Source organism: Salmo salar, chromosome ssa28 (assembly GCF_905237065.1).
Source record: "Salmo salar chromosome ssa28, Ssal_v3.1, whole genome shotgun sequence".
Taxonomy (NCBI): Eukaryota; Metazoa; Chordata; class Actinopteri; order Salmoniformes; family Salmonidae; genus Salmo; species Salmo salar.
In genome coordinates, this window is record NC_059469.1 from 3,829,340 (window position 1) to 3,973,518 (window position 144,179).

The window sequence follows — 144,179 nt, forward strand, 5'->3', positions numbered from 1 at the left end:
ATTCTTAATTTTAAATAAAATAACGCATATTTGGCCTCTGTGTTTCATAATTGTCCTTCAGTTTGCAAGTCGCTGAATGTATCTCACCGGAGAAAGCATCAAAGTGAGCGAAACAGCGCCCCTCTGTCTCCGTATTTAGAGCCCATCTAACTGATTCTGTCTGGTCAGAAAGAATATGAGATTGTTGCTAACCGTAGCATTGAATTAAATAGCAATGGAAGCAAGCATTTGGCCTATTTTTTTATATAAAGGAATAGCCAATCAGTGTTGAGCTAAACTGAGTGAGCTCAACCGTGAATGGTCCTGGCGCACCAAAAACAAAGTTTGGATTTGGCTTCACACCAATCACATCACATCAAAAGCAAAACGTAATTGACAGAAAAAAATGTAATTGTTGCATCTCGTTGTGTCGTTATCCTCCGGTGGCTAGCTAGCTAAAATCGTTCCTTTCCTAAATTAGCCATGGATGGAGAGACACACACACACAGACAGAGCGAGATAGAGTACCATGGACAGCCACATGATATTTAGCTTACGTTGATAGGACTAAATAGTTTTTGGTATCTTTAAGTTGTCACTGTATTAGACTAAGCATACTGTATGTTCAGTCAGTAGCATCCACCTGCAGCCAGGTGGTTTATTTGGCATGGGGCCTTATGACACTGACAGACCTGGTCTGTGCTAAATGGATAACACTAGCCCACTGTTTGTGACAAACAAATTGATATTTTGCGCTTTATAAATAAAATACATTAATATTGTGTGTGTCCATACAGTATGTTGACGGCATAACACACCATAATGTACACTACCGTTCAAAAGTTTGGGGTCACTTAGAAATTGGGGTCACAGCGCAAACTGGCCCTAACCAGAATAGAAAGAGGAGTGGAAGGCCCCGGTGCACAACTGAGTAAGAGGACAAGTATATTAGTGTCTAGTTTGAGAAACAGGCGCCTCACAAGTCCTCAACTGGCAACTTCATTAAATAGTACCCGCAAAACACCAGTCTCAATGTCAACAGTGAAGAGGCGACTCCGGGATGCTGCCCCCCCTCCACCCTCTGAGGATATGCATAACTTAATATTATGTCTCCAGAGAAACCTGTATTGACATTTTTGGATTTGCCCTAGAATAACTACTTTTCGGAGAATTACACACCAATACAGATCTCTATGTATGTTCAGATGGTGTCTGAATTCTGTATTGCAGTTCTATCAAGTATACCATTGGCAGACTGTCTACTATTGGCAGATTTTATATGCAAAAACATATAATTAATTTAGGTTTCGCAGACAGTAATACGATACGTGGTATTGAAGAGTACAATCTTAGGCAAATACATGGGCTATATTTCGGCAGACGATCTGTCTATCTGGTCAAAATCACTGATACAGGTCCCTCTCCACCATATGGTGGTATGGATAAATTGGAATTATGTCTCCTAGATACAAGTACAGGTCCTTTTTTATCAAATTTCTATAAGCAGACTTACTGTAGGTGTTTTTGGCTAGGGTTAAAATGACCCAAGTCGGTCATATGAGGGTTAAGGCTCCTGCAGCGTCAAAACATATTTTCCTCTCTCCCACAGCCCCTCTATACTGCTTTGGTACTATAGCTCAGTTGTTGGCTCTTGGCAATTACACTTATGTCACGACTTCCGCCGAAGTCGGTTCCTCTCCTTGTTAGGGCGGCGGTCGGTGTCACCGGTCTACTAGCCATCGCCGATCCTCTTTTCATTTTCCATTTGTTTTGTCTTTGATTCTACACACCTGTTTTTCATTCCCCAATTATTGTTCATGTATTTAACCCTCTGTTTCCCCCATGGTGTTGTGCGGGATTGTTTATTGTCATGTTTCGATATTGTTGGTGCTGTGTCTTGCCCGTGCGTAAAGTTGATATTCGTGTGTTGTGTTTGGGCAAGTGTATTGTTTTACCTTGCACCATTTATTTTATATTGAGTAAAGTTACATTGCTCCCAATTCTCAGCTCTCCTGCGCCTGTGTCACAACGTCCACAGAAGGTGGCGCCTCTCCCCGGTCAGGCGGTGCTCGGCGGTCGTCGCCGGCCTAGTAGCTGCCACCGATCTATGTTTCTGTGTCTTTTGGTTATGTCTGTTTAGGTCTGCACCTGTTCTGTGTTAGTTCATTAATGGGGTATTTAGTGTGTCTGTTTTTTTGGGGATTTGTGCGGGATTGTTTATTGTCATGCCTTTTGGGCACGAAGGGGAATATTGTGGTTCCTTATTTACGCTGCGTGTTTTAGGCATTAGGGTTGCCGGGCTGCGTCCCGTCCCTCAGTCCTTTTGGAGCTGTTCTCCATTTGTGTATATTGTGCCCTTGTTGCAGCAATTTTTCAAGGATTTATTAAATGTGTGTTTCACGGACCTCAGTCTCCTGCGCCTGACTTCACCCCTCCTGCTATTGAAGTGTATCGTGACAGCCTGACTGCATGCACCATTCTGACAACTTATTGCGATAGGCAGAACAACCCAATCATAACACTGCAAGGGTTTCAAGGAATCATCCTCTTATTTATTCCCAGAAAGAGTTTGAATAGACAGGCAGTGTCTATCCCAATTGTTTTTGTTAAGTGAGGAGATTTATAATTTAGGGCAATGACGCACTTAGAGACCTGCATTTTGAGTGCACCCCACTGTTTTTGCACTTTTCATTCAGTTGGAGTAACTCAATTTCCAGGTAAATCACTCAAGAGGGACTTCAAAATTGGACGTTTATCCATGTCCTGAGGACATCGGGAAATGCCTTCAAATCAAATTATATTGGTCACATACACATGGTTAGCAAATGTTAATGCGAGTGTAGCGAATTTCTTGTGCTTCTGGTTCCGACAGTGCAGTAATATCTAACAAGTAATCTAACAATTCCCCAACAACTACCTAGTACACACAAATCTAAAAGGGGGAATGAGAATATGTACATATAAATATATGGATGAGCGATGGCCGAGCGGCCTAGGCAAGGTGCAATAGATGGTATAAAATACAGTATATACATATGATATGAGTAATGTAAGATATGTAAACATTATTAAAGTGGTGTTATTTAAAGTGGCATTGTTTAAAGTGACTAGTGATCCATTTGTTAAAGTGGCCAGTGATTGGGTATCCATGTCGGCAGCAGCCTCTCTGAGTTAGTGATTGCTGTTTAGCAGTCTGATGGCCTTGAGATAGAAGCTGTTCTTCAGTCTCTCGGTCCCAGCTTTGATGCATCTGTACTGACCTCGCCTTCTGGATGGTAGCGGTGTGAACAGGCAGTGGCTCGGGTGGTTGTTGTCATTGATGATCTTTTTTGCCTTCCTGTGAAGGTGTCATGGAGGGCAGGTAGTTTGCCCCCAGTGATGCGTTGTGCAGACTGCACCACCATCTGGAGTGCCTTGCGGTTGAGGGCGGAGCAGTTGCCGTACCAGGCTGTGATACAGCCAGACAGGATGCTCTCGATTGTGGATCTGTAAAAGTTAGTCAGGGTTGTGGGTGACAAGCCACATTTCTTCAGCCTCTTGAGGTTGAAAAGGTGCTGTTGCGCCTTCTTCACCACACTGTCTGTGTGGGTGAACCATTTCAGTTTGTCGTTGATGTGTACGCCGAGGAATTTAAAACGTTCCACTTTCTCCACTGCTGTCACTTCAATGTGGATAGGGGGGTGCTCCCTCTGATCATGTCCTTTGTTTTGTTGACATTGAGTGTTTTCCTGACACCACACTCCGAGTGCCCTTACCTCCTCCCTGTAGGCTGTCTCGTCATTGTTGGTAATCAAGCCTAGTACTGTTGTGTCGTCTGCAAACTTGATGATTGAGTTGGAGGTGTGCATAGCCACGCAGTCATGGGTGAACAGGGAGTACAGGAGGGGGCTGAGCACGCACCCTTGTGGGGCCCCAGTGTTGAAGGTCAGCGCGTTGGAGATGTTGTTTCCTACCTTCACCACCAGGGGCGGCCCGTCAGAAAGTCCAGGACCCAATTGCACAGGGCGGGGTTGAGGCCCAGGGCCTCCAGCTTGATGATGAGCTTGGAGGGCACTATGGTGTTGAATGCTGAGCTGTAGTCAATGAACAGCACAACCATCCACTAGGGGCAACAGTGCGCGCTATTACCATCAAGTAGGCTTGGATTTTGCTAGGGTATTGTGGACGGGGTTTGTATGATGGGCATAATCCCACAACTCTGGATCAGAAAGTTGCATGTTTGATTCCAGTGGTGGACACTTCTAATTTTTTGGTTGGGTTTAACCCTATCCCAAACCTTATCCCTTAATTTAACCATTTGGAATGAGTGCCTAAACTTAATGTTTTAACCCTATCCAAAACCCTAACCCTTAACCTTCTAAGTGTTAAGTTTGGAAATTTGACATTTGGAGAAACAGAACAATACTGAGCAGGAGAAATCAACCCAGAGCGTCAAAAACACACAAATTTGATGTTTGGAGAAACGTCTAATTCTGCAATGAGACTGTGAGAGCTTGTTGCAATTTCTCTGTGTCGTGTTGGCCTTCTAAAATGTCTTCATTCTCTCTTTTCTCTGCCGGCACACTAATTTGCATGTTGCCTTTGCAGAAACTACTGTTAGTGTTGCACACGTTAAAACTGTTCAATGGACAAATAACAGTGAGTCACTTGTTTTTTGTTTTGTTATTGTCTAGTAGTGATTTAGTTGTTTTGCATATGATCACGTAGATAAGAAATCACTATGGATTGATTAAAGGATTACAGAGAGTAAACCCTCAAAATGATTGGTACAAAATCATGTGGCATGTGCGTAAGTACATGCGTGATCAGTTGCCTATTTAAGCTCCATTCTGAGTCAGCGTGTCTGTTTCCTCAAGCTGTTGAGGTGTCGGAGACGGATACACACCCCCATTGACACTGGCAGTAGCATGAATTAATCAGAGTGTGTGATGATGCCGTGTGCGTGGCATGTGTATGTGTGTGCAGCGGGAGCTGGTCATGGATGGATTGGCACTCCCTCCAGAAGCGAACAGGAACGTAGGATGATCTGGGCTGGTGACCATTTCCAGGCCTGCAGCCTTGTGCCAAGTTAATAGCTGCCTTCAATCTCTATCCATACGTTCTCTGTGCTCCAAAGGCGGAGTGTGAAAAAATTGCTTGGGCGCTGGGCCCAAGAGAAAATAAACCACCTACAATCATTATAGAGCCTAAAATAGCCCCAAATTGGGAAGAGCGACAGCATGTCAGAGCATGATGGAGTTATAACACGTGTCCGAATCATCAACACGTTCATTGTGTTTACCAGCGTGGTTAGTCTGCCTAGCAACAGACAATCACAATCAGGCTGCAGATGGACACCACCACTGTCCACTGGTCCCATTGGGAGTCAATGATCAGGCTATATTCTGCATCCTGCTTAGAGTTTTGTGGTTTCAATGAAATAGCATATGGAAACTTCCAGGATGGTGATGATTCACCTGTGTTCTGCAGAAACAAAAGCATTGAAATGTGATCTAAGTTTTTTTTCGAATAGACTGCTACTGTGACATCACAGGAGGCTGCTGAGGGGAAGACGGCTCATTATAAGGTCCGGAACGGCGAGAATGGAATGGCATCAAACACCATGCGTTTGATGTATTTGATACCGTTCCACTGATTCTGCTCCAGCCATTACCACGAACCCGTCCTCCCCAATTAAGGTGCCTCCAACCTCCTGTGTGTGACGTGACTATAATGAGAATTTCCCTGCCTAGTAATTTTCTCTGTTCTACTGAAACTGCTGCTAATCCTTTAGTAGGACAGTCTCAATAGTGGAGTTTCAGTTGTAAAATTAAGCATTTTGACATACACCCTAAGAAGGGAGTATGTTTATGTTCTAAATATTTAGACACAAGTATGAAATGCTATGACAAAACACATCTATTTTGGGCCTGTTTCCCTCCAAACAATGTCTTGTAGAAGCTTCAATCCTGTAAAACACCTTTTTAAACCTCACCCCTCCTTCCACCTCCCAATAAGGACATTTTGAAGTATTTGCTCCATGTGTGAGTCACAATTCCTCCAACTAATATAAAAAAAACTCCTGATATTTTTAGCATGCATCTTTCTTTATGCCTCGGGGCTTGGTGATTAAAATGTTGCGCTGTTTTAGTCTACCCAGACAAGTCAAAATTCGAAAGCCTAATACATTCACATTTCCACCCAAGCTGCATACCAATCACATCTATAACGAGTTTATGTGTCAGTGAGTGATGTCAATGTCTGTATGCTTTCGGCATTGTATGGATTGATTGGAATGTTGTTTTCTGTTTTTGCGCTAAGCTTGTATTATTTATGCCACCAGTCTATGCCTGCTTACGTATAGACATTAATGACTCATCTTAGGAACCCCTCGCAAATGTGCTGTGTTGACTCACCAACCTCTGGATATATGAAAGTGTTGTTATTATATGCATAATCTAGTACCTTACATTCTGACCCAATTACCTATAATTAGTTGTTGGAAAGGTAGGTCAGTGCCATGGATACACCTACGCAACATCCACGGCCATGGAAGCACCAACGCAAAAAGATCACATTCAAATACAATGTCATTGCAAACGGCCATGGAAGCACTGGTTCTTCCATGGCCGTGGATGTTGCGTAGGTGTATCCATGGCACTGACCTACCTTTCCAAAAACCTTCAATGCAACTGGCTTGTCGGTTGGTCTTTCGGATAGTGCTGTTGTGTTGTGGTCACTCAGATAATCTAGCTGTGTTGTGGTAAACCATGCATTGTGTGTTGTTTTGCTGTAACTATATGTGATTGTGTTGTGAATGCTCGGTGTCAGTGTTACAGAAATGTATTACATTAGGGACCCATGTTATTTCTGAGTGGTGACAAAGGCCAAGCACTGAGCAAACAGTCGTGTCACAGACCTCTCAGATACTGTAACCCAATTTAAGGGGATGCTGATGGAGGATGAATGGACACTGTGTGTGTGTGTGTGTGTGTGTGTGTGTGTGTGTGTGTGTGTGTACAACTGGACATTTTCCACAACAGACACACTGTAAAAAATATACCTTAACCAATTGCTTAATCAGTTTTATTCTGTGAGTTGAGTGGACTTCAAATAGACAAGAATTTGAGCTAATGTGTTAAAGTTTGTACACTCAACAAACTCTGCTCGAAGTGAGCTGAATTTTAAAAAAACTTGTTGAGTAAAATTACAACTTCATGTTTGCTTTTGGAAAGCAGCACTGTATGTTGGTTCAGCTAAATGCCCAAATGTTGAGCAAACTCACAATCCTATATGTATTCTTTGTAGTTGTTAACATACCACCACAGTCAGATTCTGGCACTAAGACAGCATTGAATGAGCTGTATTCCGCCATAAGCAAAACAAGAAAACACTCACCCAGAGGCAGCGCTCCTAGTAGCCGGGGACTTTAATGCAGGGAAACTTAAATCCGTTTTACCAAATTTCCATCAGCATGTTAAATGTGCAACCAGAGGAAAAGGAACTCTGGACCACCTATACTCCACCCACAGAGACGCATACAAAGCTCTCCCTCCATTTGGCAAATCTGACCACAATTCTATCCTCCTGATTCCTGTTGACAAGCAAAAATTAAAGCAGGAAGCAGATGCTAAGCTACAGGACTGTTTTTCTAGCACAGACTGGAATATGTTCCGGGATTCCTCTGATGGCGTTGAGGAGTACACCACATCAGTCATTGGCTTCATCCATAAGTGTATCGATGATGTCGTCCCCACAGTGACCGTACGTACATACCCCAATCAGAAGCCATGGATTACAGGCAGCATCCGCACTGAGCTAAAGGCTAGAGCTGTCGCTTTGAAGGAGCGGGACTCTAACCTGGAAGCTTATAAGAAATCCCGCTATGCCCTCCGATGAACCATCAAACAGGCAAAGCGTCAATACAGGACTAAGATCGATTCGTACTATATCGGCTCTGACGCTCGCCGGATGTGGCAGGGCTTGCAAACCATTACAGACTACAAAGGGAAGCACAGCCGAGAGCTGCCCAGTGATATGAGCCTACCAGACGAGCAAAACTACTTCTATGCTCGCTTCGAGGCAAATAACACTGAAACATGCATGAGAGCATCAGCTATTCCGGAAGACTGATCACGCTTTCCGCAGCCGATGTGAGTAAGACCTTTAAACAGGTCAACATTCACAAGGCCGCAGGGCCAGACGGATTACCAGGACGTGTACTGCGAGCATGCACTGACCAACTGGCAAGTGTCTTCACTGACATTTTCAACCTTTCCCTGTCTGAGTCTGTAATACCAACATGTTTTAAGCAGACCACCATTGTCTCTGTGCCCAAGAACACTAAGGTAACCAACCTGCCTAAATGACTACAGACCCGTAGCACTCACCTCTGTAGCCATGAAGTGCTTTGAAAGGCTGGTCATGGCTCACATCAACACCGTCATCCCAGAAACCCTAGACCCACTCCAATTTACATACCGCCCCAACAGATCCACAGATGATGCAATCTCTATTGCACTCCACACTGCCCTTTCCCACCTGGACAAAAGGAATACCTATGTGAGAATGCTATTCATTGACTACAGCTCAGCGTTCAACACCATAGTGCCCTCAAAGCTCATCAATAAGCTAAAGACCCTGGGACTAAACCCCTCCCTCTGCAACTGGATCCTGGACTTCCTGACGGGCCGCCCCAGGTGGTAAGGGTAGGTAACAACACATCCGCCACACAAGGGCCCCTCAGGGGTGCACACTCAGTCCCCTCCTGTACTCCCTGTTTACTCATGACTGCACGGCCAGGCACGACTCCAACACCGTCATTAAAATTGCCGATGACACAACAGTGGTAGGCCTGATCACCGACAACGACGAGACAGTCTATAGGGAGGAGGTCAGAGACCTGGCCGTGTGGTGCCAGGACAACAACCTCTCTCTCAACGTGATCAAGACAAAGGTGATGATTGTGGACTACAGGAAATAGAGGACCAAACACGCCCCCATTCTCATCGACGGGGCTGTAGTGGATCAAGTTGAGAGCTTCAAGTTCCTTGGGGTCCACATCACCAACAAACTAACATGGTCCAAGCACACCAAGACAGTCGTGAAGAGGGCACGATAAAACCTATTCCCCCTCAGGAGACTGAAAAGATTTGGTATGGGTCCTCAGATCCTCAAAAAGTTCTACAGCTGCACCATCGAGAGCATCATGATTGGTTGCATCACTGCCTGCTATGGCAACTGCTCGGCATCCGACCGCAAGGCACCACAGAGGGTAGTGCGAACAGCCCAGTACATCACTGGGGCCAAGCTTCCTGCCATCCAGGACCTCTATGCCAGGCGGTGTCAGAGGAAGGCCCTAGAAATTGTCAAAAACTCCAGCCACCCTAGTCATATACTGTTCTCTCTGCTACAGCCTGGCAAGCGGTTCCAGAGCGCCAAGTCTAGGTTCTAAACAACTTCTACCCCCAAGCCATAAGACTCCTGAAGATCTAGTCAAATGGCTACCTAGGCTATTAGCAGTGCCCCCCCCACCCTTCTTTACACCACTGCTACTCTCTGTTGTCATCTGTGGATAGTCACTTTGATAACTATACCTACATGTACATACTACCTCAACTAACCGGTGCCCCTGCACATTGACTCTGTATCGGTACCCCCCTGTACATAGTCTCGCTATTGTTATTTTACTGCTGCTCTTTAATTACTTGTTACTTTTATATCTTACTCTTATCCCCCAAAAATGTAAACTGCATTGTTGGTTAGGGGCTCGTAAGTAAGCATTTCACTATAAGGTGTACACCTGAGAATCCATAATAAACAGTTGTATTTGTTATATTCGCTATGTAGCCCTTATTGTTGTGTGTTCATTTTAACTCACCTTATATGTCCTACAGGAGCCACCGTACCTGCCTGCTCTAAACAGTTGTTCTCTCTCATTCACTCCTGTGCATTTTAATGCCAGCATGTATACACAAAAAAAGCGCTTTTTGTTTGAATTGGCCTTTACAATTGTATGTTGAATCAACAAACTCTGCTCAAAGTGAGCTGAATTTGAACATGCTTATTGAGTCAAATTACAAATGTATGTTGTTTTCTCAAAACCACACCCATCACGATCATATTTCCTAGCATGCTCTACTGCAGGTTGATTTTCAGAATTGTTTGTTTCAATACCTGTGTTTATGCATGTACATTGATTAATCAACCAATCTTATGCTACACAATCATAAATAACATACCGTTTTCTAAACTAATCCAATCTGTTCGTTTTTGGACTTTTTGCACCCGTTACTGAGACGGTTGTTCCAGTTTATAGTTTTGATTTAGTCTCAATAATAAATCTTCCCTATCCGACAATCATTTTCAATGCTGGTTGCGAACATTTTTTAGATATCCTCACTCTGGCTAGATTCCAATAGGAATTACGGGTGTATCATCCACCGTAAAGGAAATGTCCTCTCCTTTCAGACTGACTTCACAGTATCACCAAATGGAAAAATATGCTAGATCTTTCTACTTTGTTTTTATATGATTTTTTTCCATGTTCCGTCTTCCTAGATATCTACCCTCCTGTTAGGTCTGCTAATTTGAAGTGAAAACCGTAAGGAGCATAGATATCCAGGAAAAGAGAACAGTTTAGTAAATAAACGTAAAAAGTACAATAATGATGCTTATACTGTATGCTAGATAAAGACTGCGCACATATTGCCCACACAAACTTCCCTTATTTAAATATAATTTATATGTTTGGTTGTAGGCCCCCCTCTTTCAACAACATTTCTGTGTACTCTGTAGGTTTTCACAAGTCTGTCAATAGGGAAAGCTTTGGGACACAACACTGAGAGTCTGTGTAATGGTTGGACTCCCTGAGTTGCGCATGGATCTGGTGGGTGGCAACGGAAAATAACCTTACCCCGATATGGCAGCTTCACAAAAAAAATGTTTCCCGTCAACAAGGATATATGTATAAACTCTAGGAACTCTACTTACCAGACATAAAGTGAAATGTGTCCCTCGCTATCAAATAAACATCTGAATCCAACTTTTGTCCGAAACACCATATTTCTGCTGTGTAGACAGTGCTAGATTTATTAGTGGGAGATCTCGTGTGAAATGGCAGCCCGCTGTCTAACTCAGCAGGAATATTTAATTAATTTTAGAATAAAATAACGTAACGTAACAAAATGTGGAAAAAGTCAAGGGGTCTGAATATTTTCCCAAAGCACTGTACATCACATATCTGTGTTTTCTCAGCACATTCAAGATATGAAGCTATATTGATTCTACAAATGCTTCTCTTGGCTGAGGTGCATATGCGGATCTTTATATACTTTTCGATATGCTGAAAATAAGGAGGATTTCTGATGCATTTCTGAGTTTTCAGCACATGCTCAGTAATTTGACAGATATGAAATCCATATTTTTCTTTCATGCACCAGATATAATATATATGTGAGTGGGTGCACACGCATCAGGTTCGTGTCTTCAATTTATCTCACCTCAGATATCTCCCAGGGCTCATACAGTAGCAGTGAGATTTTTGAGGTCCGGATTGGATGCACGTAGAAACTTTCCCATTACGGAGAATATTGTTGCTGCATATATGAAATTAAGGACATGCATATCTGGAACATGTCTGCTCCTTATATATAATAAAATATCTGATCCAGAAATATATTAATATATCCAATAACCTAAAACACAAGTCCAATCTACACTGGAGTTGCTTACCAAGAAGACAGTGAACGTTGTGGCGGAGTTACAGTTTTGACTTAAATCTACTTGAAAATCTATGGCAAGACCTTATTAAGATGGTTGTCTAGCAATGATCTAGAGGCGAAAGAAACGCACACCTATTTAGGCGAGGTGCTGGCTAGCGGAGTGGAACACTTAAAAAAATAAAGGAGAGCCGCACACTCTAGGAGCTCAGATGCAAAAATATTTATGTCCAACGTTTCGACAGACAAGCTGTCTTCATCAGGGTATAATGAAAAACATTGCGGGATGACTCATTTATATAGTGTCAAAAGACACACAGGTGTCTGTAATCATGGCCAGGTGAGGCCTGATATCATTGGTTAATTCTCATATATTAAAATAGCATACAAAAAACATAAATGGATAGTGTACGATCATAGATACAATTTGGCTCCATAAGCCTACAAACATTTACAATAGCAAAATTACAATAATCACAATAATGGCTTCAGATCAAAGTCTACGTTGAGACCGAAGGGAGCAAGGGTCTTTAAATGTAAAGGTCCAGGCAGCCTCTCGTTTTAACAATAAATTGTCGAGGTCACCCCCTCTCCTAGGGCGGGTGACATGTTCGATGCCGATATAACGTAGAGACGAAATCAAGTGGTTTTCTTCCAAAAAGTGGGCCGCAACTGGGTAAGTCGAGTTTTTGCACCAAGTGCTACAATGCTCCGAGATACGTACTTTTAATTCACGCTTTGTTTTACCCACATCATTTTTACCACAAGGACAAGTTATAAGATAAGTAACTGCCTTAGTGGAGACACGTGATAACACCTTTGATTGGGATCTGTTTCCCTGTTTGGGGGTGTTTGAAGGATCTACATTTATAAGTGCCTTTGCATTCAGCACAGCCATTACATTTGTAGTTTCCATCCAGTAGGGGCGCAAATAGACGTTGTACTCATAAGGTCTTCAATACTTACCTTTGGTCTAAAGGGGAATACTATATCATTACATTTTATTATTTTGTATTTACTAATTAAGTATGTAGTACCTACTTGCTTGGTTCATAGGAAGTACGTTTGGTACTAAATTGTTACCATGTATTTATTTTTTGTTCCTAGGTATTTACCTTGTTAATATCTAGTAATTACCGGGCTGTAAAATGAAGGGTTACCGCTAAATCCAAAGACTCACGCACCTTACAACACACAACTGCTGGCATTCCACCACTGTACTATTCTATCTATGTATTACCAAGTATGTTTACATAACAGTTCAACACTTTCCATGACTACACAGTACTTCATTTGGATCCCAATGAGGACAAATATTCCATTTGGTGATACTGTTTCTTTTTATGCAAGTTTTTCCATGGTCCGTCTTCCTGGATATCTAAAAGAGAACAGTTTAGAAAATGAACGTAAAAGTACAATAACAATGCCTACATGCTAGATAAAGACGGCACAAATATTGTTTCTCAAAAGTTTGTTGCCCACACAAACGTCCCTTATTTATATATGTTTTATGGTTGGTTGTAGGCCTCCCTCGTTCAAAAACATTTCTGAGTACTCTGTAGGTTTTTACACTCAGTTTTGGGACACAACATTGTGATTCTGTGTACTGGTTGGACTCCCTGAGTTATGCACTGTTCTGGTGGGCGGCAACAGAAAATAACCCTACCCAACAACAAAAAACATACCCCCCCAAAAAAATGCTAACCTCCCTGTTATTGTAATGGTGAGAGGTTATAGCATGTCTTGGGGGTATGATATAAACTGCTAACCTCCCCTGTTATTGTAATGGTGAGAGGTTAGCATGTCTTGGGGGTATGATATTTGTGCCTATGTAACTTTCTCACTCATTATTCATGATTAATTCAGGACTATCCGTAATCATGGTAGCATCCACATTAATGTAGAAGTGTTTAGAAACATATTACATTCTCATTTACAATAAAAGTGACTCCAAAATGACACAGTATATTATTTCACATTCATTTCTATTGGGCACAAAAAAATCTGAAACACTAAAACAAACAACAAATGCATATGTTGAGCTTTACTGTGCCTGGGTCTAAGTGCATGGTAAGAGTGGCCCCTACTGCTGAATCTGGAGATGTTTTCCCCCCTAAACTCAAGACATGTTTCCTACTTGACCTTTAAAAGGATCATGTATCAGGTAAAACTTTCAATAAATCATTGAATACTCTATATTTTCAATATGTTGCATTCTTTATTCAATCGGTTGTTAATGGCAACATTTGGTGTATTTTCTGTTCTCCAAAAAAGCACATTGGCATATTATTCAACACCAAAGACACGAGGCAATCATTGACAAGATGCAGTGACGTGAAGAGGCTTTGTGAGACGCAGTGGTTGACTGGGCAGTGTACAGTGGTCACACACATTGCTTAGCCCTAACTCGCCCCATAGACAGTCATCATCAGGGCAATCATGTGTGAACAACAACACTTGTTGTCCAACAGTCTTGACAACATTCTTTTCCTAATCTCCTTACCTTCATGACAACTGTAAAGACACATGGAAGGTTAAAAATCAACACAAGAAAAGCCTACCAGTGCTTTTACAATTTGATTAACATCAGAGATAGGAGGAGAGAAAAGGAGGGGGCATTGGTACAAAGGCATTGTGTGAAACAAGATTCAAAATTAGTTCGCTTCAACATCATGCTGATATGGTTAGACTGAAAACAGATAGAACCAGAGCCACATAGAGGTCAGGCCAAAGCTTGCTATGCCCGCTCTGAATCACTGGGGGAAAGGACACTCACAATAGGTGAACTACCAATGAACAACATTTTAGCATCAATTTCAAATGATTTTGTACAACTGAATTAGAAGCTAGAGACATTCAGCTAGGTGTAAGTACTGTACAGTACATTCTCTCACTAGGAGTGATGGATGAAACATTTAAGAAGCTTGATAGGCCATTGACAATGCTGCCTGCGACCACATTTTAGGAAGTAGCAGCAATAGCTGACACCATTGCAACAAATAGCACAAAATGGTTACCCGTTTAGTTGTTTGCTCGCAATCAGTGTTGTTCTTTGTTAATAAAGGCAACTTGATCATAAGTTCTTCAGTAGACCACTTTGTGAATATACTGCAAGGCCTGCAAAGAGATATACATGCTTTTTGATGGAAGAGCTTGACCATATTTGTTCACAACAGAGGGTATAGGATATTTTGAGGTTAAGTTTTTTTTTTGTCTCACTAACAATAAGACTGTCACGTCCTGACCAGTAAAGGGCCTATTTGTTATTGTAGTTTGGTCAGGATGTGGCAGAGGGTATTTGTTGTACATGTTTTTGGTTATGTGTTTATATAGAGGGTTATTTTGTGTAGAGTGTTTCTGGGTTTAGTGGTATATCTATGTAGAAATGGTATTTATTTAAGTGGTTCAGGGTTTATTAGATATGTATTTATGTAAGATGGGGTGTTTGATTTAGGTGTTCCGGGTTGTTGGGTATGTTCTTGTATTGTATTTCTAGGGGGCTGGTCTAGTGTTGTATTTCTGTGTTGGCCTGGTGTGGCTCTCAATCAGGAACTGCTGTACATCGTTGTTGCTGATTGAGAGTCATACTTAGGTCGCCTGTTTTCACCTGTTAGTTGGTGGGAGATTGTGCTTGTTTAGCTGTGTGCCTGACAAGACTGTCCAGTTCGTTTGTGTTTTTGTATACGTTTGTGTTTCCCTTCTTCACCAAATAAAAAGAAGATGAGTATATATTTTCCCGCTGCATCTTGGTCTTTACCCTTCGACAACCGTGACAAAGACACATACGACTAATGCAAATAAGTTACGCTTAGATGAATGACAATATTGAAATAAAATATTTGTGATGTATAATGTATATTCAAAAAATTAAGTATATTCACTTTCTTCTACTTTAATAATTGTTATATATTTAACATGCATTTTAAATCATGAAACCTAGTTATATCTGTCATTCCTTATACATGCATGTGGATTGGTAAGGACACATAATTACATAAGCAATGGGTGCAGCTTGAAAACATATTCATTTATGTAACCCTCTATAAAAATCGACCTAAACTAGGTTGAAAAAATATATATAGTGTGAGCGGACCAAGTAATTTGGTGTCACTCTAAAGCAGAAAGGTGGAATAAACGAGTCACGAGTAGGTTTTCTTGATTGAACACAGTTCTCTGTTGAGAGATTTCTGACGATACAAACACTCCAACACAATCAATGAGAATCTCCCGAAGAAAAACACATCTTCTTCAGATGACACAGGAACACAAGACGATTATCTTTAAACTATAACACCAATCACAGGTTTGTCACCGTCTTAATGGATCTTCTTGGATCGCTCCCCTCTCTTGGTAGCCATTCTACAGAGACAGTTTATCTTCTCCCTCTTCGCTGGTTCCCCCCTCCCTCTTGTAGGGAAAAGAGAATAAGTCATTAGTAAGCTGTGCTTAATTGCCTCTGGTCACATTGACTCACATGCCTGGTTGGGCTACTATCCGTGAGCCCAGCCTGCCCTCTGGTGGTCCTCCCACATTTGATCTACAGTATGTTGGCACAATGGTGGAAAACAACATTTACAATATGGAGTCATTCGCATACAGTACATGTAAAACAGAGTCCTATGCTCCTCGGGCCAATGTCCTTGTCAACATACAAAATGTGTATGCGTGTGGTATGTCTTTCAGGTGATTGACAGTGGTGACTATTTAAACATTTTGCAATGATGTGTGCCTTTGGGTGGAGTGATAGTAAGTCTCTCTGTCAGTTGATAAGGAATGGTGCTTAATCGATGGATAAAGTGCACACCACACTAAACAACTCTAGACCACTTTTAAAATGGATAATTTTATCCCTTTGAAATTATACTCTATTCTCACAAATTGTCAAAACACAGGCTGCAAAACTTTCCAAAACCATACAGACAGACAACTGACAATAGATACTCAAACAACTATAATGAGTGAATAAAAACAGTCAACTCTGAAAACAGTAAAAACAGTAAAATAATTTTCATTATTTTTACTAGTGATGTGCCGAGTACTCGGACAAAACGAGTACCGTAATGGAGATCAATTTTCCAAATACGATTATGACAAGTATTATTTTTTGTAATTATTTGTGATCAGGAAACTCCCCTTCTCCAAACATCGCGTATGAATCAGAATCCATAGCTAGTTATTTCCTGTCGACTTTGCTGAGGCCATACGGTTGTTCAGTAGGCCTATGTTGTTTGTCCATATATTCCATTGCTGACGACGTCTGTCATTAAATCGTGATCCAAACCCATGCTTGCTTGCTATTATTATTTACTCTAGCCCAGACAAGTTTACCGAGCAACAGATCAGTAGAAAATAAAATGACAAATGTAGATTGTTTATTTTGATTGTACAAATGTTGTGGCATAAGTGTCGGGAGGGAAAAGTTTTGCTCCTCTCGAAAGTGAAACAATATATGGGGCAAGCGAATTAGCCTAGCGTTACCTTCATCTTAACCTGTGTCTGGAATAAATGCAGTCAATCGGTCTTCCCTGTGGCTCAGTGGTAGAGCATGGTGTGCGCAACGCCAGGGTGGTGGGTTCGATTCCCACGGGGGGCCAGTACAAAAAAAAATAAAACATTTATGAAATGTATGCATTCACTACTGTAAGTGGCTCTGGATAAGAGCGTCTGCTAAATTACTAAAATGTAAATGTAATAGTAGCCAGTCATGCATTAGGCTATTTATTAGCCTGTTTCGTTGATAATTGAATAGAAGTAAGTAAATCATGTGCATTTTCATCTGTCTGGGTCATTTAACAATGTGTGCATGAATGAGTGAAGGGGCATAACAATGCACATTTGAGTGATAGCGCAGTAATGCGCCCTGAAGGTATAGGCTTTACCAGCATTTAAAGCACACTTCTGGGTTTTTGGAGTATGATGTGTGATAAAACGGATACGATTACGAGTAGGATGAGATAGGCACACCACTCATTTCTACCTCATGCTTCAGTCTATGTGTGTCCCCTAGTGGTCAAACAGATTAATACTCACTTAACTTCAAGTTGGAGATTCACTGTGGTGTATTAGTGGAGGTATTCACTCTAGCAGTTGAACCCCAATGTAGTGTAGGTCATCAGGGTGGAGAAGGGGAGGTTGGTGTGTGCTTAAGGGTTCAGTGCCTCTTGCTCTCCAGGATGGCCCTCCAGTCATCGGCCCAGGAGAGCAGGCGGCGGTGGCTGGAGGATACGTTTTTGTTGTGGCAGACAGTGAACAGGATGGGCTCCCAGGTTGGGTTGGGCTCTACACCTGCAACAGAGGCACATCACAAAGGTCACGTAATGCTTGTCGATTCATCTAACGGTCTGGAATACTAACTACCAACAAACTAAACTGTAATATACCTAAATGTATGACAAAGTAGCATGCATATGACACCATCACATAAATGCAAAACACATACATTTAGACACACCCAGTTTTCCAGCTTTGCTACAAACACTTGACTCACCTAGGATGTCTGGCGTGTCATCTATGAGGATGTCCCCAGTCACCATGGTCTTGTCTCAGGTCAGGATGATCTGCTCCAAGAAGTCATAGCTCAGGTGTTTCTCTATCCACGCACACTGAACATGCATGCGCAAGGGAGAGCGCAAAGACCATTATTGTTAGAAAGAGGTAACACAATCACCACTCTGCCTCCAGCCTACAGGATTTCTGTCTTGACTCCGAGCTTACCTTCTCATCAGGGCAGTGTATATAATGTTTTATAGGGCTGGTGCAAATAAAAACATCTGTGCTGGAAAACAGAGAAGAAAACAACTGGGTTAGTTTGTTTTCAATGTAAATGTTCAACAACATACAGTTTCAACAACATACAGGTGAGCAAAGAAGATGTCCTAACATGAGAATGTAGGCTAATGATGGAACAGGGAGACCTGTGAATTTGTTAAATGAGGACAATTGCCCTTGAAGTTAACTGCTATATGGTTGTTCACATCAGCTAGGCCAAAGTGAAACACTAACAAAGGGTAAAGCAAAGGTTACAGCTATAAAAATAGTTTTCCCAGAAATACTGTAGGCACTAAGCATGGTGACTTTTTAGCTATGCAAACAACGCATAGCAAAGACATTCAGCAGAGCACACTATGTCATGAGTGCTTCCGAGTGGTGCAGCGGTCTAAGGCACTGCATCTCAGTGCAAGAGGTGTCACAATCCCTGGTTCGATTCCAGGCTGTATCACATCTGGCCATGATTGGGAGTCCCATAGGGCAGCGCACAATTGACCCAGCATCGTCCGGGTTTGGCCAGGGTAGGCCGTCATTGTAAATAACAATTTGTTGTTAACTGACTTGCCTGGTTAAATAAAAAAATTAAATACAAATAATATAAAAAGATTCTGTGGTCTGACGAAACAAAAATGTAATGCAAAGTGCTATGTTTGGAGAAAACCAGGCACAACTCATCACCTGTCTAACACCATCCCTACTGTGGAGCATGGTGGTGGCAGCATCATGCTATGGGGATGCTTTTCAGCGTCTGGGAGACTGGTGATGCTTTTCAGGGACTGGGAGACTGGTAAGGATAGAGGGAACAATGAATGGAGCCAAATACAGGCAACATGGACAGTTCAGAACTACTTCAACACAGATCACGCCTCAAGTTCCCATACTGAGATGACACCCAGAATCCTTGTCTGTCCTCCAGGGTGATGTACAGTTCGTTGGGGTACCTGGCCCGGTATTTTTTAAGGAATCCCCCTTCCAAGTCTGCTTCCATGTCCACCAGAGGAAGAAGACATTTTCGCGGATATACACTTGAACTGGTCATGAAGAAAATGTCTCTCTGCCAAATAGGCGTAAAGTTATCTTAGGCAGTAATGACATTATTTACTTGCTTCACTAATTTCTGTCCGTGATCAAACAATGGCTTCACGAAGCGTGAGATGTGTTCGAAAGTCCAGAACGTCAATGTGTTATTCTTAATAGGGTTCCATTTCAATAAAAACAATTTTGGAATGTTGATTCGTTGCTAATGCAACAAACTAATTGACACTGTCAAATATACTTTTTCTGGTTTTAACCTTTATTGCAATTGTTCAGACTTTGGCATTTGTGCTGCATAGCATTAGCCAGCAAGCTAGCTAAACAAAGCACTGTTGATTATGCCTTTCAGCACTGTATTTGGACTTGTGCACGACTATCAGTATGAACTGGTGTCACAACCCTCAGCTATTAGTGCCGCAACCGTCAGCCACACAGCAGCTGTAAAATTTGGTGCAAATGCTCCCAGAAGTGTTGCCTACTGTACAAAATCCCCCAAGATGTAAAGCCTGCCTACATCTTCCAGTCAAAGACAATGTCCTGAAACAAGTTGACGCACATGTCCTCAGTTTCTCAGTTGGGTTTAAAAATCCAGAGGCAAACTGGTACCATGGAGTCTGAAAGGGTAAACATCAACAACATTCAATATTAGCATATCAACATGAATTTTTACATCAAAACAGGCTGACAGCATGCATGCAGCAGGACAAGCAAAATAACAGTGAAGGGAGGAATCAGTCAGCTCTGGGGATCACTTCTTCTCCATATGTAGGGTTTTCAGACTCTTTTCTTTAATATCAACAAGAAAGAACCTTTCATATAAAAGTTGTACACTTACTGTAGCAGTTTGCACAGACAGACAAGCTGTGTGTGCCTACAGTTGAAGAACTACACTTCCTCCCCAGTTACGCTTACACACAGGTGTTCCGAGCACGCTAGATAGCTAATTAGCACAGGTGGCTTGCCACCTATGTCTTCAGTCTGTCTTCCGTAAACAAGTGATGTAACATGGAGATATGGCTGTGTGGGAACACTTACGCTAACCCTATAAAGGTGTGTAGTAATTTAACCTTTTTTTAATTATTATTTGTCGCTGATATGAAAGATATTTCCTTATGTTTCCAAAACCATACCACAAACCATAACGCTCAGAACGAGTCTCGGGGATCTTAACAAAACGCCCCCGACCAGAAGATACTATTGTTAATAGGCGCTAAAGCAGTTTGCATCTATTAATGGCCAACCATGAGTCTATTAGTGCCAACCATGAGTCTGGCAAGAAAGACTAAGCAGCTGTAGTCAATCGCAAGACCGATCCAATGAGGCACCAGAACAATGAAGACATCCTGAGAAGCAGTATCAGGCAGCTACAGGTAGAAGAGTGGAGTGTGCTGGCCTACTGTATGGTTTGATAACGGTCTGTGGTACTGGGTAGGAAGCAGGGGTGGCCTCTGGTTCATTGGTAAGCTTCAGGGAGGTGTTGTAGGGGCCCCCAATAATCTTGTTTTGCCAAATCACACCTGGAAAAAGGATAAAGGTCTGTACATTATAACCCATGTATTATTTATTATGACTTTTAACTTTCTCCTATTCTTATTATGTCGCATTGTTGAGCGGGGATCTTGCATGTACGCATTTCATTGTACTGTGTACCACGTGTATCCATATGACAAATAAACTTCATTTGAACATTTTAAAATGCAGTTGCAGAGCTATTCAATTCACCTTGTGTTACAGGTGTCCCCATCCAGATCTGAATCAGTCCAATTAGAAGGAAACACTGAAAAACAGTTCAGCACTCTGGCCCTCCATGGCTGTAGTTGAGTGGGAAATCTCCAACTTTATAATATCTTTGCCTGCACTGCACTGCACTGCACTGCACTGCCCTTCCTGTGTTTACTTGGCTGTGAGGGAAAAAAAAAAGTGAGCCGCCTTTTGTAAGGAAGCCAAATTCCCAATTATAACAATTATTGATAGCAAAGAACAACAATCACAATATGTTTTCAGGGGGATTACGTTTAGAGAAAAGTGGGGAATAAATGGTAGCAAACCGCAATAACAAGGTTTCTGAAATTAATATTTCGCAAAACTCTGTGGCTGTCCCTTTAAGAGCCTAAAGTTCCAACCCTTAGATCTCGTTGGATCCCGTCTGTTCTTACGAAGGTCTCGCGATACTTTTCTCTCAGTGGCGGCTGTGTGGCCCCCTGTCTCAGTCCAGACGGAGTTATTTCTGACATCTGAATGAAAAACAGTCTGAATTGCTACCACTTTGGACATATATAACAATGGCTTCAGCCTTGGAGCAGTTCGTGAACAATGTGCGGCAGCTCTCCGCTCAAGGTATGGACATTAAACATGTTTTAGTTGTCAGACGAGCTGAAACTATTAGCCAATGCTAAGCAATGCTTTGCTGATAGCATAGCTAGCTAGCCAAACTGGATAGCTAGATCCTCCTTTTTGCTTTATCATGTAAACACAGCCCTACATTTACTGTTTTTTGAATGAGGCCTCAAAAAAGTAGTTCAGAAAGATGTGTTTTTACCCCTGGACACTAAAAGCGTACCAATAACAACAGAGTAAACGAATACGTGTTTTAAAATCTAACTTTGTTTTTGTTCGAGAAATATATTTCAGTGGAATGCTTACCGGTAGTTCCGCCCTAAGTAGGCGCGATTGGTTGCAGAGCGCCATTGTCACATGGTATTGGTCGACAGTCCCATCTGTAAAGCAATATGCGTTACTTCCATAGCTAATGTACCCAGTGCAGGCCTTGACAGGACACTTGACCGGCCGATATATTTTACAGTAACTGCAAAGAATGTGAACTATGCAGCTGGACCGGGTTTCATTATAAAAGCATGCTCAATGTTCTTAGTGGCACCCAATATTTGAAAAATATGTTTTATTACTTAATTATTTACATATGCAGGTGTATTCAGTTGACGTTCTGGTTAGTTTGTTGGTACAGAGTTGTTATAGCCTGCATTACAATATCGTTAGAAATAAGCATTATATGGGACCAACATAATGAAATATTTATTTATGACTGACACGCTTTCATCTCTGGGTTAGATGGGTGTGAACTGGGTCTGGACAATAATGTTTGGGTTAGGGAGGTCTCATCTAAAAATGGGAGAAACACTTGTGTAAAATACACTATTTAGGTTATATACTCAACAGCATAACACTAACTGTTTCTTGATTTGGACCTGTACTTCTCTTCAACCAGCTCTAATAGGGCTACATTGTTTGTTTACCAATTGTCTTTAATGTTGCATCTCAGGTCAGATGACACAGCTGTGTGAACTGATCAACAAGAGCGGGGAGCTGTTGGCCAAGAACCTGTCCCACCTGGACACCGTACTGGGGGCCTTGGACATCCAGGAGCACTCCCTGGGCGTCCTGGCTGTGCTGTGAGTAGCCTGCTCTCCTCTGCAGTCCTTTAATCCCTGATCAATGATTATAAGTAAATCACTGATCTAGGCTATGACTTTGAGTCATTTTCTGCTTAGTGTACCTGTGCATTCGGGGCTCATGACTCAGAAGTATATCACACAGATCAAGGTTTCTACCCCTGGTGTTCAAATTAAATGATGTGCCTGTTGAAACTGTCTTATAGAGTCTACAATCCTTTTTGCTTTCATGTACTGTGTAAAAAAAATTACTTGTGTACTCACTGCCAGTTTTCACTTTCCCTTCATACAGGTTTGTGAAGTTCTCCATGCCAAACATCCCTGACTTTGAGACGCTCTTTTCCCAAGTCCAGCTCTTCATCAGTACCTGCAATGGGGAGCACATCCGATATGCAACAGACACTTGTAAGTCTAAACTTAAATAACTTTTGGTTTTTAGAAGCCTTGGATTCAACTGAGTTTCAGAGGAATGGTTTACTCTGTGAGGTGTTATTTATTATAGTTAAATCCTAAGGAATGTGGAGAATGTTCAAGGTCAAATGTTCAGGGCAAAATTAATTTAGCTTGATTGAACCTGTTAAACCTACTTACTACTTTTATTATTTCTCTTCACAGTTGCCGGCCTCTGCCATCAGTTGACAAATGCCCTTGTAGAACGAAAACAGGTAGGACTTGCCAAACGGGGGCAAAACATTTAAACCAGAAGAGCTAATGCATGAACTTACTTCTCTGTTAACCTCTATGGGCTAGGTGGGACGCTAGCGTGCCACCCGTGGTGCACTCCATCAACAGCAGGTGCATTTCAAGAGCGGCAAATTTGAATCCAAATAAATGTCAAAATTCAAATTTTTCAAACATACAACTATTTTACACCCTTTGAAAGATAAACATCTCCTTAATCTAACCACGTTTTACGATTTCAAAAAGGTTTTACGGCGAAAGCATAAATTTAGAGTATGTTAGGACAGTACATTTACAAGAGTTGTGTGTAATGTTTTGTCAATTCGAAGACAGGGTAACCAAAACCATAAAACCAGCTAAAATGATGCACTAACCTTTTACAATCTCCATCAGATGACACTCCTAGGACATTATGTTAGACAATGCATGCATTTTTAGCTCTATCAAGTTCATATTTATATCCAAAAACAGCGTTTTACTATGGCATTGATGTTGAGGAAATCGTTTCCCTCCAATAACCGGCAGTCAAGTCAGCGTCACAAATTAAATAATTAAAATTAGAAAACATTGGTAAAATATGATATTGTCATTTAAAGAATTATAGATTTACATCTCTTGAACGCAATCAACTTGCCAGATTTAAAAATAACCTTACTGGGAAATCACACTTTGCAATAATCTGAGCACTGCGCCCAGAAAAATACGCGTTGCGATACAGACTAGACGTCATGTTGGGAAGATCTAAAATCGAAAATACTATGTAAATAATCCATTACCTTTGATTCTCTTCATCAGATGTCACTTCCAGGTATCACAGGTCCATAACGAATGTAGTTTTGTTCAAAAAAGCTCATAATTTATGTCCAAAAATCTCCGTCTTGTTAGCACATGATCTAAGCCAGCCGGACTTCTCGTCATGAACGAGGGGAAAAAATATATTTACGTTCGTTCAAACATGTCAAACGTTGTATAGCATAAATCATTAGGGCCTTTTTTAACCAGAACATGAATAATATTCAAGGTGGACGAATGCATACTCTTTTATAACGTATTGGAACGAGGGTACCCAACATGAACTCGCGCCAGGTGTCTAATGGGACATCATCGTTCCATGGCTCTTGTTCGGTCAGATCTCCCTCCAGAAGACTCAAAACACTTTGTAAAGGCTGGTGACATCTAGTGGAAGCAATAGGAAGTGCCAAAATATTCCTCAGCCCCTGTGTTTTTCAATGGGATAGGTTTAAAGGTAATACAACACATCAGGTATCCACTTCCTGTCAGAAAATGTCTCAGGGTTTTGCCTGCCAAATGAGTTCTGTTATACTCACAGACACCATTCAAACAGTTTTAGAAACTTTAGGGTGTTTTCTATCCATATATAATAAGTATATGCATATTCTAGTTACTGGGTAGGATTAGTAACCAGATTAAATCGGGTACATTTTTTTTATCCAGACGTGCAAATGCTGCCCCCTAGCCCTAACAGGTTAACACATTTACATGCTCTATTTAACGAAATGACTCATGTTTTTACAAGATACAGCCCAGATTAGGGTATTACTCACGATACGATATTATCACAATACTTAGGTGACGATGCAATATGTATTCTGATTTGATGTTCCAAACATATTGCTCACTATATGTCTGCTGCAGAGAGGCATGACTGCAGAGAGGTATGACAAAGTTTGTTTTGATCAGTCATGGAAATAACAGTTCTAAAAACATGTTGGCTCACTATTTAAAAAGATGGCGAACATGCCATAGGATGAAAAATATCGGAGTTTTGGCATAGGTACAGCCGACTAGTGCACGCTACCAAACCCTTTTTTGTATTTTTTTTTTTACAAATCGATACTTGGAGCCAAAGTACCAATATACAGTGCCCTCCGCTAATTTTGTGGCACCCTTGGTAAATATGAGCAAAATGGACTGTGGAAAACATTTATTTGCTGTTTATCCTCTTGGTCTTTCATTCAAATTATTCACAAACATGGAACCTTTAATTGAAGTACACTGCTCAAAAAAATAAAGGGAACACTAAAATAACACATCCTAGATCTGAATGAATGAAATAATCTTATTATACTTTTTTCTTTACATAGTTGAATGCGCTGACAACAAAATCACACAAATAATCAATGGAAATCCAATTTATCAACCCATGGAGGTCTGGATTTGGAGTCACACTCAAAATTAAAGTGGAAAACCACACTACAGGCTGATCCAACTTTGATGTAATGTCCTTAAAACAAGTCAAAATGAGGCTCAGTAGTGTGTGTGTGTGGCCTCCACGTGCCTGTATGACCTCCCTACAACGCCTGGGCATGCTCCTGATGAGGTGGCGGATGGTCTCCTGAGGGATCTCCTCCCAGACCTGGACTAAAGCATCCGCCAACTCCTGGACAGTCTGTGGTCCAACGTGGCGTTGGTGGATGGAGCGAGACATGATGTCCCAGATGTGCTCAGTTGGATTCAGGTCTGGGGAACGGGCGGGCCAGTCCATAGCATCAATGCCTTCCTCTTTCAGGAACTGCTGACACACTTCAGCCACATGAGGTCTAGCATTGTCTTGCATTAGGAGGAACCCAGGGCCAACCGCACCAGCATATGGTCTCACAAGGGGTCTGAGGATCTCATCTCGGTACCTAATGGCAGTCAGGCTACCTCTGGCGAGCACATGGAGGGCTGTGTGGCCCCCCAAAGAAATGCCACCCCCACACCATGACTGACCCACCGCCAAACCGGTCATGCTGGAGGATGTTGCAGGCAGCAGAACGTTCTCCACGGCGTCTCCAGACTCTGTCACGTCTGTCACATGTGCTCAGTGTGAACCTGCTTTCATCTGTGAAGAGCACAGGGCGCCAGTGGCGAATTTGCCAATCTTGGTGTTCTCTGGCAAATGCCAAACGTCCTGCACGGTGTTGGGCTGTAAGCACAACCCCCACCTGTGGACGTCGGGCCCTCATACCACCCTCATGGAGTCTGTTTCTGACCGTTTGAGCAGACACATGCACATTTGTGGCCTGCTGGAGGTCATTTTGCAGGGCTCTGGCAGTGCTCCTCCTGCTCCTCCTTGCACAAAGGCGGAGGTAGCGGTCCTGCTGCTGGGTTGTTGCCCTCCTACGGCCTCCTCCACGTCTCCTGATGTACTGGCCTGTCTCCTGGTAGCGCCTCCATGCTCTGGACACTACGCTGACAGACACAGCAAACCTTCTTGCCACAGCTCGCATTGATGTGCCAACCTGGATGAGCTGCACTACCTGAGCCACTTGTGTGGGTTGTAGACTCCGTCTCATGCTACCACTAGAGTGAAAGCACCGCCAGCATTCAAAAGTGACCAAAACATCAGCCAGGAAGCATAGGAACTGAGAAGTGGTCTGTGGTCCCCACCTGCAGAACCACTCCTTTATTGGGGGTGTCTTGCTAATTGCCTATAATTTCCACCTGTTGTCTATTCCATTTTCACAACAGCATGTGAAATTTATTGTCAATCAGTGTTGCTTCCTAAGTGGACAGTTTGATTTCACAGAAGTGTGATTGACTTGGAGTTACATTGTGTTGTTTAAAGTGTTCCCTTTATTTTTTTGAGCAGTGTAAAATGATTGAAAAAAAATAATACAAATGTGCGATGAATATTTTTCTCAAACATATGTGCCACATTTATTGGCACCCCTAGAAATTCTTATGAGTAAAATCTAACTGAAGTATATTCCCATTCATATTTTACGTTTATAAGTTCACCTGAGTGATTAGGAACACTTAAGTAGTAAGCCATGACTTCCTGTTTCACTTGGGTATAAATATGAGGTGACACACAGGCCATCTTCCCATAGTCATCCATCACTATGGGAAAGACCCGAGAATACAGTAATGATGTGCGACAAAAGGTTGTTGAGCTGCACAAATCAGGAAATGGCTTTAAGAAAATAGCTCAACTGTTGAAAATGCCAATTTCCACTATCAGGGCAATAATTAACGAGTTTAAAGCAACTAAAGATGTTAACAATTGGCCTGGAAGAGGACGTGTGTCTATATTGACCCCACGCACAGTGATGGGATGGTTCGAGTGGCCAAAAAAATCTCCAAGGATCACAACTGGAGATTTGCAGACGTTAGTTGGGTCTTGGGGTTAGAAAGTCTCCAAAACTACAATCAGATGCCACCTACATAACCAAAAATTGTTTGGGAGTGTTGCCAGAAAAAAGCCTTTGGTGTCATCAAACAACAAACTCATGCGCCTACAGTTTGCCAGACATTACTGGAACTTTCAATGGGACCGGGTTCTATGGTCAGATGAGACTGAAATAGAGCTTTTTGGAAACAAACACCAGAAGTGGGTTTGATGTAGACAGAAAGACAGCCATGCAGAAAAGCACCTCATCCCCACTGAAGTATCAAATCAAACTTTATTTTCCACATGAGCCGAATACAACAAGTGTAGACTTTACCGTGACATGCTTACTTACCAGCCCTGAACCAACATTGCAGTTCAAGAGAAGGTATTTACCAAGTAGGCTAAAATAAAAAGTAACACAATAAGAATAACAATAACGAGGCTATATACAGGGGGCACCGGTACCGAGTCAGTGTGAAGGGGTACAGGCTAGTTGAGGTAATCTGTTCATGTAGGTGGGGGCGAAGTGACTATGCATAGGTAACAAGCAAACAGCGAGTAGCAGCAGTGTACATGAGGGGTGGTGTCAATGTAAATTGTCCGGTGGCGATTTTTATGAATTGTTCAGCAGTCTGTCTTCGGGGTAGAAGCTGTTGAGGAGCCTTTTGGTCCTAGACTTGGCGCTCCGGTACCGCTTGCCATGCAGTAGCAGAGAAAACGGTCTATAACTTAGGTGACTGGAGTCTCTGACAATTATGGGCTTTCCTCTGACACGCCTATTATATAGGTCCTGGATGGCAGGAAGCTTGGCCCCAGTAATGTACTGAGCCGTTCGCACTACCCTCTGTAGCGCCTTACGGTCAGATGCCGAGCAGTTGCCATACCAGGTGGTGATGCAACCGGCCAGGATGCTCTCGATGGTGCAGCTGTAGAACCTTTTGAGGATCTAGGGGCCAATGCCAAATCTTTTCAGTCTCCTGAGGGGGGAAAAGGTTTTGTTGTGCCCTCTTCACAACTGTCTTGGTATGTTTGGACCATGATAGTTCGTTGGTGATGTGGACACCAAGGAATTTGATACTCTCGACCCGCTCCACTACAGCCCTGTCGATGTTAATTGGGGGCCTGTTCAGTCCGCCTTTTCCTGTAGTCCACTATCAGCTCCTTTGTCTTGCTCACATTGAGGGAGAGGTTGTTGTCCTGGCACCACACTGACAGTTCTCTGACCTCCTCCCTATAGGCCGTCTCATTGTTGTCGGTGATCAGTGTTCACTGGTGATCACTGTTGTGTCGTCAGAAAACTTAATGATGGTGTTGGAGTCGTGTTTGGCCACGCAGTCGTGGGTGAACAGGGAATACAGGAGGGGACTAAGTACACAACCCTGAGGGGCCCCAGTGTTAAGGATCAGCGTGGAAGACGTATTGTTGCCTACTCTTACCACCTGGGGGCGGCCCGTCGGGAAGTCAAGGATCCAGTTTCAGAGGTAGGTGTTTAGTCCCAGAGTCCTTAGCTTAGTGATGAGCTTCATGGGCACTATGTTGTTGAACGGTGAGCTGAATAGCATTCTCACATAGGTGTTCCTTTTGTCCAGATGGGAAAGGGCAGTGTGGAATGCAATAGTGATTGCATCATCTGTGGATCTGTTGGGGCGGTATGTGAATTGGAGTGGGTCTAGGTTGTCCGGGAGGATGCTGTTGATGTGAGCCATGACCAGCCTTTCAAAGCACTTCATGGCTACAGACGTGAGTGCCACGAGGCGGTAATCATTTAGGCAGGTTACCTTTGCTTCCTTGGGCACAGGGACTATGGTGGTCTGCTTGAAACATGTAGGTATTACAGACTCAGTCAGGGAGAGGTTGAAAATGTCAGTGAAGACACTTGATAGTTGGTCTGCGCATGCTTTGAGTACACGTCCTGGTAATCCGTCTGGCCCAACGGCTTTGAATGTTGACCTGTTTAAAGGTTTTGTTCACATCAGCTACCGAGAGCGTTATCACACAATCATCCAGAACAGCTGGTGCTCTCGTGCATGCTTCAGTGTTGCTGCTTCGAAGCTAGCATAAAAGGCATTTAGCTCGTCTGGTAGGCTCGCGTCACTGGGCAGCTCGCATCTTGGTTTCCCTTTGTAGTCTGTAATAGTTTTCAAGCCCTGCCACATTGGTGGGTCTTTGATGTTGTGGCGCTGTTTTTCTTCCAAATGCCCTGGACAACTTGTTAGGATACATGGTATCATGGACTCTATAGATATTATATCAATACCAGACTGCCTCTGCTAGGAAGCTTAAACTGGGCCGTGGTTGGATCTTCCAGCAGGACAATGATCCAAAGCACACCTCAAAATCAACACAAAAATGTTTCACTGACTACAGAATCAAGGTTTTGCCATCCCAGTCCCCTGACCTAAACCCAATAGAAAACCTGTGGGATGATCTGAAGAGGACCTTGGAATCTGGAGAGATTCTGTATGGAGGAATGGTCTCAGGTCCCTTGCCATGTGTTCTCCAACCTCATTATGCATCATAGGAGAAGACTCAGAGTTGTTTTCTTGGCAGAGGGAGGTTGCACGAAGTATTGAATGAAGAGGTGCCAATAATTGTGGCACACAGATATTTGAGAAAAATGTGTAATTTTTCTTGCAAATTATTTTACTTTAATTAAAGGTTAGATTTTTGTGAATATTTTGAATGGAAGACCAAGAGGATAAACAAGACATTCTTTTCCACGGCTTCTTTTGCTCATATTTACAAAATGGTGCCAATATTAGTGGAGGGCACTATAATATTGTCCAAAATAATATTGTGATATGTAACTATCGATCCCCCATCACTAATATCGGTTCATTCTACATGATCTAAGTGTAATGCATGTGTTTTTCAAAGAAGGATATGTGAAACTAGGGCTGGGCGATATATCGTGAATCCACATACCAGTATGGGTTTTTACAATAATGATCTAGTGCTAAATTAAATGAAAGGTTCTGCACATTGGACTACTTCACTGTCAGTTTTGTCCGAGTTTGGTTGAGTATAAAACCATCGGAATGGAGAAAGGCCAAAACCCCCCAATTAAGAATTTAACTGAGCCCTGCAAGTACATCGGCAACCCTGTGACTAATAAAATCATATATCATTAAACATATTTAACTTGTATTATTCAGAAACATAAAATACAGCCATACTGTCAATTTTTTAAATATAGTGATATATTTTGGCCATATCGCCCAGCCCAATGTGCTAGCTTAGCAGGATTAGCTTCCTTTCTCTCTGACTACAACTCAGGGCAAATTGACCGTACCACGCCTCAAACCTGGGGCCCTCTGCCTTGCCGAATCAGGTGATCGCACTGATTGACAACGTCGTACTATCCAGTTGTGCCACTGAAAAGGAGCGCTTTCGATGGCATTATTGGCGAATTTTCAAGCTAGCTGTGTGGAGTGAGCTCACGACACATTCTTATCTCTGTTACGTATGGTTTTAATGCATCCCTTTCTTTCACAGCCATTGAGGGGTGTCGGCATTCTAAAACAGGCAATAGACAAAATGCAAATTAACACAAACCAACTTACCTCAGTTCATGCAGACCTGTGTCAGGTGAGTAAACTGATTTGTATCAACAGGATCTTTGACCTTATATGATTATTGGAATGTATTGATGCTTGGCTGCGAGACTACCGTAATTTCCGGACTATTGAGCGTACCTGAATATAAGCCTCTAACCACTGAATTTTTTTAAAATTATTATTTTGAACATAAATAAGCCGCACATGTCTATAAGCCGCAGGTGCCTACCGGTACATTGAAACAAATGAACTTTACACAGGCTTTAACGAAACACGGCTTGTAACAAAAATAAAAAATTTGCAGTAAACAGTAGCCTACCAAAAAAGTAATTGCTCCAGACCAAACTCCCGTGCAGCAGCTCTATTTGCTTTTCCAACAGCCAGATCAATCGCCTTCAACTTGAAAGCTGCATCATATGCATTTCTCCGTGTCTTTGCCATGATGAGGGTGACAAAATGACTACCGTAATCAGAATGATGGGAAGTTTGAGAGCGCTCGATTTAATCTAAACAGTAAACAAAAAAGTTGTTTGACCTTAACCCGTTCGGCAATTTCATTGGTCTAATGAAAGCTTCATGCCGCCAAAACACTGAGCACGTCACAGAATGTGTTCTTTTTTTTGTATTTTTTAAATTTGAAGCGGGAAAAATCCATATATTAGCCGCGTCATTGTTTAAGCCGCGAGGTTCAAAGCCTGGGAACAAAGTCGCGGCTTATAGTCCGGAAATTACGGTATATTGAATGACCCCTCAACCATTTTTGTGTGTACATCCACAGCTGTGCTTGTTAGCAAAGTGCTTCAAGCCTGTCCTCCCGTTTCTTGAGCTTGACATGATGGACATCTGTAAGGAGAATGGCGCCTACGACGCAAAGCACTTTCTATGTTACTACTATTACGGAGGCCTGATCTACACGGGTCTGAAGAACTTTGAAAGAGCACTGTATTTTTATGAACAGGTACTGGCTTATTTGAGAACCTAAAATGTGTGTGTGCTAAAGCTGTTTTGGATGTGACCTAGTGTTCCTGTTATCAAAAGTGAATTGATTTAGCATACTACTAGTAAAACCTTTGCTCATTGTAATACCATTTGACATTACCTTCAAATTACTATTTTGATGCATACAGTAGTCAAGTACACTATACACTGAGTTGACATTTAATCTGTAACGGCAATGACGTATCAAATCAGAGTTTTTTTTTTTTGTCACATGAACAGGATACAACGGGTGTAATCAGTACAGTGAAATGTTTACTTGCAAACTCTTTCCCAACAATGCAGTATTTTGTTTACATCTCTAGTTCCCTTCTGTGATATTCTGGTGATCTCTTTTCCCGCAGGCAATAACCACTCCAGCCATGGCTGTCAGTCACATCATGTTGGAGGCCTATAAGAAGTACATCCTGGTCTCCCTGATTCTCCACGGCAAAGTGCAGCAGCTCCCCAAGTACACGTCACAGATAGTTGGCAGGTTCATAAAGGTGAGAATGAAGATCCAAAAAGGGCCATATTTCACATCCTTAAGGCTTAAACATGCCATTATATTTTGAATTGTCTGTTGTACTACATACTATACATATGACATATATTCTACTGCTTTTTGTTTCTGCAGCCTCTCAGCAATGCGTACCATGAGCTTGCTCAGGTGTACGCCACCAACAACCCAGCAGAACTGCGCTCCCAGGTGAATAAACACAGTGAGACCTTCACACGCGACAACAACACAGGGCTGGTCAAGCAGTGCCTGTCCTCCCTCTACAAGAAGAACATCCAGAGGCTAACAAAGGTATACTTCCTTCCCCTTCAGATCATGTCTTCTTCACCTCAAATATGACCCCTCATCTCACATATACCTCCTAATATGTCTATCAGTAGTCCTCGCTCAACTCGTTTACCCCAATACACCATTCTCATTCTTAATATATCTCCATCTGCACTTACCTCAACTATATTCAAAATATACCTCCTGTCCTTCACCTCAAATCTAACTTCTTCGTCCCCATCTTCACCCTGTTACCGGGGTGTAAACAAAGGATTTAAAGCAAATGGTCGGAAAAGCAATGTATCTGACCACCCTTCTTTCTTTGCAGACTTTCCTGACGCTGTCCTTGCAAGACATGGCAAGTCGAGTGCAGCTGTCAGGGCCCCAGGAGGCAGAGAAGTATGTCTTGCACATGGTAAGCCAACGTGACCGCAGGAGGATAGACACACTTTCTCAGTACTCTGAGAACACTCAATTTTGAATGTATCAAAGAAAATGGCGTTCACTTCAAAGACTAGATCTAACATTGCTTCGTCCATTAATGACCTTTCTGTTCCTTACAGATTGAAGATGGTGAGATATATGCCAGTATCAACCAAAAGGATGGCATGGTCTGTTTCCATGACAACCCAGAGAAATACAACAACCCCGCAATGCTTCACAAAATTGACCAAGAGGTAAGAGAACGGCGTATTGATTATCTATCCTTATATGGAAATTTCAATTGAGGTGCAATGAAGTGACAATTATTTGCATATCATTTGGTACTGTTTTAGTGAAGTAAATGCCTTGTCTTGTGTCCTTCACAGATGCTGAAGTGTATAGAGCTGGATGAGAAACTAAAGTCCATGGATCAAGAAATCACAGTAAACCCGCAGTTTGTTCAGAAGGTAGGAAGCAACAATTACATTCTTTAGGCTCCTCTAGTGGTTTTCCAACAGGAGTAGTTTCACAGTTTAGTTGGTTGAATATTTGTTGGTATTTTTTATTTATATGAAACCCCTGGTCTTTTAGTTAGTATTAAAATGATTGCTAATGGTTTGTATCACACTGTATGTTTCAGAGTATGGGAACGCAGGAGGATGATGTCGGCAGCAAAACATCAAGTTACTCCTGAGGGGCATGGACAGGGGAGAACGCTGCCACCCTTCAGGTTCTTGTTGGATGACTTTTTTTAAAGAGGAAAAACATTCTATTGAGTATGGACATTGGTCAAGGAAAATCTAAATGTGTGGAATGATAATTTGGTTATTTCTTTCACAGTGTCTTGAGGAAACCTTAACAAAAACATTTTTTGTCGGTGTTTTATTTATCAATGTTCAGATGGAAGAGCCACTGCTGCATTAACAACCATAATAATAAAAACTGGACTTATTTGTTCAAAAAATTATCTGTTGCATGTTCATTTCTTTGGTATTTCCTTCTAGGCTAACTTGAAATTTGAGGAAAGCTTGGACTTAGTCTCCTGTTTCCAAGATCAGTAATTTCCCTCGATGAGCTAGCATATTTTTTGGGGGGTCAAATCAAATGTAGATTTGACAACAAAAGCAAGACTGTACTTCTGCCCTTGACCAAATGTACAGAGGAGAGTACAGCTTTAAAAAACAAATTAAAAATGGTGCACTGTTTTTTTTTTCTATCCCCTAGAGGTCTCTCGTGTACTTTTGTACTGTAGTTTGCATTTACTGCAGGTGGGATGAGCACTGAGCTGAATAAATATTATCTGTTATGTGGAAGGACTCAAGATTAGCAATGTTGAATGTTGGAATAAATTGATTCAGTAAATTGACACAATTTTGCATTAAATGGATCACGTCACATTACTATTTTGTCAGCATTGTTTACCCTAGTTTTCTGCCATTGTGTGCTCAGGTATTTGTGTAGTGTGTTATGTAGTTAACACAGCCACCAAGTCATAATTATGGCTAAACCCTGCCCATTTCTAAAATGTTTCTTCTTAAAATCTAATTTAATACCTAACCTTAACCACACTGCTAACCTTAAATGAAGATCAAAAAGCGTTGTTTTTGTAGCCGGTAGATGTGGTAAAGAGGTCAATGGGACGCTGGAATGGGCACCATTTAACAAATCTGATCTAACAAAGTGAATATTCTTCAAATCCATAATTTATGTCTTGTAACATGCTCACAATGTGGTTACTAAAGTCTGATTTGGATACAGACCTTTTCAACTGTCAAAACAACAACACGTTCTATATGCACGCACAACCAATAGGTTCCCCAGTAATGCCTCAATCACACCTACAGCGTCAATGCGCAAAATGGTACCCAGCGTCATCTGGATGTTTGCAAAAGTTCAACATTCACCTTCTGCTACTATTTTCTATCAAGCCGTCTACGCATACAGTTTGACGCATACGTTCAATAAATCCAACGTAGGCACCACACAGAACACATTGCAACTGCTTCTGCAAAGCAAACGCAGCGTTCCATTGGAAATTAATGGACTTCTGGTGTACCAAAATGCAATCACACTGACTGTCATTGCATTTTGGTTCACCAGAAGTACATTCATTTCCAATGGAACGCTGCGTTTGCCTTGCGGAGGCAAGTTGCAGTGCGTTCTGTGTGGTGCATATGTAGGATTTATTTAACGTATGCGTCAAAATACATGCGTAGACGGCTTGACAGAAATGGTAGCAGAAGGTGAATGTTGAACTTTTGTTGCACACCTATCTAGATGATGCTGTGCAGTTGTGAATTTGGCATGTAGATCTTGGTGGGGCAACCCCCCCCCCCTAAAAAAAATGTTTTATGCATGCCAGCAAAGCCACAACACAAAAAAATACATGAACTGCACTATAACGGTGACAAACGGTGCCCACAAACTGTTAGGGCCTGCATAAAGCTGTCCCAACAGCAGTCCCAACAACTTACCACTGCTACACCTGGCTATCAGCAGAGCCTTGTCTGGCAGAGAAACAGTTCATTCAGCCTCATTTACTGCCTTTAAAAAAAATAGCTGATGTGGCTGACTTGTTTAAACAAATGTGGTTTCTACTGACAATTGAGATGTACAAACTTTAGCATAAGTTAAGGGGACGACAAACATATTTATTTTATTTGACCTTTATTTAACTAGGCAAGTCAGTTAAGAACAAATTCTTATTTACAATGATGGCCTAGGAACAGTGGGTTAACTGCCTTGTTCAGGGGCAGAACAACAGACTTTTAATACTCAATCCGTAATTTAGATTAGGACATTAATGAGCGAGCTAGGACGGACATAGTCAATATAATTATTTGTTCAGCACTTTTGAAATATAAAGCAACAGAATTCCGAACATGGGCCGTTCTTACAGTATGCTCGCTGTACACCAAGTCAGAACCTTTAGGATAAATAAAGGGGACATATAAGCAGAAAATGAAAGCTCTTACAATATTCTATGACATTTTTCGAAAAAGAGGCTATATGCTACATGTGCACCACCAAGTCAGAACAGTAGGCTAAATTATGAGGAGGAAAAGGGAACAAATGATTAGGATGAGGCACATGGGCTACTCACAGCTTACTACACAACATCCACTTAGTATTACTTTCTTAGCTACAGTATACATATCTCCCTGGCATATTACATCATTTTTGCAGCAGCATACAAGACATTATTGGACTTACCTTGTTGTGCTGTGCTCACTTAAACAGGAAGGTGGTGTGGCGGTCCTTCGTGGGTAAATTTTGTCATCAGAGTCTGTAGTTCTCTGGATTTATGGTGCTTTCAAGACAACTGGGAACTCAGAAAAAAACAAGGTTGAATTACGACATCAGTGATCTTCAGGTCAGAGCTCTAGAAAGAGGCCCGAGTTCCCAACTTGGAATTCCGAGTTGGATGACCGTTCAAAATGTATTTTCCCAGTCGGAGTTCCCAGTTGTCTTGAACTCACTGAAGTCTGAGATTTCCCAGTTCTGAGTTTCCAGTTGTTTTGAACACGGCAGAAGTCATGCTAGATTGACAGCATGGCCAATGTTGAATGTTTATTATTTTAAGCTTGGAAAAGAGACCCTTAAACCCAGACTTGGATCACACACCCACTCCACTGAATAGCAGGCTAGTGATTGCTTTGCAATGCTTGCAGTTCCTTCCAAACCACTCATTGTTGAATTTGCAATTTCCAACTTATGTAATGTTTATGTCCAATGGCCGATGAGCCCCGACACGATTTATCTATAATTTGTCATCATAATTTGTCTTCATATGACAAGGATTGAAAAGGATTTGCCAGTCAAATATTGACTTGATTCATGATGATGACTGCTAGCAAAGATTTTCAAAGTATGATGTTGACATGATCAGTTCAATCAAACTACCGTCGATATAACGTGATTTGATGTCATTTTATCTGTGGCCAATGATCTTGAGCCTTCATGGATGGGCACTTCTAATGTAACTCTATGGCAGCACCCAAGGGGCTTGAATTTCCGAGCTCTCCCTGTAGATTTTGCTGCGATGTAGTGTCCCCATGAGTGACAGAACAGTGAGCCAATCACTGCACAATTAGAGAACATTACCAACCCCTACGGTACGTATGTTCCGCTGGCTGCCCCACCACCACATAAAGCACTGCGCTAGGCTGAAACACCTGTGTTTTGGAGCTGCCTTACTCAAGGAAGCAAAAAAGAGACATGTTTGAATGCTACTTTATTAACTCAATTATTATATCTATATTTTTTTTTACATTGTTTGCAAACTGATATGTGGCTCCTACTAAAGCCAAAATGACATGAAAAACAGGCACACACAAAAAAAAGCTCAACAGGCAGGGGCTCAAAACAGCCCTGAATGACGGGTTGCCACTAATGCTGTGTACCATTTTGCGCAATGACACTGTAGATGTGATCTAGGTGTAAACATCTGGCGCTGCAGCGCGCCATAATTGCTAACTAGGAAATGACTATTAGTTGGCTAACGTTACTTAGCTAGCACAAAATGTTAAGTTCGTATTAACTGATCCAACCAACAAATGAATTATATATACACATTGAATTGTTGCCACCAGATCCACAAAAAATCATCGGGCAATGATTATTTCCCGTTAATCCATTTGTTCTGGTGGTGTTACATTTGGCTAGCAATAACCACAGAGCCAGCGTGACGTAAAGGTAGAGAAAGATCAGTTTACCTTGTTAGCAGCTAGATGAATTTATCTCATGACAGCCAACAATATAACTCAACTAAATCTGGCTAGCATATGAGTCCAACGTGCGATGGCCATATTGTTTACATCAAAGTTACTGCTAACGCTGACACCTTGTGGTTATAATGTTGAACTGCATATGAATTACACCAGGACGATACATTACATGAAGTTCAAATTGCAACTTTATTTCAAGCAACATGTATTTTGAAATTAAATCAAATGTACCTTAAAATATTCATTTCTGCACCCCCTATTGAAAGTGATATTTGCTAATAATGTCTCTTCTGAGCATGTCATCCTTAAGGCCTACCTTCATTACAAGGGTAAGGCTTGCTATAATCAATTTCATGCCGGCATGTACAGTAGGTGTAGAAGTCAAATCTGGTATCTTTTAACATGGTTAGCCTCAATGTCTAATGAAAAAGAAAAACCCACACACTGATCTTGCCAGTTTCAATCAAATTATTCCCACACACACACGTTCAAAGATGTGTGAGTGTTTTTCCTATTTCTAATAGTGTATCATTTCCAATGTAGAAAACATCTCAGCAAAATGTAAACAATGTGTGAGGATTTGTGAATCCTGTTTCAGTATAGAAATGACAAGCCACATGTACAAGTGCATTGCATTAGACATGCCCACAAGGCCAATACTAATCCCATCATGTTTGCAATGGGCATGCATGCCATAAATAATCTCACATCCACTGTAACCAAAAGGGTAGAGCGCAAATAGTGGAGACAAAAGAAAAACACCCTGGAGAGTGACCACATCGAAGGGTAACTTTTACATGGGCTGCAAAGTTGCTATTTAATTTATGAGTTCCATCCCTGTATGGCTGACCGGCCAGGACACAAACCCTAATCAAATTACACTTGTAGCTAGCATGCCAACCACTGGAGAAGGAGGACAGTGAGTGTAGCAGAGTGAAGCAAATTGGCGCAAAATTGCAGGAGGAGATTCACCCGCAGCCGAGATGCTTACAGTATTAAAATATCGATGCATTCATGATAGACAGGAGGAGACACGACTTCAAGTCTCCTCTATTACATACACACCCCTTTCACCTCCTACCCCACCGACAGTATAACTCAGCCACCGACTGTGATCTGAGTCAATGTAGCACAATCAAATACCCACAAAAATAAATCGGTGGGTGCTAGATTGACCCAGTTCACACAGTCTGCTCTGCTGGCTGCTGAGGTTGATGAGGAGAAGGAGGAGGTCAATGAGTGCAGCAGAGGGGTGAGTGTGTAGCACATGTGAACTAGTTTACAGGTGAATGCTAGGCTCTTTCTCAATTCATCCTTCCTCGATTCCTCTCCTTGTCTCCTTCTAAAAACCCATTGGAGAAGAAGGTCCGGGCGGAGAGACCTTGTACCTTCTCTTCCAATACAGATGTAGTGCAATACAAGTGGGGAGATAGGATGCGAGTAATCAAGGAAAGACAAAGTGAGAAAGCCCAAGTAGCCATCATGTGGTGGTCACCCGACCTGAGACCTAAAGTACTGTTATCCTAGCCCAACCAAGGTCATGGTTTTGGTATAATAATGGTTTCTGCTTTGTGGGTATGAAGTGCTGTTGTGGACAGGGGTTGCATCCTAGGTCAGACATACAGGGAGTGTTACACCCACACCAATGATCAAGGACATCAGCTACAGTGGCAAATCTGTGCAATATCATCAGACAAAATGAGAGTGAGTGACAACAAAATAAAACAGACAAACGGGGAATGTTCAATGACAAAATACTACAGTAATTTAGATATGGGTATGTCATTTTAAGTGAAAATTGATCCTTAAGAGGTTATTAATTCAAAGAATCAACACTTTATTTATTGTCATACAAAGAACACCTGTGTAAATGGTTAGTGCGTAATGTGGACCCGGCCACAGCAGAGCCCGCCCTCTGTTGAAGTTGCAATGGGGGAAAACCTCAGCCCGACCCAACGACAAGAGCTCAGAGACTTGGTCCAGCAGAATACGTCCGTGTTCTCCGAGGTGCCGGGGCGCACGGATCTCGTGGAATATCATGTCCACACACGTCCGGGAGAAAAAGTGCGTAAACGGCCATACCGGATACCAGAAGCCCGGAGGGTGGCGGTCCAGCGGGAAGCGACAACAATGCTAGAGATGGGGGTACTGGAGGAGTCCCACAGTGAGTGGTCTAGCCCTATAGTGCTGGTTCCGAAACCAGAAGAAACCGTCCGCTTCTGCAATGACTTCCGGGCCTGAACGAGGTCAGTAGGTTCGATGCCTACCCCATGCCCCGGGTGGACGAACTGATCGACCGCTTGGGGATGGCGAGATACGTCAGCACCTTGGACCTAACAAAGGGGTACTGGCAGGTGCCGCTGGCAGCGGCCTCCGGGAGAAGACTGCCTTCTCCCCCGGGGGGGGCTATACCACTACCGGGTTATTCCTTTCGGGCTCCACGGGGCACCAGCTACCTTTCAGCGACTCATAGACCGCGTCTTGTGGCCGCACAGTGAGTACGCGGCTGTTTATTTGGATGACATAATTGTGCACAGTGACAGTTGGGAGTCCCATCTTTGTAGGTTACAGGCAGTGGTGGATGCGCTAAAGGGATTCAGGTCTGACCGCGAACCCCCACAAGTGCAAGCTGGGCTACGCCGAAGTGGAGTACCTGGGCTACCAGATCGGGAGGGGAAATGTGAAACCCCAAGAAAAAAAATTGCTGTCATTAGGGGATGGTCGGTCCCCGAACCAAGAGGCAGGTGAAGTCATTCCTGGGGTTAGCAGGCTACCACAGTCGATTTGTACCTAACTTTGCTGCAATACCTTCTCCCCTCACAGACTTAACAAAGGCACGACTACCCCAGACGATGCGATGGACGGGAGGTCTACTGCGGGGGGATGGTAATAGAGGGGAGGTGCGTGATGCGACGTTGGCTCCCTCTGCTGGGAGTACATGAGCTGGGCACCCCGACACGGATAGCTCCAAGTGGAGGTAATTAGGGGAAAGTGCCAACCAGCCTTGGAGGTCAAATAAAAGGAGTACTGTGGCACACCGCCAGGGAGGACGGTGAGAGACCAACACAGAGCCAGAGCTGAGAAGAAGGATCGAGCCAAACCTACGTGATTTTCTTTGTTATGTTTATTTTATGGCCTAGTAAAGTTGTTTGTGGACTAAAACTTCCCTGTCTCTGTGTTAATCTCGGCACGCTCAACCCAACACCCCACGGTTTACCACAGTCAACAGTGAAGAGGTGACTCCGGGATGCTAGCCTTCTAGGCAGTTGCAAAGAAAAAGCCACATTTCAGACTGGCCAGTAAAAATGGGCAAAAGAACACAGACACTGGACAAAGGAACTCTGCCTAGAAGGCCAGCATCCCGGAGTTGCCTCTTCACTGTTGACCTTGAGACTGGTGTTTTGCGGGTACTATTTAATGAAGTTGCCAGTTGAGGACTTGTGAGGCGTCTGTTTCTCAAACTAGACACTCTAATGTTCTTGTCCTCTTGCTCAGTTGTGCACCGGGGCCTCCCACTCCTCTTTCTATTCTGGTTAGAGGCAGTTTGCACTGTTCTGTGAAGGGAGTAGTACACAGCGTTGTACGAGATCTTCAGTTTCTTGACAATTTCTCGATTGGAATAGCCTTCATTTCTCAGAACGAGAATAGACTGACGAGTTTCAGAAGAAAGTTATTTGTTTCTAGCCATTTTGAGCCTGCAATCGAACCCACAAATGCTGATGCTCCAGATAGTCAATGAGTCTAAAGAAGGCCAGTTTTATTGCTTCTTTATTCAGGACAACAGTTTTCAGCTGTGCTAACATAATTGCAAAAGGGTTTTCTAATGATCAATTAGCCTTTTAAAATGATGAACTTGGATTAACTTACACAACGTGCCATTGGAACACAGGAGTGATGGTTGCTGATAATGGGCCTCTACACCTATGTAGATATTCCATTAAAAATCAGCCTTTTCCAGCTACAATAGTCATTTACAACAGTAACAATGTCTACACTGTATTTCTGATCCATTTGATGTTATTTAAATGGACAAAAAAATGTATTTTCTTACAAAAACAAGAACATTTCTAAGTGACTTTTGAACAGTAGTGTACATACATACAGTACATATAGCAGTGCATTCGGAAAGTATACAGACCCCTTCCCTTTTTCCACATTTTGTTACGTTACAGCCTTATTCTGAAATGTATTATAAATCTACAAACTATACCCCATAATGACAAAGTGAAAACAGGTCTTTAGACATTTTAGCAAACTTATAAAATATAAAAAACAGATACCTTATTTACATAAGTATTCAGACCCTTTGCTATGAGACTCGAAATTGAGATCAGGTGCATCTTGTTTCCATTGATCATCCTTGAGATGTTTCTACAACTTGATTGGAGTCCACCTGTGGTAAATCCAATTGACTGGACATTATTTGGAAATGTACACACCTGTCTATATAAGGTTCCACAGTTGACAGTGCATGTCAGAGTAAAACCAAGCCATGAGGTCGAAGGAATTGTCCGTAGAGCTCAGAGACAGAATTGTGTCGAGGCACAGATCTGGAGAAGGGTACCAAAAAAATTCTGCAGCATTGAAGGTCCCCAAGAACACCGTGGCCTCCATCATTCTTAACTGGAAGAAGTTTGGAACCACCAAGACTCTTCTCAGAGCTGGCCACCCGGCCAAACTGAGCAATCGGGGGAGAAGAGCCTTGGTAAGGGAGGTGACCAAGAACCTGATGGTCACTCTGACAGAGCTCCATAGTTCCTCTGTGGAGATGGGAGAACCTTTCAGAAGGACAACCATCTCTGCAGCACTCCACCAATCAGGCTTTTATGGTAGAGTGGCCAGATGGAAGCCACACCTCAGTAAAAGGCACATGACAGCCCACTTGGAGTTTGCCTAAAGGACTCTCAGACCATGAGAAACAACATTCTCTGGTCTGAGGAAACAAAGATTTAACTCTTTGGCATGAATGCCAATCTGAATCTGGAGGAAACCTGGCACCATCCCTACAGTGAAGCATGGTGGTGGCAGCATCATCCTGTGGGGATGTTTTTCAGCGGCAGGGACTGGGTGGCCCAGCAAGATCCCGGACATGAACCCCATCTAACATCTTTGAAGAGCCCTGAAAATAGCTGTGCAGCAACTCTCCCCATCCAACCTGACAGAGCTTGAGAGGATCTGCAGAGATACAGGTGTGCCAAGCTTGTAGCGCCATACCCAAGACCCAAGGCTGTAATCGCTGCCAAAGCTGCTTCAACAAAGTACTGAGTAACGAGTCTGAAAACTTACAGAAGCTTGAAATTATTTTTTTATTTTACAAATTTGCAAACATTTCCAAAATTAATTTAATTATTGGGTTTTTTGTGTAGATTGATGAGGGAAAAATACGATTTAATCAATTTTAGAATAAGGCTGTAAAGTAACAAAATGTGGATTCTTTTTTTTTTAAATGTACTGTAACTTTGCCTGTTCCTGATAATTACAGGCATCCACTAGGTGCTTCTATCATGCATTCTTACATCTATTTAAAATACATTTTCTTCTACACCAAAATGTCTCTAACAGACCAAAAGGGAAGACAACTGTTTATCAAGTGCGACACTGTTTTCTTAATTTTTGCCCTTGAAAACCAAACCCAGAATCAAACTGAAAAGACTTTTGAAACCCTTAGACATGCCTCCTCGTCCTTCCTTTCAGAATGTTAAGTATCAAAGAATGTCAACAAAGTAGAATTTCATAGTGTTTTATTAACCCCATAATTTGCTAAGTACAAGATGTGTTATGGTATGCTTAGATGAGTTCATTAAGTGCCATATGAAAATAAAGAGGTATACAAGGTAGAATTCAAATATTAATAAATCACAAGGAGTTATCTTTAGCCATCAGATAAACATGTATGAAGAGAGCTGTACAAGACAACAAGAACAAAAACACATATCAAGAGTTATGCTTAGATAATAAGGTAGAGCTGACAGAGAGAGCTTTACAAGGCACAAAATATAAGACCTATTTAAAAACACAAAGGATTAGGCCCCGAGCCTAGATACCACATATATGAACATATTCGGAGCACAGAGTTAGTCTGAATGACTGGAACTCATCTACTATCCTTGGCAGCATATGTGTGAAATAGAATGCCTTCAGTTTAGGAATAACATCAGCACAGAACTTCACATCAAATGGCACATCAATAACAACTTGCTTGGATGGAGCCCAGACAAGTAGTTTGCATCTCTCCAGTCCAATGTAGAACGTGCCCATTTGCACCTGCATGTAGTACCCATGGGCTCCATTAGGTTGCAGCTGAGGAACCCCATCCACCAGTTTCACATCAGTGAGTTTGCCAGAGAACAGTTCAGTCAGAGACACACTTCTTACTCAGAACAGGACATTTGATTTCTAGAAGTGTATAAGCCACCTGCTCGTTCTCCTTGCCAAATGTGGTTGCCGAGTTCCCATGGGACATGGAGAAGAGATGCTTTCACACAAAGATCTTACGACATTTTGAGCTAGCTAGCTAATGTTTGCAAAAACGGCAAGAATACCACACCGGATGTCCTCCACAAAACAGAAAATTCAGACATTGTTTTGTTTTCCAGGTTCTTAAATAAGGTGAATACATGAGGCCAATTTTACTATATTATCCTGGAGGCATACTTACACATCCTGTCTCATTTGCGTGAATGATATCTCTGAACTTTAAACAAATTGTAATACAAAATCTTTGTTTAGCTTCTTTCTATTCTGTGGCTGCATGAAATAGCAAACATAATGTGAATTCAACAATGACATTACTTTATCTTTGTTACACCCTGATAAAACAGTAACATCCATATTGTAGTTAGGCAAGTGGGTTAAATAGATTCCACGATCCGGATTTAAGCAAGTGCTTGGTTCAGTTCTCGCCCTGTGTACACCCATATGCGTGCGGAACTGTACGCACACCTTGATGTATAGCGCCGCCCACCGGGCGAAATGTCGTGAAAAGAGTGTGTCCACCAAGGAAAGAGGACCACTGGAGAGGAAGCATGGTGGTCTTTCGCCCAAACTAGAAAACCTCTGTATATGTTTCGAACAGTGTAACACAGATATAAAAATGAGGTTAGTTATAACAATATTTGAGTCTAATGTACAGTACCAGCGCTTCATGTAACCAATGGGAGTCGTTTTACGAGCGGATAAGGATCGTAATAAATAATTGAGCCAATCACAATATCAGTTTCCAAATAGAGGCGGGACATAATACGGAAACGATACCCACACACGCCAATCAAAACCAGGCACTCCTTTCCATTGGCCGATCGAGAAATGAATGAGGTGGGGCTTGCAGCAACGGTCGCGGTGTTCTGTTGAAATTCCATTGCCGAACATTAGCAAGCTAAAATAACTGGAACTAAGGATATAGCTTCCGAAGTGTGGACAACGACCAATACCACCCAAATGTGGATTTAATTTGGGGAAAACATGTAAAAATTCTGGAATGGGATTACTCAAGGATTGCTTTGATGTGTACTGCATTTACCTCCGATTTAGCTGTGGCTACCTCTCAAGCTAGCCGAATCGGAACAATCGGCGGATAACTGGCTAACTAACGTTAAACGTAACTAGCTAGCTAATTCTTTAACGTCAGGACTAGGACGGAGCACGCTTCATCGCTAAAAATACACAAAACGAATGTTGTTACTGTCATGGGTCCAGCCGGGTGCCCCCATGTGAACGGGTTCAAAGTGGATAACTGGAAACAGAATCTACGGGTCATTTACCAATGCTTTGTGTGGAGTGGGTCTGCCGAAACCAGGAAACGCAAGGTAAACATTTTAAACGTTAGTTAGCTAACGTTAGCTACTACTAACTAGCTCAGAACATGTATGCAGACTGCTTCTCGAGAGAACAGTGCCTACAACATCTCTGGCTAGCTGTCGTTCATCGTCATTGTTACCAATCCACACGCGAAGAGGCAACTCGTACAGTGTGTGAAAGACACTGTTTTTTTTTTCTTCGATTAACTGGTGATATATGCTACTGTTTCCCTTGCACGGATAGACCTTGTCCGACGTTAGCTAGGTACACATTTTCAGGCATGTCTTTTTCTCGGCTTGGGCACTTGTAAGTTTGCTGACGCGGACTGCTGCAGTTTTAGACATAATTGACAAGGACTGAGGGGTGTGTGAGAGAGACTGTTAGTTAGCTCAGCTCACTACCTAAACCCCCTGCGTCTCTTGCATCACACAATCTGAGTGTCAACTCTGCCTATGTGTGTGCGCGAGCCTGTTTAAGCAGTCCCAGTTCAAAACTTAAATGCAATGGCAAAATGTAGATTTCCGTCTAAATAGACATACCCAAAAGTAACTGATATTCATGTGTAGTTACATGATTCTGACATGTAATAACTTGGTATATTTGGAAAGAGAACATCTGGGAGATTGAGGAAATTGTCAGAAGATAGGAGTTACATAGTTCAGAATACACAAGATCAAGCACATACGTTTTTGAGTCATCTTTCATTGACAAGCTATAAGTGAGTTATTGATGACTAGAGCTAGAAATTCATCAGATGGCTTCCACAGCATGTGAACAATATCAGAAAAAAATGGGATTGATAGAGCTAACAACTAGAAATGTGGTATCCAGGGTACATTCAATTGTCCTTTTAAACTCTCCAAAAGGGTCCGAATGTGGTAATTGCACTGTATTTGCACACTGGATGTGCCTAAAAGTTATTGTTCACTATAAAAACAACATTTCTACCACATCAACCTCTCACAAACATTGTGGTGGTGTCGGGGAACATCCAAGTGGTTTTATTTTCCATTTTCTTTTTTCCCAACCTAGTCACTCAGCAGACATTTTGATTTTTCCATTAAGTCATACATCATGGAAATGGGCTAGATTTGTTCCTACCAACCTAAAGATTAATTTCATACCCACCATGTATCTATAGCTCAAACACAGACCAAATCTGTGGGGAGGGTGTGGCTCAGTTGGTAGAGCATGGTGTTTGCATCATGTTTGCAACGCCAGGGTTGTGGGTTCGATTCCCACGGGGGACCAGTACGGGGGAAAAAGTATGAAATGTATGCATTCACTACTGTAAGTCACTCTGGATAAGAGCGTCTGCTAAATGACTAAAACATTTTTAAAAAATGTAAGCATACCTTGTAAGATGTTGTGTAAAATAAATATTTTGACTCTCGGGGCTGGTGATCAATAACGGTAGATCACAGGCAGACAAATAAGATATTCTCATGGTCTGTGGAGTTCCGGCAATCGGTGTGTATCAATGTATTCCGTGTTTATTTTGTTTGTGCTTCGCAACGCTACCTGGAATAAAGATAGCAACCATCTTGAAATTAGGTCACCGGCTGATCAATAGCCAAGATACTCAGCTTTCCGCAGACACACCGCTTTTGCGCGTAGGGGCTACCGTTCTAATACCAGATTGAATTGAAAAAAACAAATGGGGTTTACATTTTTAAGAGTAACGTCATTGCATTCCCAGCTAGCTACATTGCTAGTCTCTCTGGAAAGTATCTTGTGGTTACATTGAAAATAAGTCAATCATGCCATGCTTCCTGAAGAACATGAACACAGTACTTTGGTTGTCTCATCCAAATGTGCAATACCGCTGATATATCTACTTTTATGGTACGCCATCAGTGCTCATCAAATAAAATTGTATTTGTCACATGTTTTGTAAACAGGTGTAAACTAACTATGAAATGCTTACTTACTGGCCTTTTTGGCAATGCAGAGAAACATAGAAGAATTGTAACACGAGGAATAAATATATAATGAGCAATGATAACTTGGGTATATACACTGAGTGTAGAAAACGTTAGGAACACCTTCCTAATATTGAGTTGCACCCCATTTTGCCCTTAGAACAGCCTCAATTCATTGGGGCTTAAACTCTACAAGGTGTCGAAAGCGTTCCCCATGGATGCTGGCCCATGTTGACTCCAATGCTTCCCACAGTTGTGTCAAGTTGGCTGGATGTCCTTTGGGTGGTGGACCATTCTTGATACACATGGGAAACTGTTGAGCGTGAATAACCCAGCTGCATTGCAGTTCCACGTTGCAGTGCACACTCAGACCAGCGTGCCTGGCAACTACTACCATACCCTGTTCAAAGGCACTTTTGTCTTCCCCATTCACCATCTGAATGGCACACATACACAATCCATGTCTCAAGGCTTAAACATCCTTCTTTAACCTGTCTCCTCCCCTTCATCTACACTGATTTTAATTGGATTTAACAAGGGACATCCAATAAGGGATCATAGCTTTCACCTGGATTCACCTAGTTGGTCTGTCGTGGAAGAGCAGGTGTAAGAAATGTTTTGTACATGGTGTACATGGGGTACCAGTACCGAGTTAATGTGCAGGGGTACAAATTCATTTGGGTACATATGAACATATAGGTAGGGGTTAAGTGACTAGGCAATAGGATAGATAATAAGTAGTAGCAGCAGCGTATGTTATGAGTCAAAATAGTTAGTGCAAAAGGGGATCAATGTAGCTAGTCCGGGTAGCTATTTGCTTAATTATTTAGCAGTCTTATGTCTTGTGGGTAGGGTCCTGTTGGTGCATCAGTACCTCAATGGTACAGACAGACACAACATACGACTGATAATCTTATGTCCATTTTCACCCGAGTACAGTCTGGGGATATTACTAACTAGCTGTTGTAAAATCAACATTTACGTGTATGTCCATAGCATGTTAATGTAACCCATGCTCCCATTGGATACAGGCAGTGCTCATTAACGTATTAATTAATCCCAAAAGTGTTCGATGGGGTTGGGGTCAGTGCTCTATGCAGGTCAGTCAAGTTCTTCCAAACCAATCTCAAACCATTTCTGTATGGACCTCGCTTTGTGCACGGGGGCGTTGTCATGTTGAAACAGGAAAGGGACATCTCCAAACTGTTGCATCAAAGTTGGAAGCACAGAATTGTCTAGAATGTCATTGTATGCTGTAGTGTTAAGATTTCCCTTCACTGGAACTAAGGGGACTAGCCCGAACCATGAAAAACAGCCCCGGACCATTATTCCTCCTCTAAACTTTATAGTTGGCACTATGCGTTGGGGCAGGTAGCGTTTTCCTGGCACCCGCCAATCCCAGATTTGTCCATCGGACTGTCAGATGGTGAAGCGTGATTCATCACTCCAGAGAAGGCGTTTCCACTGCTCCAGAGTCCAATGGCGGCGAGCTGTACACTCCAGCCAATGCTTGGCATTGTGCATGGTGATCTTAGGCTTGTGTGCGGCTGCTCGGCCATGGGAACCCATTTCATGAAGCTCCTGACAAACAGTTCTCGTGCTGACGTTGCTTCCAGAGGCACTTTTTAACTCTGTAGTGAGTGTTGCAACCGAGGACAGATGATTTTTACACGCTTCAGCACTCGGCGGTCCCATTCTGTGAGCTTGTGTGGCCTTCCATTTCGCAGCTGAGCCATTGTTTCTTCTAGACGTTTCCACTTCACAATAACAGCACTTACAGTTGACAGGGACAGCTCTAGCATGGCAGAAATTTGACGAAGTGACTTGTTGGAAAGGTAGCATTCTATGACAGTGGCACGTTGAATGTCACTGAGCTCTTAGTAAGGACAATGTTTGTCTATGGAGATTCCATGGCTGTGTGCTCGATTTTATACACCTGTCAGCAAAGGGTGTGGCTAAATTAGCCGAATCCACTAATTTGAATGGGTGTCCACATACTTTTTCTTATATATTGTGTAACTGCTGTAATTTTAGCTAGATTAGAGACTATACCTGTGGGAGTTAGTGTGGGTGGGCAGCGAAATTTCCATTCGCATATATTTTCAAAGGTTAGGCCGACTTAAACCAACTTATCCCACCCTTGCGTTTTTTTCTGAGTTCATCTGTGAAGTTACACTGAGAGGCTGCAGTGAAGGTTTCAAATGTACAGTGTGGCTTCCTTCTTAATGGTTTCACCATTGAAGAAATGTAACTGTTTCTTCTCGGGGGGGCCTCAGCTTGCTTAACAGCAACACACACACAGTGTAGCCAGTAATGGTAAGGTAAACGGTAACCACCTCACTATCTAAAAACATTATGAGCAGTACTGACAGAGTCCTCATAAGACTGCTGGTTTGTATCAGTAATGCTACATAAAAATCTGCCATGGCTCTTGAAAAGTGGGCCCATGGATCATAAAGTCATTGATGCTGCATGAAACAGACAATTCATAACCCCACCCCCACCCACCAACTCTCCATTTCTGCTGGAGCCTCTATATTTGTTTGACTCCACGCCACCCAATCATATAAGACGTTGATGTACTGTCATCGTGTGTTAGGCCTGGCAATCTTAGATTTATTGCATGGATTGGTAATGTAAACCTACCTATTCACTGGGTAGTGGTGAGTTATGGAGAGGGACGGTGACACCTGTGTTCAGAGCTGTCACAGACCAGGCTTGTCTTTAATCAGGGCTGGCGCGACTGTCTGGGGGGTGTGGAGCGGGGACTACACAAAGATTTATCATCAGTTTAAACACTAGCGTCTTTTGCTCCGTTTTTTTTGCCCTCTTTCTCTTTATGCCTTCCTTTCTTACTCTCACTTCTTTCTCACTCCCCCCCCACATGCAGTTGCCCCTGCTCCATGGATACCTCAATTAGGATAAATGGAGTGAATGTTGCATGGATGGAGGAGGAGAGCTAACAGATCAACCATCTGGGGAGGACCTCCTAATGAGCAGTCGAATTGCTCATCGGTCTGCTTTATAAACACCTCGTTTCTGCCCTAAGATGAACAGACCCAAAGAGATGAGGTGACATACCGTTGGCAACCATCCAGGTTGTGCTGTACAGCACACTGTAGCAAAACGTTTTGAAACAGAAAATAAAAAGGAGAGTTTCTAATCGGGGAAAATGCAGGTATTACCTCCCCGTATCATTCTATTTCAAACCTGTTCCATGTCTCAACCTAGTCTGTTTTCTCTTTTGATACTGTGCCTACCTCCTAACCCCCACAAAGGCTCCATTTGAAGAAGAAGAAGCAGTTGTTTTGAGCACACCGTGTGAAGTCCCCTCACCACCTTGGACCAGCCACTCCTCTTTGCAGATGGGTCTTTGAGTTATCTAATTGTTGAGGAAATCATAGCGCCTAACAAGCTATATAGCAGCAGTACATCAATAATTCATGCACATTGTAACCAGCAGCCATTTTTCATGCTCATATATATATATATATATATGGTACAGCGAGTGTGTTCAGAATACATATGATCTCCAGGCTGCTGGTTGAGATGAGGGGCTCAAGGTTATTTTCAAATGTATGTTACCTCTTAAGAGAGACTAGTTCTGGAGACTGCAGGTCATTGTCCACATGCCCAGTCCCTGCTGGGTTTTAGAGTGTGTGTGTGTGTGTGTGTCCTAGCGCAATGGTAGGAGGAGTGGCTTGCACACACAGCCTCACACACACACTGTTGCATATTTATGCTTCTTCATAATTCATGGACACAATGAGGAAGTGGATAGATCTCGTTTCTCATGATTATCAGTAAAGTTAACATTTATAAAATGGATTACTAGCTTTTTAATACTATAAATGACCAACCACCCAGCTTTGGAGTAGTTGGGTCTATTTCCCTGCTTTTGAAAGGCTGCTGGCTACCGTACTGGAAGACTTTCAGCAATTGTGCTAAGCTCATGATATGCTAACTTAAATAATCTCAAAACTGCACCCAGAGACATAAAAATGGTATCCATGAGTTTCTCAGACTCTGGGTAATTAAACTTCCGGAATTTCAAAATATCACAGTATCCCTTTTAAACATGCTGCAGCGTTCTGACTGGAATAAACATGTAATGTTTATATCAAAGGGCGTCTGTCATTTGATATACTAGCTCTGAAATATAGCCTAAGGATAACATTTTTGTTTACTTCAGGACCGTAGGTACATTTCCCAACCGGAAGCCATAGATTACAGGCAACAGCCACACTGACCTGTTATGGCTTGAATCCCGTTAGTGGGATTGATATGACGACAGCCAGTGAAAGTGCACGGCGGCAAATTCAAGACAACAAAAATCTCATAATTAAAATTTCTCAAACATACAAGTATTATACACCATTTTAAAGATAAGATTCTCCTTAACCTCTATGGGCTAGGTGGGACGCTTGCGTCCCACCTACGTAACAGCCACTGGCAGCCTGTGGCGCGATTTTCAAAACCTTAAAAATCCTATTACTTCAATTTCTCAAACATATGACTATTTTACAGCTATTTAAAGACAAGACTCTCGTTAATCTAACCACACTGTCCGATTTCAAAAAGGCTTTACAACGAAAGCAAAACATTAGATTATGTCAGCAGAGTACCAAGCCAGAAATAATCAGACACCCATTTTTCAAGCCAGCATATAATGTCACCAAAACCCAGAAGACAGCTAAATGCAGCACTCACCTTTGATGATCTTCATCAGATGACAACCCTAGGACATTATGTTATACAATACATGCATGTTTTGTTCATCAAGTCATATTTATATCAAAAAACCAGCTTTTTACATTAGCATGTGACGTTCAGAACTAGCATACTTCCGGGGAATTCGCTAACATTTTACTAAATTACTCACGATAAACGTTCACAAAAAGCATAACAATTATTTTAAGAATTATAGATACAGACCTCCTCTATGCACTCGATATGTCCGATTTTTAAAATAGCTTTTTGGTGAAAGCACATTTTGCAATATTCTAAGTACATAGCCCAGGCATCACGGGCTCGCTATTTAGACACCCGGCAAGTTTAGCACTCACCATAATCATATTTACTATTATAAAAGTTTGATTACCTTTTGTTGTCTTCGTCAGAATGCACACCCAGGACTGCTACTTCAATAACAAATGTTGGTTTGGTCCAAAATAATCCATCGTTATATCCGAATAGCGGCGTTTTGTTCGTATGCGTTCCAGACACTATCCGAAATAGTAAAGAAGTGTCGCGCGCATGGCGCAATTCGTGACAATAAAATTCTAAATATTCCATTACCGTACTTCGAAGCATGTCAACCGCTGTTTAAAATCAATTTTTACGCCATTTTTCTCGTAGAAAAGCGATAATATTCCGACAGGGAATCTCCTTTTCGGCAAACAGAGGAAAAAATCCCAAAGGCGGGGGCGGTCGGGTCACGCGCATAAGCCCAGTGTCCCTTGATCGGCCACTTGAGAAAGGCGATAATGTGTTTCAGCCTGGGGCTGGAATGACGACATTCTGTTTTTTCCCGGGCTCTGAGCGCCTATGGACGACGTGGGAAGTGTCACGTTAGAGCAGAGATCCTTAGTAAATGATAGAGATGGAAAAGAAGTTCAAGAAATGGTCAGACAGGCCACTTCCTGTAAAGGCATCTCTCAGGTTTTGACCTGCCATTTGAGTTCTGTTATACTCACAGACACCATTCAAACAGTTTTAGAAAATTTAGGGTGTTTTCTATCCATATGTAATAAGTATATGCATATTCTAGTTACTGGGTAGGAGTGGTAACCAGATTAAATCGGGTATGTTTTTTATCCAGCCGTGTCAATACTGCCCCCTAGCCCTAACAGGTTAATCTAACCACAGTGTCCGATTTCAAAAAGGCTTTACAGCGAAAGCAAAACATTAGATTATGTTAGGACATAAACTTCACAAGAAAATCCACACAGCCATTTTCCAATCAAGGACATGCATCACAAAAACCAAAAGTTAAGCTAAAATATTCACTAACCTTTTGATGATCTTCATCAGATGACACTCCTAGGACATCATGTTATACAATACATGTATGTTTTGCTCGATAAAGTTCATATTTATATCCAAAAACAGCATTTTACATTGGCGCGTGATGTTCAGAAAATGTATTCCAACCAAAACTCCCGGTCAATATGCACATCAATTTACAAAAATACTCATCATAAACGTTGCTAAAATTTACAACAGTTATTGAAAGAATTATAGATGCACTACTCCTTGACGCAACCGCTTTGTCAGATTTCAAAATAACTTTACGGAGAAAGCACATTGTTCAATATTCTGAGTACATAGCTCAGCCATCGAAGCAAGCTATACAGCTACCCGCCAAGTTCTGGCATCAACAAATCTCTGAATTACTATTACAAATATTCTCTTACCTTTGCTGATCTTCATCAGAATGCACTCCGAGGACTCCTACTTGCACAAGAAATGTTTGTTTTGTTCGAAATACTCTATATTTATGTCCGTGCGTACAGATCACTATCCAAAAGACATAAAGTGTGTGCGTAAAATAAGAGACAAAAAGTCAAATAGTTCCATTACCGTTCGTAGAAACATGTCAAACGATATTTACAATCAATCCTTAGGGTCTTTTTAAATTAAAACGTTGACAATATTCCAACCGGACAATAGCGTATTCAAATGAGCGGCGTGCCAAACGTGAACGCGCAGTAAACAACTCTCTGCTCCCAGGCAGTCCACAGATAAACTGAGCTGCTGTTCTTTGCCCAGTAACAGGAGACGCATGAAAGACATTTCTAAAGGCTGTTGACAGCCAATGGAAGCCTTAGGAAGTGCAAAATGACCCCACAGACACTGTAGTTTGAATAGACAGTAGATAGAAGAACTACAAATCACTTCTTGGTTGGATTTCTTTCTCAGGTTTTTGCCTGCCATATGAGTTCTGTTATACTCACAGACATCATTCAAACAGTTTTAGAAACATCAGTGTTTTCTATCCAAATCTACTAATAATATGCATATCTTAGTTTCTGGGAGTGAGTAGGAGGCGATTTACTCTGGGCACGTCAGTCATCCAAGCGACTCAGTACTGCCACCATCCATAAGAAGTTAAAGGCTAAAGCTGCCACTTTCAAGGAGCTTGACACACATCCGGACTCTTATAAGAAATCCCGCTATGCCCTCAGACGAACCATCAAACAGGCAAAGCGTCAATACAGGACCAAGATCCAATCCTACTACACCAGCTCTGACTCTCGTCGCATGTGGAAGGGCTTGCAAACTATCTCTGATTTACAAAGGGAAACCCAGCTGCGAGCTGTCCAGTGACGCAAGCCTATCAGATGAGCTAAATACCTTCTATGCTCGCTTCGAGTCTATCAACACTGAACCATGCATGAGAGCATCAGCTGTTCTGGATGACTGTGATCACACTCTTTGTAGCCGATGTTAGTAAAACCTTTAAAACAGATTCATATACACGAATTACCAGGACACGTACTCAGAACATGTGCTGACCAGCTGGCAAGTGTCTTCACTGACATATTCAACCAATCCCTGACAGTCTGTAATACCTACATGTTTCAAGCAGACCACCATAGTCCCTGTGTCCAAGAACGCCCAGGTAACCTGACTATCGTCCAGTAGCACTCACACCTGTAGCCATGAAATGCTTTGAAAGGCTGGTCATGGCTCATATCAACACCATCATCCCAGACACCCTAGAACCACTCCAATTCGCATACCACCTCAACAGATCCACAGATGATGCAATCTCTATTGCACTCCACACTGCCCTTTCCCACCTGGACAAAAGGAACACCTAGGTGAGCATGCTGTTCATTGACTATAGCCGAGGAAGAGCAAGGCCCAACTTGGCAGAAAATCTGTCTTCCTCCATCAACTTTGAGAAAAAACTATATTGGAGTTGTCTCGATGGTTATGCATATTCATGGAATGAGATTAGTAGCATAGCATCTCTTTCCATTGAATACCGACGGGTGACGTCAACAACCCTCATCGAATATTCAAAAAAGATTACAATAATGAGATGTATGTCTTTTTGTGGACAACGACTCCCATTGTTAGGGCAGAGAAACCTGTATCTTGTCAGTATATCCATAATATTTTCTACAGCTCAGCATTCAACACCATAGTGCCCTCCAAGCTCATCACTAAGCTAAGGACTCTGGAATTAGACATTGCTCTCTGCAACTAGCTTCTGAACTTCCTGGCGGGCCACCTCCCAGGTGGTGATGGTAGGCAAGAACCCATCCACCATGCTGACCCTCAACACGGGGCCCCTCTGGGGTGCATGCTTACTCCCCTCCCGTACTTCCTGTTCACCCATGACTGCGTGGCCGTGCACAATTCCAATGCCATCATTAAGTTTGCCTATGTCACAAAGGTGGTAGGCCTGATCACCAACGACGATGAGACAGCCTACAGGGAGGAGGTCAGAGATCTGGCAGTGTGGCGCCAGGACAACAACCTCTCTCAATGTAATTAGGAGAAAGGAGCTGATCGTGGACTACAGGAAACAGTGGGCCGAGCACACCCCATCCACATCGATGAGGCTGTAGTGGAGCAGGTCGAGAGCTTCAAGTTCCTCGGTGTCCACATCACTAAGGAATTATCGTGGTCCACACACACCAACACAGTCGTGAAGAGGGCATGACAAAGCCTCTTCCCACTCAGGAGGCTGAAAAGATTGGGCTTGGGCCCTCAGATTCGCAAAAGGTTCCATATCTGCACCATTGAGAGCATCTTGACTGGCTGCATCACCTTTTGGTACGGCAACTGCTTGGCTTCCGACCAGCAAGACGCTACAGTGGGTATTGCGTACGGCCCAGTACATCACTGGGGCTGTGCTCGCTACCATCCAGCACCTCTATACCAGGTGGTGTCAGGGGAAGGCCCTAAAAATTGTAAAATACTCCAGCCGCCAAGTCAGACTGTTCTCTCTGCTACTGCACGGCAAGTGGTACCGATGCAACAAGTTTGGAACCAACAGGACACTGAACAGCTTTTGCACTAACTCTTTTCACTCATAACATACACTCCTGTTACTGTTTATCTATCCTGTTGCCTAGTCACTTTATCCCTACTTATATGTACATATCTACCTAAATGACCTGGTACCCCTGCACAGGACTAGGTAGGTACTGGTACCTCGTGTGTGTGTAGGCAAGTTATTGTTTTTCATTGTGTATTTATTCATTGTGTTGTTTTTCTATTATATCTCTTTTTTTCTCTGCACTGTTGTGAAGGGCCTGTAAGTAAGCAGTTCACTGTTAGTCTACATATGTTTATGAAGCATATTACATTTGATCTATCTTGCTCTTCTGAGCTCATTTGCTTTCTATCCCATCATGTCTTGCATTTCACAGTCACGCTCTCTGTCTCTCTCTGTTTTTCAGTCCGAGCATTACAGTGAGTCTTCTTGGTCAGTTCACGGGATCTTTCCATCAGCCTGCTGCTCGCCTCTCCTTTTGATGTTTGTCTGATTTTAATCGCCACTGTTGCACTTCTGCTGCCTAGCCCCCTTTCACCCTCACTGCACCATGCCCCCTCGCCAACACAGAGCAGCCCTTCTCTCACTCTGGCCCAGCCAAGCACTGATGTCATCCCGGAAGAAGACCAATCAACATTCTTATGCCTCGCTCACTCTTGTCCAATTCCACTTCCACATTGAACACCAGTGTGTGAGCTAAAATGCATCAGCATGAATGGGTTTGTGCTTGTATCATTTGTGCGTGTGTGTCAGGGTTTTCGTTAAGAAAACGGAGCCAGACAACGTGACGGGAAGATTTAAATTTACCGGCCATTTGCGAAATTTACCGTACCCATATGCATTTGGTGCATATCCCATTAGGTTGTCCACCCACAGTGCTCAATGACAGAAATCACATTTAGATTGTGGTAATGCATCTTAATAGAACATGCAACACATGTAATGAAGCAGCCAATAAAACGTCATTTTGAAACATTTGACAAAATAAAATTTGCGGGAATACACCATTCTAAACAGCGATCCTGATAGCAGTCCCATTTGTGACAGAGATTAAAATCTCTGTTAGAAAGAAACTTAAAGGGGGAATCTAAAGATATATCAACTAGAATGGCTTCAGGGCTCAACATTAATGCTTGTCCGCTTGCAAGTAAAAAAAAAAAAAAAAAATGTCGGACAACAAAATATAGATTTAAGTTGTCCGAATGGACAAGTAAACAAAAATCACTTTCAAACAATTAGGCTACTCTGATCAGAATTGTATCAGTGTCCTCCGGATGCAATGTTTTGCACACTGTCCTACCAATCTCTGCAGAGCGCATCGGAGTATAATCTAATCAAAATCCCATTTTATTGGTCACATACATATATTTAGCAGATGTTATTGCGGGTGTAGCGAAATGCTTGTGTTCCTAGCTCCAACAGTGCAGTAGTATCTAAGAATTCACAACAAAACACATCTAAAAGTAAAATAATGAAATTAAGAAATATAAATATTAGGACGAGCAATTTCCGAGTGGCATTGACTAAAATACAGCAGAATACAGTATATACATATGAGTAAAGCAGTATGTAAACATTATTAAAGTGGCTAGTGAATCCATGCCTATGTATTAGGTTGACCGATTAACCTCTTACATCTAGACGTTCCGCTAGCGGAACACCTGCTCCATTATCCAATGATGGGCGTGGCGCGAAATACAAACTCCTCTAAAATACAAAAACTTCCATTTTTCAAACATATGACTATTTCACAGCATTTTAAAGATAAGACTCTCCTTTATCTAACCACACTGTCCGATTTCAAAAAGGCTTTACAACGAAAGCAAAACATTAGATTATGTCAGCAGAGTACCAAGCCAGAAATAATCAGACACCCATTTTTCAAGCTAGCAAATAATGTCACAAAAACCTAGAAGACAGCTAAATGCAACACTAACCTTTGATGATCTTCATCAGATGACAACCCTAGGACATTATGTTATACAATACATGCATGTTTTGTTCAATCAAGTTCATATTTATATCAAAAACCAGCTTTTTACATTAGCATGTGACGTTCAGAACTAGCATACTTCCGGGGAATTCGCTAACATTTTACTAAATTACTCACGATAAACGTTCACAAAAAGCATAACAATTATTTTAAGAATTATAGATACAGACCTCCTCTATGCACTCGATATCTCCAATTTTAAAATAGCTTTTTGGTGAAAGCACATTTTGCAATATTCTAAGTACATAGCCCAGGCATCATGGGCTAGCTATTTAGACACCCGGCAAGTTTAGCACTCACCAATATCAGCTTTACTATTATAAAAGTTTCATTACCTTTTGTTGTCTTCGTCAGAATGCACTCCCAGGACTGCTACTTCAATAACAAATGTTGGTTTGGTCCAAAATAATCCATCGTTATATCCGAATAGCGGCGTTTTGTTCGTGCGTCCCAGACACTATCTGAAATGGTAAATCAGGGTCGCGCGCATGGCGCAATTCGTGACAAAAAAAATCTAAATATTCCATTACCGTACTTCGAAGCATGTCAACCGCTGTTTAAAATCAATTTTTATGCCATTTTTCTCGTAAAAAAGCGATAATATTCCCACCAGGAATCTCCTTTTAGCTAAACTGAGGAAAGTAAACAAAGCTTTCGGTCGATGCGGGCACGAGCCTGAGTCTCACAGTACTGTAACCAGCCACTACCCAAACGCGCTACTTTGTTTCAGCCAGAGCCTGCAAAGCCACGATTCAGCTTTTTACCGCCTTCTGAGACCCTATGGCAGCCGTAGGAAGTGTCACGGGACAGCTAAGATCCTCACTCTTCAATAAACAGAGACAAGAAGAACGACACCTTGTCAGACAGGCCACTTCCTGCCTGAAACCTTGTCAGGTTTTTGCCTGCCAAATGAGTTCTGTTATACTCACAGACACCATTCAAACAGTTTTAGAAACTTTGGAGTGTTTTCTATCCATATGTAATAAGTATATGCATATTCTAGTTACTGGGTAGGAGTGGTAACCAGATTAAATCGGGTATGTTTTTTATCCAGCTGTGAAAATACTGCCCCCTAGCCATAACAGGTTAATCGGCATGGCCGATTAATTATGGCTGATTTCAAGTTTTCATAACAATCGGTGGACGCCGATTTACATTGCAATCCAGAAGGAGACTGCGTGGCAGGCTGTGACCACCTGTTACGCGAGTGCAGCATCAAAAGGACCTTGTGGCAGCAAGGAGCCCAGGTAAGTTGCTAGCTAGCATTAAACTTATCTTATATAAAAAAAAACAATCTTCACATAATCACTAGTTAACTACACATGGTTGATGATATTACTAGGTTAACTAGATTGTCTTGCGTTGCATATAATCAAAGCGGTGCCTGGTAATTTACCATCGAATCACAGCCTACTTCAACTTTGTCAAATGGGTGATGATTTAACAAAAGCATATTCGTGAAAAAAGCACAATCGCTGCACAAATGTACCTAACCATGAACATCAATGCCTTAATTAAAATCAATACAGAAGTATATATTTTTTAAACGTGCGCATTTAGTTAAAATAAATGCATGTTAGCAGGCAATATTAACTATCGAAATTGTGTCACATCTCTTGCGTTCAGTGCAAGCAGAGTCAGGGAATATGCAGCAATTTGGGCCACCTGGCTCGTTGCGAACTGTGTGAAGTACATTTATTCCTAACAAAGACCGTAATTAATTTGCCAGAATAACATTGAAGGTTGTGCAATGTAAGAGCAATATTTAGACTTAGGGTTGCCACCTGTTTGATAAAATACAGAACGGTTCCGTATTTCACTGAAAGAATAAACATTTTTGTTTTCAAAATGATAGTTTCTGGATTTGACCATATTAATGGTGCGGCAGATAGCCTAGTGGTTAAAGCGTTGGTCCAGTAACCAAAAGGTTGCAAGATCAAATCCCTGAGCTGACAAGGTAAAAATCTGTCGTTCTGCCCCTGAACAAGGTAGTTAACCCACTGTTCCTAGGCCGTCATTGAAAATAAGAATTTGATCTTAACTGACTTGCCTAGTAAAATAAAGGTGAAAAAAAAAAAATGACCAAAGGCTCGTATTTCTGTGTGTTTATTATAATTAAGTCTATGATTTGATAGAGCAGTCTGACTGAGCGGTGGTAGGCAGCAGCAGGCTCGTAAGCATTGATTCAAACAGCACTTTACTGCGTTTTCCAGCAGCTCTTAGCAATGCTTGAGCGCTGTTTATGACTTCAAGCTGTGCTCCCTCTGCTGTTTCCTGAAGTCCACAATCAGCTCCTTCGTTTTGTTGAGGGAGAGGTTATTTTCCTGGCACTACGCCAGGGCCCTCACCTCCTCCCTGTAGACTGTCTCGTCATTGTTGGTATTCAGGCCTACTACTGTTGTCGTCTGCAAAGATTGAGTTTTTGGCCACACGGTCATGGATGAACAGGGAGTACAGGAGGGGGCTGAGCATACACCCTTGTGTGTTGATGATCAACGAAGTGGAGGTGTTGTTTCCTACCTTCACCACCTTGGGGGGGCCCGTCAGGAAGTCCAGGACCCAGTTGCACCGGGTGGGGTTCTATGGTGTGGAAGGAGATTGGAGGGTACTATGATGTTGAAGGCTAAGCTATAGTCAATGAACAGCATTCTTACGTAGGTATTCCTCTTGCGATGGCAATTGTATCGTCTGTGGATCTATTGGGTCAGTAAGAAAATTGAAGTGGTTCTAGGATCCTTAACTAGCCTCTCAAAGCACTTCAGGATGACAGAAGATGGTAACTGAACTAAATTACTTTTGCTTTCTTGGGTACAGTAACAATGGTGGTGGACATAGGGAGAGATTGAATATGTCCGTAAACACTCCAACCAGCTGTTTTGCCCATGCTCTGAGGACACGGCTAGGAATGCCGTCTGGGCGGGCAGCCTTGCAAGGGTTAACGCGCTTAAATGTCTTACTTTCATGTAATATTCTAGGCATGCATTGACCGGCACGAGCGGTTTTTCAATCATGTAGTCGAGAGATGCGTTCTTTCAGATCAGTGTGCACATTTGAGTTATTTTCCCAGTTATAGCTATTTTTTTTGTCAGCAATGAAAATCCTGGAAAAGTCATGGTGTGTTCATCACCTGTGTGTGGCAGAGGAGCGAGAGACATTTTTCACAGCAGGAAAAATGATTATATACAACAGACTAACTAGATAACCAGCCAACCTACACAATATGTTTTGAATTGGCTATCTCGCTGTTTAGCTATTAGCATGTATTATTGTCATGTCCGATGTACTAAAATAACCTTCCACAGGCACTCGTGTATAATTGCAAATGGCCGACACACAGTTGATACGGGTGCACAGTGGATGAAACCAATGCTGCATGCTCCGGTTGTAAAACTCAAAATTGTCTAAGATTCAATACTGGCCAATTCTGACAAAGTTACAGAAATATTTTAATTGACAAGTAACTCCTATGCTGTCAAGATCGAACACTGAATATTTTAACCTTACAAATAGATAAACATCTTTCGTTAGCTAAATCCCCCACTTTAGCCATTTGATCCCTGGTTAATTGAATGAGGGAATTATTTTGGTTGTAATTGTAACGTTGCAGGGTGGCCAACCATCCTCCAGGAGATTTCAGGAGAGCTACTGGGTGTGCAGGCTTTTGCTCCAGCCCTGCTCGAACATGCCACATTTGTAAAACATCAGCTGCTTAACAGGACCTTGATAAGCTGACTGCTGTGTTTGAACAGGGTTGGATCAAAAGTCTGCCTACAATACTTCACCAACAAGCATGACATGGCCACAGAGGAATTGAGGATCATTAGCTTCTTTCATTTTTTTTTGTTTGCTGTGGATTGTTTCAAACCACAAGCTTGTAGGCCTATGTCTATTTGGGAAGCCTGTAATTTGGGCAGCGCGTGTGGAGGCCTAGCTTATTATTGAATTGTGGCTGTCGGTGAAAAGCATCTAAAATGTGTCTTGAGTATTGTTTCAAATGTTGAGATAAGAAGGTGAGGGGTGTGTGGTGTAGATATAGGCACGTTTCTCCAGAATGGCTCAGCTGTCTCCCTCCAGTTCTTGCACTTTCATTGTGTGAATTGTTTGCCATTTTTATTTTATTTTTTATAAATTCACCATTACAGTCCTTTGCTGTTGTTCTGGGATTGATTTGCACATTTCGCACCAAAGTACGTTCATGTCTAGGACACAGAACGCGTCTCCTTCCTGAGCGGTATGACGGCTGCGTGGTCCCATGGTGTTTATACTTGCATACTATTGTTTGTACAGATGACCGTGGTACCTTCAGGCGTTTGGAAATTGCTCCCAAGGATGAACCAGACTTGTGGAGGTCTACAATTTTTTTTCCTGAGGTCTTGGCTGATTTCTTTTGATTTTCCCATGATGTCAAGCAAAGAGGCACTGAGTTTGAAGGTAGGCCTTGAAATACATCCACAGGTACACCTCCAATTGACTGAAATTATGTCAATTAGCCTATCAGAAGCTTCTAAAGCCATGACATCATTTTCTGGAATTTTCCAAGCTGTTTAAAGGCACAGTCAACTTAGTGTATGTAAACTTCTGACCCACTGGAATTGTGATACAGTGAGTTGTAAGTGAAATAATCTGTCTGTAAACAATTGTTGGAAAAATTACTTGTGTCATGCAGAAAGTAGATGTCCTAACCGACTTGCCAAAACTATAGTTTGTTAACAAGAAATTTGTGGAGTGCTTGAAAAACGAGTTTTAATGACTCCAACCTAAGTGTATGTAACCTTCCGTCTTCAACTGTATGTCACCAATCGTAAATTTACAGTTAATCCCCGTCATTTGGTTACATTTATTTTATTTATTTAGCATCTAAGACATTGGTGGTGGGTTGCTATGCTGACATATGGAATTGTTTTAACCTCTATGGGCTATGTTGGGACGCTTGCGTCCCACCTACTCAACAGCCAGTGTAATCCCGTGGCGCGTTATTCAAATACCTTAGAAATGCAAAACCTTCAATTTTTCAAACATATGACTATTTTACACCATTTTAAAGATAAGACTCTCGTTAATCTAACCACACTGTCCGATTTCAAAAAGGCTTTACAACGAAAGCAAAACATTAGATTATGTCAGCAGAATACCCAGCCAGAAATAATCAGACACCCATTTTTCAAGCTAGCATATAATGTCACATAAACCCAAACCGCAGCTAAATGTAGCACTAACCTTTGATGATCTTCATCAGATGACAACCCTAGGACATTATGTTATACAATACATGCATGTTTTGTTCAATCAAGTTCATATTTATATCAAAAACCAGCTTTGTACATTAGCATGTGACTAGCATTCCCACCGAACACTGCCGGTGAATTTACTAAATTACTCACGATAAACGTTCACAAAAAGCATAACAATTATTTTAATAATTATAGATACAGAACTCCTCTATGCACTCGATATGTCCGATTTTCAAATAGCTTTTCGGTGAAAGCACATTTTGCAATATTCTCAGTAGATAGCCCGGCGTCACAGGGCTAGCTATTTAGACACCCAGCAAGTTTAGCACTCACCAAAGTCAGATTTACTATAAGAAAAATGTTATTACCTTTGCTGTTTTTGTCAGAATGCACTCCCAGGACTTCTACTTCAATAACAAATGTTGGTTTGGTCCAAAATAATCCATCGTTATATCCAAACAGCGGCGTTTTGTTCGTGCGTTCAAGACCCTATCCGAAAGGGTAAATAAGGGTGACGAGCATGGCACAATTCGTGACAAAAAAATTCTAAATATTCCATTACCGTACTTCGAAGCATGTCAACCGCTGTTTAAAATAAATTTTTCTCATAAAAAAGCGATAATATTCCGACCGGGAATCTGCGTTTAGGTAAACAGACAAAAGAAAAGAAAGCATTCGGTCGACTCGGGCACGCGCCTAAGCCCATAGTACTCTGAGCGGCCACTTGCCAAAAGCGATAAAGTGTTTCAGTCAGAGCCTGCCTCGATATCGTTCAGCTTTTTCCCGGGCTCTGAGAGCCTATGGGAGCCGTAGGAAGTGTCACGTTATTGCAAAGATCCTCAGTCTTCAATAAAAAGAGTCAAGATGAAACACAACTTCTCAGACAGGCCACTTCCTGCATGGAATCTTCTCAGGTTTTGGCCTGCCATATGAATTCTGTTATATATAGACACCATTCAAACAGTTTTAGAAACTTTAGGGTGTTTTCTATCCAAAGCCAATAATTATATGCATATTCTAGTTACTGGGCAGGAGTAGTAACCAGATTAAATCGGGTACGTTTTTTATCCGGCTGTGTCAATACTGCCCCCTAGCCCTAACCGGTTAAGATGGTCATGTTATGGTTCATTTAGCTATTTGATTTTTAATTTAGTACCCCTTTAGGTACAGTGCCTTGCGAAAGTATTCGGCCCCCTTGAACTTTTCGACCTTTTGCCACATTTCAGGCTTCAAACATAAAGATATAAAACTGTAATTTTTTGTGAAGAATCAACAACAAGTGGGACACAATCATGAAGTGGAACGAAATTTATTGGATATTTCAAACTTTTTTAACAAATAAAAAACTGAAAAATTGGGCGTGCTAAATTATTCAGTCCCTTTACTTTCAGTGCAGCAAACTCTCTCCAGAAGTTCAGTGAGGATCTCTGAATGATCCAATGTTGACCTAAATGACTAATGATGATAAATAGAATCCACCTGTGTGTAATCAAGTCTCCGTATAAATGCATCTGCTCTGTGATAGTCTCAGAGGTCCGTTTAAAGCGCGGAGAGCATCATGAAGAACAAGGAACACACCAGGCAGGTCCGAGATACTGTTGTGGAGAAGTTTAAAGCCGGATTTGGATACAAAAAGATTTCCCAAGCTTTAAACATCCCAAGGAGCACTGTGCAAGCGATAATATTGAAATGGAAGGAGTATCAGACCACTGCAAATCTACGAAGACCCGGCCGTCCCTCTAAACTTTCAGCTCATACAAGGAGAAAACTGATCAGAGATGCAGCCAAGAGGCCCATGATCACTCTGGATGAACTGCAGAGATCTACAGCTGAGGTGGGAGACTCTGTCCATAGGACAACAATCAGTCGTATACTGCACAAATCTGGCCTTTATGGAAGAGTGGCAAGAAGAAAGCCATTTCTTAAAGATATCCATAAAAAGTGTTGTTTAAAGTTTGCCACTAGCCACCTGGGAGACACACCAAACATGTGGAAGAAGGTGCTCTGGTCAGATGAAACCAAAATCGAACTTTTTGGCAACAATGCAAAACGTTATGTTTGGCGTAAAAAGCAACACAGCTCATCACCCTGAACACAACATCCCCACTGTCAAACATGGTGGTGGCAGCATCATGGTTTGGGCCTGCTTTTCTTCAGCAGGGGCAGGGAAGATGGTTAAAATTGATGGGAAGATGGATGGAGCCAAATACAGGACCATTCTGGAAGAAAACCTGATGGAGTCTGCAAAAGACCTGAGACTGGGACGGAGATTTGTCTTCCAACAAGACAATGATCCAAAACATAAAGCAAAATCTACAATGGAATGGTTCACAAATAAACATATCCAGGTGTTAGAATGGCCAAGTCAAAGTCCAGACCTGAATCCAATCGAGAATCTGTGGAAAGAACTGAAAACTGCTGTTCAAACGCTCTCCATCCAACCTCACTGAGCTCGAGCTGTTTTGCAAGGAGGAATGGGCAAAAATGTCAGTCTCTCGATGTGCAAAACTGATAGAGACATACCCCAAGCGACTTACAGCTGTAATTGCAGCAAAAGGTGGCGCTACAAAGTATTAACTTAAGGGGGCTGAATAATTTTGCACGCCCAATTTTTCAGTTTTTTATTTGTTTGAAATATCCAATAAATTTCGTTCCACTTCATGATTGTGTCCCACTTGTTGTTGATTCTTCACAAAAAATTACAGTTTTATATCTATGTTTGAAGCCTGAAATGTGGCAAAAGGTCAAAGTTCAAGGGGGCCGAATTCTTTCGCAAGGCACTGTATCAAAAAAAAAAATTTTGATAAAAAAATGTCTTTTGGCCTTTATTACTAAAGGCCATAGAGACGCATTGAACAACAAATTCATAAATGTCAAAAAGGACAGTAATTTTTTTTTAATAAGAAACAAGGCTTTTGATGTGTCTATCCTAAATCTAGGAGATATCTAAAAATAAAAAATAAGGAAATGTGTGTGTATATTTTTGTGTGGGTAGGCACAAAAATCCTGTGACACTTGTGGGTGTCGTACAGAAAAACGGAGAACACCATCGCGTTTGAGTCTCCCTTTTCCATATAGTGGTTTCTAGGTCAAACTGTTCGGATGCTACAGACGTCTAAGTGAGAAGACCCATTTTTTCCCGGGATGTCTCATTGTCTGACAAGCACCGCTCTAGCCCTGCCATTTACTGTTCTCAGTCTCGGAGTGGAAATGTTGTTTGCAGAGTTCACGACCTGCTACATTTGTGAGAAACAAACAGGTTTTGGTTCATTTCATAACCATAATTTACGAGATTTATTTTGTTTGGAGTGCTCCATGTGAGCAATAAACAGGTAAACTGATTTCTCTGTCCTGATAATGTTGAAGGAGCGTGCGCACACAGAAGTACCTGGCCTGCTGCGTTGAAATGTAGGAGTGTTTTTAACATCCATTGCGAATGATAATATAGTAAAGCTATAGTTCCTCAAAGTAAGTTATTTGAAAAATCTTTCCAACAATCTCCCATTTGATAATCACCAATCCTCAGTGTGAAAGCCCAATGGAAGTTATTGTCCTACTGATACATTGGCCTATAGGCTATGAGTTCCACACGCTAATTTCTTTAGCGTGTGGAATGCTGCCCTACCAAGCAAAAAGGCAGTAACTGCTCATCGCGTGGAACTGAGAAAAATTATTTTTATTTACCTTGGTTTCACACTAACTTTATGCAGTTACTGCTAACTTGACTGTTGCCTGCACTTGAATGGTGAATGGGAGGCACACTTTAATTACCAGTTGAAAAATAAAAATATTTGGTAGCTGCTAGCTATGCTTGTATAACTTTTTATAAGCTGGATTTGCCTGTTTTTGCAATTAGTTTAGGTTAGTTTTAGCTCGTTAACATTTAGCTATGTGATTTCGCTTTTAGTTTGTGCTAATTTTCCAGTCTGGTTAGAGGCCCAATGGGCTTTTCTTGCATTTTAGCGCCCCCTTGTGTGCTATGCCGGTAATGCCGTAAATCCCGGTATGAAAATCTGGATACCGCCCAAGCCTAGGTCCTACGAAAGTTGTAATGATGAACTTAGCCTTAAGATGGGCCCTGATCTGATCTGTCTCAGCCCTCTTTATCAGATGGTCTGGTCACGGGCAAGGCTGTGATCGATGCACCCCCTAATAGCACATCAACACCAACAGGAAAGACTGCTGACAACATTGCCTGCTACAGAGGAGGGAAGGCGGGATAGCAGGAAAGGATGGGGGACTGTGGAAAAAAGAGAAAAGGAGAGAGGATAGAGAATGCATCCATACTGGTTAAAATACAGATGGAGAAAGTGAAGAGAACGATGAGAGGAATAGATGGAAAGGGAGAGTGAGCAGTGGAGGAGAGATGTATGACGACGGGGGTGTGAGAGGGCAGGCTGTGAGACTGGGACAGACCAAGGAGAGGGAGGCTGAGAGCAGCTGTACTGCAGTGCAGAATCCTGTTGTCACGATACCCACATATTTTGCCGTAATAGCCAGTTACAGAACAGCTCTTTTGAGTTCAAGAGAGAGCCATGCATTAATGAATCAATTATACAGTGATACAATCGATCTCACTTAGGTTTTACCAATTTAACTACATAACAACATAATAGTAATAATTGATTTGAATGATACATCTCTATTAATAAACTGGTTTAATCAAGATGTAGCCTAGGTCTATTCACAATACAGGTGAATCACAGGTGTCTGGTGGCACCTTAATTGGGGAGGACGGGTTTATACTAGTGGCTGGAATGGAATGAAATCAAACACCACACGCATGGTTTGCATTCATAATCTCCAGTACCACCACCCCAACATGTGAAAATGGTGCATTTCACATGTTGATGTTGGGGTGGAGATGCTGAATATGAAGTTGTAAAAAATGGTTTCCCTTTTAACAATTTGCAGTAGTTCTACATTCCGTGTTTGCATTATTCAAGTGTGTTAACTTCTGTGCAGCATGAGTGGGGAGCTAACATGATGCAGCCAAGACTCCCAGTGAGTGCAGTGGTTCAGGACAGGCTACAGCTGGCAATGAGAAAGTGGAGCAGGCACGGTGCGCTCGTGCTATAAGGGGACATTGGCTGTGCTGATTGACCAATTTCATCCTCTTTCAATCAGTAGACCAACTGGATCCTCTTTCAATCAGTAAACTACTACGGGAGACACATTTGATAGAAGTATCACAAATTCTAGTATCGAAAAAGTACAGAAGTTTCGTATACCTTGCAACATGAGTGCAGAACATCCAGCAGTGTGTGTTAGGGATGTGACAAATGGAAATGTTTTCTTAACATTAACCCCTGGTCGGGCTACGGGACGGACATCCAGCGAAAAATCCTATCGCCATTAGCGAATATAGGACTATGTTATATCGTTTTATAGATACACCTCTCCTGAATCGAACCACGTTGTCCGATTTCAAAAAGGCTTTACAGCAAAAGCAAAACATTAGATTATGTTAGAGGAGTATATCGTAAAAGTAGCCACATAGCCATTTTCCGACCAACCACATGCATCACAAATAACCAAAAAAAACAGCTAAATGCAGCACTAACCTTTGACAATCTTCATCAGATGACACTCCTAGGACATCATGTTACACAATACATGCATTCTTTTGTTCGATAAAGTTCATATTTATATATAAAAACAGCATTTTACATCGGCGCGTGACGTTGACTAACTATTTTCCCTCAAATGCATCCGGTGAAACAGCGCTACAATTTACTAAATTACTATTCGAAAACATTTTTCAAATGTAATATTGTCATTCTAAGATTTATAGATGAATATCTCTTGAAAGCACCTGTAATGCCAGATTTAAAAATAACTTTACTGGGTAATCACACTTTGCGATAAAAGGGGATGCGATACTCAGAAAAATAGGCTACCGTTACAGGTCAGCGCCATCTTGGAACAATTGCATATCAAATCTACTCTTGTATACTATTGTCAATAATCCCTTACCTTTGATTATCTTCCTCAGAAAAGCACTTCCAGGAATCCCAGGTCCACAACAATGTATTTTCATTCGAAAAAGTTAATCCTTTACGTCCCAATGGCTTGTTCTTGTTAGCGCGTTCTGAAGGCTGCTCCAAAACTTCCGTCGGCAATAAAATGCATTTTTTTTAAAATTTAGGTTCATTCAAACATGTCAAACGTTGTATAACATAAATCTTTAGGGCCTTTTTCAACCAGAGCTCCAATAAGATTCAAGGGGGACGATTGCATTGTCTTTCAAAACGTTTCGAAAGGGGAGGGTAGCCAGGGGCGCCGGCGTCATAATGGTGATGGCCCTCCTCATGTGACCACTTTCCACAGCGTCTCATTCAGTCAGTTTTCACAGTAGGAGACTCAAACCACTTTGTAAAGACTGGGGACATCTAGTGGAAGCAATAGGAAGTGGTCAATGAAACATTGCTCACGGTGTGATTAATAGGCAAAGTGATGAAGTTGAGTCCGCAATTCAGAATTCCACATCCTGTTACGATCGGTCTTTGGGTTTTGACTGCCATATGAGTTCTGTTATACTCACAGACACCATTCAAACAGTTTTAGAAACTTTAGGGTGTTTTCTATCCACAAGTATTAATTATATGCATATCCTAGCTTCTGAGTTTGAGTAGGAGGCCATTTAAAATGGGCACAATTTTTTTTCAAAAATCGCTGTAGCGCCCCCTATCCTTGGCGACCGTCAAGAGGTTAAGGGTCCCAACTTTGTTTTAAGGTTTAAACGTTCACACACCTAGAGTGTGTGTCAGACTCAGGGTGGCCATACTTGTGAACGTTAAGTGTTTTTAAGCATCAGCCAATTAAAATCGTAGGCTACATGTTAGCTGTTCCCATTATATAACATGGCACATTCAGCGCTTTTCTAACCTCACCAGGTGGCCGTAATTATTTCCTGTAACAAATTCCGCATCAGCCTATCAAAGATCTTAAACTTTTTCTCCACAAACCAATAGTGTTTCTTAAAATAGGTCAACTTGGCCACGAGAGGGATATATTTAAACCTCCAAATTCAAGGTTTACTCTTTTTTTTCGTTCAACTGCACACCGAAGACCATACATATGTGGATTAGAGGTCGACCGATTATGATTTTTCAACGCCGATACTGATTAATCGGCCGGTTATTTTCTCTTTTTTTTTATAATGACAATTACAACAATACTGAATGAACACTTATTTTAACTTAATATAATACATCAATAAAATCAATTTAGCCTCAAATAAATAATGAAACATGTTCAATTTGGTTTAAATAATGCAAAACAAAGTGTTGGAGAAGAAAGTAAAAGTGCAATATGTGCCATGTAAGAAAGCTAATGTTTAAGTGCCTTGCTCAGAACATGGGAACATATGAAAGCTAGTGGTTCCTTTTAACACGAGTCTTCAATATTCCCAGGTAAGAAGTTTTAGGTTGTAGTTATTATATTATTATAGGAATTATAGGACTATTACTATTACATATACCTTTGACTATTGGATGTTCTTATAGGCACTTTAGTATTGCCAGTGTAACAGTATAGCTTCCGTCCCTCTCCTCGATCCTACCTGGGCTCAAATCAGGAACACATCGACAACAGCCACCCTCGAAGCAGCGTTACCCATGCAGAGGAAGGGAAACAACCACTCCCAAGTCTCAGAGCGAGTGACGTTTGAAACGCTATTAGCGTGCACCCGGCTAACTAGCTAGCCATTTCACATCGGTTACACCAGCCTAATCTTGGGAGTTGATAGGCTTGAAGGGGTGGGTATAATTTGTGGAACGTTCCAACAGGAATCTGTTCCAAAAAAACGTAAAGTAAAAGGTTGCCAACCAACAACGCATACAAAGTAGCAACGCATACAAACCTAGCTAACTAGCTGCCGAATAGGCATCAACTCACCACGTAGCTTATTCTTAATGTTTGTCCATAGGCTACCAGAGTGAGGACAGACATTTTTCGGAATAAACGTGATGAGTGAAAAACGCAATGAAATAGACCACTCCCTACCCGGTATCTTATTCTGCCGCTATACAACTTTGTATGCGTTGTTTTTTGGAAACCTTGTTATTTACGAAGTTTTTGGAATAGATTCCTGTTGGAACGTTCCACAAATTATACCCACCCAGGTTGAAGTCATAAACAGCGCAATGCTTGAAGCACAGCAAAGGGCTGTTTTGAATGAATGCTTACGAGCCTGCTGCTGCCTACCACCGCTCAGTCAGACTGCTCTATCAAATCATAGACTTAATTATAATATAATAAACACACAGAAATACGAGCCTTGGGTCATTAATATGGTCGAATCTGGAAATTATCATCTCGAAAACAAAAGTTTTTTTCTTTCAGTGAAATACGGAACTGTGACGTATTTTATCTAACGGGTGGCATCCCTAAGTTTAAATATTCCTGTTAGGCATTGATGTTTATGGTTAGGTACATTGGTGCAACGACAGTACTTTTTTTCGCAAATGCGCTTGTTAAATCAACACCCGTTTTGTCGAAGTAGGCTGTGATTCAATGAAAATGAACAGGCGATCATATGCAACGCAGGACACGTTAGATAAACTAGTAATATCATCAACCATGTGTAGTTAACTAGTGATTATGTTTAAGATTGATAGTTTTTTATAAGTCTAATGCTAGCTAGGGACTTACCTTTGCTTCTTGCTGCCCTCGCGTTACAGGTAGTCAGCCTGTTAATCCTTGTGGAGTGCAATGTAAGGCAGGTGGTTAGAGCGTTGGACTGGTAACCGAAGGTTGCAAAAACGAATCCCCCCTGAACAAGGCAGTTAACCCCCATTTCTAGGCCGTCATTGTAAATAAGAATGTGTTCTTAATCTGACTTGCCTAGTTAAATAAAGGTGTAAAAAAATATATGTATATTATTTTTTTAATATTTAAAACAAAATAAAAAATCGGCAAATCGGTGGCCAAATATACCGATTACCGATTGTTATGAAAACGTGAAATCGGCCATTCCGATTAATCGGTCGACCTCTAATGTGGATACCAAAATTATTTTTTTCATTTCAACAGTTTTCTGGAAGAAATGGTGCATTATTTGAAAAAAGTGCAAGGGTGCCAATATTTTTGTTCACAACTGTACATGCACACAAACTATCTAGGTCAAATTGGGGAGAGGTGTTGTGCCGTGAGGTGTTGCTTTATCTGTTTTTTTTAAACCAGGTTTGCTGTTCACTTGAGCAATTTGAGATGAAACGGAGTTCCATGCAATAATGTCTCTATAATACTGTACGCTTGAATTTGTTCTGGATTTGGGGACTGTGAAAAGACCCCTGGTGGCATGTCTGGTGGGGTAAATGTGTGTCAGCTGTGTAAGTTGACAATGCAAACAATTTGGGATTTTCAACACATTAATGTCACTTATAAAAAGAATGTGATGCAGTCAGTCTCTCCTCAACTCTTATCCAAGAGAGACTGGCATGCCATAGTATTTATATCAACCCTCTGATTACAATGAAGAGCAAGACGTGCCTCTCTGTTCTTGTTCAGCTGCAGCTTAACTAGGTGTTTCCTTGCAGCACTCGACCACACGACTGGACAATAATCAAGATTAGACAAAACTAGAGCCTGCGGGATTTGGTTTTTGGAATGTGTTGCCAGCATCTCTTTATTACGGACAGACCTCAGCCCCATCTTTACAACCATTGAATCTACAGCACCAGTCAAAAGTTTGTACACCTACTCATTTTAAGGGTTTTTCTTTATTTGTACTATTTTCTACATTGTAGAATAATAGTGAAGACATCAACAGTATGAAATAACACATATGGAATCATGTAGTAACCCAAAAAAGTGTTAAATTCTCAACCAGCTTAATCTGGAATGCTTCTCCAACAGTCTTGAAGGTGTTCCCACATATGCTGAGCACTTGTTGGCTGCTTTTCCTTCACTTTGCGGTCCAACTCTTCCCAACTCTTTGGGTCATTGTCCTGTTGAAAAACAAATGAAAAAAAAAGCTAACCAGATGGGATGGCGTTTCGCTTCAGAATGTTGTGATAGCCATGCTGGTTCAGTGTGCCTTGAATTATAAATAAATCACCGACAGTGTCACCAGCAAAGCACCATCACAGAGATCATCCATTCACCTACTCTGCGTCTCACAAAGACATGGCGGATGGAACCAAAAATCTCACATTTGGACTCCTCTGACCAAAGGACAGATTTCCACCGGTCTAATGTCCATTGCTCATGTTTCTTGGCCCAAGAAAGTCTCTTCTTCTTATTGGTGTCCTTTAGTTGTGATTTCTTTGCAGCAATTCAACCAAGAAGGCCTGATTTCACGCAGTCTCCTCTAAACAGTTGATGTTGAGATGTGTCTATTACTTGAACTCTGAAGCATTTATTTGCGCTGCAATTTCTGAGGCTGGTAACTCTAATGAACTTATCCTCTGCAGCAGAGGTAACTCTGGGTCTTCCTTTCCTCATGAGAGCCAGTTTCATCATAGCGCTTGATGGTTTTTGCGACTGCACTTGAAGAAACATTCAAAGTTCTTGAAATTTTCCAGATTGACTGACCATGTCTTAATAAAGTAAAGGACTGTCGTTTCTCTTTGCTTATTTGAGCTGTTCTTGTCATAATATGGACTTGGTGTTTTACTAAATACAGATATCTTCTATATACCACCCCTACTTTGTCACAACACAACTGATTGGCTTGAATGCATTAAGAAGGAAAGAAATTCCACAAATTAACTTTTAATAAGGCACACCTGTTAATTGAAATGCATTCTAGGTAACTACCTCATGAAGCTGTTTGAGAGAATGCCAAGAGTGTGCAAAGCTGTCATCAAGGCAAAGGGTGGCTACTTTGATGTTGCATGTTCGATAATAGGCTATAGCCTTTTGACTGTAAGACGATAGGCTTGCTATTGTTGGATGTTTTCATTAAGCTCTCAACGAAAAATGTCCGTTCTTTGTATGCATTTTCTGTTAGTCACATTTTACTGTTTAGGGAAAAAATTACTGTTTGTTGACCGGTTAATGAGGGTCGGTTAGTTGGCAACAAAATTGCCTGAAATTTGCATCCCAAGTACATGTAAGTGTAGGCCTGAACATCTATATAATATTGGCTATAGTAGCAGCAATTATTTATTATGTATCAGTGCCAGTAGCATATGTGTCGGTCTGCAAGAGGGACTCCAACAAAAAGCTCTTCTTTAAATGTATTCAATCTTAATTTAAAAGGTTTTGGCTGGCCTTCTCTTCACAACACGCTAGCACAATAAATGTAATTCTACATTTCAAAATAAAAAAAACTCAGCTGGGATTTGAACCTGCCGCAAATGGATAAAATAACCAGGTTCCAGGCTCGCAACACTGTGAGCTAGCCTAATTGTCCAATTTGAAAATTGGTGCGTGTTTTAGCTAACTTTGATTAGCAGACCGTGCCGTTTTGATTGCTGTTAAGGAGGCTGTCACAGAGAAGTTTTCTATCGCGTCCAGCTACATCGACAATTTTAATTGGCTGATACGGAATTAAAACCGGATATATTCACGGCCACCTGGTGAGGATGACATGGGGCTAAATGGGCCAGGTTATGTAATGGGAAAGGCTAACATGTAGCCTTTGATCACGTACTACTACGTCAATGATTTTAATTGGCTGATGCTTAAACTTTTTCTAATATTCGCAAGTATGGCCCCAGGGTTTTATGGAGTTTTTGTCTTGTCTGTGTTTTCTTTCTCACGCGTGCACTCTCTCTCTCCTCTCCGTTTCTGTCTCTGTGTGTGTGATTTGTGCTTCCACCTCACCAACGGATTTTGGCCGAGGCAATAGTCACGTGTCACTATGATCTCTCAGCTCACTCAGGTGGCATGTCACCAGGGACACTGTGGCAGGACAGCTTGCCACGCCGAAATGGGCTCAGTGCAAAATGTTACAGCAAAGAAACTAACAGGAAGGCTACCCTAAAAGCAGCCTAAAGAAAAGGGAACCAAAAGTCTAGGTCTATTTCAAGATCTGGTTGTAGGCCTACCTATATTATTGATATGATGCCAGATGGGTTCTCTTTATTGAGAATACATTGTGTGTAGTGGACTTGTGATCTCCAGGCTGATGATGTCAGGGGAGGGGTTTGGCAGGTGTGGAAGCTAGTGATCTTTTCCACCTTGCCAAAAGTGCAGAGATGTGGCAAGGACAGTGTAAGCAAACACCCACACGCCAGCTGAAAACGACACTGGCTTTCTCTCTCCATGACAAAATGGATGTGGTGTTTTATCATGTGCCTTCCATCCCTTTGTGTCCCAGAGATGCCAGGTGTTCTCTTCAGCCAGTTTGTTGTACTTTACTTTCTTTTCACAAAAGACAATGTAAATTTGCTCCTCTTTTCGTTGCAGACTTTCTCTCCATTAAGCTCTAACATGGCTGCCGACTTTCACTATAAACCGGATAAATCCGGTCTGATTGACCGACCTGAGTCTTTGTGAGTTTATGATGGTGATGATGACGCTTTTGGTTTCTATCAGTGATCCTCAACCTGTGGCCCTCTCTCGTCCCCCGCAGGCCAAGTCGTGTGTCTGTCACATGTGCGGTGCCCACCTGAACCGGCTCCACTCCTGCCTCTACTGCGTCTTCTTCGGCTGCTTCACCAAGAAACACATCCACGAGCACGCCAAAAACAAACGACACAATCTAGGTAAGACAGGCGCGCGCACACACAAGCGCAACAAACGCTTGAGAACATCACATCAAACTGCTCACTGTCCTGTCAGGTTGGGCGGTGCTGTAGTATAGCTCTCCTCCTCTCCTATGGACCACAGCTTGAGTCCACACCAGCTCTACACTGCCCTCACAGAGGGGAAGCCATAGGAATAGTGTTGTGCCGACATGGCCGTACTGGTCATCCTATACTCAAATCGACAGTTGATAGTCGGATCGGATGATACTCATGATTGGAGAAAAACGGAAGTGTTTTTTTTAATATGCCTAAGTAGATATAGGCAAAATACCTCCCTGCACATTCTCACTGCAAAGAATCTGCAGATTAGAAGCAGCGCACAGAGGGGTGTCTGAACTTGCAGCGGGCAGCCAAATTTGCTGTCAACCAGTTAGAATGCGGATCAGCGGTTCGTCTTTTTTTCCCCCTTACCCTTGCCCCCGCTTGTTAGATATTATTCACATTGATAGCTTCATAGCAAACGTCCTCGCCGTGTAATTTATCATAGTAGCAGGCAGCAGCAATCTAAACCGAAAAACATGCAAGGAAAAGTGATTGGGTGAAATTATGACGCGAGTGGACGGAGAAATACAGTTTCACTTTATCCAATTAGAGCGCAGGATCAAAGTACAGCCCGCCCTTCTCTTTACAGACAGCCAGTTGAGTTATTTAGACCATGTAGAACCTCGCACATGACTGCCTGACATGAGAAAGAAGCGTGCTGGCACCCGATAAAAAAATAATAATAATAAAAATGGCGCCCGATTTAAAAAATAAAATAAAATAATAATAATAATAATAATAAAAAAATGGCACTAGATTTTTTTTAAACATTTTTTATAATATAAAAAAATTATCACGGATAATTTAAAAAAAAATGTATGTGCTCTGCTCCTCCGTCTTACTTCATTCATATTTGACACGTCAGACCTGTACAGCACCACCACGACACTCCGCCCCCTGCCAGGTCCCTCACCCAAACCCCTGAAACATTAAAGACTCCTAATTACCCCCTTCGCTTAACTAGGCAGGCCTCGGCCGCCCCTCCTCCACCCCCATTCAGCCTCCAATCACACACGGGGCCCGAACAAAGGCTGCTAAGTAGCTAATTATACTGTTGAGGAGGGTAATAAGCACCCAGTAAATAAAAAGGTACATCCTTTTGTTCCGCTCAAGGGTTTTTATGGTGGCAGAACCCCAAATGAGCCAATGTCAAGATGAACGTGTCGACAAACCTTGTTTGGGTTATCGTCGCTGTACCACATCAGAGATGGAGCTGATGGCGACATAAATCACCAACTCGTTATGCAACCTAACGCAACATAATTGCAACACAATGCAACACGCCAGGACTGATGCCCCAGGGGCTATTGAATGTCGCCTGTGTAGTTGGCCACATAAGCACTAGGCACCAGTGGGGTTGCTGATTCTCTGTTGCACAAATGTGCCTGAGCAGCTCAGTGCATTGCAGCCCAGGTCTATTAGCCTGTAGGCCATAGATAGATTTACACTACAGCGGGAGGAGAAGAAAAGAACGGCCGATCTCACTAGATGAGTGTGCAGAGTAATTAACATGTCTTAATAAAACCCAACACAATTCAATTAAACCAGTTCCTTCATTTTGCAGTCATTTTTTTGGGGGGGGTTTCTTTCTTCCTTTCAGATATTTGGTCTGTTCTTCCTCTATTTTGGCTCTTCATGTTGTTTCTCCCTGTATCGGGTTATTTCTTTCTCTCCCTTCTTTTTCTCGGTTCCCATGGTTACATGAAGGTCTGTGGGTTTATTTTCATTTTGTCTTCTCTCAGCAAGTCTCACCTTGTTATGCAACTTTGTTCTCACTCTCTCTCTCTCTCTCTCCAGCTCTTATTGTGCCATTAACAGTGTGGCTGTTATTCAATCTGAGTCCTAAGGCTAGTGTTTTACTTTTTCAGTCTCTCTATCCTATTTTTGTGCCCGGGTTTTTAGGTAAATTGCATCCCTCGTTGATGTGGCAATCTGCAGGAAAGTTATATTTTCACTGTAATGACAGCATTATACACTTATGTCCAATATCCACAACATATTACAGCTGTAAAACTGGTTGTATTTGGTTTGGTGTGTGAATTGAATCCACAGGCAGACTTGATGTTCCACTCTTTGCTATTAGCTGCAGCTTGGTACTCTTCAACACCTGCAGGGCCCAGTCTGTCATTTCAATACATTCAGTCACAGCTGGGACACCAGTCAACACCATATCTATCCACATTTTAATACCCGTAATGAATCATTCGGGCGATCATTTAGACACACACAACCTGCATTCCCGTGCTTTCTCCACATACACCTAATGATTGTTATGTCTGCCTCAAGCAGCCAATTGCATAGGCAGGTTGTCATGGGAACTGCAAACAGGTATTGGAGCTGCGGTTGCTGAGAAGGTGAGGAGGATATGAGAGAGGGAGGGGGGAGAGAGGAATAGGGAGAGGTGAAGCTTTTACCTGGCTCTATCCTCTTTCTATCCCTCTGTCTGTGTGGGTACCTGCATGCATGGTAGCTGACTAGTTGACTGTGAAAAGTCAGATTTTCAGATGAAGTGGTGTAAAGATATGAACAATGGCTGACAATGGTATTAGAAAACGGGGGGCACTTTACACTACGTTCATAAATAGACATTTATCAAAACATTATCAAGTGGGGATGTGTTCACATCGTCACATTGACTATAATCCCTCCCTCTCAACCCGGATCTTTTTCTACGCCAAGAATGTTATCAGAAAGTCAAGATGTCAGCGCATAAGCTGGCCTTGCAGAGGTAGAGAGCTAGCTAGCTGCTTACTCCTTTCTCCAGGACAAATCTTGGATTTGCGACCCAAATTGGCACCCTTTTCCCTCTGTAGTGCACTGGGCCCTGGTCAGAGGTAGTACACTATATAGGGAGTAGGGTGCCATTTAGGATGCACCCCTAGAGCTACAAATGAATAGAATGTTCCAACGTAGCCTTGAGCTGTTTCATACCTCCTTCTCCTCCCCATTTATCATTTGTCACTTCATTCTCTTTCTGTCTCTGTTTTTCTTCCAGCTATAGATCTATTGTATGGAGGTATATATTGCTTTGTGTGCCAAGACTACATATACGACAAAGATATGGAACAGATTGCCAAAGAGGAACAAAGGAAAGCGTGGAAATTGCAAGGTAAGTTCTTTCCCCTATTCAATCCCCCCAGTATTTCCCTCTGACTTATACAGTGACACCTCGGTTATAATCACAGCTTTTGTTTTTTAAACTTTTTGATTTATTGCTCGAGTTTAGCGTTCTCTCTCGCTCTCTCTTTTGGCCTGTACCCAGTCCCATTCACCAAGCCCTGCCCCCCTGTCACTCAAGCAGGCAGTTTCTCATGCTCAAGATTCACTCTGCAGTGCAATGCATTGACCAAACAACGGCATGCAGTCAACAGGTCTTTCCAAAAAAGAACAACGCACCTTTCTATTTTGCTTCTTAATATAAATCCACATGTTTTCTGTAGTATACTATTCTTTTGTGTAACTTGCTAGTAAGTTGGTTAGAGCAAGCTACAAAAGTCCCCCTAATGCTAATCGCTTGCTAGCTAAATCTGGGAAACACTCTTTTCACACTACTTCGATAGCAGGTTAGGAGATTGATGTTAAGGTTAGGAAAAGGGTTAGCGAAAATGCACTCCTAACCTGCTACGAAAATCGCTTTTTCTCTAAGTGGTGTGAAGTGTCTCAACTTTTTAAAAACGTGTATTTTTTCCCACATAGACACACCCTATATGCATCGATCTTGTCTGATGCTTTAAGCGTACTGTTTGAAATAAGACACAAACAAGAGGGGAGCCAGATATCAGGATAACTAGGAGAAAAAAATTGACCCGACCATCCCCATACTGCTCCTACTGGCTTTGGCAGATTCTGCTGTTACTTTCCTGAAGTTGCCGGTAATTGGCTACACGAGGAGTCAGCAACCTTTTCTGATGTGGAATTTAAATTTATCTTACCACTTCTACCTGATCTGCGTGCCAGTTATGGTTTTCATATGCACTTTTTTGTGCAACAGTTTAATTTCATTTATAATAATGTCTTCGTATATCACAATTATTGTCATGTGGTTAATCAAAATTCTATCTAAATGAAAATGATACAAACCTAAAAGGCAACTTCTATTGTCATTGCCAATTATGTAAAAATAGCCTATAAAGACAACAAATAAAAACATTGCAGCCTGCAGGTAGAAAATATCCATTAAAAAAAATGTTTATCCAATAAATCACATTGGCTATGCATGGCCTGTCTGCAACTAACTTGAAACATTGGTTTAACTATTAACTTGGGTCTGGCCTGAAGCTCATGCTAGCAAAATTGCAACATTGTATAAGATATTATGGGCCCTCAGTTTCCCAAGCCAGTAAGCTCGTGAAAGACACAGATATATAGGCTAGTTTGGCAAGGAAAAATAAGTAATCAAGTAGGCCTATTTTATTAACTTTTTCTCTTTCATGCTGAGTGGTTATCGAAAGGGAGAGAGCTGGAAATATTTTTCAAATACATTGAGGAGACAGGATTGTGTCAAGGCACAGATCTGGGGAAAGGAACCTAAAAATGATTTCAGCATTGAAGGTCCTCAAGAACACAGTGGCCTCCATCATTATAAATGGAAGAAGTTTGGAACCACCAAGACCCTTCCTAGAGCTGTCCTACCGGCCAAACTGAGCAATCGGGGGAGAAGGGCCTTGGTCTCAAGCACCCGATGGTCACTCTGACAGAGCTCCAGAGTTCCTCTGTGGAGATGGGAGAACCTTCCAGAAAAACCACCATCTCTGCAGCACTCTACCAATCAGGCCTTTATGGTAGAGTGGCCAGACAGAAGCACTGCTCAGTAAAAAGCAACTGATAGCCCGCTTCGAGTTTGCCAAAAGGCACCTAAAGCATGAGAAACAAGATTCTCTGGTCTGATGAAACAAAGATTGAACTCTTTGGCCTGAATGCCAAGCGTCACGTCAGGAGGAAACCTGGCACCATCCCTACGGTTAAGCATGGTGGTGGCAGCATCACGCTGTGGGGATGTTTTTCAGTCGCAGGGCCTGGGAGACTAGTCAGGATCGAGGCAAAGATGAACGTAGCAAAGTACAGAGAGAACCTTGATTCAAACCTGCTCCAGAGTGCTCGGGACCTCAGACTGGGGTGAAGGTTCACCTTCCAAATGACATCAACCCAAAGCACAAAGCCAAGACAACGGAGGAGTGGCTTCGGGACAAGTCTCTGAATGTCCTTGAGTGGCCCAGCCAGAGCCCGGACTTGACTCAAATATCTCTAGAGAGACCTGAAAATAACTGTGCTGCGATGCTCCACATCCAACCTGACATAGCTTGAGAGGATCTGCAGCGAAGAATGGGAGAAACTCCCCAAATTCAGGTGTGCCAAGCTTGTAGCGTCATACTCAAGACTCGAGGCTGTAATCGCTGCCAAAAGTACTGAGTAAAGGGTCTGAATACTTGGGATATTTCTTGAAAACTGTTTTTGCTTTGTCATTATTTGGTATTGTGTGTGGATTGAGGGGGAAAAAACAATTTAATCAATTTTAGAATAAGTATGTAACATAACAAAATTTGGAGGTCTGAATACATTCCGAATGCGCTGTACATGCATACATGCATGCAAGTACGTATGTGGACATCCTTTCAAATTAGTGGATTCGGCAGTTTGAGCCACACCCGTTGCTGACAGATGTATAAAATCAAGCATACAGCCATGCAATCTCCATAGACAAACATTGGCAGTAGAATGGCCTTACAGAAGAGCTCAGTGACTTTCAACGTGGCACCGTCATAGGATGCCACCTTTCCAACAAGTCAGTTCGTCAAATTTATGCCATACTAGAGCTATCCCCGTCCACCTGTAAGTGCTGTTATTGTGAAGTGGAAACGTCTAGGAGCAATAACTGCTCAGCCACGAAGTGGTAGGCCTTACAAGCTCACAGAACGGGACCGCCGAGTGCTGAAGCACCTAACGTATAAAAATCGTTGGTCCTCAACACTCACTACGAGCAACAAACTGCCTCTGGAAGCAATGTCAGCACAATAACTGTTTGTCGGAAGCTTCATGAAATGGGCTTCCGCGGCCGAGCTGCCGCACACAAGCCTAAGATCACCATGCGCAATGCCAAGCGTTGGCTGGAGTGGGCTTGGCAGATGCCTGGAGAATGTTACCTGCCCCTTAGTTCTAGTGAAGGGAAATCTTAACGCTACAGCGTACAATGACATTCTAGACAATTATCTACTTCCAACTTTGTGGCAACAGTTTGGGGAAGGCCCTTTCCTGTTTCAGCATGACAATGCCCCAGTGTACAAAGCGAGGTCCATACAGAAATGGTTTTGGTCGGTGTGGAAGAACTTGACTATCGCAAGTAAAAATCGCAATATTTGGGACCAAAATCGCAATAATTTTGGGGGGTTTCCCTTTATTGTGCAGCCCTAGTGCTGTACATTACTGCACCTCTGGTATATATAAAATGCATATTATCTAGAGATTCCACTGCATTGGCCATGTAGGTTTCCCTATTTCCTATTCCCCTCCCTTCAGGTTTAAGGTAAAGCTACCTATCTAGTTAAATCTAAGTCCTCACATCCTCTCTCTAGCTCTCCGCCTTGCACTTGTTTTTTTTACTGATTTCTTTCCTGTTGTCGTGTGTGTGTGTGTGTGTGTGTGTGTGTGTGTGTGTGTGTGTGTGTGTGTGTGTGTGTGTGTGTGTGTGTGTGTGTGTGTGTGTGTGTGTGTGTCAGGTGTAGGGGAGAAGTATTCGACGTGGGAGCCCACCAAACGAGAGCTGGAGCTGCTGCGGCACAATCCAAAGCGTCGGAAAATGACGACAAACTGCACCATTGGTAAGGGCTCCTCCTCCCAGTGCTGCACTGTCTGGCTACAGCAAGAGTTGTCTTGTGCCTGGTCTGAAAACAAACCATACTCCCTGGTCCCTTATCCTAGCTTCTTACCCCTGCCTAGCCCATACCCTCTCCCCTTTCTGTATTTCCAAATCTGAAGAATCCCAATAATGGGATAAACAATATGGCAGAAGGAAATTATAAGGCTTGGCATATTATAAGGCCATTGGCTTATTGAACCCGCCATATTGGTCCATTCAGACCTGCCAACACAGAAGGGTTGGAAGGGACTAGGGTGAACAGCTCTAGTCTGCTTCTCTCTATATGGGCGTAGTTCATTTCCTATGAGGTTCAGTGTGATGACAGCATCTGCAGTACAGACTGTGTGATGTCTGTGGGCGGATAGAACCCCCAGTCTCTCCTTAATCTCATTGCAGAGACTTCTGTTGGCTGTGTCTGAAAAATGTGTTTATCTGGGAAAGTGTGTGTGCGGGAGAGGGGGAGAGAGAGAGAGAGAGAGAGAGAGAGAGAGAGAAATACATACAGTAGTAGTATGTTATTGATCAGGGATTTAGGAAGTGCTGTCCAGTGGAGAAATAAGACATTCCTCTCCTCTCTCTCATCCCTCTCTAATTCTCACCCCTCCTCCTCCACACAGCTATGGAGCAGCTCAGACAGAGTTGGAGATGAGTGGTGTTAAAAAGCATCGCAGTGTGCTACTGCTAGGTGCTAAACGTTCACGCTCGCTTGCTCTCTCTCTCGTGCTGTCTCTCTCGCACTTGGAAATCTCAATTTGTCTTTTTGTCAAGATGCCGTGTACTGTGTGTAATGGTGCCCTGTGGTGGTGGGGGGGGGGGCAACATGCTGCTCACCCCAGGGTTCTAGAGTGAGCAGCTGGTCAGGGGCAATGTGTTTTTTAATACACAAACGTTTGGAGTCACTTAGAAATGTCCTTGTTTTTGAAAGAAAAGCCCCCCAAAAAATTGCCCATTAAAATAACATCAAATTGATCAGAAATGCAGTGTAGACATTGTTAATGTTATACATTTACTATTGTAGCTGGAAACGGCTGATTTTTTTAAAGGAATATCTACATAGGCGTTTTCTTTAAAAAACAAGGACATTTCCAACTGACCCCAAACTTTTGAACGGAAGTGTATGCCATTATGTCTTTGTTTTCGTGGCATTTGTATAATACGTTTAGAAGAGATAATTGAAAATAATGCCATTGTTGATTTCAATGCTTTTTTTTCATTATTTAGGCTATTTTTCTCTTGAACCATATGGTCTATCTACTAGAAACTCATGGACAATATGGACAGAGATATAACACGTCTATACTGTATATATAATTCATTTTATAAAAAGTTATTCAAATCAAAATTGTATTTGTCACATGCTTTGTAAACAGCAGGTGTAGGCTATTAGTGAAATGCTTACTTACAGGTCCTTTCCAACAACACAGAGTCAGATAAAACATTAAATGACGTAGAGACATGAGGAATAAACGCACAGTGAATAAAGAATAACAATAACGAGTCAAAAATAACATGGCTATATACAGGGAGTACCAGTACCAAGTCGATGTGCAGGGGTACCAGGTAATTGAGGTAGTTACAGTACCAGTCCAAAGTTTAGAAACACCTACTCATTCCAGGGTTCTTCTTTGTTTACTATTTTCTGCATAATAGTAAAGACATCAAAACTATGAAATAACACATATGGAATCATGTAGCCAAAAAAGTGTTAAACAAATCAAAATATATATTGTATTTGAGATTCTTCAAAGTAGCCACCCATTGCCTTGATGACAGCTTTGCACATTCTCGCCCCTCTGTTTCCTGTAGTTTCCTGTAGTCCACGATCAGCTCCTTTGTCTTGCTGATGTTGAGGGTGAGGTTGTTGTTGTCCTGGCACCACACTGCCAGGTCTCTGACAACATCCATATAGGCTGCATCATTGTCATGTGTGTGTGATCAGTCCTACCACCGTCGTGTCATCAGAAAACTTGATGGTGTTGGCGTCTTACATGCAGTCGCGTGTGAACAGGGTGTACAGGAGGGGATTGAGCACACACCCCTGAGGGGCTCCCGTGTTGATGGTCTGCATGGCGGATGTGTTGTTGCCTACCCTCACCGCCTGGGGGCGGCCGGTCAGGACGTCCAGAATCCAGTTGCAGAGGGAGGTGTTCAGTCAGTGTCCTGAGCTTGGAGTGGACTATGGCATTGAATGATAAGCTGTAGTCAATGAACAGCATTCTTACCTTGGGTATTGCTTTTGTCCAGGTGGGCAGTGTAGAGTGCAATAGAGATTGCGTCATGGTGTTGATGTGAGCCATGACCAGTCTTTCAAAGCTTTTCATGGCTATAGATGTGAGTGCTATGGGGCGATAGTCCTTTAGGCAGGTTACCGTGGCTTTCTTGGGCACGGGGGACTATTATTCAAGTATAAATTACCAAAGTTACCATAGATTGCCGTAGATGACCTGTTATTTACCCAAATGACTGAAAATTCCAGTAACTTCGGTAAATTACCTGTAGCTTTACATGCAACCCTACCTGTCAGGGTATCCCAGCTCAGTGGGTCTTACCCTGTTGCCCTCCTGCCAGTGTGAGGCTGCTGTGTTCACTCCAGCCTCCGTCTAGGGACCACTGTGGCCATCTGTTACAGCCATGTCTCCACTGGTTCTCATTTACTGTAGTGGTTTTGGCACTGGAAATGATATTCAAGATTGGTATTATGTCTGTTTCTGCATGTCTCTCTCTCAAGCGCTCTCTTTATTTCCCCCATTTACCTGTCTTCCTTTCTCTCTCCATCTTCCTCTGCCTTCTGCTTCTCTCTCTCTCTTGCTCGACCTCTAACCCTCCCCTCTCGCCGTCAGGTCTTCGAGGTCTGATCAACCTGGGCAACACGTGTTTTATGAACTGTATCGTCCAGGCCCTCACCCATACACCCCTGCTGCGGGACTTCTTCCTGTCCGACAGACACAAGTGTGAAATGCAGTCCAACTCCTGTCTGGTGTGTGAGATGTCACAGCTCTTTCAGGAGGTAAGGGGGTTCAAAATATCTCTCTCTTTCAGGCTCGCACACCTCCTCCATTCTCCTTCCTCTTTCTTTCCCACCCCACCTCTACGGCTGTCTAACGCTCTTGTTCTAAATCTCTCTCAACCCAAAACTATCTTCTCTTTTTATTTTTCTCTACCCCCTCTCTCCCTCTAAAACCATTGTAGTGGAAGTACTTAGCTAGCGAGGTCGTTGTCACATTGAATCAGTACGTGGTGGGATTTGCATGGTTTAAGTTCCTGTTTCATCCCGCCCCTTCTCCAACCCTTATTCTCTCTTATACCTCTTTTTATTTTCCCTCGCCTCAATTTCTCTCTCTCTCCATTCCCCCTCTTCTTCTACCCTCACATTTAACATTTTCGTTCTTTCTTCCTCCTATTTTTCTCATCTCTCCCTCTCTCTCTGTCAGTTCTACTCGGGCCACCGTTCACCCCACATTCCCTTCCGACTGCTGCACCTGGTGTGGACTCACGCGCGCCACCTAGCAGGATACGAGCAGCAGGATGCCCACGAGTTCCTCATCGCTGCCCTGGACGTGTTGCACCGCCATTGCAAAGGTTTGCGTCATAGTACAGGGGTCGTACGCATAGAATCACGCAGGAACACACACACACACACTACATTATAAGACCTACCTTTTTTATATATACAGTGGCAAACACGAATACATTACACAGCCTTACACCCACATACAGTGCCTTCGGAAAGTATTCAGACCCCTTGACTTATTCCACATTGTTACGTTTAACCTTTCTGGCGCAGGGGTTCCGCTAGCGACCCACCTCGATAACATCCGGTGAAATTGCAGAACGCGAAATTCAAATTACACAAATAGAAATATTTAACATTCATGAAAATACAAGTGTCATACATCAAAATAAAGCTTAACTTCTTGTTAATCCAGCCGCTGTGTCAGATTTCAAAAAGGCTTTACGGCGAAAGCACACCATGCAATTATCTGAGGACAGCACCCCGCATACAAAAGCATGAAAAAAATGTTCAACCAGGCAGGTGCGCTACGAAAGTCAGAGATGGCGATATAATAAATGCCTTACCTTTGAAGATCATCTTCTGTTGGCACTCCAAAAGGTCCCAGCTACATCACAAATGCTCCTTTTATTCGATTAAGTCCTTCTTTTATAACCCCAAAAACTCAGTTTAGCTGGCGCCCTTCATTCAATAATCCACCGGTTTCCCTCCTTCAAAATGCATACAAAATGAATCCCAAACGTTACCAATGAACTTCTCCAAACAAGTCAAACAACGTTTATAATCAAACCTCAGGTACCCTAATACGTAAATAAATGATAAAATTTAAGATGGAGAATCGTTATTGTCTTTACCGGAGATAAACAACAAAGAACGCGCTCTCATCCACGCGCATGAGAACACTACAGCCAAAATGGGAGCCACTTAGAAAAACTACAAATTCTAGCTCATTTTCCCAAAAACAAGCCTGAAACTCTTTCTAAAGACTGTTGACATCTAGTGGAAGCCCTAGGAACTGCACTCTGGGAGGATTTTGCCTCATAATAAACATGACAGCCATTGGAAACAGTGGTAGGCTAAAATCTTTTTATGTTTTGGATGGTTTGTCCTCGGGGTTTTGCCTGCCATATCAGTTCTGTTATACTCACAGACATAATTTTAGAGTGTTTTATACCCAAATCTACCAATTATATGCATATCCTAGCTTCTGGGCCTGAGTAACAGGCAGTTGACTTTGGGCACGCTTTTCATCCGGACGTCAAAATACTGCCCCCTAGCCCAAAGAGGTTATTAAGCCTTATTCTAAAATGTATTAAATAGTTTTTTTCCCTCATTAACACAGTACCCCATAATGTCAAAGAAAAAACAGGTTTTTGAAATATTGCTAATTTATAATAAAACAAAACACTGAAATATCATATTTACATAAGTATTCAGACCCGTTACTCAGTACTTTGTTGAAGCACCATTGGCAGCGATTACAGCCTCGAGTCTTCTTGGGTATGATGCTATAACTTTGGCACACCTCTATTTGGGGATTTTCTCTCATTCTTCTCTGCAGATCCTCTCAAGCTCTGTCAGGTTGGATGGGGAGCGTTGCTGCACAGCTATTTTTTATGTCTCTCCAGAAATGTTAGATCAGGTTCAAGTCCAGGTTCTGGCTGGGCCACACAAGGACATTCAGAGACGTGTCCTGAAGCCACTCCTGTGTTGTCTTGGTTGTGTGCTTAGGGTCGTTGTCTAATTGGAAGATGAACCTAAGCCCCAGTCTGAAGTCCTGAACACTCGGGACTAGGTTTTCATCAAGGATCTCTGTACTTTTCTCCGTTCCTCTTTCCCTCGATCCTGACTAGTCTCCCAGTCCCTGCCGCTGAAAAACATCCCCACAGCATGATGCTGCCACCACCATGCTTCACCGTAGGGATGTTGTCAAGTTTCCTCCAGATATGACGCTTGGCATTCAATCTTGATTTCAAACTCCAAGCGTGCTGTCATGTGCCTTTTACTGAAGAGTGGCTTCCATCTGGCCACTCTACCATAATGTCCTGATTGGTGGAGTGCTTCAGAGATGGTTGTCCTTCTGGAAGGTTCTCCCATCTCCACAGAGGAACTCTGTGCCATCGGGTTCTTGGTCACCTCCCTGACCAAGGCCCTTCTCCCCCAATTGTTCAGTTTGGCTGGGCGGCCAGCTCTTTGTGGTTCCAAACTTCCATTTAAGAATGATGGAGGGCACCGTTTTCTTGGGGACATTCAATGCTGCAGAAATGTTTGGGTACCCTTCCCCAGATCTGTGCCTCGACACAATCCTGTCTCTGAGCTCTACGGACAATTCCTTCGACCTCATGGCTTGGATTTTGCTGTGACATGCACTGTCAACTGTGGGACTTTTTTTATAGACAGTGTGCCTTTCCAGATCATGTCCAATCAATCTAATTTACCACAGGGGACTCCAAGTTGTAGAAACTTTTCAAGGATGATCAATGGAAACAGGATCCACCAGGACTCAATTTCGAGTCTCATAGCAAAGGGTCTGAATACTTATGTAAATAAGGTATTTCTCGTTTTAATACGTTTTGTAAAATTTCTAAAAACCTGTTTTTAGAATATGGCTCTATCGGAAAAACTCAAAGGGTATGAATACTTTCCGAAGGCACTGTACATGTACTCATACAAACTTGTACAGACAATCAGATTGCAGAAAGCAGACTGCTCTACTCAAATGGCACCCACGCTCTCTACTTCTGCTACAGTCAAATGGTGGGAGGAAAAGCAGGAATACGGGAAAGGAAGGGAGCAGTGGTTGGGGGAGAATGAACTAGAGAGGAGGAGAAGTGAAGAAAATGACTGGTCTGCTAGCTGACTGCCTGGATGAGCTGAGATGAGGGGCTGCTAATTGACACAGACAAAGAGCCTCTTTACATAAGTGCTGATTGTGTTTGCTTAGCTCTGTGTCCTCCTTCAACATCCCTCATTCTCTCCACTCTTTCTCTCTCGATTTGTCTTTCTCTGATACTGTGGTGTGGGGGGGGGGAGTTCTGCAGCAGTCGACAAGCTTTAATTCTCAATCGTGTGTTTTGTCCCTGTCCTCTCGATGTTCACCAAGGAGATGATAACGGGAAGAAGGCCAACAACCCCAATAACTGCAACTGCATCATCGACCAAATCTTCACTGGGGGTCTGCAGTCTGACGTCACCTGTCAAGTCTGCCAGTATGCTCCTCCATCTTTCTCTGTGTGTGTGTGTGTGTGTGTGTGCGTGTGCGTGCGTGTCAGCCGTGTGAAAGTTCTTTCCTCTACATCTTTGCTTCACCCTTACTGTTTGTTTGTGTGGGCGTGTGTACCATTGATGCATCATGTTGATCAGGTTTCAAACCAGCACTTTTAAAAACATTTTCTTTTGTTTTACATCACTCACTCTCAGCCCTGGTCAGACCCCCTCTCTGCAGTGAGTCAAGGAGAGTGGGACTGATTTAATTTTTTTATTTTTTAACACACACATCACCCGTTGCTCCACTCCCACTGCTTTAGCAGCCAGGCACCCTACTGGGCAGTGTAGACTCTGACACAGTGTTCTACCTACATCTGGTGGACACGGAGTATTGCACAATATTTACTCATTCACAAAGCATCAGTGATTTCGTGTGGAGTTTGCAACACTGATTGAGAAGCATTTGTGCTACGTTTTGTAAATGTGTATAGACGGGTTGGTTGTTTAGCAACAAAACCGACGTGGACGCAACTAGGGGGCAAAACAGACGAGGTTGGCTTAGATTGGTGACAAGATGGAAACAATTTTCCGTCTCCAATATTTCATGAAAACATAAGTTAATTTGCACAGTGAGCACTTGTTGTCTCTCAAATTCATCGTTACAGATGTTTGTTGGTTGGTTAGCTAGCTAGCAAACTTGAGCCATATTAGGATTGACATGAAATCAGTGGAAATACCTCAAAACAAGACATCGTATCAAGAACAAGATGAAACTAGCGGAAACGAGTCGCTTACGGAAACGAGTCGCTTAATGTTTCCGCACGTCACCGTTTCTTGTCACTGTTGGTAGCCATCCCGAATCACGGTCGCTTACGGAAACGGGTCGCTTAATGTTTCCCCACGTCACAGTTTCTTGTCACTGTTGGTAGCCATCCCGAATCACGAGTCGCTTACGGAAACGAGTCGCTTAATGTTTCCCCACGTCACAGTTTCTTGTCATTGTTGGTAGCCATCCCGAATCACAACAACTCCGACTTCTACCCCATTGAAGCGTGCGCATCGTTTTCGTGACTTTGTCAGCTAACTCGTCTATATATACACTCACACTCGCATGCAAGCTAACATTGTTTAAGTGTTGTAACTGGCTACTTAGGTATTCTAGCGGTTAAAAGCGTGGGGTCAGTAACTGAATCCCTGAGCCAACTAGGTGAAAAATCTCATGTGCCCTAATTTCATGTGCCCTATAAGTGCCAAGGCACTTAACCCTAATTGCTACTGTAAGTCGCTCTGGATAAGAGCATCTGCTAAATGACTAAAATGTATGGGTCATAAGATGGATTCATAGGCTTTGGGTCAGTCAAAGCCCAAAAGCCATTCCCTAACAGACCCCTCCCCTCTCGTCCTGTAGTGGTGTTTCCACGACGATAGACCCGTTCTGGGACATCAGTCTGGACCTGCCGGGGTCGTCCACGCCCTTCTGGCCCCTCAGCCCCGGGGGAGACGGCAGCACACTCAACGGAGAGAGCCACCTCTCAGGGGCCACCACACTCACAGACTGTCTACGCAGGTATCTCATCACTCTACCCCTCTCTCAGGGGGCCACCACACTCACAGACTGTCTACGCAGGTATCTCATCACTCTACCCCTCTCTCAGGGGGCCACCACACTCACAGACTGTCTACGCAGGTATCTCATCACTCTACCCCTCTCTCAGGGGGCCACCACACTCACAGACTGTCTACGCAGGTATCTCATCACTCTACCCCTCTCTCAGGGGGCCACCAAATTCACTGATTGTCTAGGCAGGTTCTACTCATCCCTTTATCACCATCCCTTTCTCTATCGCTCTCTTTCTCTCGTTCTCTCTTCGTCTATCAGGGGCCACCACTCCCACTTTCTGTCTATGCAGGTAATCATCCCTCTAGCTAATTCCTTCCACATCATCGCTTTAACCTTCTCTGTGTATCTCTGTTCTGCTGTCCATCTTTCTATCATGCGCACACACACGGTGTGGGTTCTGACCCTGGTCCGTCTTCTGCAGGTTTACCCGACCAGAACACTTAGGGAGCGGCGCCAAGATTAAGTGTAGTGGTTGCCATAGTTACCAAGAGTCCACCAAACAGCTGACTATGAAGAAGCTCCCCATTGTGGCGTGTTTCCACCTCAAAGTGAGCGAGCGCATGTTTTTTTTGTTGTCTGTATTTGTGTAAAAGAAATTAAGTGTGAGAGGTCAACTTTAGTTCGTCCTTCGCACTGTAATATCTCTCTCTCTCTCTCTCTCTCTCTCTCTCCCCCCAGAGGTTTGAACACTCTGCGAAGCTGCGGAGGAAGATCATTACGTACGTCTCGTTCCCCTTAGAGCTGGACATGACTCCCTTCATGGCCTCCAGGTCAGTCTGAACAATGCGGAGACAAGGGCTGCATCTCAATAGTCTGAAGACCCTTCCTTTATTCATATTATTCTTCATCTGCACTGATCCGAGAGAAGTGAAAGTCACTCCGCTGATGGTCTCTTTGCTATTTAGCCTTCACCTTCTGATTCTTAAATCAGTGCTAGTGACGTGAAGGAGCCTGGGAAAGGAAGCCCCTTGAGTCGATTGAGAGGCATAGACTTATATAGGTGTGCGCGTATTCGTGTGTGTATGTGCTGCCCGACCAGCCACATTAATTTGCCGTGTGTGTGTGTGTGTAATTGGTGTTTTTAACTTAATTAGCCAAACACAGGTGTGCGCTCACACACACACACACACACACATCAACCCGTGACTCCCCATGCGTGTCCCCTGATGTGCAGCATGTCAAAACAGCACCTGCTGCTGAAGGGGACTCAAATCTCTCTCCTCCAGAGAGAAAGAGAGGGATGACTGGAACTGCATGAATTGAATGAATGGGTGTACGTATGAAAGGGATGCGCCATATTGGACTAAGCAGTCAGTCAGGGGCCTTATTAGAACCAGTGCCAGACAGGGTGAGGTGTTAAAGTGTTTTTTTTTATTTAACCTTTATTTAACTAGGCAAGTCGGTTAAGAACAAATTCTTATTTACAATGACCAAACCCTCCCCTAACCTGGCCGACGCTGGGCCAATTGTGCGTCGCCTTATGGGTCTCCCGATCACAGCCGGTTGTGATACGGCCCGGGATCGAACCAGGGTCTGTGGGGACTCCTCTAGCACTGAGATGCAGTGCCTCAGACCGCTGCGCCACTCAGGAGGCCTGCTCTGAGGATTGATTGTAATGTATACGTGTGGTATTACGCTAGAGGATGGCTTAGTGTGATGGTCTTTGTTCATTGTTGCTGACATATTGTCTGATCGTGTGTCTTTCAGTAAAGAGAACAGGATAAACGGACAGTACCAGCAGTCAGTAGACGTTTTCAACGACAATAAGTAAGTGGACTGTCCCTCAAACACTGGTACTACACTGAGTGTACAAAACATTACAAAATACGTGCTCTTTCCATGACATAGACTAACCAGGTGATTCCAGGTTAAAGCTATGATCCCTTATTGATGTCACTTTTTTTTTTAAATACACTTCAATCAGTCTTGAGAAAATTGAGACATGGATTGTGTATGTGTGCCATTAAGAGGGTGAATGGGTAAGACAAAAGATTTAAGTACCGGTGTCCGTCAAGAACTGCAACGCTGCTGGGTTTTTTCACGCTCAACAGTTTCCCGTGTGTATCGAGAATGGTCCACCACCCAAATGACATCCAGCCAACTTGACACAACATTGGGAAGCATTGGAGACAACATGGGCCAGCATCCTTGTAGAGTCCTTGCCTTGACGAATTGAGGCTGTTTTGAGGGCAAAAGGGAGGGTTGCAACTACATTTTAGGAAGTGTTCCTAATGTTTGGTATACTCAGTGTATGTTGCATGTAAAGAACAATATATAATGACAGTGAATTTGCTCTGTTCTCTTTTGCTTTGATTTGAACCAATTCTCACCCATTTTCTGCCTCCCTTCCTCGCTCTCTCTCTCTCTCCTCTCTTTCCCTCCCCCTCCTTCCCTCCCTCCACTCTCTCTCCATGCCTTCCCCTCTCCTCCCTCCCTCCCTCCTCCCTCCCTCCCTCCCTCCCTCCCTCCCTCCAGGTATTCTCTATTTGCGGTGGTCAACCACCAGGGTACTCTGGAGAGCGGTCACTACACCACATTCATCCGGCAGCACATGGACCAGTGGTTCAAGTGTGACGATGCCATCATCACCAAGGCCAGCAACAAGGACGTGCTGGACAGTGAAGGGTGAGCTCAGACCGCTGCAACCTCGACCTTTACGGTGCTAACCCCCTAAGCTCGACGTCCGCTCCCCTGCGGAAATTGAATTAGCGTAATAATAAAAAAATCCCCACAGAAATCTGTCAGGTTAAGCTACAGATATGTTGTTGTTTTTTTGTCGCATTGAATGCGCCTCAATCCACCGTATCCGTCGTACTTCCGCATCTGCGGTGACAGCGTTTGTCAGACCATAAGACGTGGTGAAAATTTGGTCTCCTCACCGAAACGTCTGTAGCGTCCGAATGGGTTACAAACTATTTTGACCCCTCTATGGAAAGATGAGACTCTAACGAACACGGTGGTGTTCTCCGCTTTGCTCTTTGAACCCCACAAGCGTCTTGGGACTGGTCTGAAGTCGGTACAGCTGATCTGCCAACTTCTGTCGGTAGCGTCCGAACAGTTCTGGCTACACACTAATATGACCCCTCTGTAGAAAAGTGAGACTCTCATGAACACGTAATGTTGTTTTGCTCTAGGATGCCCACAGGCCTCACAAGACTCGTCTGAAGGTTCCCTGGTACCGGTAGAAAACATTAATGCAAGTGTATATATGGACACTGTTTAGTGCCAAAAATAAGGGTTTAGATAAATAAAAATAATACAAATGTGTCCTGATCTTTCTTATCTCTCAGATATATGTCAGCCACTTCAGAACAAACTTCCTTTCGATTTTTTTAGGGGAACGATCTGTTGTTCCATGTAGTGAATCTGTTAGTCAATGCGTTTTGTATGGGCTAATAGCAGTTAGCCAAAAAATAGTTTTTCATCAAATTATATTTTTTTGGGGTACTTCAAGGGGTCCTAACATTCAAAATCAAATAGCTAAATGATCCTCGGTATGACCTTCTTAAAACAATTTCCTATAGCTTAGTAGAACTGGGCTGCAGGTAGCCTAGCGGTTAAGAGCGTTGGGCCAGTGACCGAAAGGTCAGTTTGAATCCCTGAGCCGACTAGTTGAAAAATCTGTCTGTGCCCTTGAGCAAGGCACTTAACCCTTAATTGCTCCTGTAAGTCGCTCTGGATAAGAGCATCTGCTATATGACTAAAATGTAGAAACCCCCACCTGGCTTAGAGAGGGCTTAGACTCTTATGGGTTAAAAGCTCATACAATCCTTACCTTTACCATTACGGGGTTAAACATATAGCAGATCTGGTGTCAGGGGTTAGGGGCAACTTCTACCTACTCTGTCTTTTGGGGGAGGTTTCCCAGACGTCGATTAAGCCTAGTCCAGAACTAAAAAGCACTTGGAGATTCTCCATTAAACTTACTTGTAGCCCAGTTTATATTTTATGGTCAATCAGTAGACTTCAAAGCTACATTATTATTATTTTTTTTAAGGAACTTCAAAGCCACATTATGAACACCTGCTATTAGGAAGGTGTTTTAATGTTTTGTACACTCTGTGTATATTATTTCATCCAAAACTCCATCTCCCCTATTCTTTTGATGTATCATTATTATGCAGTAGCTTCTACCTTGTGTAATTCCTCATGATAATGAGAAAAATATCTTTTGAGTGTGAAATCATCTTATCAGTGATTCTTTTTCTGTTGTCAGGTACCTTTTGTTCTACCATAAACAGTTTCTGGAGTATGAATAGCCAGCTTCCTTCAGCACTGATGTCAACCGCCACCAAGAGTTGCGCAACAACAAAACGGCAACATAACACAAGCCTACCTGAAACTCTACATCAGTGAAGATTGAAAGCTGTGGGAATGGAGGCAAAGGAAAACGAATCCCGCATCCTTTCTAACTAAAGGACACTCCAAAACCAATCTGCATGGAAGCTACTACGTAGGATCTACTTGATAGGACGGAAAGGAGGAAGAGGAGGGGGAAGATTGCCGAATGGAAAGAGAAACGAGAAGCCTTTGTTGGAAGATGAGGTGCTTCGCTCTCTCGCTCTCCTCCTCTCGTTTCGGGCAGATGAAGGAACAGTCCGACAGTGGCCACAAGTCATAAAAACAGTCAACTTCACGTTGTATTATTTTTCTGAAAACCATAATTCCACTCCCCCCACACACACACACCCATCTCCCAAGTGACCAAACATTTCTGAGGGAAGACATTTGTTTGTCTAAGTTCATTATATGCATTGTTGTTGCTCTAAATGCAAAACAAGCTGAGAAATTATATTAAGAACATTGCAAACACAAGAAGAGATGACTATAATCGTTGTTTGAACTTTTTAGTTTTGAAAATACTGTATGATGAATCTAGCGCACATTTTTTTTCTTTTTTTTACTGAAAAAAGATGGAGGTAGAGAAAGGGAGGTTGTTGTTCTGTGAAAAGTCCCCCCCCCTCTTTTTTTTTCTTTTTTTTTCTTTCTTTCTTTGAGGGCAGGGAAAATATAGAAGTATATTTTTGTAAGTCATTTGAATCCTTGTTCACAGTTTCCAATGTCCCCCCCCCCCTCGAACCCCTGTCCTTGTTATGTTGTGCAGTCAATCATGTATTTTTGAAAAATGTATGCTTCTTCTCATGAGACTGCTGTTGTGGAGCCTTTTTCACATTTGTTGGTTGGTTTGTTTGTTTGTTTCTTGTGATGGGATAATTATTTTGTTGCTGACATGGTTGTGAAGATGTTTCAGGTGATGCGTTGTTGTGAATAACAAAAAGATGAGAACTATTCTGACACGGTGTGTATCCTGCCGCGGCTCGATCCAACAGTGTTAAACTTTGGCCACATGTTGCTCTAATTGTGTGTGTGTGGGTGTACGCACATGTGTTGTGCGCATGTTTGTGTACTGAATCAGTACTTTTTTTTCACATGTTAATTATGTATGTTAAAGTATGTATGTTAAAAAAGAAAACCAAGGTATAAACTGAGTTCCTTTATCCATGTTGCTGGAAAAGGTCAAGGGTTATTATGCTAGTCAAAATACATCCCCCACACTTTATCTGCTGCAAGAACTGGACACTGATGGTGAGACACACACAATAAAAATCTATATCTATACTCTCGTGTGCTTCAGGGTTTTATTAACTTGTACAATATTTACTGGAGGTCTTTGCTGAATCATGGCACAAGGAGGCCACCCACATGTGAATGTCTCCCGAGAGATGCAGCAGGTGTCATTTTGTTTGGGGTGAGTACATACAGGCATAAATCATGTTCTCTGTTACTCCCTTATGTGTCACTCCCTCAATACCATTTCTTGTGTATCCTTTTTCCTTCACCACCTATTAATTTCTGCTCTCCAGACTTCTCATGTCACAGTGAGAGTTGTTTCTGGTCTGCATGGTGTAGGCCAGGTGAAGTTACCCATAGATGTGGCTGATCTTGGGACAGTTTAGAGTTGTTTTTTTTCTTCCTCTCCTAATGGTTCAGGTTAGGGTTGTGGAGGGCAAGCTGATCCTGGAGTGGGCGGTGTCAAATCTGTCTAGGGTTGTTTATTGCGATATAATAGATTTATAATACTAGAATGGCCATGAACCTCATGATGGTCCAAAGGTCAGCCATGATGGTCAGGGAGTTGGTCAACCAGTGCTGTGATAAGATAGTGTAAAACAATGAATGTGAAGAATTGATCTGCTCTGTGTGTATCAAGGTGAGACCCAAATGCAGACACAGGAGGCAGATGGTTGGAGTCTTACAATGTTTATTAATCCAAAAGGAGTAGGCAAGAGAATGGTCGTGGACAGGCAAAAGGTCAAAACCAGATCAGAGTCCAAGAGGTACAGAGTGGCAGACAGGCTCGTGGTCAAGGCAGGCAGAATGGTCAGACAGGCAGGTACAAAGTCCAGAAACAGGCAAGGGTCAATACCGGAAGGACTAGAAAAAGGAGAATGCAAAAAGCAGGAGAACGGGAAAACTGCTGGTTGACTTGGAAACATACAAGGTGAACTGGCACAGAGAGACAGGAAACACAGGGATAAATACACTGGGGAAAATAAGCGACACCTGGAGGGGGTGGAGACAATCACAAGGACAGGTGAAACAGATCAGGGCATGACAGTATGGGTGTTTGCTAGCTAGCTGGCCAACCAGTTTTCGAGGAATGACACCATAAATGTTTCTAATTAACTGACAGCAAGCAAACATTCCATTCAAACAAGGCAGTCAATACACAGCCATACACTGGCTCAAATCAGTTGATGATATGACTTAGAGACGTAAATGCAACAAGTACTGATATTGTATCATAGAATAGCACACCGTTTTCCAAGAAAACTAAGTGACGTATGGTCTGTTTACATGTATTTTAGAAGGTATTTGTACAGAAAATTGGTATAAAACCAGTATCAAATGTATTCATAATTACGACACTATTTTAGGTTGACTATAATTACACTATTTCTAATACATCACCTGCCTTACTTTTATTTTCCTGCATAAGTAAAAGCAGGAAATGCGTCACCTATGCCTCTGCCATTCATTCCAATTAGACTGGTTTTGGATTTCTTCCCTGACCAAGATTGCTGCCATTTTTACCCCATTATGGAACTTTGAGGGTTTATGACATAGCCCCTCTAGTAATTTAATAGGATCTCGATGATTGCCGTAGTGTTCAGTGGGTTTCAGTTCTGCTCCTGTCAGAAGCTAGGCTGAGAGGGGGAGCAGATGATTTTTTCTGATGATCCACAAGTGAGTGGTCTGGTAGGAGTGTGGACGTCCTGGGGGACAGCCTGCTGGTAGAGGGTGAGAGGGGGTCTCTGCTGCTTCTCTCCTCTGCCAGGCACTCTGAGGTCAGGGAAGCAGTGAACACACACACAGGTCTCTATTGGGCTGGACGAACGGCCCGCTGTCACGCTGTTCAGCTTGGGCAGGGATGGATCCATCAGGTTGTCTAAAGATGGTACGAATGCATACACTCAGAGAGAGAGAGAGAGATAAACAAGCTAAAAGAAGCCATGCTGAATTATTCAATTGTGATCTAGGATCATTTTTGCCTTTTAGATCTTAATGAATAGGAATAAATGGACGCGGGGTCCTGATCCCCGATCAGCACTCCTACTCTGAGTGGCTTAATGAAGACATGCCCTGAGCTATGTTTTAGACTAGAGTTGTGCCCAAACTGACCTTTGGAGGACTTGCTGTGCTGGTTAGGCTCTTGGGCCTCCTGGCTTCCACGGCCCTGGGTGGGACTGCTCTGTGTGGCCCCTGGTCGGGGACCTCTGGCACTGGCCCTCCTCAGCAGCACAAGCAGGGCCAAAGACAGGGTCAACAGCAGCAGAGTCAGACCCAAGCCCAGCAGAGAGTACACCAGGATGACTGAGTTAGGCAGGCCACTGAGTAGGGAGTCCCCCCTGGTGGTAGGGTTCTGGGAGACTGTCCCGTCCACAGGCCTCAAGGTTGCTCTCAAGTCAGGCTGTTGGGCTTAAGGGGAATTAAATTACTTAAATTAATTTAAATTCTTATTTGCCTTGCAATAACATCCATGTAATGCAAAGTGAGTCTAAACAAATGTGTGCACCATTTCCAAATGTCAAAGCTCTACTTCTAGGAGGTTCTCAGTTCAAAAGATCAAAACCAAATGCATTTAATCCCAAGGTTATCCTATTTAAATGTGACTGAATTAGAAAAGACACCAAATGGCACCCTATTCCCTAAATAGTGCACTACTTTTGGCCAGTGCCTTATGGCAGGGTGCCATTTGGGACGTAGACAATACATTTCATCCATTGGCGCTGAATGAAGCTGGGATGTATGGCAGCAGTTTTACTGTTTTACGGCTCCTGACCAATTATGCTATTTTGTCTTTTTTGTTGTTGTTGCCCTGATCTTAAATATTTTTGTACATAATGTTTGCACCATTGTTTCTTATGACCGAAAAGAGCTTCTGGACATCAGAACAGTGATCACTAACCTCGATTTGGATGAAGAATCCTACTTCCCTGACTCCGGCAGGACATAATGCTTACATGGGACCAGGCCCTAATCCCCAACAGACGGCGATATAGAGTCCGACGTGGGGGCACCCTGATGAAACTACGTCAGTGAGTAAATAAACCGCCTCTACCCTCTGTTCTATTGGCGAATGTACAATCACTGATTTCAATGCTGGAAAACTGAAATCCGTTTGACCTAATTTCCACTAGCAATTCACCTCTGCAGCTAAAGGGAAAAAATACTCTAGATCTGTCACGGCTGTTTAATAAAGGATCGGACCAAGGCGCAGCGTGTTTGTAGTTCCACATATTTATTATTAACGTGAAACGTTGCAATACACCAAATACTTGAAATAACAAAACAACAAAACCGTGACGCAGAGAGAAATACACACTACTCACAAATTAACAACCCACAAACACAACTGGAAAAAAACCTACGTAAATATGATCTCCAATTAGAGACAACGAGAACTGGCTGCCTCTAATTGGAGATCATCCCAACAACCCCAACATAGAAATAGAAACCTAGAAACCCACATAGAAACAGATAACCAGAAAACCACCCAAAAACAACCCCTGTCACGCCCTGACCTACTCTAATATAGAAAATGACATCTTACAAGGGTCAGGACGTGACACGATCACCTTTACTCCACATACAGAGCTGCATACGAAGCTGTCCCTTGCCCTCGATTCTGCAAATCTGACCATAACTCTATCCTCCTGATTCCTGCTTACAAGCAAAAACTCAAACAGGAAGTACCAGTGACAAGCTCAATTCAGAAGTGGTCAGATGAAGCAGATGCTAAGCTACAGGACTGTTTTGCTTGCACAGACTGGAATATGTTCCCCGGATTCATCAGATGCCATTGAGGAGTTTACCACATCAGTCACCAGCTTCATGAAAAAGTGCATAGATGATGTTATCCCCACAGTGACAGTGCATACATATCCCAACCCAAAGCCATAGATTACAGGCAACATCCACACTGAGTTAAAGGCTAGAGCTGCTGCTTTCAAGGAGCGGAACACTAACCCGGACGCTTATAAAAAATCAGATGAACCATCAAAGCGTCAATACAGGACAGATCAAATTCTACTACACCGGCTCTGACGCTCGTCGGATGTGGCAGGGCTTGCTAACTATCAAGGATTACAAAGGGAACCCCAGCCACGTGTTGCCCAGTGACACAAGCCTACCAGATGAGCTAAATGCCTTCTATGTGCTAACAAGCTGGTAAGTGTTTTCACTTACATTTTCAACCTCTCCGTGACCGAGTCTGTAATACCTACATGTTTCAAGCAGACCACAATAGTCCCTGTGTCCAAGAACACCAAGGTAACCTATCTAAACCTGACTATCGCCCCGTAGCACTCACACCTGTAGCCATGAAATGCTTTGAAAGGCTGGCTGGTCATGGCTCAAAGCAACACCATCATCCCAGACACCCTGGACCCACTCCAATTTGCATACTGCTCCAGCTGATCCACAGATGCTGCAATCTCTATTGCACTCCACACCGCCCTTTCCTACTTGTACAAAAGGAACACCTACGTGAGAATGCTGTTCATTGACTACAGCTCAGCATCAACACCTAATACCCTCAAAGCTCATCCCAAGCTAAGGTCCCTGGGACTGAACACCTTCTACAACTGAATCCTGGACTTCCTGACTTCTCCAGGTGGTGAGGGCAGGCAAGAAAACATCCGCCACGCTGACCCTCAACATGGGGGCCCCTCAGAGGAGCGTGCTTAGTCCCCTCTAGGGATTAACATGGGTAACCGGGAACCTGGGACTAGTCCTGGGACCACTCTTCACATTTCCCCAAAAAAGGTAATGACAAGACCTAGAAAATTACAATATTTTCTACCAATGTCGCAACTCGTAAAAATACACAGCAGCAGATAAGCAAAAAAATTTAGATCACATTATCCTAACAGGTTGTTGCGTGGAAGCCTTAGCCTAGTGTATTTATTTCACACAACGTCACCATAAATTCAAAGCAAAGGCATAATTGACACTCAGTGGTGTGTATTCATGTATGCCAAGGGAAGCCAGGCTTTCCCCAAAAATGTACTAAGAAAACAACATAAAATAATTTAGATTTTGTCTCTGGGATTCATTATTTTCCTTCCATTTTCAAGAGGCTGAATGTATCCGACCGGAGAAATCATCAGAGCAAGTGAAACAGCGTTCCTTTGTCTCTGTATGTGTAGGCCATCTATCTGATGCTGTGTGGTCAAAAAGAGTATGACATTGTTGCCACCCGTAGCATTAAATGCAAGGGAAGCCAGCAAGCATTTGGCCTCCCTTGATAAAAAAATATTAAATCACAGTCGACTGGCATTAAACTAAACCAAGTGAGCTCAACTGTGAATGGTCCTGGCGCACCAAAAAAAAGAGTGTTAAGGCAAGCCAGTTTGGATTTGCCTTCACTCCAATCAAATCGAGAGCAATATGTCATCGACAGAAACAACTTGAAATGTTGCATCTCGTTGTGTTGTTGTCCCTCGGTGGCTAGCTAGCAAAAATTGTCCCTTTCCTAAATTAGCCATGGATGGAGATAGGGATTTGGACTCATGGTTTTACTTAATTATCCATACTGGCCAGTGATTATAACTGGCCAATGATTATAAATTCATACATTGTGCCCCTGGCCTGAGTGGATGGAAGTTCAATATGTAGCTACAGTAGATGTACAAGGCTAATGTTAACTAACTAACGTTGCCCATGAAAGGAAGTTAGGCTAGAGAGGTAGCCTAGGACAACAACAAAAAAAGTGTGTACTGTATGACAGAGTCACAGACCATTTAGTCAACATGAAAGAGAGGAGGATGGCATTGACATTTGGTTGAAACGCTGGCGCTGCAGACGTCTATATCATTCCGCTAATACAGGAGTTTAAAGCTCCAGTTTAATACTTTGTGAAAAAATATATTTTTCAAAAAATAATATATTTTTTTGTATTCAGATTTTTCAGGGGATGCTGCAGCACCCTCAGCACCCCTACTTGTTTTGATTGGGACAGCACCATTGCACCTTTTTGAAACGAGTGTAGGGGACTCGTCTAGATAAATTAATCAATGTCAGATCTTTGTTTTCGCTGAATCTCCGTTTGGATATTTAGTAACAATTAGGCTGGGGAAAATGTTAGGTGAGTGCTAATCATCATCTTCATTCTAGTTTTCTCATATATTAGCTGATCAGAACATTTTTCTAGCATCTTATGCATAGTTTTTGCTCTTCACTCGCATAGTAGCCTGTCATACTCCCGACCAAAAGCCTGTGATTTGTCTGATAATCAATCAATGTGATTTTTTCCCCACTGTTTCTCTGTCTGTACACAGTAGTTAGTTGATCTATGTCTGGAAAACTGGAAGTTGTAGCTCATTTATTTGTTTTCTCATCTATCACTGATCAGAAACATGTAGCATGAAATAATGTAGCCTACATCAAGTGTATTATTTATCTAATGACCAACGTAGAAGCCTTATATTGCCTTAAATAGATTCCATGATATTTTCCTATCGTCCCAATCCCACTGAAACCCAGAATTCAGACTCCTGAATTCCTAACTATTCTGTAATCCATAGGTGGCATTATCAAAGCACGTCTCGCCTTTGCATGTCAAAATATTGCTATAACATTGTTATAACATTTTCCCCGTATTTCTGTCCATATGAGAGCTTTGGTAGAGAATATGTGATCATTAAATGGTTTGAGAGTAGATATGGATTTTATTAACAGAGTTGGTCCCCGTTATACCTTGATATTTAAGCATTTTCCTCTCTTCATCTCCCCATTATTCAAGCTGATCTGCTACTTGTATAATCACCAATTCGATTTGACCAAATAGGACATATTATGTCATTCGTTGGAGGTTATCTAGTAAGCTTTGCAACTTTGGTCATTTTTCTTTTGTTTGACTGCCGTTACAAAGTTCGTATGATTTGACAACGCTATGGCCAACTCGGGGACCGCTCTGTGCTGAAATGCGTTGAATTAATTGTGGAACATGATAAACCTCAAAACCGGGCCTGTTAAGCAATTCACAACAATGTCATTGTCGATCAAAGTTACTCTATCGTTTCTTTAATATCAGTTTCACTTGCTGTAAAATATTTACAAAGTGGCACAGCAACAATCTTTTTTGGGGGAGAAACCCGAGTAAAAATATCTTGGTTTTAAAAGCTTTAAATTCGCACTTCTGATTTTTGAGGTATTTCCTGGGACAAATATGAATTATTGAAACTTGGTAGATTTTCGAGAAACTTTAAGGGGCAATTTGAGATTGAAGTTCGAAGAAATGATAAAACGATAACATTTATTCAAAATAAAGGTGTCTGAAGTTGAACACTGTTGTTTCTTTTTGCATATTCCCTTGTATAGAAATAATAATTAAAGTAAATTATCTCAAGTATATTGAGGTAACTATTTGCATCAGCTTTTTAAGTATAGTTGTGAGTATATATTTGAGTAGTACGAACCCAATTTAAATACATTTTACTAACCTGAGTACCTTAAGTAACTGAGCAAAAAACATTTGTAGATATAATATCAATTACGATACTGAGTAAATTCAGGAAACTAAACTTACAATATTAGTTCTGTAGCTGATTACATTAAGTATATCAAACTTATAACATTAGTTCTGGGACTTGAAGACTTTAGCAGGTCAACAACAAAAAAACAGTTCTGAAACTGATAAAATGAAGTTGAATGAAATAAATTTTTGAGATCCAGTTAGTTGTTTGCACTTAATATATTTGAGTTTGTTATATACTAAAAGCAAAGTATATTACACTTAAAACATCCTCCTTGTTGGATTTACTTAAAAAGCTGAGGCAAATAGTTACCAAAAATGTTTAAGTAAAAGGGGGACAATATTTTTACAGTGTGGGATTCTCTGCCTTTAACCCTATTACGGGGGGCTGAGTCACTGGCTTACTGGTGCTCTTCCATGCCGTCCCTAGGAGGGGTGTGTCACTTGAGTGGGTTGAGTCACTGACGTGATCTTCCTGTCCGGGTTGGTGCCCCCCTCGGGTTCGTGCCGTGGGAGAGATCTTCGTGGGCTATACTCAGCCTTGTCCCAGGGTAGTAAGTTGGTGGTTGAAGATATCCCTCTAGTGGTGTGGAGGTTGTGCTTTGGCAAAGTGGGTGATTTTATATCCTGCCGGGTTGGCCCTGTCCAGGGGTATCGTCGGACGGGGAAACAGTGTCTCCCGACCCCTCCTGTCTCAGCCTCCAGTATTTATGCTGCAATAGTTTATGTGTCATGTTATATCTGGAGTATTTCTCCTGTCTTATCCGGTGTCCTGAGTGAATTTAAGTATTCTCCTTCTAATGCTCTCTCTCCTCCCGAAGGACCTGAGCCCTGGGACCATGCCTCAGGACTACCTGGCCTGATGACTCCTTGCTGTCCCCAGTCCACCTGGTCGTGCTGCTGCTCCAGTTTCAACTGTTCTGCTTGCGGCTATGGAACACTGACCTGTTCACCGGATCTGCTACCTTGTCCCGGATCTGCTGTTTTCGACTCTCTCTCTCTACTGCGCCTGCTGTCTCTAACTCTGAATGCTCGGCTATGAAAATCCAACTGACATTTACTCCTGAGGTGCTGACCTGTTGCACCCTCTACAATCACTGTGATTATTATTATTTGACCCTGCTGGTCATCTATGAACATTTGAACATCTTGGCCATGTTCTGCTATAATCTCCACCTGGCACAGCCAGAAGAGGGCTGGCCACCCCTCAGAGCCTGGTTCCTCTCTAGGTTTCTTCCTAGGTTCCTACCTTTCTAGGGAGTTGCATTTCTTGCTGTTTGGGGTTTTAGGCTGGGTTTCTGTATAGCACTTTGTGACATCGGCTGATGTAAAAAGGGCATTGTAAATACATTTGATTGATTGTAAACTGTCATGGTCAAAACATATATATTCAATGGTTGTAAAGATGGGGAGATGTCTGTCCGTAATAAAGAGGTGCTCTACTTTTTTGACACCACACTCTCAAAAGGCAAATCCTGCAGGCTCTAGTTTTGTCTTATCTTGATTATAGATTTAAGTCAACACTGTAACTTGGCCACTCAGAAACATTCACTGTCTTCCTGGTAAGGAACTCCAGTGTACTGTAGATTTGGCCTTGTGTTTTAGGTTATTGTCCTGCTGAAAGATTCATCTCCCAGTGTCTGGTGGAAAGCAGACTCAACCAGGTTTATACTCGAGGATTTTGCCTGTGCTTAGCTCCATTCTGTTTATTTTTTACCCTGAAAAACTCCCGTCCTTAACAATTACAAGCATACCCATAACATGATGTAGCCACCACTAAGATTGAAAATATGGAGAGTGGTACTCAGTAATGTGTTGGATTTACTTCAAACCTAACACTTTGTATTCAGGACAAAAAGTGAATTGCTTTGCCAAATGTTTTGCAGTATTACTTTTGTGCCTTGTTTCAAACAGGATGCATGTTTTGGAATATTTTTTAAAATTCTGTACAGGCTTCCTTCTTTTTCACCCTGTCAATTAGGTTAGTATTGTGGAGTAACTACAATGTTGATACATCCAAAGTGTTCTATTATCACAGCCGTTAAACTCTGTAACTGTTTTAAAGTCACCATTGGCCTGGTGAAATCCCTGTGTGGTTTCCTTCCTCTCCGGCAACTGAGTTACAAGAGAGGCCTCTATCTTTGTAGTGACTGGGTGTACTAATACAGCATTCAAAGTGTCATTAATAACGTCACCATGCTCAAAGGGATATTCAATGTATACCCCCCCCCCCCCTTCCCATCTACCAATAGGTGCACTTGTTTGCAAGGCATTGGAAAGTCTCCCCGGTCTTTGTGGTTGAATCTGTGTTTGAACACTGCTCAACTGAAGGACCTTACAGTATGTGTGGGGTACAAAGATGAGGTAGTCATTCAAAAGTCAAGGTAAACACTATTATTGCACACAGAATGAGTCCATGCAACTGATTGTGTGACTTGTTAAGCACTTATTTAGTCTTGCCATAACAAAGGGGTTGAATACTTATTGACTCATAACATTTAAGCTTTTAATTTTTTATTAATTAGTAAAAAAATATATATATATAATTACACTTTGACATTATAGGGATTGTGTGTAGGCCAGTGACAAACACATCTCAATTGAATCAATTTTAAATTCAGCCTGTAACACAACAAAATGTGGAAAAAGTCAAGAGGTGTGAATACTTTCTGAAGGCACTGTATTTTGGGAAGACACCAAGAAACAACAACAAAAAATGCTATTTGCTCTATTCATATATACAGTACATATTCATATTGTTATATACAGTAGAGTTAAATTAGATCTTTAGAAAGAGGAGAGGTGCTGTGATACAGGATCTTTTTTGGTCTGTTTTTTAAAGCTAAACTTGCTTTTTGCTTGAGAAACCTCTGGTGGGAGATCATTCCATGATGACATGACTCTATACATAACTGAGCGAAGCATTAAATCTGTTTTGGTTTGTGTTCCGTGAAGAAACCCATAGTGGCGTGTCTGATGGGGTATGTACACTACCGGTCGAAAGTTTTAGAACACCTACCCATTCAAGGATTTTTCTTTATTTTTACTATTTTCTACATTGTAGAATAATAGTGAAGACATCAAAACTATGAAATAATACATACGGAATAATGTAGTAACCAAAAAGGTGTTAAACAAATCAAAATATATTTTATATTTGAGATCCTTCAAATAGCCAGCCTTTGCCTTGATGACAGCTTTGCACACTGTATCTAGAGGGATTTGTATTTAGTTGAGCCTGCTAGCTAGTTACATTTCGGTTAGCGAGAAATTGCTGTGAAGTCATTGAAATAACATAAAATAATGATTAAGGTAGCTACAGTATGTAATCTAACTCAACACTTAACGATTACAAACTAATTTATATTACAATAAATAAATATTAACTTACTTGTTTTTCAGTGTCCAGTGGCAGCACAAGTGGGGCATTTGATTTGCGAACTCATCACATGATCAGCGTGTCATCAGCAACACTAAAAAAGTACTTCTGGGTCATGGAATTTTGGACCAATTTTCGAAATAAAAAATGTGTCTAAATATTGGATCATCAGCCAGAAACTATTTTGGAGATGGCTGTAGGCTCAATGAATTATTTAGTAGTGTACAAACTCTTATGACTGTTTGTGAGAGCTGTGTGTGTGTATGTGTGTACCTGCCTGTGTGTGTGTGAGTGTTTTACAGAGAAAGAGAGAGAGAACATATGTGATACAAAAATAATGCTGTTCACACTCACCCTGACATTGGTGGGAACACTCTGAGGGATGGTTGCCACACACCACAGCACACGTCAGACACTTCTTCAACAGCCTGTCGTAGTACTGCCCTGGGACTGCTTTACACCCTAGAGACACTGGCACAAACATACACACAATGGCACAGGGATGGTATACGTATTATAACATGCCTGTGTTTTGATACAAAATGGCTGCTATGTATCAATCACAATTGCACTAGGCTATACTTGTTACTTAACCCCACAAAAAGGATCTCGAGATTCATTGATCTTTCTATGAGCCTTTTACCACTGATACAACACCATAGAATGAAATATAACATGTATGTATCTCTGTGTATAACTTTGAGGACTGAGTCATATGGACAATTGTGCGGTGCGTTGGCCTCTCGTTGACTTCTTAAGTGTATGTGTTATTTCCTCCGGTGAGTGTTTGTGTGTGTGAACTTACCGCAGTACTCGATGCATCTGAGGTGGTGGTGAGGCTGCTGGCAGACCATCTGACAGGTCAGACACTTCCTGACCAGGCCATCCCAGAAGTGACCCTCATGGCAGCCTAACCCCATGGCTCAGCTCGGGTGTCAACTCACACTCTGACTCACTGAATGACAGGCAGAGGGAAATCAGGGTCAGTTCATAGAATCCTTGCGTAATCAGCTTTGTATCACTTGGTTGGGATTGATTCAAACCTGACACTAATCAAGTTGATTTGGGGGGGTTAGGCTTCCAGATTTTACATTACTTTATGATGGAATCCTTAGATTTTGTGTTCTATTTTTCTTCTTTACTTTTTAGATGGTGTAGGTTCGTCTACAGGCAGACAAGCAGGCTCAAACAAACCGGATACAAAAAAAGAATGAATTACTCATGTACAGTATATTATTCTGTCCAAGTAACTCTAGAAGGTATCAGAAGAGAGGACAAGCCTCTATACACAACTTCAAAGATTTGAATGCACTTTTCTTGACAGAGGCATACTGCGCTGTGCTCTACTGGGCACAAAATCACTGAGCTGGAGAAATAACACGCTCCACAAATGAAGCTACGCCTCGCCTTGGTCTTCAACTTCATAAAATGGACTTATACATTTGTTCTTATCTGTGAATTTGCCGAAATCATTCTCCAACAATACCATTTAACGCCTTTACTGGTTATTCATTCCTTTTACCACATATGATATGATCAATGGTGTCTTGGTTGGTGTAACACTCTGTAGCATAAGCAGTGGCTCATTGCTTACACCAGTAAGTCATGTATTCAAGGCATGATGTTGATCTTTAAGTCTGGATATCCGATAAGTAAACCTTTTTTTTTTTATGTTCTCCTTCAATACCATTCCCAGGTGGTCTATGAATAATCAAAGGCAACATCCATCTTTTAAAAAGTTATAAACCGTCAACAGTTTACTCATTAACCAGCTCACTTGTAACTAAAAATACATCTCATAATGGAATGTAATAACAATGCCCAATGTAATGAAACATGACATCGTATGACTTACCTACAGAGAGAAGAAAGACCTCTAAGGACCTCAGCTTGAAATGTGCCCCTCTTGCAGTGACCTTAGGCTACATGTATTTGAGTTAGGGGCTGATTTGGGTGCAACCACAATGCATTTTCTGGGACTTCCCCCTTGCAGTGAAGGTAAGCTCCTCTCCAGTTATGATGAGTCAGGCTTGATAGGTGTGAATTGTGACTAAAATGTGGAGTTTTGTCATATCTATGTATATACTATTACTAAGAAATATGAATTTGCCTACCTTTCCCAAATGTTGAATGAGACCATAAGTTATTTTCAGTGGTGTGTCATTTATACATGGTGCAGTTGGTAAGATGTCAGTTCCGTGTCAAGTTCATGGAGAATGCAGACTTGGAGAGCAATATACCGTAAGGTTCTTATATTGCAATAGACTTCCATGACCATCTTACTATCCTATTTGAAAGAGCATGCACTCACCTGTCCTGCATAACCATATTCTGTTCATTTGCACAGGTGTTCTGCAGAATAACAATTGTCTGTTTTTAATAATAATTTGACAGAGAGGTTACATACAGTATGCATGCATATCTGTTTCATAAGCTACTGTTCATAAATATTGCTAGACTTACACACAGCAGATTTACTTTAATTCAATGTTTATGTTTTTACATGCATGCAAGTAGTTTGTAGATTAAGCTGTAATAACAGCATCCACTCAATGGCCTTGTGGTTAGAGTGTCTGTCCTGAGATCGGAAGGTTCAGAGTTTGATCCCGGGCAGATTCATACCAAAGACTGTGAAAATGGGACCCGATGTGTCTCTGCTTGCCACGTAGCATTAAGGAGATATAATTGGGGGGTAAGCATCTGCTATAGACTAGCCACATACTTTCCAGGGGGTTATACTTGTACATCAAGCTGCCTCACGCTACAGACACAGGAGATAGGCTCCTGCTCCTATGAGCTGTTCCGGCTCGCTCATGCAAGGCTACTTAGGGGAGACCAGGGTTGGTTGTATCACGGGTTGGTTGTCCCGTTGCTTATTACTACCAATCCAGAGAGCACTGTGTAATCATTCTAAACTTATAATGTGTGAATTTTTGGAAAGAACTCATCCACCTGGTCAATTAATAACGGCATGACAAAACATTTAGGTGATGGGAATGTACTGTATGTGTTTTTATATGTATTGATATTTTCTTGAATTATGGAATTATCTAATTATATTCATCACATGGGCCGAATACAACAGGTGTGGTCTTACGAGCCCTTTCCCAACAATGCAGAGTTAAATAGTAAGAAAATAAATAAGAAATAGTAACACAATAAAATAACAATAATGAGGTTATATACAAGGACTACCAGTACCGAGTCAATATGCTGGAGTACGAAGTAGTTGAGGTGATTGATGCAATATGTAATGTACAGGTAGGTAGGGGTAAAAGTGACTAGGCAATCAGGACAGAAAAACGGATAATAAACAGAGTGGCAGCAGCGGGTGTGAAAGTGTGTCTATGTGTGAGTGTGTGTGTGTGTCGTCAATATGCATGTGTGTGTATGTTTTGTGTGTGAGCATGTTTTTATTTTTTAATTTTTTAAATCAGCATAATATTGCGGAAAGATTGTTGCTTCCATCAATGTAATTGTCTGCATCATTTCCAATCCCCCATATATTTTTGGGGTAAATATATCCATATACATATACGTATGCATACATATACACATATATACATAAACATACCTATATAGATATACATACTTTTTTAAGAATATACACTTGGTTTATACATCTTATACACATTTTATAGACACAATCTATTTTACAATAGTTATATTTTGTTTGTTTTTAGTCCTTCCTCTATTTCTGATGTCCATCCAGTTTGTAACTGTGCTATTTCACAACATTTCTGAACCTATATATATATGTTGTTCTCAAGGCATAAAACACTGCATTTTCTCAGGAATATCGTTTGATCAATGAAAAGCTATTTTTAAGACTGTATGCCATATTGCTTTATTTCCTGTTACAAAATTAATAAGCTACTAGCAAACATTGTGACAAGTTGACTGGCTAATAACTACATGTTGGAATTAGATATGAGGATAAAAAGGGTCCCCACTTCACCCCAAGACTTTGGTCTTTCTATACATTTTTAAATGAGTCATACAAACTGGTGGTTTGGAATTCCCACTGTCAGAGCCTAGCCCATGATATATAGATGACTTACACTGAGCATACCATGTCACGTCCTGACCCTAGTAAGATGTAATTTTCTATAGTAGAGTAGGTCAGGGCGTGACAGGGGGTGTTTTGTGTTTTTCTATGTTTTCTATTTCTATGTTTAAGTTCTGTGTTGTTGTTTTTTTGGGGTTGATCTCCAATTGGAGGCAGCTGGTCCTCGTTACCTCTGATTGGAGATCATATTTAAGTAGGGGGGGTTTCTTCCTGGGTTTTGTGGGTGATTCATTTTTGAGTAGTGTGTTTTCTCTCTGCGTCACGGTTTGTTGTTTTGTTATTTCAAGTGTTTGGTGTATTGCATTTAGTTTCACGGTTAATAAAGATGGGGAACTACGAACACGCTACGCTTTGGTCCGACCATTTGAATCGTCGTGACATACCAACAGTAGGAACACCATCCTAATATTGAGTCGCACCCCCCCATCCCACTTTTTTGCACATAGACTCAACACGATGTTGAAAGCGTTCGACAGGGATGCTGGGCCATGTTGACTCCAATGCTACCCACAGTTGTGTCAAGTTGGCTGGATGACCTTTGGGTGGTGGACCGTTCTTGATACACACAGGAAATTGTTGAGCGTGAAAAACCCAGCAGTTCTTGACACACTTAAACTGTTGTGCCTGGCAGTGGCTCCCGAGTGGCGCAGCGTTCTAAGGCACTGCATCTCAGTGCAAGAGGCGTCACTGGAGTCCCTGGTTCAAATCCAGGCTGCATCACATCCGGCCGTGATTGGGAGTACCATAGGGCGGCGCACAATTGACCCAGCGTCGTCCGGGTTAAATAAAACCTAATACATACCCTGTTCAAAGGCACTTAAATATTTTGTCTTGCCCATTCACCCTTTGAATGGCTGTCACGGATCCCTCTGGAATTGTGTCATTACGCACACCTGGACCCCATTCCCACTGATTGTAATTATTTATACGTGCACTTTGGTTTCCATTGGGATGTCGATTATTGTTCCAATGTCTGTTGGTCGTGTGAGTACCTGTGCTGTGTTGTTTTGGCTTTCGTGCCGCTTGTATTGCGCAGATGATTATGGGTCTCGTCCCGTGTGGTATCATTGTGCGCTTGAGTATTTATTCGAGGTACTCCTCGCTCTTTTGTTTGGGTCTCAACCCTGTGTTTTGTATATGTGTTTGTTTGGTCTTTGTCCCTGTGCCTTTACATGGCACGCTGTAATTTGTGTAAATAAAAAACCCTATTACGCATTCCTGCACCTGTCTCCCGATCCCTTTATACCGACGTGACAATGGCACACATACACATTCCATGTCTCAATTGTCTAAAAATCTTTCTTTAACCTGTCTCCTCCCCTTAATTTACACTGAAGTGGGTTTAACAAGTGATATCAATAAGGGATCATAGCTGTCATCTGGATTCCACTGGTCAGTCTATGCCATGGAAAGAGCAGGTGTTCTTCATATTTTGTATACTCAGTGTACAGTATGCTTGTGTTGAGAACCAACCCTGGTCTCCCCTACTTACGTTAATAACAACACAACTGCAAAGGAAGGGAATTTGCAATGACTTCCCAGCTATAAAGATCTGTGTGTTGAGTCACTGTGAAACTATAACTGGCGACACATAATTGTACCCTCCTCTGCACCTGGTGTACTAGTTCTCTGTGTACTAGTAGACATCATGTAGAAACAGGCAACCTGTTTTTGAACAGTTCACCTACAGAAACCTACTAACCCTCAGAATAGGCCTACAAACAGATGTTCAGTCAAATAGGAGGAAGAAGGAAAACCCAAACAAGTCAACACACTCAAACCTCAACAGCACTGGAAATGCTAACAAATTTGTCAACCCAAACGAGTGAAGCCAGCCATTTTTAAATCTAACTGTTTTAATTGCAAGTAGTAGTAGTAATAGTAATATTAGTAGTAATAGTAATAGTAATAGTAGTAGTAGTAGTAGTAGTAGTAGTAGTAGTAGTAGTAGTAGTAGTAGTAGTAACAACAACAGTAGCAACAATATGACATATTTACAGAAAACAGACATTTGATATGAAACCAACATAAATGTTACAGTGGACTTTGAATACAATGAGAAATCGAACAAATGATCTCCACCCAGGTATTCTCAGATAAACCATTTAGGATCTCACAATGTCTGTTTGTTTGGCTGTATGGACAAAGAGCCTTCTTCAAGCCTAACAGAGTAATTACAGTCAGGTCCATAATTATGGGCACCCTTGATAAAGATGAGCAAAACATACTGTATAAAATCAATTATACAAATACTGAGCTATATTGTATGCTCAAAAAAATGGGAAACAATATTATGTTATGCTATTACAGTTGCTCAGATAAAGAGATTTTGTTGAACAAGTAATACAAAAAAATCAACAACAAAAAACATAGGGGTCAAAGTGATTGGCACCCCTGTATTCAATAGTCTAGCACTCTACCCTTGCTGGGATAACGTCACTGAGCCACCACTGGTGTGCGTGGCCAAGGAGCTCTATTTTCATGTCATCTGAACATAGCACTGGTTCCAATCCAATGTGCCAATGCCATTTGTCAAACTTTATCCAGTGCTATGGGCAGATAACATGAAATATGCAGTGCCTTCGGAAAGTATTCAGACCCCTCGACTTTTCCACATTTTGTTACGTTACAGATTTATTCAAAAATGTATTGAATCATTTTTTTCACTCACCAGTGGTGGGTTTGGCATTGAATAACAGAAGCATATGCAGAAAAGTAACTCATACTTACGGTAAAATATAGTGTTATGACGCTAGTCCTGGGCTCAACAGCATCATTATCTTTACCAAGTACCAAGACATTTTTGCTAAAAACCTGGTTGCCTCTGCCGGGAGTCTGACGTTTGGCCACAAGTGGATCTTCCAGCAACACAATAACCCCAAGCACTAATCAAAATCCACAAAGGAATGTTTAATTTACCACAAAATCAACATTTTGCAATGGCTATCTCAGTCTCAGGATTTGAACCCAATTGAAAACCTGTGGTTTGAATTGAAGAGGGCAGTCTATAAGAGCAGGCGAGGGATATCATGGATCTGGAAAGATTCTGTAAGATCCTTCCTAACATGTTCTCCAATCAATTTTTCATATAAAAATTATCCTCGCAAGGGGAGGGTGCAAGAGTATTATTTTAAAAAACATGGGTGCTAAAAATGTAGAACCATATATTTTTTAAATCATTTTTTATTACTTGTTAAACAAAATCCACTTTCTCTGAGGAATTGTATTATCAACGGTTCCAATAATTATGAACCTGACTGTATATCCAGTGTATCCACAGTGGTTTGTCTGACTATTGCAAAGTAGTTTGTATATCTACATCTAGCTAATATCCTTGGGGCAATCACATTACATAATTTCAAAAACGAACCATATGAGGGAGACATTTAGTAACATTTTTGGTGATATCTCAACCAGATTTTACGTGTTTCAGTAACCACCCACTGGGCAAATGCTGGTTGAATCAACGTTGTTTCCATATCATTTCAACCCCCAAAATCTATGTGGTGACTTTGAATCAACGTGGAAAGCTGATTAGATTTGCAAAAAGTCATCAACGTAAGGGCATTTAGTGTTTTTTTTTTCACAAATTTTTAAAATCTAAATGCAATGACATGGAGACATTTTTTGTTCATTTCATGTTGAATTCACATTAGATGACAACTCAACCAAATGTAAATCAAAACTAGGTGTTGAACTGATGTCTGTGTCCAGTGGGCAGGTTTCCGTCTAACCTTTTAATGCAAGTAAAGTACATGTCGGATAAAACTTTTCATGAGGGGCCTGATGGAAACTGCTAATTTGTCAGTAAACTTTCCAAATGTTGACTAAACAAAATACGCTAGACAAGGTGGAATCTTTAATGTCGGTAAAATGTATTGTGTGAGAAAGGGTGGTGGAAATGCTTTTATGAGCACATATTGATATATTAACAATCATTTCAAAGTAAATTGGAGTCACGCAATGATATTGTGTGGTCCTCCCACTACGACTCGGGAAGGTATGCAGTTTATTAGGCTACAAATTAAATCAATTATTATGAACTTCACAGGGTGGTGAAAGTGCACGGTGATGAGCTTAATGCTCATTTCCAATAAATATTGAGGGTTTTATTCTGGTGAGATAATGAACAATGCTTGGTTGCTGTTTAACAAATAAAAATAATCTAGTTCTTTTGTTCATAATAATCTCATTATGTATAGTAGGTAGCCTACCCGCACTGTATCTACAAGTGCGAGGTGTTGGCTAGAGCTCATGTGCTAAGGCCAGAGTGGACACATTTGTTATATAACGCAACATTTTTTGTGAAAAAACATCAATAAATACCATGGAAACCCATTTAACTTGTATTTTTTATTCGGTACATGGGAATTTAACCGCAAAAGTTATTTTTATGTGCATTGCGTCATCATGCAGCCTTTTACGCACAAGTCAATTTGATGGAAAACATTTCTGTTTTTGAATATTCACATGAAAATCTGTCGCTAATTGGATGAAAAGCTAGTTAGTATTAGCCATTCAACATGACCTCAACACATTCAGATACATATTCCTCCATTTCTATGGCCATTGTGAGTAAAACAGAACCTCTAAACATCTTTCTAATAATAGGCTAACTGTGTGCCTCTGCTGCTAACTCAACCTCTCAAATAAAACTAACCAACCATTTTACCAGTACAGGGTTTCAAAGACAACAACCTGTAAAAGTGTCAGAGGAGATGCATGTAACTGCCAAAATAACGGAAACACCGACATAAAGTGTCTAAATAGGGCATTTGGCCACCACGAGCCAATGGGGCGGTGCACAATTGGCCCAGCGACATCCGGGTTAGGGGAGGGTTTGGCCGGCAGGGATCTCCTTGTCCCATCGCGCTCTACCGACTCCTGTGGCGGGCCGGGCGCTTGCACGCTGACACAGTCACCAGGTGTACGGTCTTTCCTCCGACACATTGGTGTGGCTGGAATGCTGTTCATTGACTACAGCTCTGCGATCAACACCATAGTGCCCACAAAGCTCATCACTAAGCTAAGGACCCTGGCACTAAACACCTCCCTCTGCAACTGGATCCTGGACTTCCTGACGGGCCGCCCCAAGGTGGTGGTAATAGGGTCTACCATTTACATACTGAGTCAATGGCTTTGGGAGATGAAAGAATGCAAGGTTGTGGGAGCATTGTTTTACAAGTTATTTCGTTTGAAACTATGGAATTTTATTTAAAATGTTAATTGATCCCTGAAGAACAACACATAAGCCACGCCGATCCTCAACACGGGGGCCCCTCAGGGAGGGGTGCTTAGTCCCCTCCTGTACTCACTGTTCACCCACGACTGCGTGGCCAAGCACGACTCCAACACCATCATTAAGTTGGCTGTAGACACAACAGATCACTGACAACAATGAGACAGCCTTTAGGGAGGAGGTCAACAACCTCTTCCTCAACATGAGCAAGACAAAGGAGCTGATCATGGACTACAGGAAAAGATGGGCCGAACATGCCCCCATTCACATGGACAGGGCTGTAGTGGAGCGGGTCGAGAGTTTCAAGTTCCTTGGTGTCCACATCACCAACAAACAATCATGGTCCAAACACACCAAGACAGTCGTGAAGGGGGCATAACAACACCTCAGAAGACTGAAAAGATTTGGCATGGGTCACCAGATCCTCAAAACGTTCTTTATCTGCTACATCGAGAGCATCCTGAAGGGTTGCATCACCGCCTGGTATGGCAACTGCTCGGCAGCCGACCGTAAGGCGCTACAGAGGGTAGTGCGTACGGCCCAGTACATCACTGGGGCCAAGCTCCCTGCCATCCAGGACCTATATACTAGGCGGTGTCAGAGGAAGGCCCAAAAAATTGTCAAAGACTCCAGTCACCCAAGTCATGAACTGTTCGCTTCCACACGGCAAGCAGTACCGGAGCACCAATTCTACGTCCAAAAGGTTCCTTAACAGCTTCAACCCACAAGCCACTGCTGAACAATGAATCAAATGGCCACCCGGACACTGCTGCTACTCACTGTTTATTATCTATGCATAGTCACTTTACACCTACCTACAGGTAAAAATGACCTCGACTAACCTGTACCCTCGCACATTGACTCGGTACCGGTACCCCCGTATATAGCCTTGTTATTGTTATTTTATTGTGTTCATTTTTATTACATTTTTTACTTTAGTTTATTTAGTAAATATTTTCTTAACTCGATTAAGGGCTTGTGAGTAAGCGTTTCACGGTAAGATCTACACCTGTTGTATTCGGCACATGTGACAAATAAAATGTGATTTGATATGATTTGCTCCTTTGAGACCCCTCTTTCAAAGTCACTGAGATTTCTAGACCACTGAGATCTCTAAAATGCAACTGGGCATTTTTATACATGGTTCTAAGCATTGATTGGAATTGCTTAATTAACTCAGGAACCACACCTGTGTGGAAGCACTTGCTTTCAATATAATTTGTATCCCTCATTTACTCAAGTGTTTCATTTATTTTGGCAGTTACCTGTACATTGTACCTGATAACTGTCTTTGGTCAGTAAATTACGACCCCAGTAAATTACGACCCCATACCCCAACTATTTCCAGCCCCAGTAGACTACCTCATATAACATTTTAGCACTTTGAGGATGTTTTTCAATAAGCGCATTGTAAATTAAATGTATTATTATTATTTATTTTAACTACATAAAAAGAATACTCTTTATCACAACAATCACAATGCCTATATATAATAATTTCACTTGCTGAGCAGGAATATGCTCTGTATTCAACTGCATTTGTTAGCCTGAGTGCCAGTCTGTTTATGCTATCATGCCAACTCCTTGTCACTCGTTGTCAGGCCAGACATTTTTTGTTTGACAATGACAGCGGTGGAGTTGGCAAGAGCAGAAACAGATCTTGGACCAGGCTACTGCATTGCACCTCGGAGCGCAAGAAGAGCAGCTGATATTGAGAAAAACACTGTGAGAAAAATACTGTTGGTCTGTTGATGAGTACTGCTCCTTCATTTCACTGACATTCAATAGTATATTACCCCTGTATCATTTAGAGTTCAACCACTTGTGACACTTGAACCTGAGAGACAGACACTTGACATGATGGAGGGGATGGTATGGTTTGACCTCTGCATTTTGCGGTTTCTTTTAAACATTAACACCCTGTTTACTTAATGGAAAGACTGTGTTTGAGTACAGTGTATGACTGTGTTTGACCCCCTTCCTCTAACTCTCTGTGGCTAGTTTGTTCAGTTAGTAATCATTACATATACAAATGTACTGTCATCTCTCCAGATGACCATCTATAATATGATGATTGTTTAAGGTTCAGGAGCGTTCACTGGGCGCTTCATTCCCTAATTAAGTCGATTTGAATGGAACACTAGCACAACTGATACGTAGAAATTAATAGACTAGATAGATAAATATGTGCACATTGACACAGTGTTTTGTACAAACCATAATCGTGAGTTATGGCAACAGAAAGGATGAGTGACATCAAGCGGCAGTCTCACGCCCACACACATATACACACACACCCACACACACACACACACACACAAATTGCTCTGTATTACAAAAGTGCAGTATAATTACTGTCGAATAAACTATAATCCATCTGAGAACTCACACCTGACAATAAACACATTATGACACATCACTAACAACCTTTTACACGGCGCTTACTGTTTGTAAGCTGAAGGAAAGCAGGCGACCAAGAGAGAACGATTGCTCCCACTTAGAGGACAATAGTGCTTACTGTAGACGAAGATATGACCTCATATCTTATATCTGCCCTCCTTGTTCTCATTTAAGAACCCCTGCTCCTCCGTAACAGGAGCAAGCAATGGTGATGGAGAATCCTAATGGTTGTGTATTCATCACTTGTTCTCCTCAATGTGTCTGGAACTGTGTCTGTGTGCCTGTGTGCCTGTGTGTGTGTGTGTGTGTGTGTGTGTGTGTGTGTGTGTGTGTGTGTGTGTGTGTGTGTGTGTGTGTGTGTGTGTGTGTGTGTGTGTGTGTGTGTGTGTGTGTGTGTGTGTGTGTGTACAGGAACAAGATAGGGATTCAGCGACATATAGACAGTTCATTTTGAACGGTGCATCCAAAGGTTAGCACGTTCTAGCCCTTCACAAATGAACAACACATAGAGCGAAGGCTCAGGATCCATCCTCCCGTCCGCTATACTAAACCCTCCTCCACTTGGGTTAAATCTAACTACAGGCCTACATAACCTACTCTACATGAGCGAGAGCGTTCTCGCGCCTCTGGCATAATGATGTTAATTACAACGCCTGATTTCACCACTTTAATGGGCTGTGAAATTTGTGGCTCACACACACGCTAACATGTTAAGGCCTTCCAGAGAGAATACATGAGATACACACTTAAACACACACACACACACCTAAACACACACATAGGAAGGCAGGCAAGTGCACAGGCACAGACACACACACACACACACACACACAAACACACACAAACACATAACCATTGATTCCCCATCCGTACACATTGGAGAGATAACAACGTTGCCCTTGGACTGTGGTATTGAAGCCCACCCATCTCTCTACCAACCAAAACATTGCAGCTATAGCTCCCTAGCTCCTTTGGCTAGGTATCATCACTCCATGATGCAATGCTGCTCATTCAGAAAACATCAGCGTCACACTGAAAGCATAGAACTGACGATGACACACAACTCATTCTGCTGAATATCAACAAGATTGGCCCCACGACAGTTTGGTTATGCTAGGAGCATATCGCCTTTAAGCCACCTTGTGCTGACAGCAGAAGGGAAAATGTTATACCAGATCATGAACTGTATACAGTAGCTATATGAACCGTCCATGTCGGAGACAGTGTGTGTGTGTGTGTGTGTGTGTGTGTGTGTGTGTGTGTGTGTGTGTGTGTGTGTGTGTGTGTGTGTGTGTGAGGTGAAAGGTTCACTAACAGAAGGGATCAGTCCCATCTGCCTTATTCCAACTCTATCATATTGACAATGATAGGTTGTGATGCAATCTGACACTGTTTGGGAATAAGTCAAATCCACAAATGAGAAAGGTATATCTAGAGGGACCTAAACCTTGCAGGCGGGCTGGGCCTTCCCAATTTTCTACACTACCACTGGTCAGCAAATATATCTAAATGTGTTTATTGGGTTTCTACATTTGAAAACAAGGATGGTCCAATTTGGGCTTTCATGGAGATACAGTCAAGCCTTCCAACTTCTCATTGTCTCGTTCCTGTGCTCCCCACTGCCCATGAACCTTGGCACCCATGTTTTGAATCCCATTGTCAAGAACTTAAAAAATCTGGTCCCAATTCCGAAATTGCCTTAAACAACCAAAGTTCTTCTCCCCATTAACATCTAATCATGTCTTGCAGGTGTCGCAGATTGACACATCGGCTCATTCAAAACTCTGAGGGTTGACCATAATATTCCCAATACCCAGATTTCCCTTCATTTCCAGTCAACCCCGCTAGCTGTCCAGTCGAGAAGTGCTTAGATCTTAACCCCTATCTGAAGGGCACAATCTCCAGATTATACCACATACTACGGAATGTTAATCCGCCTTCCTGGGCAACATAGTATTGAGCGTATCCATACCTCATCATTTTGTATGAGGCACAGGTTCATTCAGTTCAAAGTTTTGCACCGTCTCCATTACTCAAATGACAGATTGGCAAAAATATATCCAAATGTTGACCCCAGGTGTTTGAGATGCTACCAGAGTCCAGCAACTGTGGGACACATGGTTTGGTCATGCCAATCTTTGTGTAGGCTTCTGGGACCCCATTTTTGAGTCATTTCCACATATGTGTAATACAACTGTTAGCCCCAACCCATTCAATGCTATTTTTGGAGTACTTCCCCTAGATCAGAATGTTACCAAGCATCAGGCGAATGCGAAAGCATTTGCCTCGCTGCTAGCTCGCCGCCTTGTCCTCTTTCACTGGAAGTCTGCAAAGCCGCCTTCCTTACGCAGTGGGTTAAGGAGTTAATGTCATCTCTGCCTCTGGAAAAGGTTAGGTACACTGTGCATGGGTCCCAGCAAAAGTTAGACTTAACCTGGTCCCCATTCATACAATATGTGGAGAGCCTGTCTTTTACACAGTGTAACTTGTATATTGTATGTCTGTTCTAGTGGCCATATATTGTGCTGATAAGATTCAACTATAATTATGAATTTTATGTCACTTTTTCCATTGTTTTTGTTTCTATTACTGTTAACGTTTTGGTCCTATTTAATTTACTTTTCTGCGATATCCTTGTATGATACCTTGGTGGGTGGGATGGATGGGAGGTGTGGGTGGGTGGATAGGGGTTTGGGATGTTGTACTGTTTTTCTGTTCTCGTATTCTGAAATTCTATAAATAAAGGAAGAAGCAAAGGAACAAAAAGAGCAATAAACCGATAATAAGCAATTATTTTCATTGCTGCTACCACTCCTCTCTCTCATTCGCTAGCATCTAAGGTCTGAGCCAAATATAAATCAGAGAGTAATGACTTCCTACAGATGAATGGTAGTAACAAGGGGCGGTAAACATAGTGTGTGATCGAAACTAAACTGGGTTTTACAAGGAGAACAAACACACATCACAGAAAACCCTTTCTACAGTGCCTTCAGAAAGTATTCATACCTCTTGACTTATTCTACATTTTGTTGTGTTACAACCTGTGTTACAATTCAAAATGTATTAAATATATGTTTTTTTTCACCCATCTACACACAAAACGGCGTAATGACAAAGTGAAAACGTTTTTAGAAATGTTTGCAAATGGATTGAAAATTAAATACAGAAATATCTAATTTACATAAGTATTCACACCCCTGAGTCAATACATGTTAGAATCACCTTTGGCAGGGATTACAGCTTTGAGTCTTTCTGGGTAAGTCTCTATGAGCTTTGCACACCTGTATTGTACAATATTTATACATTATTCTTTTAAAAATTATTCAAGCTCTGTCAAGTTGGTTCTTGATCATTGCTAGACAGCCATTTTCAAGTCTTGCCATAGATTTTCAAGCCGATTTAAGTCAAAACAGTAACTAGGCAACTCAGGAACATTCAATGTCATCTTGGTAAGCAACTCCAGTGTATATTTGGTCTTGTATTTTAGGTTATTGTCCTGCTGAAAGGTGAATTTGTCTCCCAGTGTCTGCTGGAAAGCAGACTGAACCAAGTTTTCCTCTAGGATTTTCCATGTGCTTAGCTCTATTCTGTTTCTTTTTATCCTAAAAAACTCCCTAGTCCTTGCTGATGACAAGCATACCCATAACATGACGCAGCCACCACCATGTGTGAAAATATGAAGAGTGGTACTCAGTGATCTGTAGTATTGAATTTGCCCCAAACATAACGCTTTGTATTCAAGACATAAAGTTCATTTCTTTGCCACATTTTTTTGTAGTTTTACATTAGTGCCTTTTGCAAACAGGATGCATGTTTTGGAATATTTTCATTCTGTACAAGCTTCCTTCTTTTCAGTCTGTTAATTAGTTTAGTATTGTGGAGTAACTACAGTACAATGTTGTTGAACCTCATGTTTCTCCTATCACAGACATTAAACACTGTAACTATTTTAATGTCACCATTGGCCTCATGGTGAAATCTCTGAACGGTTTCCTTCCTCTCTGGCAACTGAGTTAGGCAGGGCGCCTGTATCTTTGTAGTGACTGGGTTTATTGATACACCGTCCAAAGTGTAATTAATAACTTCAACATGCTCAAAGGGATATTAAATGTCTGCTTTGTTTTTATTTTAACCATTCAATAGGTGCCTTTCTTTGCGAGGCATTGGAAAACCTCACTGGTCTTTGTGGTTGAATCTGTGTTTGAAATTCACTGCTTGACTGAGGGACCTTACTGATAATTGTATGTGTGGGGTACAGAGATGAGGTAGTCATTAAAAAATAATGTTAAATACTATTATTGCACACAGAGTGAGTCCACGCAACGTATTACTGTATGTGACTTGTTAAGCACATTTTTATGCTTGCCATAACAAAGGGGTTGAATACTTATTTAACTTTGACATTATGGGGTATTGTGTGTAGGCCAGTGACACAAAATCTCAATTCAACCCATTTTAAATTCAAGCGGTAACACAACAAAATGTGGATAAGTAAAGGGGTGTGAATACTTTCTGAAGGCACTGTATATACATCAAGACGAGATTGTCTTGTTTGAAGTCAGAGAAGCTTCACGAAGGCAGTCAGATAGGATTTCCAACCTTCCTGGATGCACAATTCTAAAGTCTCCAGCTTCAGTCAAAGGTGTTCTGACTTGGTGAGTAACATCTTCCTTATCAATAAATAAGATGCTTTATCAAAGGTGTTCTTTCCTCATATCCTGCTCTCAAGACAGTATGAATCAATCCATGTCAATGAAACATGATAGACATCTTTTTCTCTGTTTTCCAAGACGGATCTTGACAGGTATGTTGTAAAAGACAGTATGGACCCCCTTGGTGTCTGGGCCACTATCCAGCAGTTAATAGAAGAATGATGTTAATATGACTAGTCCGTCTAACTTGTCCATATACACTCTGGTAGTGGGCAGAGGACCATCCATCTGTTCAGGGTGACGATGCTCACAAGCAGCGCCACGGCCACCTCAGATGAACCGAGTACTATGCGGATTTCATACCTGCACACACGCACGTACACATGCAAACAAGCACGCACACAAACACTGTCTCACACACTCCCTCACACACTCTGGCAAACAGGTCATATACTGGTCTGCAGCTCGCCGTTGAGCAGCGCTGCGTTGTGCGTTGCTGCGGTGATGTCTTTGACCATGCGCGTTCGGTCCATGCGGCTGTCGCTGCGCTCCACCTCATCCAGGCCCGCCACCTTCTTCAAGCACAGAACGTTCTGAAAGCTCTTCTTGAAGTTGTCCGACAGGAAGGCGTACAGGATGGGGTTGGCACAGCTGTTGGCGTAGCCCAGCACCACCACAAACTCAAAGGTGCTCTTGAGGACGGGCGTGGTGTCGATGGTGCCCGTCACCGAGGTGACGTTGAACACGTAGAAGGGCAGCCAGCAGAGCACGAACATGGCAACTACGATTGACACCATTCTGGTCACCTTCCTCTCCGAGCGCTTACGCTTAGTTGAGCCCACGCGCACGCCTGACGACTTCACCTAGTGGCCGGGGAGAGAGGGGACACATCCTTTGTTATTGGTACTACCTTCAGCGATGCCGCAACTGTACCTACAGTGCCTTCAGAAAGTATTCACACCCCTTGACTTTTTGCACATTTTGTTGTTTTAGAGACGGAATTCAAAATGTGAATAAGACATAAGTCAAGCGGGGTGTGAATACTCTCTGAAGACACCGTATCTCTATAATTCTAGATTATAGGTCAATAAATACTATATCAGAATAGGTGGGAGAACTTCACCAAAGAAGTCAAAGATGAATGAACTTGATAATAAAACACCATTAATAGGGAGGAGGAGCTCACCTTGACAATGATGAGCAGGTAACAGAGGCAGATGACGGTGAGTGGCAGGAAGAAGCCCAGGAAGAAGGTGTAGAACATGAAGGCCGTCTGATAGGCCTCCTGAGGCTCTGGCCACACAATGGTACACACCCACGCCTGGTTCTTATTGGGCATCAGACCGCTGAAGATCATGATTGGCAGGTTGACCAGCAGGGACACTCCCCACACGGTCAGGTTGATGATCTTAGCCACGCGTGGCTTCCGCCACTTGGTGGACTTTATGGGGTGGACCACGGCCAGGTAGCGGTCGATGCTCATGACCGTGAGGCAGAAGATGCTGGTGAACTGGTTGAGGCAGTCCACGGTCATGACCAGGCGGCAGAGCACGGCGCCGAAGGGCCAGTGGACCAGGGCCAGCTGCATGGCAATAAAGGGTAGACTCAGCATACAGAGGACGTCAGCCACGGCCAGGTTCAGGATGTAAATGTTAGTGACTGTTTTCATCTTGGCGTAGCGCAGGATGACATAGATCACCAAGGTATTGCCCGTCAGGCCCACGGCGCAGACCATGAAGTAGATGAAGGTAATGACCACAGAGCTGGTCTTGTCGAAGACCTGTTGGGTCTCGTCAGGAGTGTCATTCCGGGACCCCAGATCGGACTCGTTCCCTGGGAAGTAGCTGTCATAGTACAGGGGCTCGGGGAGGGAGAGGTTGGGGGATGATGGGAGGAGAGGCCAGAGATCCATACTGACAGGGAGGAGGCCTGGGTTGAGTCTGTTTCAGGGTTGAGATAGGGGACACTAGTGTCACATCCCACCTGAGTGCACAGTACATAGAGAGAGAGAGAATGGAGAGATAGAGAGAATGGAGAGAGAGAGAATGAAGAGAGAGAGAATGGAGAGAGAGAGATGACAACAGAGTGGGTGACAACAGAGCAACATCATGATGAAGGAGAATACATTCCTTCCAAGCACCATGGCAACTGTTAGCCTATACTATATAAGGGTTTATGACTGTCATTCACGCAACATGAAGTTTCTTAATAAAGCCTGCCCATCACTTATAGGCCCCCACACAATAAACTTGCAGGCCCCCACACTCCTCCTGTAGGGCTTTCTGTGTGTTTTTTATTTATTTTTTACTTTAATGTGTTGAACGGTTGGGACTTGTGTGACCCTTGTGGACCCTTGTGTCTCTTCCACTGTGTCTAGCAGCAGCTATGTGTACTGTACATACTGATAACAAATGTTGATTTAATTGATCTGGATTGGACAAACAACCTCAAGTTGATGATGGACCCTTTGGAAAAACAGCCATTGATTCCTCAGCAGAAATAAATGATGGATAGGACCAGCGCTATGCTATAGTTTTAGGCTATGGTGCATTTGCCAATACTACCCGCAGAGGATGGGATTCCTCTGGGTGTTGTAATGAAACTACTCTCTGATGCAAATGATCCAATTGTTTTGCACTAAACTGTTTATTTATTGATAAGGACCAGACAATGGCAAACTAATGTTGTGTAACTAACCCTAACCCTTTCATAGCCTATGTGTTTGTGGTTGCTGAGAGATGGTTTACTTAGAAAAACAAAACCATTGGGAATGTTTCATTTTGGGATCAAATATATTTGCAGGGCACAGGTCAGGATTTGATGTTGTTTGGCATCTGTGGATCCGGGTTTATTCGCGCAAGTGCAGGCCCTCTATTGGATTGTTCTGGAGGTGAGGAGCCGGGTGCACTACATGGGCAACCTTTGCGCTCAATTAATTTTCTTAAGAGTTAGGTTTTGTTTTTATATTATAGATCTTTTTAAAACGTACCAAATAGGCAATTGTGAGAAAAATGACTCGATTATTTTTTTTAGCAGAAATTAGATTACACTTGTTCAGTATTGATTATATGTATTTTATGTAGAAGTATTGGTCTCATAAATGCAAGGTGGTTATGATTAGTCTTCTATCATTCTAAAATATTTCTCACGCCAAAACAGACTTCACATTGTAATATTTTTTTTCAATATTGCTGGAGAGGTTATTTTATATTCATTTATTGTTTGATCTGTTTGGCCACCAAAGGTGGACACTAACATTCAATTAATTGTTTATGTCAAGTGAAAATGATGGTACATTGCAGGCATTAAAATTCAACAGCACGCACAATGGCACACAAACGCGCACGACAAATAACTTTGATTAGACTATAAAATTACAGAGGCGCTGTTATAATTTACTTCAGGTAGAACATTTAACAGGTGTTAATTGAACTAAAGAAGTTTCCGATAAAAAAATATACATTAGTTATTCATATGGTAGACTATTACTATTATTGAGCATGCCTTTTGCCAAAACCAAGATCACAGTTAATTGGCTTATTATTTGTTAATAGCGCATGTACAATTTCAAGATGTTTGTACAGGTTAAACTTACCTTTATTTGTAAACTTTAACGTCACATTAGATCCATTTTGGAATGGTTTAATTTCAGCCAAGAGTATTCCGACCATCACTGAAAATCCAACGGAAGGCAGCATTCTGCCCTGTAGCTTCCACTTAACATATAATACACCTGTTCTCCCATTGCGCACAGTGGTATCTTGTGCGCCAAAGTGGTGACGGTCCTTGCCACATAACAGGTATGTCTAATATGTCAAATAGGCAATATAGTATATATTACATTTTTCTTTGAAATACCTCAGCAATACAACATTTTGTAAATCATTTGTAGATAGTTTTGAGTAACTGATGTATCCAAAAGTAGCTTACTGGCGCTGAATCCGTGGCCAGAGCTAATGCGAAATCTGTTCTAGCAGGAGGACTGATGCACGAAGAAGAGCGCAGCCTGTTCAGTGCGCAGATGAGCGGTGCATTCACTCCTGCGATCAGTGGAATTGGATGATGGATGAGTGCGCGTTTTCTGCAGGTTTCGTCTCTGCATGCAGATGGAGCTGCGGATCCGCTATACTCTCGCCCCCTCCTCCCTCCCCTCCTCACCAAACTCCCCCAATAGGGTTAGGGTTGTGCGTCAGTGTCTGAACATCGACCTGCGTGAAGGAAACTGCCATAGAGTTCTTCGCTCTGATATTCTGTAGGGGGATATGTGCTCATACTAATGACCTTAATTGTAACGGTTGCCTCAGTCACCCAGACCGGAGCATTTTCTGTGTTTATATGAGAGCTACAATACGACAGATTGTGTGCAACCAGACGTTATATTGAACCACGAAAGGAGACATTCTTCTGAAAAGATTTGGTAGCCACACGCGTTCTGGACCGAAACACTGTTAAAAGCCTTGAACAAAGTAAACAAACTCTCCAGTAAGCCTTCACCCACAAAGACAACCGTTTATGAGTCAACATAGAGCTGATATCAAAGTAAGTGTTAAATGTTAGCAATGGAGAAAGCCACACAGACCTTGGTATATACATGTATATATTTTTTAAAGTCATGCAATCCTACTAATTTTGCCATGGGGCAGAGAGAAAAAATTTGCACTTTTACAGCTAATTTCCTGCAATTCTAAACATTTTGCCATGATTTATACCATGTTAATGATATCTGCGTGAGAGTGACTAACAAAATCAATGGGGGCCCCCTGGAGGTCAGGGCCCCTGGGTTCTTGCCCTGCGTGCTGTGTCGGTATTCTGCCATGGTTACTGCAAGTTTAGATAGCTGGCTTGACTAACTTACCAATCTAAAAATTGTTAGCTGACATGGCTAATTGAGTGACTGTCAATGACTGACAAAACAAGAGAAAAACTGCTGAAGCACAGTCAAATGTTGAAATTGCACCTTGTGTATTCTATTATTCTAACTCTCAACAATAAATTGAGAGCCCTAGTCTCCGGGGGCCCTTCGGCTTCATCAAAAGGCAAAGTTTGTCTGGTTCTTATTCCAGAGAGAAAAAAGGAATTTCAACAGCTAAATGCACTTTGAGATGAACATTGAGGGGTGAAATCTTATAAGAATGTTGACAAAAAATACTATAAGAATCTACTCGTGTCAATTCTATTCAAAAGCCTATACAATATAAATAAAATACAAGATATTCAGGTAACTGGCACCTTCCCTCCTGCCACAGCAGACACTGCCAGTTTTCAATTCCAGCAGTGACTGTGGGTCTCTCTACTCTGGAACCAACCTGGACTCAGGGGTAGACCTACTAAAATAAAATCTGGGACACACAGATTAGTGTGATATGTTATGTTTGGTATGGTATGTATACTGCTCAAAAAAATAAAGGGAACACTTAAACAACACAATGTAACTCCAAGTCAATCACACTTCTGTGAAATCAAACTGTCCACTTAGGAAGCAACACTGATTGACAATAAATTTCACATGCTGTTGGGCAAATGGAATAGACAACAGGTTGAAATTATAGGCAATTAGCAAGACACCCCCAATAAAGGAGTGGTTGTGCAGGTGGTGACCACAGACCACTTCTCAGTTCCTATGCTTCCTGGCTGATGTTTTGGTCACTTTTGAATGCTGGCGGTGCTTTCACTCTAGTGGTAGCATGAGACGGAGTCTACAACCCACACAAGTGGCTCAGGTAGTGCAGCTCAACCAGGATGGCACATCAATGCGAGCTGCGGCAAGAAGGTTTGCTGTGTCTGTCAGCGTAGTGTCCAGAGCATGGAGGCGCTACCAGGAGACAGGCCAGTACATCAGGAGACATGGAGGAGGCCGTAGGAGGGCAACAACCCAGCAGCAGGACCGCTACCTCCGTCTTTGTGCAAGGAGGAACAGGAGGAGCACTGCCAGAGCCCTGCAAAATGACCTCCAGTACGCCACAAATGTGCATGTGTCTGCTCAAACGGTCAGAAACAGACTCCATGAGGGTGGTATGAGGGACCGACATCCACAGGTGGGGGTTGTGCTTACAGCCCAACACTGTGCAGGACGTTTGGCATTTGCCAGAGAACACCAAGATTGGCAAATTCGCCACTGGCGCCCTGCGCTCTTCACAGATGAAAGCAGGTTCACACTGAGCACATGTGACAGACGTGACAGTCTGGAGACACCGTGGAGAACGTTCTGCTGCCTGCAATATCCTCCAGCATGACCGGTTTGGCGGTTGGTCAGTCAAGGTGTGGGGTGGCATTTCTTTGGGGGGCCGCACAGCCCTACATGAGGTAGCCTGACTGCCATTAGGTACCGAGATGAGATCCTCAGACCCCTTGTGAGACCATATGCTGGTGCGGTTGGCCCTGGGTTCCTCCTAAATCAAGACAATGCTAGACCTCATGTGGCTGGAGTGTGTCAGCAGTTCCTGCAAGAGGAAGGCATTGATGCTATGGACTGGCCTGCCCGTTCCCCAGACCTGAATACAATTGAGCACATCTGGGACATCATGTCTCGCTCCATCCACCAACGCCACATTGCACCACAGACTGTCCAGGAGTTGGCGGATGCTTTAGTCCAGGTCTGGGAGGAGATCCCTCAGGAGACCATCCGCCACCTCATCAGGAGCATGCCCAGGCGTTGTAGGGAGGTCATACAGGCACATGGAGGCCACACACTACTGAGCCTCATTTTGACTTGTTTTATGGACATTACATCAAAGTTGGATCAGCCTGTAGTGTGGTTTTTCCACTTTAATTTTGAGTGTGACTCCAAATCCAGACCTCCATGGGTTGATAAATTGGATTTCCATTGATTATTTTTGTGTGATTTTGTTGTCAGCACATTCAACTATGTAAAGAAAAAAGTATTTAATAAGATTATTTTTTTCATTCAGATCTAGGATGTGTTATTTTAGTGTTCCCTTTATTTTGTTGAGCAGTGTATTAATTTGTGGTTGTTCATCATCTATTTTGTATGATATGTTACGACTGACAATTCATACAATATGTTACGAATTTGCAATGCATATGATATGTTACGAATTCCAAGTTGTTGTGGCTAATGTTAGCTAAGTGGCCAGTTGGCTAATGTTAGCTAAGTGGCCATTTGGCTAATGTTAGCTAGGCTAAGAGTTAGGGGTTAAATGGTTAAGGTTAGGCTTAGTGTCATCGACGTGTGTGTAGGTGGCAAGGAAGTCAGGCGCAGGAGAAACCAACTTGGTATAACTGGAGTTATTTAATAAAGAATAAACAAACACGAACTCCAAAACCAACGTACATAAAAATAACATGGGTAAAAAAATACCCGTAGCTCACCAATACAAAATACACGAAACTGATAACAAACAAAACAATCTCGGACAAGGACATGAGGGAAAACAGAGGGTTAAATATGGATCAGTGATGGCTAGAAGACCGGTGACGTCGACCGCCGAGCACCACCCGAACAAGGAGGGGCATCGACTTCGGCAGAAGTCGTGACACTTAGGGGAAGAGTTAGCTAACATGATAAGCTGTTGCAAAGTAGTTGCATAGTTGCATAGTTGCTAATTAGCTTAATTGTCCGTGATGAGATTCAAACCTTTGGGTTGCTAGAAGTTTGCGTTATACATCCACCTTCCTTCCCTCTCTCCCTCCTTTCATTTTTGCCTTAAGTAATCATCTGTCTTATGTAACCATATCACACTAATTTGAGTGTCCTGGATTTTCATAATTATGTTACGCCTGCTGGAACACATACATCTACACTGTAATGCCAAAAACCTCCATATCACGTAACAAATTCAAACATACACTCTATTTGAATCAGCTGTGTAGTGCTAGGGCAAAAACCCAAACCAAAATGTGCACCAAGGGAGGACCCCAGTGCATAGTTTGGGAAACCCTGGCCATGAGCCGAACGGCATAAAGATCTCACAGTTTTTTCCAGGAATGTGCTAAACAAATCTCGTGGTTCAGAAAGTAGCAATTGCAATGCCATATCTTCATATTCAATTAGAGTTGTATTCCTGGGTTAAACCCAAATGGTAGAGGGACTCTAAGTATGGCAGAAAACATTAAAAACATTAACAATATATCTGCCACTAATAGTGGAATGATAGTGTTTCACAGTATTACTTACCCACCAGTGTTGTGATTGGCTGTGATATTTGGCTATTCATTTATCCCGCCGGTGCGGCATCTGTTGTCAAACAGTTCTGACTTTGTGGCTGTGATATCTAGTGGAAATTAGCTTGGTTGCTAAAATTCTACACTGTTCGCTAAATTTCATTTTACAGTGCATTCGGAAAGTATTCAGAAACCTTCCCTTTTTCCATACTATGTTACGTTACGGCCTTTTTCTAAAATTCATTAAATAAAAACATTTCCTCATCAATCTACACACAATACCCCATAAAGACAAAACGAAAACAGGTTTGTAGAAATGTTAGCAAATTTATAAAAAACAAAAACAAAAAATACCTTATTTACATAAGTATTCAGACCCTTTGCTATAAGTCTCGAAATTGAGCTCAGGTGCATCTATAACGACACAAGGCGAGACCCAGATGCAGACACAGGAGGCAGATGGTTCGAGTCTCTGATATTTATTGAACAATGAGGGGAAGGCAAGAGGCAGGTCGAGGACAGGCAAGAGTTGATAACTAGGTCAGGGTCAAAACGGTACAGGGCGGCAGGCAGGCTCGAGGTCAAGGGCAGGAAGAATGGTTAGGCAGGCGGGCTCAGTGTCAGGGCAGGCAAAAGGTCAGGAGTAGAGAAAAGAGACAAGGAAAAACAGGAGCTTGGAAAAACGCTGGTTGACTTGGCAAGACAAGATGAACTGGCAACAGACAAACAGAGAACACATGTATAAATACACTGAGGGTAATAGGGAAGATAGGTGACACCTGGAGGGGGGTGGAGACAATCACAAGGACAGGTGAAACAGATCAGGGTGTGACAGCATCCTGTTTCCATTGATCATGCTTGAGATGTTTCTACAACTTGATTGGCGTACACCTGTGGTAAATTGGTTGGACATGATTTGGAAAGGCATACATCTGTCTACATAAGGTCCCAAAGTTGACAGTGCATTTCAGAGCAAAAACCAAGCCATGAGGTCGAAGGAATTGTCCGCAGAGCTCCGAGACAGGATTGTGTCAAGGCACAGATCTTGGGAAGGGTATCAACACATTTCTGTAGCATTGAAGGTCCCCAAGAACACAGTGGCCTCCATCAATTGTAAATGGAACCTCCAAGACCGTTCCTAGAGTTTGCTGCCAAACTGAGCAATCGGGGGAAAAGGGTCTTGGTCAGGGAGGTGACCAAGAACCCGATGGTCACTCTGACAGAGCTCCGTAGTTGCTCTGTGGAGTTTGAAGAACATTCCAGAAGGACAACCATCTCTGCAGCATTCCACCAATCAGGCCTTTATGGTAGAGTGGCCAGACGGAAGCCACTCCTCAGTAAAAAGCACATGACAGCTGCTTGGACTTTGCTTAAAGGCACCTAAAGGACTCTCAGACCATGAGAAACAAGAGTATCTTGTCTGATGAAACCAAGATGGAAACCAAGCGTCACGTCTGGAGGAAACCTGGCACAATCTCTCTCTCTCAGGACCTCAGACTGGACTTGTAGCTTCATACCCAAGAAGACTCGAGGCTGTAGTCGCTGCCAAAGGTGCTTCAAAAGAGTACTGAGTAAAGGGTCTGAATACTTATGTAAATGTGATATTTCAGTTTTATATTTTTAGTACATTTGCCAAAATATCTTAAAAAAATTTCATCCATTTTAGAATAAGGCTTTAACATAACAAAATGTGGAAAAAGTCAAGGGGTGTGAATAATTTCAGAATGCAATGTATATCTGTCTGATGATGAAAAATGAGGTGCTATGTTTGTGTGTGTGTGTGTGTGTGTGTGTGTGTGTGTGTGTGTGTGTGTGTGTGTGTGTGTGTGTGTGTGTGTGTGTGTGTGTGTGTGTGTGTGTGTGTGTGTGTGAGAGAGAGAGAGAGAGAGAGAGAGTCATTGATGACAGCTGACAGCTATTAGACGTAGATTGTGTAATTGAACTTTATTGATTCATTTCCCACCCACACTCCCATGGTGGCCATTATTATTCTTTACTTCTGTCTCTCAACGGCAGTTAGCAGCTGCTTCTAATTACTGAAGAAGGGGGAAGGTTGGATAGCATCTAGGAAAAATAACAAGGAAAACTAATCGTCTGCAACATTAAGCAAAGTCTTAATTGAAACCTTATTGGAGGATGACCGTTCAAATGTTTTATTTGCACTGACCCTCATGGACCCATTTCCAGATACCCATAATCCCTACGGATTTGCACATCATAGAACTGCACATATACGACCTTAGAGTCACAGTCTCTCTTCCTTTTATGTTGTTCAAACCCAGAATGAGCAAACATGCCCCTATTGACCCTTGACGTTGATCAAGCGTGCTTCAGAAAAACAAAAACTTCAGAATCTTTTGGAATGTCTTCCCTTTGCAATATGAACTCGTAAAAACAACAAAAAATAAGTGACAATGTACCAGAAGCACACTAGTTTGAAATCTGTCAGTGAACCCTTAAAGAGAGGCACATTTTAACCAGTGGAAAGCCTACTCCTCTTAAAACCTACTGTAAACGCTGCACATTTTCTATTTTATTGCATCTTAAACATAGTCCAGGTGCCAAACACAAGTCAGTCCAAGTCCCTAGTTAGCAGATTGTTATACTCCGAAGCAAGCTAGATCTACTTTGGCTTTTATAAAGCTAGCCAGCTTCAGTTAGCTTCACATTCCAGGTCAGGCTTCATCCTACGAAGGTGGATATAGCTTGTCCACTTGCAGCTAACTCTAGCAGGCTTGTGTCGTCACGTGCATGTCGCAGATGGCTAGTTGAACGCCGAACTCTTCATTGAGACAATGCTGAAACATCAATACATGGGCAAGTCAGAGCCACATTTTCAGTTGGGCTGAAATCAAAATGAATGAAAAGTTATCTTGCACATTTATCAGGCTATGGTGTGAAATAGGCTTTTAGAAGTGCCATCTTTATTTTATGACTTATTTTTAATGCCGTCTTTGGTGTGATTTGGTGTGCTCCTCAATGCACAAGTACCCTTTTCCCACTCCTGTCACTCCTTCTTCCATCTGTGGAACACCTGGTTGCGTTGTGGCCATAGACGTATAATCCATAGACGCCATCTATGTATTATATTTCTATGGTTAGTTGCGGCTGTCAGTTTGCCTTTCACACATTTTTAAATACAAATGCTCAAAAAAACGTACATTTGGAAGCAAATGCTGTCATCACTAAATGTGTAATGTGACATGTATTCTTACATTACACACGACAAATTTGATTAATAAAATAATTCATCAGTCGTCTTCATCAAATGAAGGTGATGATGACAATCTTTGTGAGAGTGAGGGTATTTGATTTTATTGGTCCACAACTCATGGCTCAGCACCTCCAATCTTCCCACGGCCATGGAAGGATTCGTTGTCATAGAAATTCACCTGGCTAAAAGGTAAGCTGCTTTCATGGTCTTGGTTATCCCGAGTTGAACTCAGAGCTGACCAAAGTTACTAAACTAACTCTTCAAACCGAATTCGTAGTATGGGGCTCAGGTCGTAAATATTTATGCTCAGAGCAGCTCTAGACTAGGCTTCACAGAGACCACAAATTGTAACAGAAAGTTCGTCAGAACATCTCTCATAGTGCCAACTCACCACACAATCCACCACAAGTAAACTGTTTATACACTGAATGTACAAAACATTAAGAACATATTGTTGCACTTCCTAATTTTGAGTTGCACCCCCTTTTGCCCTCAGAACAGCCTCAATTTGTCAGGACATGGACTCTACTAGGTGTCGAAAGTGTTCCACAGGGATGCTGGCCCATGTTGACTCCAATGCTTCCCACAATTGTGTCAAATTGCCTGGATGTTCTTTGGGTGGTGGACCATTCTTGATACACACTGGAAACTTTTGAGTGTGAAAAACCCAGCAGCGTTGCAGTTCTTGAGACACTGAAACTGGTACACCTGGCACCTACTACCATACCCCGTTTAAAGGCACTTCAATATTTTGTCTTGCCCACTCACCCTCTGAATGGTACACATACACAATCCATATCTCAATTGTCTCAAGGCTTGAAAATCGTTCTTTAACCTGTCTCCCCTTCATCTACACTGATTGAAGTGGATTTAACAAGTGACATCAGTAAGGGATCATAGCTTTTACCTGGATTCACCTGGTTAGTCTATGTCATGGAAAGAGCAGGTGGTCATAATGTTTTGTACGCTCAGTGTAAACCAAGTAGGCTATAGTCATACACACATACTGTATAACTAAGTAGTTTACTATCTTGAGCCTCACAGATGAATTATTTTTGTAACGAACCTAAGTAGAAAAACCCAACATCGTGATTTGTATGTTTTAACGCAAAATTCCTTCAGTTAGTTTTCTCTCATGTGGGATTTTATATTTAAAACAGGAAGGTGATGATACAGTAGTGAGTGAGTGAGTGAGATTCAAGCAGCAATGTGTAATACGTATCCATAAACAATATTTGGAAACTGTGAAACTAATTTGACATAACAACAAGTTGAGCTTAATTGCAACATGAATGTAACTACAAAAAAATGTGTTGATGACGATGGCGGTGGTGGTTATGATTTGAATTATGATGATGATTATACCATCAATCTCTGGCTTGTATTTTCTTGGTCCATTGTCTTGATAAAGAATCAGTTGCTTGATCATAAAGTTTACATAAAGTAATACATTTTTCATTCATCTGCCTCCATCAGGAAAACACACTCTATTTCATTTTGGCAAATACGACTAAATTATAACTAATACGAAATGTACCCTGTTAAGACTGAGTAACTTAAAAATATTAAGCCACATACAACAAGCATTTTAATAAGTATAAACCATCCTTAGTTAGAGTATGAACATTCTTACTCTATATACATCCAATAGGACTAATCTTGGGATGAACCAAACACCTTTTCATCTTGTCCTTTGTATCTCACCCCAAACAGTTCTGTAGTAAGAATTTCCCCTAAAGAAATCAACTCTGAGCTGACTTCCATGACAACCATGACATCACCCAAAAGTCATTGAGTCAACTTCTGTGGGTCTTCTGGGAGCTCATTGTCTTGGCCAGCAACACATAGCTGCTATCTTGTTTACATGCCACCTTTCACCGCCTCTCTGTTGTCACATCATTTATGCTTCATTTCATGAGTTATGGAAAATCAAATTACAGAGGTGTGATAGAGCAGCGGGGCCAACGTATCACAGCTGTATTAGAAATAAAATGTGAGAAAAAGTCAGAGCAGAGCGGAAATATAAAGTCTATTATCCAGTAGAAAAACAACAGCTGTACAGACACACTTGTATAGAAAAACACTTGACATTATAATCTTTACCGACCTCCTTATATACACAAGAATGAAGGTAATAATTGATAAGGGAAGTTTGCATACGGTACATACGTACAACAAAAAGTTTTCACATTTCCACATTGCCCTTTGGGGCTGATGTGAAATGTTTTTCTGGCTTCTCTACGCCACCACACTGATGTCCCTCCCGCTCGTGTCACTGAGGTCATAGCGCTCCGTGTCAGGGTTGCAGTGCACGCTGGGAGACCTTTTGGTGGGGCAGAGGAGGGTGAGGAAGTGGCGTCCAAAGGATTCGGAGAGGCAGGCGTACAGGATGGGGTTGGCACAGCTCCAGGAGTAAGACAGCATCACCACAAACTCAAAGCCCCTGGCGAAGGTCAGCACCAGGTCCATACGGTAGAGCGAGCAGAAGTTGAAGGTGTAGAAAGGCAGCCAGCACACGCCGAACAGCAGCACCACCGCCACCACCATCTTGGTAACCTGGGTCTCTAGGCAATGGCTCTCCTGGCTTGGGGAGCTGGCCTGGTAACGGTGAGTCCTCAGGGTGACCACCAGGGCAGTGTAGGAGACAGTCATGACCAGGGAGGGCAGAGCGAAGCCCAGGACAAAGGTGTAGCTGAGGAAGGCCAGCCACCAGGAGTCAGAGGCCACGTGGGGGTCCACCGTACACAGGCCGTCCCTGGCCGAGAAGTGAATGGCCATGGGGAGGACAGGCAGCAGAGAAAACAGCCACAGGAAGCCGCTGACAATCTTGGCCCGCCTGGGCGTGCGCCAGCGGGCGAACCGCAGTGGGTCAACCAGCGCCATGTAGCGGTCAATACTCATCACGGTCAGGCAGAAGACGCTGGTGAACTGGTTGATGCCGTCCAGGACCATGACCAGCTTGCAGGCCAGGTCCCCGAAGGCCCAGTGGTTCTGGAAGTTCTGGATGGCGATAAAGGGGAGGCCCACCATGAAGAGGGCGTCGGCCAAGGCCAGGTTAAAGATGTAGACCGTGGTGGCGGAAGCCATCTTGTCCAGCTTTAAGATGGCCACGATGACCAGGGTGTTCCCGGCCAGCCCTACGATGCACACAACCAGGTAGAGAACAGCCATGGTCACACTGAACACATCCAGATCCTCCTGCAGATAGGTGTCCTCATCCAGGTAACTGGCGGTGGGGGCTGCTATCGACCCCACATTGTAAAACATCTCTGAGGTGAATGAGGATTCCATCTTCGCTCAATACCTCAGTTTTTCAATACTTGGTTTGGATAAGTTGTGGAGAATGTGAAAAAGATGAAAGACAATGACAAGTGGTAAAATAGTCACAATAACAGTGGGTTAGAATTCAAAAACTTTCCTGTCTTTCTATCTTTTCCTCTGCAAACAGCTTGACAGTGCCCGTCCACCATTAGTATCCACATCACAAAAGTACCCCCAAAACCTGGCTGCTACTTAGCCCCAAAAAACATCCAATCTTTAAAGAGAGGGTTTAATTGATATGCTGTCCAAATCAACTGTCTCTTTTTCCTTTAAAACCTTTCAAGTTTAGTCCTGTGGTGTTTCGGAGGAAGCATTCTCTGTGGTGAAAAACTCACACCCAAGTCAAATGGAGCCCTTCAGTGAAGTGTGGAGTGTGCCAGACGGCTGGACGCTGTGTGTGAGAGTGCTTTTATATCTCCCCCCGCAGTGCTAAAGTGTGTGTCTGCCGCCGCGAGCCCCGTCAGTCACCTTCCCTCTGGCTCTCCTGTCAGGCTGATAAGCTCCCTTGGCTCTCCCGGCCCCGCTTTTATGCTGTTTCCAAGGTGCAGCTGGCCCCATCTGTTACAATACTTTTGTTTTCATAACTAAACCTTCTACAGAAAGTGCTCTCCAGCTTTTTTTTCTTCCTCTCTTCTCTTCACCCCCCCACCACACACACCCAATCCTTCTCTCTCTCTCACCCACACCACCCCTCTGCTCTCATATATTTCCCTTACAGTTCAGTGTGGGGTCACTTTGAGCTGAACTACCCCCCCCCCACACACTTCCACACACATACCCCACCACTTCCCAGCTAGGGCCACCCACCTTCTAGATTGGCTCTAATGGATGAACTGTTGACAGGAATGAAGCCCCTGTCGGTTTTTCAGGTTTGTTGTTTTTTGGTATTTGTCTTGTACTTTTCTCTCTGATTGGCTTTGTTCCATGGCAGTTCATTAATCACGGAGAGAGAGAGAGAGAGAGAGAGAGAGAGAGAGAGAGGGAGAGAGGGAGAGAGAGAGAGAGAGGGAGAGAGAGAGAGTGTGTGAGAGAGTGACAGAGACAGAAAGAGAGAGAGGATGTGGCCCATTGTGGGTGGGGGGATGGCAGGCGGGTAGATAGAAGGCAGGATGAATGATTGCCTCTGTCCTGTTTCCCCTCAGACACGCATAGCTGGAATACCCCGGCAGCCCACCGACCCAGGAGCCGCCTAGCACAGAACAAACACATCAACACGTCCAGCACGTCATCAACACATCCAACACATCCAGGTGCCAAAGTGGTTCAGGCGAGTGGAACATTCAGTACCATCATAGTTACCAGTCTGATCCACTATTCCCTGTATATGAGAATAATAAAAATTCTCGGCTTTTCCTCAATGCTCACTTTCCATTCCCCACACCCATTTACTCCCAGTGCCTGGCATTTTACAGGCCTCTGTAAAGTGAGAAATGCCTTTGTAGTCTTACAGTCTGCACAAACTGTAAGAAACCATTCTCAGGGAAGCTCATCTGCATGCTCGTTGTACTCAACAGGGTCTTGACCTGACTGCAGTTCGGTGTCGTAACTGACTTCATTGGGCAAATGCTCACCTTCCACAGCCACTGGCACACAGATGAAAACCAGTTTCAATTGGCGTCGTGTGGGCAAGCGGTTTGATGAAGTCTACGTTGTGAACAGAGTGCCCCATGGTGTCGGTGGCGTTATGGTAGGGGCAGGCATAAGCTATGGACAACAAACACAATTGCATTTTATTGATGGCAATTTGAATGCACAGAGATACCATGATGAGATCCTGAGGCCCAGTGTGCGATTCTCCATCCATCACCTCATGTTTAAGCATGATAATGCACGGCTATATGTCACAAGGATCTGTACACAATTCCTGGAAGTTGAAAATATCCCAGTTCTTCCATGGCCTGCATACTCACCAGACATGTCACCCATTGAGCATGTTTGGGATGCTCTGGATCGACGTGTACAACAGTGTGTTCCAGTTCCCGCCAACATCCAGCAACTTCGCCGAGCCATTGAAAAGGAGTGGGACAACATTCCACAGGCCACAATCAACAGCCTGATCAACTCTATGCGACGGATATGTGTCACATTGCATGAGGCAAATGGTGGTCACCAAATACTGACTGGTTTTCTGATCCACACCCCTAACTTAAAAAAAGTAACCAACAGATGCATATCTACATTTCTTTTCATGTGAAACCCATAGATTAGGGCCTAATTTATTTATTTCAATTGACTGATTTCTTTATATGAACTGTAACTCAGTAAAATCTTTGAAATTGTCGCATGTTGCCTTTATGTTGTCATTTAATTATTAACCTTTTAACAATATAAATCAACATAAACAACAGCTTAATGTATTTGGATATTTTTATTATGTTAAATTACCAAAAAATGCTTGTGTTACCTTTTGTCACTGATGTTACCTACAGTTGAAGTCGAAAGTTTACATACACCTTAGCCAAATACATTTAAACTCAGTTTTTCACAATTTCTGACATTTAATCCCAGTAAAAATTCCCTGTCTTAGGTCAGTTAGGATCGACACTTTATTTTAAGATTGTGAAATGTCAGAATATAAATAGAGAGAAGGATTTATTTCAGCTTTTATTTCTTTAATCACATTCCCAGTGGGTTATAAGTTTACATACACTCAATTAGTATTCGGTAGCATTGCCTTTAAATTGTTTAACTTGGGTCAAACATTTCGGATAGCCATCCACAAGCTTCCCACAATAAGTTGGGTGAATTTTGGCCCATTCCTCCTGACAGAGCTGGTGTAACTGAGTCAGGTTTGTAGGCCTCCTTGCTCACACACGCTTTTTCAGTTCTTCTGACAAATTTTCTATAGGACTGAGGTCAGGGCTTTGTGATGGCCACTCCAATACCTTGACTTTGTTGTCCTTAAGCCATTTTGCCACAACTTTGGAAGTATGCTTGGTGTCATTGTCCATTTGGAAGACCTATTTGCGACCAAGCTTTAACTTCCTGACTGATGTCTTGAGATGTTGCTTCAATATATCCACATAATTTTCCTGCCGCATGATGCCATCTATTTTGTGAAGTGCACCAGTCCCTCCTGCAGCAAAGCATCCCCACAACATGATGCTGCCACCCCCGTGCTTCACGGTTAGGATGGTGTTCTTCAGCTTGCATAACGATGGTCATTATGGCCAAACAGTTCTATTTTTGTTTCATCAGACCAGAGGACATTTCTCCAAAAAGTACGATCTTTGTCCCCATGTGCCGTTGCAAACCGTAGTCTGGATTTTTTTGGGTGGTTTTGGAGCAGTGGCTTCTTCCTTGCTGAGTGGCCTTTCAGCTTATGTCGATATAGGACTCGTTTTACTGTGGATATAGATACTTTTGTACCCGTTTCCTCTAGCATCTTCACAAGGTCCTTTGCTGTTGTTCTGGGATTGATTTGCACTTTTCCCACCAAAGTACGTGCATCTCTAGGAGACAGAACGCATCTCCTTCCTGAGTGGTATGATGTCTGCGTGGTCCATGGTGTTTATACTTGCATAAAAAATGACTTGTCGTGCACAAAGTAGATGTCTTAACCAACTTGCCAAAACTATAGTTTGTTAACAAGACATTTGTGGAGTGGTTGAAAAACGAGTTTTAATGACTCCAACCTAAGTGTATGTAAACTTCCAACTTCAACTGTATATTTGATTTGACAATTCTATCACGACACAAGGCGAGACACAGGAGGCAGATGGTTGGAGTCTTACAATGTTTATTAATCCAAAAGGAGTAGGCAAGAGAATGGTCGTGGACAGGCAAAAGGTCAAAACCAGATCAGAGTCCAAGAGGTACAGAGTGGCAGACAGGCTCGTGGTCAAGGCAGGCAGAATGGTCAGGCAGGCAGGTACAGAGTCCAGAAACAGGCAAGGGTCAATACCGGGAGGACTAGAAAAAGGAGAATCGCAAAAAGCAGGAGAGCGGGAAAACCACTGGTTGACTTGGAACATACAAGACAAAATGGCACAGAGAAACAGGAAACACAGGGATAAATTCACTGGGGAAAATAAGCGACACCTGGAGGAGGTGGAGACAATCACAGGGACAGGTGAAACAGATCAGGGCGTGACAAATTCAAGCTTTCCATAATGTAACTTGACTATTTAATTCACATAATAATAAAAGACATAAAAGCTTCATGATAAAATTTGTTCGTTTTTGATTAGTAATAATTTACTTTCAACATAACACATTTTTCTATAATATCACCAGTGACAAGTAACACCAGTGACAAATCTTCCGACTACTTCATTTTGAAACCAGCAGGAACCGTTACACCAGTGACGGTAACACCAGTGCCAAATCTGCAGAAAATATAGAATATCTAAGATGGCGGCCACAGTAGCTCAAACCACACTTCTTAAATTGTAAATAAATCACCTAATCATGTGATTTGGGCAATTGTTTTAATCAAATGTCATTTCCCCTTACTATGATCTTAAGGCTTTGCATGAAATAACCAAATTAAATCATCAAATTGCTAACATACAGTGCCTTCGGAAAGTTTTCACATCTCTTGACTTATTCCACATTTTGTTGTGTTACATTCTGAATTCAAAATGTATTCAATTGATTATTTGTATCACCCATCTACAAACAATATCCCAAACTGACAAAGTGAAAACATGTTTTTAGAAATATTTGCAAATTTATTGAAAATTAAATACAGAAA

General features: G+C 42.3%; 5 protein-coding genes and 1 long non-coding RNA gene across 11 annotated transcripts; 2 read left to right on the forward strand and 4 right to left on the reverse strand.

Moving 5' to 3' along the window:
* Window positions 1-13,876: 13,876 nt before the first annotated feature.
* Window positions 13,877-21,611, reverse strand: LOC106589336 (uncharacterized). 2 transcript variants are annotated; one of them, XR_006762555.1, is made up of 6 exons: window positions 21,204-21,611; window positions 20,879-20,998; window positions 18,393-18,453; window positions 18,166-18,280; window positions 17,709-17,963; window positions 13,877-16,085 (listed from the first exon to the last, which is right to left on the reverse strand). It is a non-coding gene; the product is annotated as an uncharacterized lncRNA (long non-coding RNA). The 2 variants fall into 2 exon arrangements; XR_006762554.1 differs by having other exon boundaries at window positions 18,393-20,998.
* Window positions 21,612-21,673: 62 nt separating this feature from the next.
* Window positions 21,674-34,395, forward strand: LOC100217343 (COP9 constitutive photomorphogenic homolog subunit 3). Its single transcript, NM_001142710.1, is given in 12 exon segments — window positions 21,674-21,818; window positions 22,762-22,891; window positions 23,184-23,296; window positions 23,507-23,556; window positions 31,185-31,277; window positions 32,025-32,204; window positions 32,587-32,727; window positions 32,859-33,032; window positions 33,337-33,423; window positions 33,572-33,685; window positions 33,818-33,898; window positions 34,072-34,395. Coding segments are annotated over 12 exon segments (1,272 nt in total). The 5' UTR covers window positions 21,674-21,763; the 3' UTR covers window positions 34,126-34,395.
* Window positions 34,396-45,463: 11,068 nt separating this feature from the next.
* Window positions 45,464-97,668, forward strand: LOC106589337 (ubiquitin carboxyl-terminal hydrolase 22). 5 transcript variants are annotated; one of them, XM_014179180.2, is made up of 13 exons: window positions 45,467-45,963; window positions 76,641-76,773; window positions 79,853-79,966; window positions 83,571-83,672; window positions 86,551-86,717; window positions 87,142-87,289; window positions 90,325-90,430; window positions 91,837-92,175; window positions 92,471-92,597; window positions 92,728-92,819; window positions 93,757-93,816; window positions 94,525-94,674; window positions 96,266-97,668. In XM_014179180.2, the coding sequence occupies exons 1-13, from the start codon at window positions 45,844-45,846 to the stop codon at window positions 96,306-96,308; spliced, it is 1,701 nt and encodes a 566-aa protein (XP_014034655.2). In that variant the 5' UTR covers window positions 45,467-45,843; the 3' UTR covers window positions 96,309-97,668. The 5 variants fall into 5 exon arrangements, 4 of the variants coding, with proteins under 4 accessions (XP_014034655.2, XP_045566025.1, XP_045566027.1 ...); XM_045710069.1 differs by having other exon boundaries at window positions 90,328-90,430; XM_045710071.1 differs by having other exon boundaries at window positions 45,468-45,963; window positions 91,837-91,995.
* Window positions 97,669-98,476: 808 nt separating this feature from the next.
* On the reverse strand, window positions 98,477-110,484 carry LOC106589221 (tumor necrosis factor receptor superfamily member 13B-like). The gene is made up of 5 exons (XM_014178939.2): window positions 110,323-110,484; window positions 109,273-109,422; window positions 108,822-108,938; window positions 99,733-100,029; window positions 98,477-99,499 (listed from the first exon to the last, which is right to left on the reverse strand). Exons 2-5 carry the CDS (start codon window positions 109,385-109,387, stop codon window positions 99,246-99,248), a joined length of 783 nt encoding a protein of 260 aa, XP_014034414.1. The 5' UTR covers window positions 109,388-109,422; window positions 110,323-110,484; the 3' UTR covers window positions 98,477-99,245.
* Window positions 110,485-124,491: 14,007 nt separating this feature from the next.
* On the reverse strand, window positions 124,492-128,906 carry LOC106589339 (somatostatin receptor type 2). The gene is made up of 3 exons (XM_014179183.2): window positions 128,423-128,906; window positions 126,014-126,810; window positions 124,492-125,690 (listed from the first exon to the last, which is right to left on the reverse strand). Exons 2-3 carry the CDS (start codon window positions 126,737-126,739, stop codon window positions 125,274-125,276), a joined length of 1,143 nt encoding a protein of 380 aa, XP_014034658.2. The 5' UTR covers window positions 126,740-126,810; window positions 128,423-128,906; the 3' UTR covers window positions 124,492-125,273.
* An 8,821-nt stretch (window positions 128,907-137,727) lies between these two features.
* On the reverse strand, window positions 137,728-140,125 carry LOC106589340 (somatostatin receptor type 2). Its single transcript, XM_014179184.2, has one exon. The coding sequence runs from the start codon at window positions 139,451-139,453 to the stop codon at window positions 138,401-138,403; it is 1,053 nt and encodes a 350-aa protein (XP_014034659.2). The 5' UTR covers window positions 139,454-140,125; the 3' UTR covers window positions 137,728-138,400.
* Between the last annotated feature and the right edge of the window lie 4,054 nt (window positions 140,126-144,179).

What these genes read in the sequence shown, in the direction of transcription:
- LOC106589339 (XM_014179183.2), bottom strand. Translation starts at nt 126,739, where the DNA reads ATGGATCTCTGGCCTCTCCTCCCATCATCCCCCAACCTCTCCCTCCCC. An exon ending in ACCTGCTCATCATTGTCAAG is followed by an intron (nt 125,691 to 126,013) that starts GTGAGCTCCTCC and finishes CCCGGCCACTAG; the next exon opens with GTGAAGTCGTCAGGCGTGCG.
- LOC106589221 (XM_014178939.2), bottom strand. Translation starts at nt 109,387, where the DNA reads ATGGGGTTAGGCTGCCATGAGGGTCACTTCTGGGATGGCCTGGTCAGG. An exon ending in CAGATGCATCGAGTACTGCG is followed by an intron (nt 108,939 to 109,272) that starts GTAAGTTCACAC and finishes TGTTTGTGCCAG; the next exon opens with TGTCTCTAGGGTGTAAAGCA. An exon ending in GCACAGCAAGTCCTCCAAAG is followed by an intron (nt 99,500 to 99,732) that starts GTCAGTTTGGGC and finishes TACCATCTTTAG; the next exon opens with ACAACCTGATGGATCCATCC.
- LOC106589340 (XM_014179184.2), bottom strand. Translation starts at nt 139,453, where the DNA reads ATGGAATCCTCATTCACCTCAGAGATGTTTTACAATGTGGGGTCGATA.
- LOC106589337 (XM_014179180.2), top strand. Translation starts at nt 45,844, where the DNA reads ATGGGTCCAGCCGGGTGCCCCCATGTGAACGGGTTCAAAGTGGATAAC. An exon ending in GACGACAAACTGCACCATTG is followed by an intron (nt 83,673 to 86,550) that starts GTAAGGGCTCCT and finishes TCTCGCCGTCAG; the next exon opens with GTCTTCGAGGTCTGATCAAC. An exon ending in GACGTGCTGGACAGTGAAGG is followed by an intron (nt 94,675 to 96,265) that starts GTGAGCTCAGAC and finishes TTCTGTTGTCAG; the next exon opens with GTACCTTTTGTTCTACCATA.